The 134,243-nt window shown below is 40.8% G+C and overlaps 1 protein-coding gene, 1 non-coding gene and 1 pseudogene across 9 annotated transcripts; all 3 read left to right on the top strand.

Annotated features, from left to right (window-relative positions):
- The first annotated feature begins 17,299 nt into the window (after nucleotides 1-17,299).
- Nucleotides 17,300-17,382, top strand: LOC120862294. The gene has a single exon (XR_005720724.1).
- A 19,086-nt stretch (nucleotides 17,383-36,468) lies between these two features.
- On the top strand, nucleotides 36,469-112,947 carry NPNT (nephronectin). Of its 8 annotated transcripts, XM_040237517.1 has the most exons (15): nucleotides 36,547-36,733; nucleotides 38,900-39,000; nucleotides 54,891-54,941; nucleotides 73,023-73,115; nucleotides 77,317-77,409; nucleotides 82,516-82,635; nucleotides 83,921-84,040; nucleotides 85,874-86,008; nucleotides 86,318-86,440; nucleotides 87,811-88,200; nucleotides 100,785-100,871; nucleotides 101,446-101,544; nucleotides 108,553-108,809; nucleotides 110,184-110,274; nucleotides 111,664-112,947. In XM_040237517.1, exons 1-15 carry the CDS (start codon nucleotides 36,663-36,665, stop codon nucleotides 111,906-111,908), a joined length of 2,076 nt encoding a protein of 691 aa, XP_040093451.1. In that variant the 5' UTR covers nucleotides 36,547-36,662; the 3' UTR covers nucleotides 111,909-112,947. The 8 variants fall into 8 exon arrangements, with proteins under 8 accessions (XP_040093454.1, XP_040093456.1, XP_040093451.1 ...); XM_040237522.1 differs by lacking the exon at nucleotides 110,184-110,274 and having other exon boundaries at nucleotides 36,538-36,733; XM_040237518.1 differs by lacking the exon at nucleotides 54,891-54,941 and having other exon boundaries at nucleotides 36,548-36,733.
- Nucleotides 112,948-119,983: 7,036 nt separating this feature from the next.
- On the top strand, nucleotides 119,984-120,339 carry LOC120862281 (annotated as a pseudogene).
- Nucleotides 120,340-134,243: the final 13,904 nt, after the last annotated feature.

The following is a 134,243-nucleotide window of genomic DNA, read 5'->3' as shown; positions in this document are numbered from 1 at the left end:
AGTTCCTCTTCACTTTCTGCCATAAGGGTGGTGTCATCTGCATATCTGAGGTTATTGATATTTCTCCCAGTAATCTTGATTCCAGCTTTTACTTCTTCCAACCCAGCATTTCTCATGATGTACTCTGCATAGAAGTTAAATAAGCAGGGTGACAATATACAGCCTTGATGTACTCCTTTTCCTGTTTAGAACCAGTCTGTTGTTCCATGTCCAGTTCTAACTGCTGCCTCCTGACCTGCATATAGGTTTCTCAAGAGGCAGGTCAGGGGGTCTGGTATTCTCATCTCTTTCAGAATTGTCCACAGTTTATTGTGATCCACACAGTCAAAGGCTTTGGCATAGTCAATAAAGCAGAAATAGATGTTTTTCTGGAACTCTCTTGCTTTTTCCATGATCCAGCACCTGTTGGCAATTTGATCTCTGGTTCCTCTGCCTTTTCTAAAACCAGCTGGAACATCTGGAAGTTCACGGTTCACATATTGCTGAAGCCTGGCTTGGAGAATTTTGAGCATTACTTTACTAGCATGTGAGATGAGTACAATTGTGCAGTAGTTTGAGCATTCTTTGGCATTGCCTTTCTTTGGGATTGGAATGAAAACTGACCTTTTCCAGTCCTGTGGCCACTGCTGAGTTTTCCCAATTTGCTGGCCTATTGAGTGCAGCACTTTCACAGCATCATCTTTCAGGATTTGAAATAGCTCAACTGGAATTCCATCACCTCCACTAGCTTTGTTCATAGTGATGCTTCCTAAGGCCCACTTGACTTCACATTCCAGGATGTCTGGCTCTAGGTGAGTAATCACACCATCATGATTATCCGGGTCATAAAGATCTTTTTTGTATAGTTCTTCTGTGTATTCTTGCCACCTCTTCTTAATATCTTCTGCTTCTGTTAGGTCCAGACCATTTCTGTCCTTTATCGAGCCCATCTTTGCATGAAATGTTCCCTTGGTGTCTCGAATTTTCTTGAAGAGATCTCTAGTCTTTCCCATTCTGTTGATTTCCTCTATTTCTTTGCATTGATTGCTGAAGAAGGCTTTCTTATCTCTTCTTGCTATTCTTTGGAACTCTGCATTCAGATGCTTGTATCTTTCCTTTTCTCCTTTGCTTTTTGCTTCTTTCCTTTTCACAGCTATTTGTAAGGCCTCCCCAGACAGCCATTTTGCTTTTTTGCATTTCTTTTCCATGGGGATGGTCTTGATCCCTGTCTCCTGTACAATGTCACGAACCTCCGTCCATAGTTCCCTTCAATTCCACCTTGATCTTGTATAGATTGCTGATTTAGTAAATGCTTTTTCTGTATCCACTGAGGTGATCATCTAGTTTTCCTCCTTTTACTATTTTAATTCTTATTAATTTTGATTGCACCAGGTCTCAGTTGCAGCACTTGGAATCTTTACTTGCGGCACCCAGGATCTTTCAGTCGAGACATGTGAACTCTTAGCTGTAGCACGTGGGATCTAATTCCCTGACCAGGGGTCAAACCTGGGCCCCCTGCATTGAGAGTGCAGAGTCTTAGCCAGGGTACCACAAAGAAAGTCCCACCTTTTACTATTTTAATGAGGCTAATTCCATCAACATATTTTCTAATGTTGAACTGTCCTTATACTCTTGGAAAAAAACTTAAAATGCTCAAAATGAGTTTTTTTTCCCCCCAGTTACTAATGTTTTATTTTTAATTTATCACCTTTGTTCATAAGTCTTATCATGTGATAATCATCTCCTGATGTTATCCTGATCTGATTTAGATATCAAGATAAAGGCTACTCTAGCACCATTAACTGATATGGAAATTATAGTTTCTGTTCTCTAGAACTGTTTTTATAAGCTAGAGATTGTCTTTTTCAAATGCTTGGTTCACGGGCCTCTAAAACCATGTAGTATATCTGGGGACAGGTTAATAGGAATTAGATTTTAAACTGCTTACTAATGTCTTTGGTGATTATTGGCATATTTAGATTTTTCCATTTCTTCTTAAATCTCTTTCCTAAGGTGTATTTTTCTAAGACATTGTCTGAGTTGACTTTCTTATTTCTTTATCTACACTGGTGATGAAAACTTAAAAAAAAAACTTAGGCTCCTAACTGACTTTGAAAAACACCTTGTATTATTTTTTTGACCCTCTAGCAATTTGTATTCTAACCTAATAGTAATGCTGTCTGGACCATGTTTTCTAAATTTATTGCCTCATACAACTAAATCACCTAACCCTCCTAGAGCCATGATAAATTAGAACTATCTCTTTTTCTTGGTCTACTTGGGAATTTTATCCTAATATATCAGGTTAGTCTGACAGTGTTTATTCTTCATGAGGACTTGCTGGCAGCTATCAGCAAGATGCTTGAAAGTTTTTCTTTCAATGATGTTTAAATGTACAGACATTTATTGTATAGAATTTATACTCACATTGCTAAAGTTTTTGGAGGATTTTACTGTGAATGGCATAAAAAGTGCTTTTCAAGAACAAATTTCAGGAACAGTCATAGAAAATAGAGAATAGAATGGAACCCTGAACAGACTCCTCAGAAGAGGCATGTTGTCCTTAGCAAGACATGGTAGGATGTAGATATAGACAAATGTGCATTAAATCCTATCTCTCCAGTCAGAAATTAAAGTGCTCAGCAGTCAAGAGTCTGCCTGCAGTACAGGAGACCCAAGTTCAATTCCTGGGTCAGGAAGATCCCCTGGAGGAGTAAATGGCAACCTGCTCCAGTAATCTTTCCAGGAAAACCCCATGACAGAGGAGCCTGGAGAGCTACAGTCCATGGAGTTGCAAAGAAGCGAACACGACCGAGTGACTAAGCACATGACTTTATGTCACTGACAGCAAGCACCAACAGATGGCTCTCGTGATATTCCAAAACATTTGAAAGGATACCAGTTGCCATCAGATGCAAATAAAAAAGATTCTTATCAAATACAACAGGAGAGGAAGATCATCCCTGTGATTTCTTATCCCATCCTAGGCATTCCAGAGGAAAGGAAATATAGTAGCTTCTACCCTTATTGTGGGTTTGTATGGCCTTCATTGTGTGTGTGTGTGTGTTCAATTTCCCAGTTTCTAACTAGTGCAATCCATTCAATCTTTTTGAAATAATTAAGTCATAGATTGCCAGACTGAAGCCCAAAGGCCAAACCTAGCCCACAGCCTATTTTTACAAATAAAATTTTGTTGGAAAACAGTCATGCTCATTTGTTTATATATTTTCTATAGCAATTTTTGTGCTACAAATGCAGAGCAGTTTGGATAGAGGCTGGCCCCCAAAGGTGGAAAATATGTAACCTCCTACTTTTTAAAGAATATGCTTGCCAATCCTGGAGTTTGATTATTAGGTTTCAAAAAAGCTGGAGAATCAGTTAATCTAGGCAAGTGACCTTAAACTGGGGTTCATAAGTATGTGTCTAGAATCTGTCTTTCCAAGAAATGATTTGCATTTTTTATTTTATGTGTGCATTTTACTGGTAAAAGAGTCCAGTGTCTTTATCAGATTTTCCAAGAGGTCTTGTGATCCAATATGTGTTAAGGACTAATATTTTAAGTGACTATTGTTTATTTGTTCTTTTGAATGCTTATGCTGCTGCTGCTAAGTCGATTCAGTTGTGTCCGACTCTGTGCGACCCCACAGACGGCAGCCCACCAGGCTCCCCCGTCCCTGGGATTCTCCAGGCAAGAACACTGGAGTGAGTTGCCATTTCCTTCTCCAATGCAGGAAAGTGAAAAGTGAAGGTGAAGTCACTCAGTCGTGCCCGACTCTAGCAACCCCATGGACTGCAGCCCACCAGGCTCCTCCATCCATGGGATTTTCATTGCCTTCTCCGTTGAATGCTTATAGAATGGTCTAAAAGAAATGGCAGTTCACAGAACTGACTCAACACAATGAAATGTCATGCTAGACGTGTTAGGATGGCTATTATCCAAAAAAAAAAAAAAGAAAAAGCTTAAGTATTGGCAAGTGTGGAGAAATTGGAACCATTGTACAGCATTGGTGGCCTTTACAGAATCAGCACAGTTTCCTCAAAAACTTACAGTAGAACTACCACACGATCAAGAAATCCCACTTCTGGGTGTAGACAGAAGTGAAATCAGTAGCTCAAAGAGATAGCTGCCCTCCCATGTTCATTGCAGTGTTTATTTACAATAGCCAAACTATTGGAAGACACTTAAATGTCCATCAATAGATGAATGGATAAAGAAAATGTGATATTGATAGTATTCAGCCTTAAAAAAGGAGGACAGTCTGTGATCTGTGACTACATGGGTGAACCCGAGGACATGGTACCAAGTGGCGATAGGGCCAGTCACACAAGGACAAACGCTGAATGTGACAGATACACATGCAACCGAAACCAGTCAAACTCACAGAAACAGAGAACAGGGTCATGGTTGCGAGGGGCTGGGGAGGAGGGAAAATGAGGGCTGCTGGTCCTGGGTACAAAGTTTCTGTTATGCAAGACGAATAAGGTCTAAAAACCTGATGAATAATATTGTGCCTACGGTTAACAATGCTGCACTGTGCACTTAACATTTTGCTAAAAGGGTAGATCTCACCTTAGTTCTTCCCACAATAATAATAAATGAAAAACTGACCCAAAGGTTTTTTTGAAAGGATGGGGAAGTTAGTAAATACTGTTGTGTAAGGGAATTTTGTGTGTGAGAGAAACAATTTCTTAACACTCCAGAGTTAAGTCTAAGTCATTTATTTCTATTGATTTTATGCCGTATATTGTTCATAATGTCTTATTTTCACAACGTTGCCTGATGGATTTTAATACCTCATTTTACAGAAGAGTGAACTAAGGCTCACTGAGGATACAAAATTTATTCTCAACAATAGCAAGTAATAGTAAGATTTGAAATAGCATATGATTCCTCGGACTGTGAACCACACACCCTCCTCACCAAAGATTCTTACATTATCATATGTTGTCAATGACATGTTGCTAAGGAGTTTAATGCTAGTTTTAAAATTGAGAAAAATCTTCCCTTGTGGCTCCACTAGGCATCGCAAGGCTTGAGGTCCATCCCCATGAGGAAGGGTACACAACTCTTCCCCTCTGAACTCAGATCACTTCTAGAGAGTGGAGTAGAGGGTTCTCTTCAAAGAACTGACTGGAAACTGAGTCTGGAGAAAATTCTCTTACCAGTGCCTTCCTCAGAGTTTTTCCTCTCCTCCCCTCCTTGGCTTTGATAAATAGCTCTGCATGAGCAATGAATTCAGGCTTTCAAAAGAGAAAGAAAGAGGTTTATTTTCAAGTTGTATCTGTTTTAGGCCCTGAACAAACCCTTATGCCAAAAAGAAAAAAGAGTACAGACATGGTCGTTTGTGTGTGTATGTGGAGTTGGAGGGTAATACGTGGGTTTGGGTTGTTGTTCAATCACTCAGTCGTATCCAACTCGTTGAAACCCCATGGACTGCAACACGCCTGGCTTCCCTGTCCTTTACCAATGCCTGAAGCTTGCTCAAACTCATGTCCATTGAGTCAGTGATACCATCCAACCATCTCATCCTCTGTCATCCCCTTCTCCTCCTGCCCTCAATCTTTCCCAGCATCAGGGTCTTTCCTAAGTGAGTCAGCTCTTCACATCAGGTGGCCAAAGTATCGGAGCTTCGGCTTCAGCATCAGTCCTTCTAATGAATATTCAGGATTGATTTCCTTTAGGATTAATTGGTTTGATCTCCTTGCAGTCCAAGGGACTCTCAAGAATCTTCTCCAACACCACAGTTCAAAAGAATCAATTCTTTGGCACTCAAGCTTCTTTATGGTCCAACTCTCACACTCATACATGACTACTGGAAAAACCATACCTTTGACTAGACGGACCTTTGTCAACAAAGTAATGTCTCTGCTTTTTAATATGCTGTCATATTTAATATGCTGTCATATCCAGGTTTTCATAGCTTTTCTTCCAAGGAGCAAGCATCTTTTAATTTTGTGGCTGCAGTTACCATCTGCAGTGATTTTGGAGCCTAAGAAAATTAAATCTGTCACTGTTTCCCTTGTTTCCCCACCTATTTGCCATGAAATGATGGGACCTGATGCCATGACCTTAGTTTTTTGAATGTTGAATTGTAAGCCACCTTTTTCACTCTCTTTCACCTTCATCAAGAAGCTCTTTAATTCCTCTTTGCTTTCTGCCATATGGGTGGTGTCATCTGCATATCTGAGGTTACTGATATTTCTCCTGGCAATCTTGATTCCAGCTTGTGCTTCATCCAGTCCAGCATTTCTCATGATATACTCTGCATATAAGTTAATAAGCAGGGTGACAATATACAGCCTTGACATACTCCTTTCCCGATTTGGAACCAGTCCATTGTTCCATGTCTGGTCCTAACTGTTGCTTCTTGACTTGCATACAGATTTCCCAGGAGGCAGGTCAGGTGGTCTGCTGTTCCCATCTCTTTAAGAGTTTTCCAGTTTGTTGTGATCTGCACAGTCAAAGGCTTTAGCGTAGTCAATGAAGCAGAAATAGATATTTTTCTTGAATTCTCTTGCTTTTGCTATGATCCAACAGATGCTGGCAATTTGATCTCTGGTTCCTCTGCCTTTTCTAAATCCAGCTTATACATCTGGAAGTTCTGGGTTCATGCACTATTGAAGCCTGGCTTAGAGAATGTTGAGCATTACTTTGCTAGCATGTGAGATGAATGAAATTGTGGTAGTTTTAACATTCTTTGGCATTGCCCTTCTTTGGGATTGGAATGAAAACTGACCTTTTCCAGTCCTGTGGCCACTGCTGAGTTTTCCAGATTTGCTGGCATATTGAGTGCAGCACTTTCACAGCATCATCTTTTAGGATTTGAAATAGCTCAACTGGAATTCCATTACCTCCACTAGCTTTGTTCAAAGTGATGCTTTCTAAGGCCCACTTAACTTCACATTCCAGGATGTTTGGCTGTAGATGAGAGCCATCGTGATTATCTAGGTCATGAAGATCTTTTTTGTACAGTTCTTCTGTGTATTCTTGCCACCTCTTCTTAATATCTTCTGCTTCAGTTAGGTCCATACAATTTCTGTCCTTTATTGAGCCCATCTTTGCATTAAATGTTCCCTTGGTATCTCTAATTTTCTTGAAGAGATCTCTAGTCTTTCCATTCTGTTGTTTTCCTCTATTTCTTTGCATTGTACACTTAGGAAGGCGTTCTTATCTCTCTTTGCTATTCTTTGGAACTCAGCATTCAGATGGATATATCTTTCCTTTTCTCTTTTGCCTTTCGCTTCTCTTTTCTCAGCTATTTGTAAGGCCTCCTCAGTCAACTGTTTTGCCTTTTTATATTTCTTTTCCTTGGGGATGGTTTTGATCACCACCTCCTATGTAATGTCACGAACCTCCATCCATAGTTCTTCAGGCACTCTATCTATCAGATCTAAACCCTTGAATCTACTTGTAGTAAAGAGAACCTATTGAATCTATTTGGGTAAAGAGAACCAAATCATAAACTAATTCCTAAATACATTATCATGTGATAGTTCTATTGGCAGTGAGAAGCCATTGAGTTCTTGGAATGGAGTGAAGGATGGAAGTATTTGTTTTAAAAAATGGGAAACATATTTGCTGCAAACAGAATCTAGCCTAAAACTTTTCACAATGTAATTATTTCACAATGAAATAATTGTGAAATAAAAGTCTGCTAAGGTTACTTGAAAATAATTGTAAATATATATGTGGCCAAAATCTACCTTAAATTTTAAACTTGAAAATAGAATGGAATTGAATGGGCTTTCCTACTGCCCACCCTCTGCCTTTCACCTTGGTGGCTTTTACACATGAAAAAAAGAATTTGGAAATTTTGCCTTTAAAACTAGTAACTAGCATCTCTCTTTTTGATACTAGTGTTCCCGTGCTCTTTTTCAAGTGTTTTCTTGGGAAAGGTATTCTTGCTTTCCGGATGTATAGATCATTTTATATGGTGCGCAATCTATCAAATTCTGGATCAAATTGCCTTTGGTTTTTTATATCCTGCACTCCAAGAACGTCAGGTCCTGACAATGACATTTTTGCTTCCTGCAGTGGGTGCCATCCCTTCTGGGTAACCTTTTGTGAAGTCACATGAGTGGCAGCTAACCTAACTCTGGTTGTCCTCCTCCAGGCAATGACATTTGAGCTGCTGTTGTTTCATCTTGCAGCCTATCAAAGCCAATTTTTCCTCCAGGTTTTCAGCAACATTAACGATGATTACTCTTTCCTTGTTGAATTTATAAAATGTGTCTTGGCATTTTCAATTACCCAGGCATTCAAGGAAACAAGCTTTTGTGTGAGTGTTGACTCAGGCCCACACCCACGCAAGTGACGGAGGTTCTGTAACCACGCGGCCAACTCCCCATAATAAGAGGGAATGTACGCATAAGCTGAATTATGATTTAATCCTATTATTTTAATCACCAAAATAAAATTCTGGATTATCCTTCCTAAATTAAAGGAGCAATTTACAGTTAATCCAAAATATTTTTTTGTATTAGATTTGGCTCTTTGATTACAATTTACTACTAATAATACAATAACTAATGTGAAGAGGAGGCAGCACAAAAACATGTAATTCTTGCAGGTAGAGTTTAGTAAAAACAGAAAATAAAAAGTTGTTTGAAACCAAAAACAGAATTTAGATTTGAAGACAGTCCTGGATCCACAAAGTAAATTGTCTATGCATGAAGCATGCCGCAGAGTTGTAAACACCCACTATAAACTGTCTTCTTAAGGAGTCTGGGGGTTTTCCTTATTTCCTTCACACTAACCACCTCCTTGGATATGAAAGGTGGACTATAAAGAAAGCTAAGCACTGAAGAATTGATGCTTTTGAACCGTGGTGTTGGAGAAGACTCTTGAGAGTCCCTTGGACAGCAAGGAGATCCAACCAGTCCATCCTAAAGAAAATCAGTTCTGAATATTCACTGGAAGGGCTGATGCTGAAGCCGAAACTCCAGTACTTCGGCCACCTGATGAGAAGAACTGACTCATTGGAAAAGACCCTGATCCTGGGAAAAATTGAAGGCAGGAGGAGAAGGGGATGACAGACGATGAGATGGTTGGATGGCATCACCGACTCTATGGACATGAGTTTGAGTAAGCTCTGGGAGTCAGTGATGAACAAGAAAGCCTGGCGTGCTTCAGTCTGCTGCTAAGTCGCTTCAGTCGTGTCCGACTCTGTGCAGCCCCATAGACCGCAGCCCACCAGGCTCTGCTGTCCCTGGGATTCTCCAGGCAAGCAGTCTATGGGGTCGCAAAGAGTCGGGCACAACTGAGCAACTGAACTGAACCGTCCTCCCACATCCCTTCCTTATTCCCTTCCCCCGGCCTTCACCTGCTTGTGACCCCTGCAGTAAACCCTCTTCATTTGAACCACCTGCTGGAACCTGATTGATACAAAAAACTACAATGAGTAGACATGGACTGCTCCAAATGGTATCTTCTTCTTTTTTAATGGCCATATTGGAATGTAGATGTTGATGGGGAAAAAAACTTGTGATAAAGAGTCTGACTAACTTAAAAATGAAACAATTAAAGTCTGACTATTCATTGCTCCTTTGTCAACATTTATCCTTATGGCCTCCTAGAATTACCTAACTTCCTGGAGTTAGGTCAAATTGTTTTATAATTTAGTGGCACAGAAACAGGGATTCTTTCATTAATTTCATTTTTGGTAAATTCTAAGTCTGGCATTATTTAAAGGAAAATAGAGCCGTCTCTGGGGTCGCCCAGAGTCGGACACGACTGAACACTTAACAGCAGCAGCAGCAGCAGTCATATGATCAGAGCAAGCATAAATTGTCTATTTGTATATCTCAACATTCATTGGTCATTGAGTCAAACAGTTAAGCAAATATCAAACTGTTGGACATTAAAGTAGGTAAGGCTTTAAAGTTCTTCAAAGATCAAATCAAAGTCAGTAATGGAATTCAAAATGAATAATTCATTTATTTACATAAGCATCTGAGCTTTAACTCTCAATATTTCAAATCAAATATTATTTTTTTAAGTTGTGCAGGTGTCTGTGGTTAGTGTATGAATTAGCAATGTTAATTTGCTAAAATCTCACCCATACTAGCATTCTGTAACTACGACTGGTGTGTGTTTTCTTCTTGTTAACATTTATGTTTCAATTTAAGATACACACACACACTTTGGAGAAGCTAAAGATTTTTTCATATAGAAGTTTTTCAAGAGTGTAAATCTGAGTTCATCCCAAATAGAATTAGAACAATCCCCCAGAAATGTCTCTTGTTTGCATTTGGTCTGAAACATTGCTCTTCTAAACTGTCCAGTTGTCAGAATTGCCTGCAGAGCATTTTTAAAACACAGATTACTGGCCTCAGTCTCAGTTCTCGTGTAGAGGCTGGAGCAAGGTGGGACTATATCTGTTACGTTCATCACTGTGTATCCAGGATGTAATGCATTACGTACATTATGGCCTGCCATAATCATTTGATGAACGAATAAATCAGAATGTCCGAAGGTTGAATCCAGGAACCTGTATTTTTATAAGGGCTCCAGTAACTTCTTGAATCATTGATTTTCATTTGGAATTTTAGACCTGGAGGAGATTTTAGCCTTTTTTTAAATTCAGTCCACTTGCTTTGTAAGTAAAAAACATGAAGTCTTAGCCATTAAATAACTTATGTATAATCATATTTTCATACTTAGCAATCTATTTTAGGACAAATGATGAGAAACAAGGAGAAAGGGAGACTAAAAGATACAGTTTTTCTGTGTGTGTGGTGTGTTAAAATGCCAACATGGCTAAAGATTTTTTAAAATTATAGTTGATTTACTATATTAATTTTAGGTGTACAGTATAGCAATTTAGTGTTTTTAGTAATTATACTCCATTAAAAGTTATTACAATAGCTATAATTCCTTATTCTAGTCAATATAGCCTTGTTGCTTATCTATTTTATACAGAGTAGCTTGTATCTTTTAATTCTATTCCCCTAAATTACTCCTCTCCCCAGTGGTAACTACTAGTTTGTCTTCCATGTCTGTGAGTCCATGCACATTCCATATACGTTCATTTGTAGTATTTTTTTGATTCTGCATATTAGTGATATCATACAGTATTTGTCTTCTAACTTACCACGCTAAGCGTAATATCAGAGTCCATCTATGTTGCTGCAAATGGCAGAGTTTCATTCTTTTTAGTGACTGAGTGATATTCCACGGTATATATGTATCTACCACATCGTCTTTATCAGTTCATCTGTTGGTGGGCAATTAATTGGTTTGCTTCCATAGCTTGGCTATTGTAAACAGTGCTGCTGTGAACACTGGGGTACCTGTATCTTTTTGAATTAGTGTTTTCATTTTTTTCTGCATACGTACTCAGAAGTGGAAGTGTGGGTCATATGGTAGTTCGATTTTGGGTTTTTAAGGAAACTCCCTACTGTTTTTCCATGGTGGATACACCAATTTATATGCCCACCCACCAACAGAGTACAATAGTTCCTTTCCCTCCACATCCTCTTCAACATTTGTTACTTGTGGTTTTGGAGTTTTTTTTGTTAATAGCTCACTCTGATTGGTATGAGGTGGTACCTCATTGTAGTTTTGATGTTTATTTCTCTAATAATTATTGGTGTTGAGCATCTTTTCATGTGCCTGTTCAGTTTAGTTCAGTCGCTCAGTTGTGTCCAACTCTTTGTGACCCAATGAATTGCAGCACGCCAGGCCTCCCTGTCCATCACCAACTCCCGGAGTTCACTCAGACTCACGTCCATCGAGTCTGTGATGCCATCCAGCCATCTCATCCTCGGTCGTCCCCTTCTCCTCCTGCCCCCAATCCCTCCCAGCATCAGAGACTTTTCCAATGAGTCAACTCTTCGCAGGAGGTGTCCAAAGTACTGGAGTTTCAGCTTTAGCATCATTCCTTCCAAAGAAATCCCAGGGCTGATCTCCTTCAGAATGGACTGGTTGGATCTCCTTGCAGTCCAAGGGACTCTCAAGAGTCTTCTCCAACATCACAGTTCAAAAGCATCTATCTGTAAGTCTTCTTTGGAAAAAATATCTACTTAGGTCTTCTGCCTATTTTTTGATTGAGTTTTTATATATATATATATATATATGTATATATATATATATATATTTTGAGTTGCATGAGCTATTTATATATTTTGGATTGAAAGATATAGCTTTTACCTTAAATACAAGCCATTTTACAACTTGGCCTTAAGGACTGTAAGAGGTCAGCAGAAAGACAACTTGAAGCCAGACTCATCACAGTACTCACCGAGCTGAGACTCTTGGTCAGGACACTAGTTCAGGGATAACTGAGGAGACTGCTCTCCTCTGCTCCCTTTTCTCCCACAGATTTGCATCCAATTATGCCAATACTTGAAGAAAATGTTTTGCTTTTGCTTAAAGTATCTTTGGTAGCATTAGTGGTAAAGAACCCACCTACCAATGCAGGGGAGCCAGGAGATATGAGTTCAAGCACGGGGTTGGGAAGACCCCCTGGAGACGGGGATGGCTGCCCGCTCCAGCACTCTTGCCTGGAGAATCTCATGGACAGAGGGGCCTGGAGGGCTACAGTCCATGGCGTCTCGAAGAGCCCGGCATGACCGAAGTGACTTACACACACACAAATTATCTATAATGGCTTTCTCTTCCAATAAGAATTTCTCAGACAACTCTCGTGTTCTCTGCGCAACATAAATTAGGCAAATAGTTAGAGAAGTTATTTTTTCTTGCAAAAAGCCTGTCAGTTCAGTTCAGTTGTTCAGTCATATCTGACTATTTGCGACCCCATGGACTGCAGCACACCAGGCTTCCCTGTCCATCACCAATTCCCAGAGCTTACTCAAACTCATGTCCATAGAGTCGGTAATGCCATTCAACCATCTCATCCTCTGTTGTCCCCTCTCCTCCTGCCTTCAATCTTTCCTAGCATCAGGGTCTTTTCCAATGAGTCAGTTCTTTGCATCAGGTAGCCAAACTATTGAAGTTTCAGCTTCAGCATCAGCATGAACCGTATGAAAAGGCAAAAAAAGCCTGCCTGTCATTAATGCAAAATTCATTTGCTAATACAATATTTTATGCAAATATACCAAAAAATGTTTAATATCTAACTTCTTACTTGTGCCTGCATATTAACATGCTTAGAAAATATTTGTGGCTAGATAGTCATCAGAAAGTAAACATTCAGTCACCTAGCAGTTATTCACAAAATTATTTCACTATGTTTAAATGGAATTTATTGCTGACCACAGCAATTCTTATCTCTCTTAAAAGGAGCTATGCAGCTAATATCCTCAAGAATATTCAACAGCCCAAAATAAAGGTGCTGGCATAATTTTTTAAAGTACTAGTAAAATAAAATTTAGCATTTGCTAGAAAATGATCCCGGAGAAGGCAATGGCACCCCACTCCAGTACTCTTGCCTGGAAAATCCCATGTATGGAGGAGCCTAGTGGGCTGCAGTCCATGGGGTCGCTAAGAGTCGGACACAACTGAGCAACTTCACTTTCACTTTTCACTTTCATGCATTGGAGAAGGAAATGGCAACCCACTCCAGTGTTCTTGCCTGGAGAATCCCAGGGACGGGGGGAGCCTGGTGGGCTGCCATCTATGGGGTCGAACAGAGTCGGACACGACTGAAGCGACTTAGTAGCAACAGCAGCAGAAAATGACCCACATTCTCTTTTAAAAGTGTGTGTGTGCATGCTAAGTCGCTTCAATCATGTTTGACTCTTTGCAACCCTATGGACTGTGACCCACCAGGCTCTCCTGTCCATGAGATTCTCCAGGCAAGAATACTGGAGTGGGTTGCCATTTCCTTCTTCAGGAGATCTTCCCGACCCAAGGATCAAACCCGTGTCTCCTGCACTGAGGGCAGATTCTTTACCATCTGAGACACAGGAAAGCCAGCTATGTGCTAGTTGTATGCAAAGCACTATGCATAGAGTACTTCATTTATCTAAAAACGTAAGATACTTAGGTACATATCATGTGTGGATAGTTTTGTGTATACACATATATACATGGATATGACCATGTATATGGCATACCCATATAATGATACATTACATAGTACTTACAGTATATTTACTCAAATACATAACATACACAATTTCTGGGCAGATATTAAAACCCAGTCGATCATTTTTATTGTGGTCGTCACTGATGGCCTGCCCAAGAGCCATTGCCTTTCTGTCTTGCCAACAGAACACTGATTTTGTTGAGGCAGCCATGTGCCAACCCAGGGGAGGAGTTACAATGGACCTAAATCAGTCATGGATCTCATCCTCTGCTGCCCATGGTGGGTCTAGGGATAGGAGCCAGTTCTTGTTTGGGAATGAGAGATGAGAAGAAGTCTGCTTAAGGCTTCTGGGAGGATGTCCCTCCTCAGAAAATGAGGGTGTGCATGAGAAGAAAGCTCTTTTTGCTTTTACTCCCTTGCTTCCTGCATAGCAATCTTTCAGTTGAGAATGCACAGCCTAGAGCTGTATTAGCCTCCCTGTGACAACAGGATGCAACATTTCTGGTGCACTGTGACTCAAGCGTGGCTTCTTGATTACGTTGCAAACTACAGAACCAAACCCAATACCACCTACCACTGAATTTCATGTAAATCAACAACAGCCGCCATTGTTAGGGGTTCCTGTTGCTTTCTGAGAAGGCATTCATGACTGATACAGTTAGTTCTGGGGAGTAAGACTAAAGGGGCAAGAAAGGAGAACAGTGTCTTATTTTAACTGTGTATTGTACTTGCTGCTTTAATTACTTATTTTACCATGATGGACAATACTTTCAAAACAACAGCGCAACTCATCTTTTTAAAATTGCATTTCTGAATATCTGCTGTATTAATTTGGAGAAAACTGAGAGCCATAATGTTTTAAATAGTATCCTAACTCATTCGCTCACAATTTATATCTAGGCATTCTTTCACCAATATACATATACGCCATCCCTTGGAGTATTTGAGCAGTTAGCCAATTTTGAATTTTAACATCAAATTCTCCTTCTTTCCAAAGTATCTGTGAGTGCTTGTATGTCTCCCAAACAATATGAGTCTCACTAGCATGAGTTTGGAGGGGAGTCGTTTAGTGTGTCTACTGGGATTTACTTCCTACCCACAGTTTTTTCCTAAGTAACAGAGTGAGAATGAAGAATTGTTCCCAGTAGCTTGGGCTAAGTCAGGAGATATTTATACCACGTAGATCATATCTGGTCTATATATACCAGATAGACCAGGATGAGGAAGAAAAGCTGAAACATTAGGCAACATGAGCTTAAGGGCTCAGTGGAGTTTCTGCAAGAAAGGACCTTTATCTTTGTACAATCTAATTGACCTTAATATCAAATTTAACAACTGTCAGCCTATGGGTTATAATCTTTGGGTTATAACCTTTGGCATGTGCTTGTGCAGGATTCCTGGGGACAAGGCTTGCCAGGGAATCCATTATTTTCTTCCCATTTCTCCTCAGAGCTCTCACATCTTAGGCGTCTTCTCTTCCTTAAGTGAAGATGCAGGAATTGAACAGAAGTTGGTTTTGCCACCTGGAGAAAATGACAAACTACTGCACCGTGAAAGCTGACTTCCCTGTCCTCATCTGCAATCCTTAATTAGATGGATTCAGGGTGAAGAATCAGCATGAAGACAATTAGATCCAGGCCAGTCTTAACATTGCCACTACTGTGATCCTACCCAAAGAACAGTCCTCAAATTCAGGATCACATTCACTTCATTATTTATAATGCTATACTCTATGCCTGGTACATCAAGACTTGTTCAGGTTTTCTTGGTAAAAGTTCTTGAAAACCTCACTTCTTTTTCAACTCCCTGTACTCTTTTGTAACGACAGTATCCGCCTTTCCAGATCTTCATTCTCCAACTCATTTACATATAGCTGTCATAATAATCATTATTTGTCATTGTATTATTCCCTACCTAAGATTTACTGAGAGACAGAAGCGAACATTTGAACAGACAGAGAGATTCAAAAAGCAATCATTTAATAACAAATGATGGGATCCACATTTTTCCATGAGATATTCCTTTTCCCAGTTTTTTTGGTCCCACTTGTGCATATAAGGGCTTCCCTGGTAGCTCAGCTGGTAAAGAATCTGCCTGCAATGCCGGAGACACCAGTTCAATTCCTGGGTCAGGAAGAATCGCTGGAGAAGGAATAGGCTACCCACTCCAGTATTCTTCGGCTTCCCTGGTGGCTCAGATGGTAAAGAATCTGCCCTCAATGTGGGAGACCTGGGTTTGATCCCTGGGTTGGGAAGATCCCTTGGAGAAGGGAACAGCTACCCACTCCAGTAACCATGGATAGAAGAGCCTGGCAGGCTACAGTCCACGGGGTCGGAAAGAGTCGGCACAACCTAGTGACCTTCACTTTCACTTTTGTGCATATAAACTTGTAGGGATATAGATGAAATAACCATAAATCTATTGTTTATTTATATTAATTTAGTTATCCTCACTACTTAAAATCACAAATATAAAATTTTAGATTATTACCTTAAAATATTTCTTTTTCTCATCACTGAAAGAAAATAAGTAAAGGATTTCCATTGCAGCTGCTACATCATGGCTTTGTCACAGATACAGCTACTTTTTATCATCTAACAAAAGCAGACATGCATGGCTCTTTCTCTTAAAAGGAAGCCTGTAACAGAACCTAAAGGAGGTTCTGAGGGGAGATCAGGAGGAAAAACCTGAGTCTACAGCTCAGACTCCTTCGCAGGTGGTACTTGGATGAGGCATTTCCTGGCAGCAGCCTCCTGGGTCTGATACACCACTTTTGTGGTCACTTAGATGCTACATTTTGGTGGAGAGGCCAAAGGAATGTCCTGATTTTAACTAGTCCCATCCATGACTCTTTACCTCAACTTACAGAAGATTCTGTGACACCTCCTGAGTTCTCAGTCTTTACCCAGTCAAGTAGAGTATAAATGGCTTTGAGACTTTTTCCTAGTAAGATGATCTCCAGAATCCCCCCCACAAAAAACAATGTTCCTTTTACAAACTGTAATAACCATTAATCTTGGAACACTGAGAATAGAATAGCCTAGAATGTGCAAACCAGAGGCAGAGGTCTAGGACATCAGGTCCAAAGGAGCCTAGGCCCAGCTGGCTGGGGGTAAGGAGACTGGGATGTAGAGGTGCTGCTGGGTCCCCAGTGCAGCTCCCAGATGAACCTGCAGTATTTGCCACATTGCCAGGTACCCTGTGAGGCTTATGACAATGTGTCTGGAGAAGTGGGGCCAGAAGACCAAGGTGGAGGGTTAGGAACAGCAGGTTAAACTAGAGATGAAGGAGGGTAGGAGGCTGTAACTGCTGCTGTAACTATGAGTCCTGGGTTGGCAATGATGTGATCACTGTGCAGTCTGAGTCCTGGGAACCAGGTGTTGGGGTATGTTCTAAGAATGAATTGAGAGTGGGGGAAAAAAGAGAAACAGCCTTTATGGTGCTCCTTTCATGTAATTACAGTACAACGTCTGTGGGTCTACCTCTAGCTATAATAATTCAAACCTAATGAGAGTTTACTGCACAGGGCTCTATTGCCATTATATTATCAGCGATTTTCTCCTCTTTTACAAGAGAAAGTGCATTGTCATAAGGTTACAGTGTGTGCAATTTTGTAATGATGGACTGAAATAATCAGCTTCCTACGGCCTCAGCCTGCTTCTACATACACATAACACTTAACATGGAGCTTTTACACTGAAGTGGGCTGTAAATAACTCAAACATACATGTTCTCTGGCCGGGGAATACCTGCAGATCTACAATTGTGGAATCATGAGGCCACAAGGTGCTACAGAGCATAGATTTCGGAATCAGACACACTTGAATTAGCAACCAGACTCTGTCACTTACTAGCTGTGTGACCCTGTGTGAGAGCTACTTAACCTCTCAAAGTCTCAAGTTCTTCATCTGAGAACCAGGAATAGTGCTAACTTACCAATACTGTTGTTTTATTTCTAGAAAAGAAACTGAAAAATTCTACTTAGTTGTCCAACTTCACTTCCCTCTCTGCAAATAAAGGCCAAGGAATAAATAGTGTATGCCAAGTGCCAATGGCCAATCAATTACAGATATATTTTCTTTCCCCTTTGGAAAAATGCTGTTTGTCCTTCATTTAAAACTGAAGTTGGACTTAAAATAAGATAGTCTCAAGTGTTAGAACACTCTGAAACTTTTGTTTTTTAATTTTGGCTGAAAATGACTACCACTCAATACACAAAAGTTTAATGTAAAAGGATTCAAACAAAATAACAGTACAGTGACAAAGTGACATGGAAACTGGATATCAAAAAAAAAAATCATGCAAAATCAAAGTAATGGACAAAAAAGGATTTTATTTTAATCATACCTGCAAAACTAAAATAAAAAAGCCAAGTTTCAGAGTCTTCTAAAGAATATTGACAACTGTATAATCAAATGATTTTTTTGCTTGAATAGGATTTACCACTATTTTTTAAAACTGAATATAAACATTTTAATATTTAGTGTTGCATGTTACGGAGAAGGCAATGGCACCCCACTCCAGTACTCTTGCCTGGAAAATCCCATGGACAGAGGAGCCTGGTAGGCTGTAGTCCATGGGGTCGATAAGTTGGACAAGACTGAGCAACTTCACTTTCACTTTTCACTTTCATGCATTGGAGAAGAAAATGGCAACCCACTCCAGTGTTCTTGCCTGGAGAATCCCAGGGACAGGGGAGCCTGGTGGGCTGCCGTCTATGGGGTCCCACAGAGTCGGACAAGACTGAAGTGACTTAGCAGTAGCAGCAGCAGTTGCATGTTAAATTAATATTTTAAATGTTTAGTTGAAAATAGACTATTAAAAACTCAGTATTCAAAAATGAGAATATTTCGGTATTAAAGTATTCCACTACCAGAGATAAATTCTAATCCTGAAACGATGGCCCTGGGAATTTGAAGTCAAGCCAGTTGGTTACATTCCATGAAATCCCCTCTGTCTGGCCTCCAAATCTGGGTGGGGCTCTGGCTTTGATCCTGTTGGGGATGCCAGTGGCAACAGAAGCTGTCTCTCTAGGAACTTCTTGATCCAGGCCCTGCTCTGGTTTAAAAGTGAACTCCAACAGGGTTAGGTGAAGGTATCAGAGGAAAAATGAAAAATGTTACTCTCTGATGACGCTTCTGAAATGTTTATATTGTTTTAGTCAAGTTATAGCACAATAAAGCATTTTGCTTTAAAATCATGTATTGATCAATATTTATTGCATATACAAGGATATTGGATATTTTCTGCCTAATGCATCACATTATGTTGATCTTAGGTACACAGCTCCATTGGTATTTGTCCTAAAAATCTTCAGTTAATGATCAAATGTGCCACTAAAAGTTTTTATTTCAGTTTTAGAATTTCGTTTCATTCAGTTCAGTTCAGTTCAGTTGCTCAGTCATGTCTGACTCCTTACGACTCCGTGGACTGCAGCACGCCAGGCTTTCCTGTCCATCACCAACTCCCACAGCTTGCTCAAACTCATGTCCATCGAGTTGGTGATACCATCCAACCACCTCATTCGTTTCATTGACGGAGAGTAATTCATGAGCTTAAATCTTATTTGGTGGGGAATAATTTACATATATTTATATACTATTTTTTCCATTTTAATTGCTTTTTCCCCCCGAAAGCTTGCCGCAATATTTGAACTTGTCCTTGGTAATTGTTTAAGACACTGAGAGGGTTCCAGGACACTGAAATCCTAGGTCCAGATCATAGAGATTAGGGACACATTGTGAGATTTCTTCCCAGTTCTCTTCTTGAAGAACCCCTCTATCCCTTGGCCGACTAGAGCTCTGAGCCTATCTTTCCTATGTTTATACCAAATAAACCCAACCTTTCTTAATTAGGTGATCCATGAACCAGAACAGTCTGATTATTTTTCTCTTGAGAATCTGAACTGAGAGACACAGGCTGGGAGGTCATGTGCTTTGTGGTGATGAGGGCTTCAAGGTCCTGTGGAATGAGAGGCTGTGACAGCTATTAACAGCCGTGTGTGTGTGGCACTCACACAGAGAGCCAGTCTGCAGGGAGAGGCTGGACAAGGCAGGGGAAACAGAAAAATGCGGGCAAGAGAACGTGCAGCCCCAGAACAGCTGCAGAGCCCCAAAGCCTTTTCAGTTTCCAGATCTAATTCCCGACGGGGCTCGACTGTCCTTCCTGTCTTGAATTCTGAGGAGCTTCTGTATAATAAATCTTTTTAACTTGAAGTAGCCAGAGTGAGGTTGTGTTCCTTGCAACCAAATGAGCCCTAAGACCTCGAGTGGAGCCTTTCTGTTTTAGAAATTCCACATGTCTGACTCCATTGACAGCAAGAGAGTATTTGATAATGACAACCTCTCTGAAATACTTCCTCCCAAGACTTGTGGATTCACTCTTCTGAGACTAGCGACATTTAAAACTCAATGTTAATTACAGTATTGGATTAGATATATATGGCCTTGGAGGAAATCATACCGTCATAATTTGTAATTTAATTTCTTTATAGAGAGTGCGTTGTAAAATTTATGACTCACTTTACATTTGCCCTACTCTTTTCAATATGAACATGCTTCATTTTCCTTGAAGAAGAACAGCAGCTATTGACTAGCTTTGTCTCCTCCTGGCATCTGTTAACATTTACCATCTTCCCTGAGCAGTAGGCCTGTTCTTGTCATGGTGATTTTCTCCTTCTAAAGTTTGCTAAACAAGAGCTGGGAGTCTTAGCATTCTTGTCCAGCTTCAACTTATTTGGGATCCAGCAAAGGACTATTTCTGCTGTGAAGTCAGTTCATTTATCTTTTACCTAAGGGATGTGTGTACTCAGTCGCTCAGTTATGTCCAATTCTTTGTGACCCCATGGACTGTACTCTATCAGGCTCCTCTATCCATAGGGTTTCCAGGCAAGAATACTGAAATGGGCTGCCATTTCCTACCTCAGGGGATCTTCCCAAACCAGGGATCGAACCCATGTCTCTTGCATTTCCTGCATTAATAGGCAGGTTCTTTACCATTGTGCCACCTGGGAAGCACCTATCTAAGGGATAGGTAAAAGTAAAACGAACTTGGGGAGATACACAAATAGGAGAATGAAATATATGTGATAAAAATAATTGTGGTAAAGACATGAGTTAAAAATTCACCTTGTGGAAAAAACACACATGACCGCATAGGTTCTGCAGAATGCCCCAAAGCCTAATGGATTAGCTTGAAGTTTCCTGTGAGATCATTTGCCTTTACTTGATGTCTCTACAAATAAGGTCATTCACAGCCAAGGTGTGTGCTGTTTTAACAGCCACAATTACGATGCTTCCAACCTTGTCCTGGTGGACACAGTTCACTCTCTTTCCCTCTACTTCTGTTAATGAATAACAGTAAGGCTTTCCAGGTGACCCAGTGGTAAAGAATTCACCTGTCAAGCAGGAGACGCAAGAGACTCAATTTTGATCCCTGGGTCAGGAAGATCCCCTAGAAGGGGAAATGCCAACTCACTCCAGTATTCTTGCTTGGGAAATCCCAAACAGAGGAGTTTGGTGGGCTACAGTCTGTGGGGTCACAAAGAGTCAGACATGACTGAGTACGCGTGCACAAAGCAGGGAACACGATGGGCAGAATCAGGCTCTGAAGCCAAACTGCCTGGTTGGTTTTGTTTTTGTTTTAATTCTTTCCTTATTCATTTATTTATTTTGGTTGTGCTGGGTCTTCACTGCTTTGCATGGACTTCCTCTAGTTGCAGTGGGTGGGTCTGCTCTTCGCTGTGGTGCACGGGCGTCTCATTGCAGCGGCTTCTCGTCGCAGGGCACAGGCTCTAGGCACATGGGTTTCAGGAGTTGCAGCGCTCAGGCTCAGTAGCTGTGGCGGATGGGCTTAGGTGCTCCACGGCACGTGGGATCTTCTTGGACCAGGAATCGAACTGGTGGCACCTGCTTTGGCCGGCAGATTCTTAACCTCTGTACCACCAGGGAAGTCCCAAACTGCCTAGTTTTGGATTCCAGCTTCACCACCGAACAGCTGTGGACCTTGCAAGTTACTTAACCTCTTTGTGCCTCAGTGTTTTAATATGTAAAATGGGAGAATACTACTACCTACCTCACAAGAAGGATGTGAGAAGTAAATGAGTGCTGGTATAATGTATGTGCTCAAGAAAGCCAGTCATCATTGGGAGGGTTGTTAGTATTATTTGAGCAAGTCGAAGATAGGCGGTATGAGAGAGAATGGAAAGTTGGGTTGTAATCTCCCATCAGAAGTTTACACTTTCCACTGGATAACATAGGTGAGGGGAGCAAGAGTCATGAAATCAGGCTTTACTTCTTACTAGCCCTCTGACCTGAGCCACATGACAACTTTTCCAAGCCCTGGTTTGCTTACCTAAAATTGGGCATCATAATGGGATCTACCTCATCATATGGAGAAGGAAATGTTAACCCACTCCAGTATCTTGCCTGGAAAATCCCGTGGTCAGAGGAGCCTGACGGGCTATAGTCCTTGCGGTCACAAAGAGTCGACTATGACTTAGCAACTGAGCATGCACTCACCCACCCCATCACAAGTGCTCAAACCTAGTTATATACACAGTGCAGAGCAAAATTTAAGTTCCAAGTGAATATCCACGGTCATAAGAAAATGCTGTAAGGATTCTGAAACAGGAATGCTGCTTCGGTGTCCCCGAAGTATAACTGGCAATGAACGGACAGAAACACAGAGTAAAGCAAAGCCAAGTTCAATGCCCATATTCTGTACAGACCCCTACACAAAACTCTGCTCTTCGCCCCACCCTAGGAAAGGAAGTAAGAATAGCCAGTAAACTTTTTGTATCTTTAACTGCTTTAAGATTTTTATCTCTGATCTTACCAGTATCATCTAGATATGGTTTTCTTTATAACATCCTACTTGGGGTTCATGATGCTTTTTAACTCTGGCTCGATATTTTTCAGAAATTTTGGAAAATTCTCAGTCATTATCTCTGCATACCTTTATTCTGTCCTGTTCTCTCTGTCCTGCTGTCTCTTTTTCTCATTCTGGGTTTATAGTTCCATATATTTTAGACTTTTCCACCTGTCCCTGATGTCACTCATACTCTTGTGTATTTTCCATCCTTTTGTCTCTCCATGATTCAACCTAGATGCTTTCTTCTCACTTACTCAATTCTTGTTCAACTGTATCTAATCGTTATTTAAACCTATACACTGTATTCTTAATAACAATTATTGTGTTTTGAATTCTAGAACTGTCTTTTTTAACTTTTATCTTCATTTCCTATTCTTTCTCAGTTTTATCATTCTGGCCTTCTAATTTCTTAAACGTGTTAATCCTAATTTTCAAAAATTCTTACTGAATAACTCTAAAGTCCATACTCCTTATAAGCCCATTTCTGTCATTTTCTCTTTTCCTTTGAATCTCATCTTTTTATGTGCTTGATACTTTTTAACTGATTGCTAGATTTTGCAATAAAACATTCAGAGATAATTTGTGGTCATAGGTGATGTTATTTCCCTCCAGCAAGGGTTTGGTTTGCCTCTGGCAAGCAGCTGTGCTACAGTACTAGCAGACACAGATCACCTAGGCAATCAGGCTCTGGTCTTCGTGAGGCTAGTCTCTACCCATCCAGCATACTCTTATTCTTGGAATATACCCTTTTGAGATTCCAAAACAGTCCCTAGAGGGGAGGGGGTTGCTGGTTTACCAGGTCCCATCGTCCTTGGCAAGCTCTGACCTCTAATATTTCTTCCCATGACCCACACATCTGTGGAAAGCTCTACTCAGGGTCCAGTCTCTCAGGTCCCACTTTTAGAATTGGCATTTGCACGAAGAAGTAAAGGGGCTTCCAGGGTGGCACAGTGGTAAAGACTCCGCCTGCCAATGCAGGAGACACTAGAGACATGGGTTCAATCCCTGGATTGGGAAGATCCCCTGGAGTTGGAAATGGCAACCTACTCCAGTATTCTTGTCTGGGGAATCCCAGGGACAGAGGAGCCTGTCAGGCTACAGTTCATGGGGTCACAAAGTTGGACATGACTGAGCACACGCACACACATGCACACACACACACACTGAAAAGAAAAGCAATGAATTTCACACTCATTTGTTCGGGCTTCCCTCTGTCCCCATATCCAGACCCTACTCACCCAGTTCCTTACCACCTAGGTGGCATTTCTAATTCTCAAAGAGAGGGTTGGTTCCAAACATCCTTGTCCACCATTGTTAGAACTGGAGCTCTTGTCTTTGATTTTGTTGCATTTCTCATGTTCTTACTCTTCATATTTCAAGCAGCATGAATATTTCTGAAAAATTAATAATAAACGTGATAATGTTCCAACCAGCTTGTCAAACTTTTAGTGGAGAAAATAAATGTTAAAGACACAGGTAGGTCAGTGGGAAAGGATAGAAACATCCCTAAGGAGACCCACAACTTTCCCACAGACGGTAAGGCCAACATATTCCTTCATGTTATAAATCCCATTATCAGTAAGTTGAGGAATCTTTAGTTGTATGACCCCTTTTGTTTCCAGGATGTTACTAAAGTCCTTGGGAGCCTTTACTCCTTATCTGTAAATTTTTCTTTTTTTTTACATTAAAAAAATTTTATTTGAAGTATAGATGGTTTACAACGTTGTATTAATTTTTGCTGTATAGCAAAGTGATTCAGTTTTATATATATACATTCTTTTTTAAATATGCTTTTCTGTTATGGTTTATCATAGGATATTGAATACAGTTCTCTGTCCTATACAGTAGGAACTTATTGTTATCCATTCTATATCTAATAGCTTATGTCTGACCTATTAGATTTTTTTTTTTTTTTTTTGACCTATTAGATTTTCATCTCCTTTCTCCTAGCTCATCCTGGGGTTACTTTTGATGAGTAAAAAAGATGGACTCACTACCATACAAAAGGCAACAGCATGGTGACCATAATCTGTTTTACAGGTTTTGTAGGGTTTTGTTTTGTTTGTTGTTAGAAAACAAAACCAAATTAAATGACTCTGAGGGATGAGGTCCACCTGAAAGGTTGGACAGGACATAGCTATAACACAGTACGACACACACAAGAGTTAGGCAGTAGATACCTGTTCAAAATAAATCTCTCTCCGAGACTATAAAGAAACTTGAGCTGCTTGCACCAAGGGTTGACACGAGCCGAGAAAACATCTCCCGCCTGATGGGGGGAATTTGGTGCTGCTCCAGTCAGTGTTTTCGTTGCCTTCTTTTGAGTTGGTATGTTCCACTTTCATCTTTAATTCATTAAAGATAATAAACTCTTTATGTCTCTAGTCCAGGTGAATCCCTCCTTCTCTGGAAGCTTTAGTTGGCTAGACTGTTGGCAGAATTCATACCTGTTGTTGAAAGACAGGAGCCTCTGCTTCCAGCCTCTATGAGAGTACGGGACAGGAAATCCCTGTGGCAAAAAAAAAAAGCCGTGTTCATAGGAATGCAGAAATGGTCCAGCATTCCTTTCTGTCTCAGATGCTGTGTCAAGAGACAGAGGTGCAGGCCCTCCAAAGCTTTATATTCAGATAAAGTATGAGCATGGATGGTGGTCCAGATCATTAATGATGGAATTATATCAATACTTCCTATGTTAGGCTTACTTTTCCTAACAGCAACTGTTCATTGAAAATTTTCTCCGTACTAGGGATGGTAATGATGGCATTATATTTTCACAGTAACTCTGCAAGACACATGTTGGTTGTTTTATATTCTTTAATGAGATAGTCAGGAAGAAATAAGGTTTATTATACTCACAGGTCCTAGAGGCAGGAGGCGCACCAAGCAAGGCCAATGGGAAAAGACAGGGTGGTTGGAAGGCAGAAGACAGGAATTGGGGTGGGGGAAGCACTTAGGCTACTTTATTGAGGTGATCATGCAAAAGGCAAGGCAGAGCAGGGTAACAGTTTAGGACTGGCAAGTTGGAATGTTGGCTCTGACCTGTAGAGTGATCCCTAGTTCCTGGCACCTGGCCCTGGGATAATTAAAGCTGAGGAATATTGCCTCTGGGGTGGATTGAATATGCACCAGATAGAAGAGATAGGGCTCTGGAAAGGTTAGTTTGCATATCAAAGTCATGCTCCAGGCTGGGCCATTTGCCTTCTGTAAGAATCAGCTAGACCAGGGAGGGGCAGTCTCTCTGCAGCCAGAATGGTTTCTTATGATGTCAAAACATCACAATATATAGGAAATTATGTATACACAATACATTAGTATTCCTTTATAATAGAAGAGGAAACTGAAGTTCAGAGAGGTCCGGTTAGAGCTTAACTGGTGTTTATCAGAGTAAGATTAAACTTGAAGCCTGAACAACCGTTAAGTGCTATCCTGCATTAATTTTTCCTTAAGTAAAGTTCTTCCAAGTCACAGTATTTCCAGATATGTATTGAAACAAACAAGACAATACTGCTAGAGTGATTTGATTTCTTTGATGGATTATCTTGTAAATTAATACATTGTAGTTAATATGCACATTTACCAGAGTTGAAGACATTGTAATTAAAAACATTCATCAAGCAATACTTTCAGCTGTTCAATTTTCACAAATTTATATTTCCTCTTATTTGCACTGGGGAGTAGGGCTTTGCCCATTCAGTAGACCATATAGCTTGTCGGTATATTGTATGATGTTTTGTTTTCTCCAGCTGGGACATGCGTGAGTCACTTCAGTCATGTCCAACTCCATGTGACCCCATGGACTGTAGCCCACCAGGCTCCTCTGTCCATGGGATTCTCCAGGCAAGAATACTGGAGTGGGATGCCCTGCCCTCCTCCAGGGGATCTTCCCAACCCAGGGATCGAACCCACATCTCTTACATGTCCTGCATTAGCAGGTGGGTTCTTTATCATCTGGGACAGACAAGAAAACATGGTCTTCACTCATTTAGGTTTCACATAAGAAACTTCCCAACAAAGAGCTGTGAGGTCTTGGAGTTGTATTCACACCTTCATTTAGAAAAAGTTAATCTAGTCTATGGAAGACAGATTTTATTGTTTGAATGGGGGGGGGGGTTGAAAAAGTGAACTGTTACAAAGAATGTGAACTATCTATATTACAGGTAAGCTAGAACAATTCAAAATTTAAAGAATTTCTGGAGAACATAACTCAGTGTTAGAAGCAGGGAAAAATTTTTTTTGATGGAAAATCCTAAAACAACAATTAAGCTACAGCTTTTAGATCAAACCTAAATCTTAATAGTTGGGAGACTATATTTTTATCTTTTTACTTATTGAACTTATTTTGGCCTTGTTTCTTTCCAAAATGAACTTGGAGAAAAACCTCAAGAAATGATAATATAAAATAAGGGTAATAAAAGAAAACTGTTTCTTCCTACTCACAACACTTCTGACACCAATGTGTGGGCTTTCCATGCCAAGCAGTTCTCCAATTCTCTGGGACACCAGCTGGGTGCCCTGCAATTTAATTCATTATGACACTAACTACCCAAAGTTAGCAAAAACTCCACAAGTTAAGGGCTCAGCCCATAAGACTGTCCCCACTTTAGACACTTGTCATTTGTCCCAGCTTGTCACTGGAACTTCTGACTAACCGGCTATAAACCAGAGGTTCCCATGACTCTCTCATTGAGTTTAATACTTTGCTAGAATGGCTCACAGAACTTAAAGAAATACTTTACTTACTGTCACCAGTTTATTATAAGGGATATAGCTCAGGAACAGCCAAGTGGAGATACAAAGGGCAACATGTGTGTGAAAAGGGAGGTAGCTTCATGCCCTCTCCAGATCACTACCCTCCTGTTATATGGATGCCTTCAACAATCTGGAATCATTCTGAACCCAGTCCTTTAAGCCTTTATGGAGACTTCCTTATGTAGCCATGGCTGATTACATCTTTAGCCATTAACTCAGTCTCCAGCCATTCTCCCCTCCTCAGAGATCTCAGGATGGGGCTGAAAGTTCCAACCATCTACTCACATGGTTGGTTCCTCTAGCAACCAGCCCCCATCCTAAGGTATCTAGAGTTCCATTGAGAAGCACCTCATTAACTTAAACACAAGTATGATCAAAATGGGGTTTCCCTGGTGGCTTAGCGAAGAAGAAAACGCCTGCCAGTGCAGGAGACACAGGTTCAATCCCTGGGTCGGGAAGATCCCTTGGAAAAGGAAATGGCAACCTACTCCAGTATTCTTGCCTGGAAAATCCCACGGAGAGAGGGGTCTGGCAGACTACAGTCCATGAGTTTGCAAGAATTGGACACAACTTAGGGTCTAAACAACAACGTGGTCAAAAGGGACTTATCGTGAATAACAAGACACTCCACTCACCCTTAATCATTCAGGTGATTACAAAGGTTTTAGAAGCTCTGTGCCGGGAACCTGAACAAAGACCAAATACACATTTATTACATTGAACTCAGGTCTCCCACATTGCAGGCGGATTCTTTACCATCTGAGCCACCAGGGAAGCCCATTATATCGCAGCATGTTAGGAAATAAAACAGAAAGAGAAAATTGGGACCAGTGAATGAAAGAAATAGGCACACACGCTTATCCACTCCAAGTGTTTAAATAACTCGAGGCAGAATTTGACTCTGAGCTTCGCAGTAGACAGTTTAAAATTGTATTTATCTAATTTACATAAAATATATATAAAATTTTATAACAATTACATATCATATCATATATCACATAATATATTATAGAATAATAAATATATATATATAATGTATTTATCTTCCATGTTTACATGAAAATTTTAATCACCCATAATTTAAAGTAAATACATTAAACACAACTGCCACATAAAATTTAATTTTAATTTAAAAATTTAAATTATTTGAGGAAAATTGATGGTAAAATTATAAACCCTCTCTTTTAAAAAATTTTAATAGATTTATCTTTTTAGAGCAGTTTTAGATTCACAGCAAAACTGAAAGGAAGGTTCAGAGATTTTCCGTATATTCCCTCTCCCTCCTCATTATCTGTGTCCCCCACCAAAGTGGTACATTGTTACAGTTACGGCACCTACACTGACACGTTATAATCGCCCAAAGTCCATAGTTTACACTAAGGTTCACTCTCGGTATTGTACATTCTGTGGGTTTCAGCAAATGTATAATGGCATATATCCCACAATCATCATATGATATAGAATAGTTCCACTGCCCTAAAAATTCTCTGTGCTCTGTTCATCATCCCCTTCTCCTTGTCAACACTTGGCAACCACTGATCTTTTTATTGTCTCCATAGTTTTCTGGAACCCACTCTTAAAAGGGAAACTTGATACAGTAAGTATTTGTCAGAAAATAGAAGACAAAATTTTCTCCAAAGAAACATGTTTACTGGCCTGAAATTCTGTAAGAAATTAATTACTTTAAGGGATGGAGACAGATATATCAGATAACATCCATGACAATCTTCCGGAAAGTTCAGGTGCAGATCTTATTTAGCTATATCCTATAGTAAACTCATTAAAGCTGTAAACCCAATTTAGTAAGGGTCTTCCAGGTTCCAAGTTAAATTCCAAGAGACTAACTTGATTGAGTTAATGTTTGGGAAAACCACAGGGGTTGTTAGATAGCACACCCCTTACCTAGACTGGCTTCTATAATTATCATTTAAGAAGGATTTCTATAAGCACCAAAGTTTTGCCTAAAGAATGGTCTTCCATGTTGTTTGAGAACAGAGCCATGCTTTAGAGACCAGAAGAGTAGGTTGATAATTTAGTAGGAAAGGTGAAAAGCTTAACTAGTACTTCCCCCATGTGGCAGTGAGATGCAAGAGTATTTTAGGCAACTGAATTTGCTCAATTACTTTGATAAAAGCTAAACTGAGATTAGAGATTCACAACATAGCATTATCTGAGCTGGTTTAGGCATAGAAAATGTTAAGGCAAGTGTTTGAAGATGCCTGTCTTGGTCATAAAAGAAAATCTTAGAGAAGCATTTAATTCCCAGTAGTAAAACCTTCCCTTGAGTTGAGTCAGTATTTGTTGAGTACTTACTACATGTACCAGCTGCTTGATTAGGTATTATATACAGTTTACTTAATTTAATTGGGTGAGTTATATGTTAAGAATTCCCAAGTAGATATATTGGCCCGCTGTATGATGAAAATCAATGACTAAGTGAATTTTGGAGAATGATTTCCAAGTACAATGATTTTTCAGTGATGTCATAGTTAAATGTTAGGCTTTCTTTCTGGCAGTAGTTAAACACAAAGTTCACTGATTTCTTGAGGCAAAGACAGTGCTAAGTGTTCAATGAGAAGTTTTCATTTTCCTCCTTGGCACACTGGAAAAATATACTTTCCAAATTCTCTCGAGTTAAGTTGGAGCCATGTAACTAGGTAGTAGCCAGTGGAGTGCCACAACCCCCCAGGAATGATTGCCTGGGCTCTCTCTCTCCCTTGGCCTTGTGGCTACAGGAAGAGAACTCTAGAAAGACAGAACCGCAGGACAGAAGGAGCCCAGATCCCCGAAGAGCCACTTGCAAAGGACCACTTAGGAAAACTGTCCAACCTGCCTTAAATCTGTGCACAAATGAAAGGAATTTAATTGTGTTAAGCCAAAGAGATTGTGAGTAATGTGTTAAAGGAGCTGGCTAGTGCTACCCCTCCTGGTTTTGTGATACTGAAAATGTATTGACAACACAGAAGAATCTTTCTATTTTATACATAAAAACATGAATAAAATTTTTAAAAATTTGCATCAGATCATGCCCAGGTGGTGCAGTGGTAAAGAATCCACCTGCCAGTGCAGAAAACATAGGAGATGTGGGTCCAGTCCCTGGGTCATGAAGATCCCCTGGAGTAGGAAATGGCAACTCACTCCAGTATTAAGATACAAATTTAAGAGCTGAAAGTTAGGAAACTGAACATAACTATTTCATAACTCTTGAAGCTTCTAATTTGTTGGTGAGCCACTCATGCCTATTTCAGTTCTTCTGGTGATGTTTAAAATAGAACCGAAGACCCATCAAACAGTCTTCCATTGTCACTGCAGAATTATTTGAAGATGGATGAGAATTACTGGCACTAAAGACAGTGGTCCCTCCATATCGACAGGGACTGGTTCCAGGACCCCCATGGATACTGAAATCCACAGATGCTCAAGACCCTTAAAAAGATTGTAGTACAGTATATGGCCCACATCTGCAGATTCAACCAATGGTGATCCATCTTTGGTTCCATCTCTCATGACAACTCTACTGGCCTAATGTCCAAGGCCTCTGCAAGGGACATGCCCAGTTATAAGAGGCACTGAACTCAGGTCGGTCCAATGCTATGGTTTGCCATCAGGCACAGGTGGTTCTCCTTGTCTAAATGCAGTTTACCAATCAGGGGTCCATTTTTACCAGCAACATAGCAACATAGTTCACAAATCACCTTATCAGGTTGCCAGGGGAACAGTGCTAAAAAGTTAGCATAAGGTCAAATTCTCATGCAGAAGGGGAAAGGATTTTGTTAGCCTTTTACCCACATAAATGTTTCTGTCAACTTGATTGCAATGGATTCTTTCAGTATATTCCTGGCTTGCAGTTGCTAATCATTTATTTAGGGCTTTTGCATTGATAGTCATATCTGTATATGTGTGTGCTGCTGCTAAGTCGCCTCAGTTGTGTCCGACCCTGTGCAACCCCATAGATGGGAGCCCACGAGGCTCCCCCGTCCCTGGGATTCTCCAGGCAAGAACACTGGAGTGGGTTGCCATTTCCTTCTCCAATGCATGAAAGTGAAAAGTGAAGTCGCTGAGCCGTGTCCGACTCTTAGCGACCCCATGGACTGCAGCCCACCAGGCTCCTCCATCCATGGGATTTTCCAGGCAAGAGTACTGGAGTGGGGTGCCATTGCCTTCTCCGTATATGTGTGTATGTTTGTGCATATACGAAAACACTTTTTCTGGGTGTAGATATCAATGACTTCTCAGGAATAATTTTTAAGTGTTTCTTTTTTGATACTTTTAGAAGAATTTACATAGTATTGGAATTATCTATTCTTCAAAGAGGTGGTATGCTGTGGTTATGGTATTAACTACAGCTGCTGTTTATAGGCTGGAAAGCTTGTAACACGTTATTTTGTAAAATCATTACTTATGCTCACGTGGAAGGTACATTATATATCCAGATAAAGGGGATATCATTATAAAAAATGAAAATCTTTGTATATGTGCTGCTCTTTGTTGCTTTTATAAGGTATCTTAAGAAAGAGGTAGGCTCAGGCAAGGACTAGCTGTTTTTGCAAGCAGAAATGGCAGGAAATGAGAATGTCCAGAAATTTCAGGCCTCCCATGGTTGAAAAAGACAACTGCTTTTATGTCCTGAACATTAATATAAATATAGGGAGCCACGCCTTGTGGTAAGGATCAGGGTAAGGGTGTCACCTTCCCAAAAACCCTATTATTTAAGCTAGCCTCAAGGTGGCCTCCATTAAGATGAAAGAGTTAAGTATGGACACAAGGAAGCAAAGAAATAAAGCAGGCTTAAGAACTAGAACTAGAAAAGACTTTGGTTATGGTTATCTGCACAAGGAACTGACTGGAAACAATTAGAAGCCTATTAGGGTTTTAAGGAAATCTTAAAGCCACAGAAACCTTCATTCTGGCCTGAAAATGTGCTGTCTCTGTTAGCTCCTTTAAAGAAACAGTCAGGCCTTCAAATCTGTACCAGTAGGAAGGCATCTGCTCCAACAGTCACTTCTGACATGGTTCTGGAGGATCAGGTCGTAGAAGCAGGGGTGACCTGACTGTCTGACCAAGGCCCTCCCTCCATGGCCAGAGCAGTGCGTCGCCGTAATTCTTGCTCAGCTGGGAGTCAAGACAGCTGTGAATGAGCAGCTGTGTGCTCCTCATCCTTCTCTGTTCCTAAAAAGAGAACTGCTCCATAGGAGTTTTTGAAGCAGTAATCCTGTCCCTAAGCACCCTGCATATGGGACAGGAGGAGCAATAAACTGCTGAATGTCTTGCATGACGCTGACAATGAGAAGTTGATAGAGAAAACACACTTTCTCTTTCCTTTGACCTACACCCACTTTATCCCAACACTGCTCAAATGTCATCTCCCAGAGGTGCTGGTAGTTCAGCTGGTAAAGAATCCGCCTGCAATGCCGGAGACCCCGGTTCGATTCCTGGCTCAGGAAGATCCGCTGGAGAAGGGATTGGCTACCCACTCCAGTATTCTTGGGCTTCCCTGGTGGCTCAGCTGGTAAAGAATCTGCCTGCATTGCGGGAGACAAGAGTTCGATCCCTAAGTTGGGAAGATGCCCTGGAGAAGTGAACGGCGCACCCCACCAGTATTCTGGCCTGGAGAATTCCATGGACTGTATAGTCCATGGGGTCGCAAAGAGTCAGACATGACTGAGTGACTTTCACTTCACTTGAGAGGTGACCTAAAATCACAGTCCATCTCTTTCTACTACCTACCCTTCCTTGAGTCTCTACACCTTTACCCTCTCTTCATAGCACCTATTATCTTGCTCCCTGACTGCAATGTAAACTCTTTCTGGGCACAACTTTGTCTTGTTCCTGAAGTCCTAGCACATAGAAATGGTTAATACATGGTAGGGTCTCAGTAAATATTTACTGGGGGAGAAAAAGACTCAATAATTAAGAGCTTCTGATTTCCGGGTGCAGGAAGCTGTGTTCACTTGGTTCTATTTTGCTGTTGATCTGTGTCACATTGTGACCAGTAAATATTATGATTTCTGTGCAAGGATTACTCCTTGCAAGGTGGCATTATCTGGTGTGAAACCTAACCAAAATGTCATCCTACTGGAAAAATTCAGATATTGCAAAAAGCATGCTGTTCAGTATGTTTCTTGTTTGTTTTTAAGACTGAGATAGCAATATGTCACTCCCATGGGAACTCCACTTCTTTTTGGGAATGGGCACTGGTGGTCCTAACTGCAGCAGGCTACACGAATAGACCTTGGAATTCTTTTAGAATCCCCTCTGCTCCATGATTCAACAAAGAATGATATAATTAACTACAACTGACTTGAGGGAGAGGCTAAAGATTACCAAGCAGAATTCAGTCCAGCCCGTGCCAGGTACTATGCTGGGCACAAGGGATATAATAACATTGCTCTTGCCCTCCTACTGGTTAGTGTCTTGGGGGAACCTCAATTTGGTAGAGAAGCAGTTCCACCAGTGCTTCAAGAGTTACTCTAGGGGACGCAAAGGGCAATAGAAACACAAGCTACAGGAGTCTCAGCCAAGTGAAAAATTAAAAGGGCTTCCTTCCTGGGTAAGTGTCAGCTAAGCTTGGACCCAAAGGGTAAGTGGAAAGTGTGTCTGTATGAAGAAGGGAGATGCTGATTCACTTTGCTGTACACCTGAAACTAACAGAACAATGTCAATCAACTATATTCCAATTTAAAAAATAACAAAAAAAGAAGGAAGATGAATGGAGTGTTTTCTAGGTCAAAGAAAAGATACACACACAAAAAAGAGGCAGGCAGAAGGGGTATTACAATCTTACTCCAGATATCCATTCTGTTTTCACCTACTATTCATCCTCCTTTCCTTCTAACTCCAGTTTCTAGGCTGTCAGTTAGCCCCTTTCTCTCTAATCATCCATTGCTCAACCCAGGAACCTATAAACAAAGAAAATGACTAAGGAGCAGCCACTGAAACCTGGAACCAAGCCTACATTACACTTAAAATTTTTTATTTTCTGCAGAAAAAATATTTTGACTACTACATTTTTGGAGTTCATTAGAAAGATCTGAAATGGATGACACCAAGCTGTTTGCCTAAAATAATGTCCCAAGCCCAAAATGGCATGGATGTTTCCTGAGATTAAAATAGAAACTTGTTTTGCTAACAGAAAACAACTTGGAAATCAAAGAGTCATTTAAGTTGAAACCATTATTTTTCCTTTTCTTGCAGAAAATTCCTGTGTTTATACACACTAAGAGATCAGGATAGTGAGGTCACTCTACCACAGAATTTTCCATTAAAAAATTTTAAGTTGGAGAAATCTCAAAAAGAAAATAAAGATCGGGGTAAAGTTTGTAACGTAGCAAACTCAGTCAATAAACATTTATGAGCACCTACTTCAAGAAACACACCAAACAAAGAAACTTGCCCTTGTAGAGTTTGCATTCTAGCAGGAAGAAGACGGGCAAAATAAGAAATAAGCAAACTATATAAGAAACAGATGGCACAGTGGTAAAGAATCTGCCTGCGGACGCAGGAGACCCAAGAGAGGCAGGGTTGAGCCCTGGGTCGGGAAGAGCCCCTGGAGGAGGAAATGGCAACCCACTCCAGTCTTCTTGCCTGGGAAATTCCATGGACAGAGGAGCTTGGGAAGCTACAGTCCATGGCATCGCACAGTCGGACAGGATTGAGCGCACAGTCAAAAAAAAAAAAAAAAAAAGGAAACTAGAAGATGAGTGGTTTGCAGAAAAGACAGAGAACAGGCAGGGGACATCAGGAGGGGACAGGTTGCACTTTTAAATAGGGTGGTCAAGACTGGTCACCTAAAAGAGGTGACATCGGAGCAAAGACACGCGAGGATGAGAACCACACAGAGAATAGCTATCCGGGTTCAGGTGGAAGTGACCGTCAATGGCCTGAGGCAGGAACGCCTGAGTGTGGAAGAGAGGCATGGGCGACCACGGATTAGAGGAACGGAGGGCATAGGCTGTTAGTTAGGTCGGAGAGGTATGGGAGGCCAGATCAGTGCCCCAGGCAGTCATTCCGGGTGGGGTGTGGGATGAGAGGTGACTTGATCGGACTGATGCTTTAACGTGAATTTTAGTATAATCATTGCGTGTTTTTATGTGAACATAGCCCTTCTACAATACATTTCACTCAGCAATAACTGCAATAATTGCTCAAAATGGTCTCTAAATGATCTCCGAGGATCAGGCACTATAAGATTTAGGAAGTAATTGCTCTCCCTCTCCGGCAGGCACGTGCCGCTGAAGGGACAGCCGCTGCTACCCTCCTACTGTGCTCAGAGTCGAGCTGGCGGAGATGGAAACAGTCTGCACCTCTCCTCAAAACTCGAAGACGCCAAGCATTTCGTTCGGTTGGTTACAAAATTTTTAAAAACTCTGCCTCTGCCAGCTCTGCGGGAGAAGCAAACTCCCGGAGTTTGCCTTCGCTAATTTGTCCAAGTCGTGCTGCGGTTTCGCTTAAATGCAGACACAGCTCAGCTCTGGCCCCACAAACCTCTCATCTTAGACTTCGCCCTCCGGTGAAAGCTACGGCTCGCCCCTGCGGTCCCCACCTGTTCGGAAGGAACCCGCGGAGCGCGCACCTACGCCCCGGGCCCCTTTCCTCCCCGGCTCAGACTTTCCTGCCGAGCACCCTGCTCTCCCTGGTCCAGGCCGGGCTGGCAACTTTTCTCCCAGCCTGGCGCTCCCCCCGTTTGGCTGGTCCCCAAGAGACTCTGCCTTCCTGCAGTGCCCCCGCCCCCGAGCTTCCCGCCGAAGGGCCGGGCGCCCTCACCCCTCACCCGGGGACCCGAGGGCGGCGAGCCGAGCGCACGCGCGCCCCCCGCCCCTGCGCTCCTCCCCGCAGGCGGCGCGGCTTCCCGGGCAGCGCCTCCCCTCGCGGGGAGGGAGCCGGAGGGGCTCGGGACGCCGCAAGCAGACCTGCTCCGGCTGCGCGCCGCGCGGCTCTCCTCCGAGAGGGGCGGCAGTAACCTCGGCGGCCGCAGCTCCTCGGGGGAGCCGAGCACGCCTCTTCTGCGCCCCCAGCACCCGCCACCTGCTCCCCGCTTGCAGCTCAGCCTCCGCCCGGGACTCGCCGCCCGAGATGGATTTCCTTCTGGCCCTGGTGCTCGGGTCCTCGCTCTACCTGCAGGCGGCCGCGGAGTTCGACGGGAGGTAAGTCGGCCCCCGGGGACCCTCTCTGCTCTATCCCGCGCTAATTTCACACCGCCCTGGGGTCCCGTGTCTCTGCTCGCGGGCCAGAAGCGGGGCCACCGCACGGCCTCCGCACGGCCTCGGCGGGAGGAGAGCTGTCGAGCTGCAGTGTCCGCCAGTGGCTGCCCAAGGCCTAGAGGGCGCGCCCCCTGCGCGTCCAGGAACCCGGGAGAGGCTGCGCTGCGGGGCGGGCCGCCGAGCCCTACTCGGGGCTGCGGGAGAAGGGAGCTGGAGCCCGGCATCTGGGCTCTGAGGGCGCGGGTTAGCTGCCCCACAGGCGGTGACATGCGGGACATCCCTTGGGTGGGAAATTCTTGCTTTCGACAGCTCTGCAGTGGGGAAACTTCCAGGTGGTCCGGGCCACATCCCGGCTGGGGGCTGTCACGGTGACTCACACAAAGGGTAGGGAGAGGAAGCCGCTGTGCTTCCAGAGGGAGACCCATTTGCTTCCCCACTTGGTTTCCTTGGTGGGAGGGAGGATTCAAAATAAGGACCGAGGGGCCGTGGGGTGAACGCTGCGCGCGCGTGTGTGGGTGCCTGTACGCACACACAGCTCCCGAGACCTCGGGCGAGCCTGACTGCTGCGTGCTCTGACAGGTCCCAACAACCCCAGGCTCTGCTGCGCTCCCCTGTCACTCGGCCACTCCTCCTACCGCAGAGCGAGGAGCCCTCGCCCCGGCTGCCAGCTCGGCTCCCGAGAGTGAGTGTGTGTGTGTGTGCCGGGAGGCACCTCGGTGCAATTACAGACCAAACTCGCCCCGAGCGCCCATCGCTGCTGCTTAAGCAGAAAACAGGCAGCAGCACCCAGGAGAGATTTTTAACTTGGGTCCCACCGCCACCCAGTCAACGCTCGTGCAATGACCCTCACCCCCGCCCCCGCGCAGCCCGAGAGACTGCCGCACCTGTTTTACCTGCAGTCTTGGAACGAATCAATTCCACGATTGATTGGCTTTCTTGTGCCTGGAAGGAACGGAGGGGAACCAGTGGAGCGCTGAAGAGAAAAAGCGCAGCCGCTTGTTTATCACTTGGTCTCAGGAAATGTAAAGTTCGGGGTTATTTGTCCTTTGGGCTCGGGGGCAGAAGCGGGAGATGAAGGCAAGAGGAATGAAAAGATTAGTAAAGTTAAAAAAAAGTGGGTAGCGGCCAGAGGCTGTTTTATTTTATTAAAGCAATGATTTCCCCACATTTGAATATCCTGTGCGTTTCTTGCACACATATTTGCAGCAAGAAATAATCACATGATTATGCATAGATTTTCATGTAGTCTTAAAAATATCTAAAACAGACGATTAAAATATTGATCCTCTGGGAGAGCGGGCAGGGAGAGTCGTCGAGGTAGGTGTGAATCTAAATAGGGAACCGATGTACCAAATAAGGTGTCAAAGTGGAATCTGGTTGGTAAATCGGAGCCTGAAATCCAGTGTTTGCTTTAGTCCTTATTTATGTTAGAGAAGACGGTAACACGAATTGTTGATGCAGGAAAGCTTCAAACTACAAGGACACTTGAGATGTTAGCTACACTTTAAACTCTCCTTGGTTTCATTTAGTCTTCTTTCTCAAGTACATTTTTTTTTTCTGAAAACTTTTTTTGCAGAAGAGTCATAACTCAAAAAGAGTTTTGTTCCATTTGATTTTAAGAAACTTCCCTTCTTTCTGCCCCTTCCCACAGGTACCCCCTTATACAAGGCAGACTTTTTTTTTTCTGCTTTGACATGTCTGATTTAATACTTTTAAGTTTACCATGAATCAGCCAAAACTGGCCTTCCCCTCAGTAACAGGTGTGGGCCTTTGAGGAATCTGTTTTATTTCAAACTTCAGAAACCATCCTGTGAGTGGCAGCCTTGAGAATTCTTGGTTTTAGCTGGTGCTATTTCCCTGTAAGAAAGGATCTTCCCCTCCTTTTCCCCCCTCAGTTCTTGTGCTGTTGTATATGTGTCTGTCTGAGGTTTGAAATTAGATCATAGCAGAACCATTTCCCTGAAGGTGTTCTGTTGTTTAATTTCTTCAGGCATGAAAGGGTTCGTAGAAAATTGTTGGGTGTGATTAAAAAGTTTTTCTAAAGTAATAAGGAAATTATTTTTAATTTCAAGAGTGTCTTTATTTAATTTGAATCTTTTTGTTTGGTAGGTGGCCCAGGCAAATAGTGTCATCCATTGGCCTGTGTCGTTATGGCGGGAGGATTGACTGCTGCTGGGGCTGGGCCCGCCGGCCCTGGGGACAGTGTCAGCGTGAGTATCGGCCCGGGGACTTCAGCATCTGTGGGGGGCGGGCTGTCCACGGTCAGTCATGGCTTCACTCTGCGCATCCGAGGGCTCATTACTGAGCAAGGCTTCCTGGTGTGATTCTGACGTGGGAGTTGCCCCTGACCTCTTATTCTGCCCCTTTCCAACCGGAATCCCCCCTCCTAAAGTAAGGTGCCAGTTCTGTTATTCACAGAGGTACCTAGGATGCTCGTTTTAGCATTTGTCCTCAGTATCTCCAGCTCTTGTTTTCCCATCAGGCTTACTCTTGGCTGTGGGCTGTGAGATGGGGGTAAGATAATAAGTCTAGACTGTGTTTACACTAAATAAACTCTGAACCTTACAGCACTTATAAATTCCTTGTCATAGCTGTTGTATAAAGTGGCCTATTTGTAAATCTTTTTTTTTTTGAAGTGAGATTGTATTGACTGGATTCTAAATGGACCACCCAGTGTAATCAAATAGCACTTTAAAAAAAATCATTTTGAAGTTCTATGAGTAGTCAACATCATGTACTAAGTGCCAAATCAGAACACTGATTTTTTTTACCTTTTCCATAATCACAAATAGATATTTTAATGGTAGAAATCAGAGTCACATCCCAGAAGTTTGAGAAATTCATTCCCACCTTTTTATCTACATCTTAAATTTTTATCTTTCCCAGTTGCCCTAACAAAAAAATTCACAAAACAGTCAAGTAAATTTCTGCAATATCTTTGGATCCCTAGATTGGTATGTCTGGTTAGATGGTGGAACTGAGTTGATTTCTATGTATTCCAGTGTTTTTAACAGTAATAAAAAAGGGGCTTAGAGAAATATGGAAGGGTGGTTAAAAAGGCTGGAGTTGCAAAGGGAGGAGCCTGCCTTAGTGAAGTGTTGGCGAGGTGAGGAATCAGGTAAATTTCAGTTTAGAAATCTAGGCATTCCCTTAGTTATTTCAGTCTTTGGGGATGTCTGCCCCTAACTTTGTGAAAGAGGGAGAGTAACAGCCCTGGGTTGACATCTCTGGTTAGGGAGGAAAAGGTAAAGGGGACTCATGGTTGTTTGCCCGCTCCTTGCAAGCCACTGGGCCAGACTTGGTGCACAGCTGGGTCACTGCTGCATTTATTAAAGGCAGATGGTGGTAACTCAAGTTTTTGGTAAACAAAAGAACAAGGTAAAGCTTCTGTGCCCCTACTGGTTAGTCTATTTCACGTTGTTTTTAAGGGAAGATGGCCAGAGAGAAGAATGGTACCTGATGGACTGTAGTCTATGGTGCCACTTATGCCATCGGGACAGAGGTGTTTGCACAGCTGGAGGCCACAGGTGTGGAATGTGAAGAGCAGTCAGGTGTTGATAAGCAAAAGGTGAAGAGCGGACTCTTCTCTTGACCCAATCAATATACACACCTCTCCTGAATAAAAGATAAGTAGCTTCTTGGCAGGAAGGAAGGTAGTTTCCACCTCCTTCACTGCCTTAGTTTTCTGAACCCCCCCCAAAATGAGTGTTGCAGCACTCTGGGGTGGGCACAGGCCCCCAGCCCCACCCAGGACAAGGCTGCCTGGCTGAGCACACTGGAGTGCACCTCCCGTGAAGGCAGCGTGCCAGGGCAGTCGGCAGAGGCAAGCGGAGGAGGAGATTTGCACTCTGCCTGTTGTGCTTAAAGAATTTTGAGGAGAAAACTCTCTTAGAGGTTCATCAACTGTGGAATTCCCCCAGAAAGAGCTGTTTTATGTCTCTTTATCTTGGAATTAAATTTGCTCTGATACACACTGCCTTGGCAGTTCTGAATTTGAATGAGTTTAAAGACCTTCGAAGAGTCCAGTGGTATGACAAAATTTAAACATCCAAGTGATTGCCTAGCATTTCGTTTTCTGTGCAGTACTTTTCCCAGCAGATACGGGACACTCTAATTTTCTGTACCTTCATTTTGTTTCTGAAAGACAGCACAAGCAGTCAAATATAGTATTTGATAGTATTTATCTTCTCCTTCTTGCATTGGGTCCGAGGAAGCTGCAGCATGGCATGAGTTAGTTATTGAAATGGTGATAAATGTGTTAAGGTGATCCTTCACAAATCCCAGTTTATCTTAGATTTGATGAAAGTTTGAGAGGCAGCATACTGGAGGAAATGTGGTCTCTGGAGGTAGACTCCCTGGGTTTAAACTAGTTCCACCACCTGTGAGCTGTGTGACCTTTAACAAATCATTCAGTCTCTCTCTGCTTTGTTTTCCTCATCTCTAAAATGGATCTAAAATCGTACAATACCTCCTAGGACCATAACAAAGTTGAAGTAAATTATCATTTGTAAAGCATGTAAAACTACTCCAGGTATACCCTATTATGTGCGTCTGGTGAAATTAAAGACATATAAAAGAATACTGGTGTTGACACAGTGTTGTGGGATGGGTCCTTACGTGCCATTAGAGTCTTTGTTCTTTATACTGGCTATATTTTTTTAAAAATGGTTCTGAGATTCTCTTTGTTGCAGTAAAATAAAATGCCTTTAAAAAGGGCCAGATGGAACTTTACCATTAATATTATAGATGGTAGAGTTTTAAAGATGAGTTCAAAGATGGATGCTTCCTTGCCTGTGTTTTATTTTTGCAGAATCTCAGATGGTCCCAGCATCTTTTACCAGTTCAGAGATCCCTCTGTCTTTGTTTTGCTATAAACAGGTAGAGGAATGTGCATGTTGAGGGTGAGTCCGCTCAAAGTAGGAGTGAACAGCACCAAAAAGAGGCTTCTCGGGGACGGAAGGAAAACTCCTGATTGGTTTTAAAGAAAGCTTTTGTGAAATGTAAACCCTTGCCACTATATTTATTTGGGGAAAATAGACTTGCTATCCTTTAACAGTTATATCTGGTAATGGATTACCTATAAAAATTCCGAACAGCTTCTGGGAAATTTAATGTGAAAAATATTTTTGCCTTTCTGACCCTTACATAATCTCAGAGTCCCTTTCCCATGAGGAGCGTTCTCCCTTCCTCAACAAGGTGCCCTGGTTCTCGTTTTTCTCAATGATTCACGTTGAAATTTTCCTTCAAATCAGCCCAGCAAAGCAAAAGGGAGCAATTCCCTCCTGTATGCAGTACCTCCCAATTTATCCCTTAGGAAAGGTGTAAGTTGGGGGAGATCTCACAGGCTAGAGCACTGACCCTGTGGTGTCTATTCCACTTGGTTGAGCACATGTGAGATGTTTTGAGTCAATATTTATGTGACTCGAGTATATGTATTTACCCAAAAGATGCTGTATTTCATTTTCACTTGCTGCCCACCTTTTCATGGATGATTCATCTGGCATGGGGCTTGCATTGCTCAGCCTGCAAGTCCAGCCACAGTTCAGCCAGACCTCCCGCCCTTTCCTCTGGGACTGAGAAAGGAGAGACCAGAGATGCTCCCCAGCAGGCACAGGAACCATCCTGCATCCTGCCCATGCCACCCAACACTTACACCTGGCCGAGGAGAGCAAGCCCTGTTCCAGAAATAGGCAGGTTACGTTTTCACTGTGCTTTCAGAGGTCATACCTGTATCTTCCTTCTATCCTTTGATTCTTTGTTTTGTATTCTTGACTCAAACAGATCTCTACATGTTGAGGATTCAGAATTGGAGTTTCTAATTAACTGTCTTGGACTTTACCTTTATTGACTATTGATATAACTCTGGACTGGAAAAGGGAGGTTTCTTAATATGTTTGCAGCAGACTGGATGGGTCTATGTTTACAGAACGCAGCATGTTAATCACTCGGAGGATCACAAACTACTTGTTACTTGCTCTGTAGTTATTTCTGCTTAACTTCCGTAACTTTCCCATCACATTAATGACACATTTCAATTACTTTAACAATTTCTCTACTCCTAACAAGTGGAGATCTCAGTAATAAAGATTTCTCGGTGTTTCTCTGTTTTTAAAAAGCCATGTATGCCGTGGAAACAGTTCTTAACTAAAAGCACTAGACAATTTGAGACCACTGAGTGGTGGTCTGACTTTTGTACCTGATTAGCTATTTAACATTTCTCAGCGGCACCTTTCCCAGTTTACAAGTGGATTTCTAAGGTGCCCTGCAGCTCTAAATCCCACTGAGAACTTCCTTTATATTTTAAAGTATACAGGATCTAGACATTGCGTTTCTGTATGGTTGTTTTTCTGTTTACTGGGAGGTTTGGCTCTCTATGTGGCTGTAACAATAGTGTTTCTGTTGAAAGCACTTTGTAAAGGTGCGAAGAAAAATTCAAAATGCAACTAGTTCTAGGTTTCAACAAAGCTATTAAGTTTCTGAATTCTTTGGCTGTCCTTGAGCAATTTTCCTTAAGACCAGGAAAAATGCGGGAATTTTGTTATGTTTCTTTGGAGATTTTGGTGAGAAATAAAACCCACACCTAGAGTTTGATTTTACTTTACTAGTTCTAAACCTCATTTCCTCCTACCATCCCCCGCCCCGAAGTTAGTAAAGGCTGCAACTGTACAATTGCCATGTAAAGTGAAAATTCTGGATTCTTAAAAGCGCTTGATAAACTTACAGGTTAGTTCAAGGACTAACTCAAGGACTGAGAAACAGTAATTCATTCTGAAACTGTTTTGGAGTTGTACCTCCAATAATTTCATTTGGATAATATGCGTTATGGCTAATGATTGTGGATCACTAGAAAGAATGATGAGCAAATTATTGAATTTATTATTTCTGTATGTCAAATGAAATGGTTATTAGTTGAAGCAGAGAATTTTGATACAGTAAATGAAACACTTAAAATTCATATTTTATTCTTCAGTTCACATCTGGTTTCGGAAATCCAGCCTCATGAAAGGAACATGATTTATTCATTTTCGCTCCCTATGTTAGTCATTGATATCATGTCCCTAGTCACAAAATACATAGATTACATCCTTCTTTGATTATTTGGATTTTGAATCCTTTTTTTAAAATAAGAGTAAACAAGAAATACTGGGAGTGATTTTGAAGGCCACCTCTAGTGTTCCCACACTGTTCCTAGTGAGTGCCTTTCCATTAGTAGTAAACAGCTGTGGCAGCCTGCACTGGACATGAATCAGCATTTTACGGATGAGGCAGTCTTCTATACCCATACAATTGTATGCATCACACCAGGAGTGGTTGGGAACCTCAAGGCAGGCTGTGCTGCGCAGAGCCGTGTTGAAGATTGCCAGCAGGTCCTGGGCCAGCTGAATGGAGTTGAGCATGCTTTACTGTCTAAATTCAGCTTCCTCCTCTAATATTGGGGTGAGAATGCAGAATGTCATGGTTTATTTTGGAGGTAGGAATAAATGCTAGGCAGTGGACCATCTTATAACTACTTTCAGCCCTCAATCTGAATTTCCACATCCTTAGGAAGTAGTCTTCAAGATTAACCAACCACCCACTTTCCATGAAAAGGTTATTTAAGAAAGGCATGTGCTTTGGGTAACTTTAAGTGGTCCTGGAATGTAGATTCCACACCAAAATCAGCGCTGAAGAAGTTTGACTTTTTCACACAGGTAGTTTTGGAGGATGAGTCTTCTTGCAAGTCAAGGTTCAGAGAAATTACCTTGTTCCTTCATTCTTTCCCCTGATTAGAACTGATCTTTATATCTTACTATTGAGAGCTACTAATTTCCTTAGAGGACTTTCCAGGTAGTGCTAGTGGTAAAGAACCTGCCTGCCAATGCGGGAGATATAAGAGACGGGGGGTTCCATCCCAGGGTCGAGAAGATCCCCTAGAGGAGGGTATGGAAACCCACTCCAGTATTCTTGCCTGGAGAATTCCCTGGACACAGGAGCCTGCAGGCTGCAGTCCATAGGGTTGCACAAAGTTGGACCCGACTGAAGCAACTTAGCATGCTTCTACGCCTCCCATTTCAGTTAATCTGGGTGGGTCTTAACCTTTATAGACCAGAAATGTTAGCACTTCTCAGCCTGGGATATCAGGTCAAATGAAAGGAAGCACTTTAGTGGCTGGAAGTTCAGCTGCTTCATCTGCCCTCAAATACCTGCCACATGGAGATGCTGTCTGAAAGCATATGCACACGTGGTCCCAAGGAGCCGCTTCTGGCCCAGAAAGGACACTGTTTCCTCCTTCGAAATTTTTTGATAAGCTTTGAAAAATGTAGCTGTACTCCCCACTCTCCCCTCCTGTGGCAATTGTAATGGCGGTTTTCAGATGTAGAGTTCATGTTATATGCATTTTCAGTCAATTGAATCAACCGCATGCCTTTAAAATGACAGTCCAGTGATGCTGAGTGATTCTGCAGTTTCCTTCAGTGAATAATGGAAGATACTCACAGGGGAGATGAAAGGGAAGGGGAGGAGCATTCTTAGCCTTAATTCTCATTACTTCCCACTCCCCTAACTATAGTGGATACTTTTGTCTCTCTCCCAGCAATTTTGTGCAGGTTTAAAATTTTTTCCCATTAATTTTTTAAAAAATATATTTATTTTATAAGAGGAAGTGTGTTCAGGTCCTTAAATACCCCTTGTTAGACAATATTACCAGGTTTTTGTATACTTTTCAGAAATATTTTACGTATTTGTGGGCAAATTCCTGTATATCTCCACCCCGACCTCTGTGGTGCAAATGAAAGCATGCTATATACCCCATTTTACCTTCTTTTTCTTAAAAATGCATCTTGAAGGTCTTTCTTTATCATCAGTACATGAAGCAATTGCTCATTTTTTAATGAATATGTAGTATTCCACCATATGACTATGTTATAATTGATTAACCAAAATTCTTCCTGTTCATAAAGTAATGGCAAGAAGTAAACCTAGTCTGTACCTTCTTTTTTTCATATAATACTACTTTTTGGAGGCTAGTCCTTATCAATTCATGTAAGCCTGACTCATTCTTTTAAATATGGATGTACCGTGTTACTGTTCAGTCGCTAAGTTGTGTCCAACTCTTTGCAGTCCTGTGAACAGCAGTGCTTCAGGCTTCCCTGTCCTTCACTATCTTCTGGAGTTTGCTCAGACTTGTGTCCATTGAGTCAGTGATACTATCTAACCATCTCATCCTCTGCCATCCCCTTTTCCTCCTGCCCTTAATCTTTCCTAGCGTCCGGATCTTTTCCAATGAATCGGCTCTTTGCATTAGATGGCCAAGGTGTTTGGAGCTTCATCTTCAGCATGAGTCCTTGCAATGAATATTCAGGGTTGAGTTCCTTTAGGATTGACTGGTTTGATCTCCTTGCTATCCAAGGGACTCTCAAGAGTCTTCTCCAACACCACAATTCAGTAGCATCAGTTCTTCAGTGATTAGCCTTCTTTATGGGCCAACTCACATACATACGTGACTACTGGAAAAACAACAGCTTTGACCAGATGGACCTTTGTTGGCAAAGTAATCTTGGCTTTTGGAAACGCTGTCTAGTTTGGTCATAGTTTTTCTTCCAAGAAGCAAGCATCTTTTAATTTCACAGCTATAGTCACCATCTACAGTGATTTTGGAGCCCAAGAAAATAGTCTGTCACTGTTTCCACTTTTTCCCCATCTCTTTGCCATGAAGTGATGGAACCAGATGCCATGATCTTAGTTTTTAGAATGTTGAGTTTTAAGCCAGCTTTTTCACTCTCTTCTTTCACCCTCATCAAGAGGCTCTTTAGTTCCTCTTTGCTTGCTGCCAATAGAGTGATACATTTTCATATCTGAGGTTGTTGATCTTTCTCCCAGGAATCTTGATTCCAACTTGTGATTCATTCAACCCAGCATTTTACATGATGTACTCTGCATATAAGTTATATAAGCAGAATGACAATGTACAGCCTTGATGTAATCCTTTCCCAGTTTAGGGCCAGTCTGTTGTTCCATGTCTGGTTCTAACTGTTGCTTCTAGTCCTGCATATATGTTTCTCAAGAGACAGGTAAGGTGGTCTGGTATTCCATCTCTTTAAGAATTCCTAAGGTTTGTTGTAATCGACATCAAAGGCTTTAGCATAGTCAATGAAGCAGAAGTAGGGTTTGTTTGTTTTTTAATTCTCTTGCTCTTTCTATGATCCAGTGAATGTTGGCAATTTGATCTCTGGTTCCTCTGCTCTTCTAAATTCAGCTTGTACATCTGGAAGTTCTCAGTTCACGTACTGTTGAAGCCTAACTTGAAGGATTTTAAGCGTGACCTTGCTAACATGTGAAATGAGCACAATTGTCCATTCTTTGGCATTGCTTTTCTTTGGGACTGGGAGGAAAACTGACCCTTTCCAGTCCTGTGGCCACTGGTGAGTTTTCCAAATTTTACGTATTGAGTGCAGCATTTTAACGGCATCACCTTTTAAGATTTGAAATAACTCAGCTGGAATTCCATCATCTCCACTAGCTTTGTTCATAGTGATGCTTCCTAAGGCCCATTTGACTTCACACGCCAGGATGTCTGGCTCTAGGTGAGTGATCACACCATCATGGTTATCTGGGTCATGAAGATATTTTTTCTATAGTAATTCTGTGTACTCTTACCATCTCTTCTTAATATCTTCTGCTTCTGTTAGGTCCTCACCATTTCTGTCCTTTATTGTGCCCATCTTTGCATAAAATGTTCCCTTGGCATCTCTAATTTTCTTGAAGAGATCTCTAGTTTTTCCCATTCTATTGTTTTCCTCTATTTCTTTGTATTGTTCACTTAAGAAGGCTTTCTTATCTCTCTTTGCTATTCCCTGAAATTCTGCATTCAGTTGGTGATATCTTTTCCTTTCTCCTTTACCTTTTGCTTCTCTTCTTTTCTCAGCTCTTTGTAAGGCCTCTACAGACAGCCACTTTGCCTTCTTGCTTTTTCTTGGGGGTAGTTTTGGTCACCACCTCCTGTACAATATTGTAAACCTTGGTCCATAGTTTTTCAGGCACTCTATCAGATCTAATCCCTTGAATCTGTTTGTCACTTCCACTATATAATCATAAGGGATTTAATTTAGGTCATACCTGAATGGTCTAATGGTTTTCCCTACTTTCTTGAATTTAAGCCTGAATTTTTCAATAAGGAACTGATGATCTGAGCCACAGTCAGCTCCAGATCTTGTTTTTTGCTGGCTGTATAGAGCTTCTCCATCTTTGGCTGCAAAGAATATAATCAGTCTGATTTCGGTATTAACTATCTGGTGGTGTACATGTGTAGAGTCTGAGGGCTACTCCATTTCTTCTAAAGGATTTTTGCCCACAGTAGTAGGTATAATGGTCCTCTAATTTAAATTCCTCCATTCCACTGGAGAAAGGAATGGAAAACCACTTCAGCATTCTTGCCTTGAGAACCCCATGAACAGTATGAAAAGGCATATGATACCAGAAGATGAGCCCCTCAGGTTGGTAGGTGTCCAGTATGCTACTGAGGAAGAGTGGAGAAATAGGTCCAGAAAGAAGGGAGAGTCTGGGCTAAAGCAGAAATGCTGCTCAGCTGTGGATATGCCTGGTGGTGAAAGTAAAGTTCGATGCTGTAAAGAACAATATTGCTTAGGAACTTGGAATTTTAGGTCCATGAATCAAGTAAATTGGATGTGGATGCACCATAATTAATTTTATTGATTAATTTAAAAAATCCCCTATTTATGTATATTTAGGTGGTTTTCAGTGCTTTGTTTTTACAAAATAAGACGTAGTGAATATCTTTACATATTCATCATCACTGTTGTATTACATACAGATGTGGAAAAATTGGAGAGTCATCCTGTTTTTATATAAGTACAGTTACTAAATAGCTCTCATTTTATTTTTATAAAATTTCTTGTATAAAACGTGTAACTTAAAGGAGATTAAGTCATGGATAATATTCCTGAGCATAAACCTTCCATTCAGTCACTTTCTATTTTTGGCTCCTTAGAAGATACCTTAAAAGACAAGTAGAATGGATTTATTTCTATGGTTTTATGTCCTACCTTGTTTGGAAAAGGATGTGGTTTCCAGGAATGAGTGCCTTAAAATAGGAAAATAGAATTAACAAAGTCTAGAGGAAGAAAAAAGGATAGAACAAAATGTAAGATGGGAGGAGAGTTAATAAATGCAGATATGTAAGCCATAGGAGTCAAATTCTGTTGTATAATTTGGCTCTTAGTTTCTCCTAGCCAAAGAGAAAAGGGAATTTTCATTGCTCATATAATTCTTTTTGTTTGTTAGGGAAGAAGTAAGCCAGTTATTTGGGGGAAATTATGGCCTTTACCACATAACAGGTCTGAAAGACTTTCATGTGGTATTTATAGAAGAGGGGTGAATGATGGAGTGGAAGGGGGCCACAGCAGCATTTTTACCATGAACCATTGGTGGTTATGGCACCCGACTCCAGCACTCTTGCCTGGAAAATCCCATGGACGGAGGAGCCTGGTGGGCTGCAGTCCATGGGATCGCTAAGAGTTGGACACAACTGAGCGACTTCACCTTCACTTTTCACTTTCATGCACTGGAGAAGGAAATGGCAACCCACTCCAGTGTTCTTGCCTGGAGAATCCCAGGGATGAGGGACCCTGGTGGGCTGCCATCTATGGGGTCGCACAGAGTCGGACACGACTGAAGCGACTTAGCAGCAGCAGCAGCAGCAGCGGTGGTGGTTTTGTAAAGCTGTTCCAAAAAAGAAGGCTAACCTAAGATGAGGCCTCTACTCTAGAAGTGCAGTTCATAGAAAACTATTCGATATGCAGCTTAAGAAACATTATACACACTGAGCTTTCTACTTTTTTCTTTCTTTCTTTTTAAATAAAACAAAGATGAATATTTTTAATAATAAAAGGTACAATTCATGAAAAAGATAGACATAAACCATTAGACACCTAACAACAAAGGAACAAAAGATACATACAGCAAAAGTCAGAAGAAATATAGAGGAAAAGAAAAAAATATATGATCAGAATAAGACACATTAACATTTCTCTGAGTATTTTATCAAGCACAGAAAAAATAAGAATAGGAGCATCTTGAATGATGTCATTAATAATTTAAACATAATAGATTTCTATTTATATTAATTTATATTAATCTTATATCCTACACAAATATTTTTAAAATTTTGTTTCTCATATGTTGTTATTAGATGTCCATGGGACATTTAGAAAAACTGGAGAAAAGAAACATTACTAAATTTTAAAAAGTAGAATTCTTTCCTTTTTTGTGTGTTTGTTTGACTTAGCGTGAATAGAATGCTAGGTTTCTAATTTAAAAAATAAATATGCAACAAGCAACAAAGTTTTTACTGTATAGCGCAGGGAACTCTAATCAATACCTTGTAATAACCTATAATGGAAAATAATATATATATATTGACTTCTCTGGTGGCTCAGATGGTAAAGCGTCTGTCTACAATGTGGGAGACCTGGGTTTGATCCCTGGGTTGGGAAGATCCCCTGTAGAAGGAAATGGCAACCCACTCCTGTACTCTTGCCTGGAAAATCCCATGGACAGAGAAGCCTGGTAGGCTACTGTCCATGGGGTCACAAAGAGTCGGACATGACTGAGCGACTTCACTTTCATTTTCATATATATATATATATAAATTATATAGGAGAAACACAGAAAGGGGTTTTGAATGCCTTTCCTCAAAGATTAGCACCAATGGAGAATCTAACCTGTCCAAAAATTGCCACCTTGTATCAACCTGGAGGGGAGCCAAGGAGTTTACATTGCCAGGGCCAAGATCTTACACTTCTTTGTAGGGATTAATAAATGATCAGTTCTCAAAGAACAAAGCAAAGATAATTTGGCTTGAAAAAATTTAAAAATGGTATCAATCACTGCCCATAACAGAATACTGTTAGCATAGGCTTAATGTGATTGATGGTGCATCCCTGGAAATTGACCAGAGCAAACTGGTTGCAAAATATGTATCTAGTTACTTAAAAACTGGTGCGTTGCAAGGTTCAGAGTTCAGTTAAGTAATGTCAAATATAAAGAAACTTGTGCATTTTAAATTATATTTAGTGCATTTTAACGCACTAAAGCTTCATTTAGAATTTTCCAGTTTTACCACTTAAGTTACTGCTAGTGCCTAATTCAGATAATTATGGTCATAATTACTAATAAAATTCCTAATAAAGCCAGCATAAAGGAATACATTGTAGCCTAGATGTGATAAAGTATTATTATATGGTAAAATAATGTCAGATACCCATGTGTTATTACATATTCTTTCATCGATCTTCTCAAGAATTGTAGTTTTACCCTAGACTATGAAACTAAGTCAACTTGTTATTCTTATCTGATAGAAGCAAAAAGAGATATAAATAATCAAGTTGGCTTCTTAGCTTTATTGTAGTTGATTTTGTAGAAGAAACAGTTTTCTTTTTAATTATATTTAACTAGAAGCCCTCTTTTTTTTTTTTTTTTTGCCATATTTAACCAAAGGCTGGAGACAGTCTTCGTAGATACTAGATGCCAGGGAAATACAAGTTAAAACTAAAGATTTGCTGTAGGTGATTCAAATGAGAGTATTCCAGAATCAAATAAAATTTAAAGCTGAACATTTAATTTGGTCAATATGTCTTTAACTGTCCTGTAAATTAATGATATAAATTCTCCAAATCTGACATTGTTTTCCTGTTATAACATCATTAAATCACAAGGTTAAAGTTGCCTTTTGTAATTATTACTGACTTATTCTCAACTTTTAGGAACTATGTCATCACAGTTAAAATTTGCACTAATGTACACAAATGAAGAAACTAATATTTTTGGATTTATGCTTAACTTTGCTGAAAACAATGCTGTTTTACAAAACTTTAGCCTTGTTTTCATAGATCAGAGTTTTCAAACTCAGTTTCTATGAAAAATCCTTAAATGGTCAGAGGTGTGTATTTAGCACAGAAACTAACTCCTTGGATAGACTTTCTGAATATTAGCTTCTTGCCACCCAAAATATTTTTCTAAAGCCTTTCTGACTTCCTGTTTTCTTTCACTGTTAAGGTTTTGTAGGTATTTGAAATCTACTGTCCAAGTGCTTTCATGCCAACAAATAGCAAGTAGTAGAAAAAGACAAATTGCAGCTTATACTTAAATGTATTTTTTTTTAATGTACATGGGTTAGGGTACATGATTTTATATAATTTACTATGGCGATAGTTTCTACTAGATAAATTGTCCTAAGTTCATCTGATTACATAACTATTTCATGGTGTTTCATATTGATAATGTTGGTTTCAAGTTCTTTTGTCCCTTAGATTGTTTTTAAATCATTGATGTATTAAAAAGTTCATTACATCTTTGTGTATGGTCCAAAATTAAGATACCCCCTGTATAGCTTATTTCCTAATAAGGCAGAATTGTGGGGGTTTTTCTAAGCAATTAAAACGGGGGAGAAAATACAAAATTATGAAGAGATAATTTGTAGATTTGTTAAATGTTCTGTTCTCCAATCTTGTGTTGAGGTTTGATGAATTTTGTAACTTAAATACTTATAAAGTAGTGGAAAGATTCCAGATTGTTACTCAAAATTCTATTCGTGGGATCTGTTGTCTTGGATGTTGCTTTAATAAACATGCAGAGTTGGAGAGTTGTCTATAAATAGTGTTTCCTGGGCTAATATTAACTTTTTTTGACAATGAGAAATACATGAAATTTTGGGTTGGGACAGGGAGAACGTCTTAGAGTTACTCCTTTTTCTAGCTGGAGATTAGGGTTGGAAGATAGAGGTGCAAAGTCTGGGAGGACCAGTCCCTTTCATCTGGGAGCCTGGATTTATTGCCTTGAAGGACGTGCGTGTATCATGTTTCAGAGGCTGTATGATGATACATCATAAGACAGGGATCCCTTTGGATAATACAGAGGCTCAATTCCTTTGGGTTTCTTATCCCTTATTTTCCCTAACTCTGTCCAGGGCCCAGAATAGACTCCAAATCTGTGACCTGTGTTTAGCAGGCAAGAAAAGACATCCCCAAATTGTTTAGCTTCTCTGGTTTATATTAGTTACAATTTTATAAAGTCATCAGAAAGCTCATGATGTTTAAGGATGCCTAATAATCACGGAGACCTGTCTGTAAAGTCAGTGTCACTGGGAACCCTGAGGTGAACTGAAGCGGTGGTCTGGGGCAAGTCTCAGGAGAGACTTCTGCAGTTGAGAATTCTCACTGGGTGGCTTGGAGCTGGCAAGATTGCATGTATTAAACACTATGGCTTTTTATAATGGCTGTTGGAAAACTGATTATCAGGAGAAAATGGACAGGCGTTTCTTTATTATTTGCTACGAATGAATCCTATTTTAGTGCTTTTCACCGTGGGGTTTATACCACACAAAAAAAATACATGTAGGGCATTTATTTTTGGCAGCTTTCACAAAAATTGTGGTGATGGTTGCCTATGAACATTTCCTTACACATCATTAGAGAATAGATTCCAGAAACTTCCTGGAGATAGTTACTCCAAGTTTAACATTGCTTTGATTTAAAATGCAGTTTTGTATAGTTTTAAAATGCAAATTTTAGAATATGGGACTTTGGCTAAAATTTCATTCTGGAAGTCTTATTTAATGGGTGTAGATACCAATATCATAAAACTTGCTAAATCTATGTGTGTCAATACTGATTTAAGTGAAGTAGGAGAAATGTGACCCAATTAAGATATTATGAGACAAAAATAAACTATACAGAACTGTTTGGCTGCTTGGTACTAACATAACTAGTTAGAAAATAATGATGTTTGCTATTCTTTATTAGCTTATTTCACCTTTATTTTAAATTAATATTTTTTCTTGGTAGATTATTCAAAATTTACATTTAAAGAGTATTAAAGAAACAGTATCCTTTTATATTTTTCTTCTCATACATAACCATAGTCATGGTTTTCCTTAATATGTGATCCAGAATATAATTTGCAATTTATGCTTTGATTTATTTTCAGCTTTTTGCTTAGATTGTGCCTGATATATGTCATTATTTTAAGAAATATATCAAAATCAGGAGTTCTTTTAAAGTTAGCAACAATAACAAAAACAACATGCTAACTTGTAAACACAATGGACATGAAAATAATACTCTAAAAAACAAATGTTATGTGTACCTTTAAAAGTATAAAGCAATCATTCTGGATCGATAAACTACTGCTTTGAGTTAAATTGGACTTACAATTTTTTCCTTCTGATACTACCCCAAAGAAGGCTCTATTCACCTTGCTTTAAATTATACAAACAAATAACACAAATGGACAGTTAAAGTGAATATTTTGTGCTTTAAAGAAGACTAATATTTTATGCTATAAAGGCATTGATCCAAAAGAAAAGTAATAAAATCATCTCTTCCCTTACCTCTAGGATTTCTAGGTGGTCGAACCCTGACCATTACTAGTAGTGTTTCAAATTTCTTCCATTTACTTTCATTATACTGAGTTATTTGTATCTTCGAGTGAAATGGCTGAGCTTTCCCACTAATTCCCGTTGCTATTGACAACCAAAGCAGCCATGCAAGAAGAAAATGCTGTGGAAGGAAAAGAAAAAAAACCTTAATATTTCCTTCTCAAAGTTGGAGAGAAAAGGGAAACACAGTATGTAAGAAACAGGTAAGTAAAAAATATATATATCAATTTAAAAAACTACTAGCCTTGGTTACTAATTGATCAAAAGTTTTAATTTTTTTTCAGATATTTTGTCCAATACTCATTTAAATAAAAGGATACTGTCTCTTGGAACCAAAAATTAATATTCTGAAGATTAAAAATTGGATTGGAAGGTACAATGTCACTAGAGGTCTGAAATATTTTAATTTAGAATTTGAACTATGAAAGAATAGCACAACTTCAATTATTGGTTAATATCTTTGTTAAAGAATGTTTTTTAATGACAAAATGGTGACTAAAATATTACTATTTTGAACATGTCCTAGATTTTTTTTGTTTGTTTCAGAAAAGCACTGAAAGTTGCAAACATGTAAGTCTCCGGGAATGTAACAAGTTGATAAATACCCAAGTCCAGCCTCCTTACAGAGAAAAGATCTGGAATTTCTTTTTTTGGACATTTGTTTTGCAGCTTTCTACGTCTTAAGGCAGAGAATAGCCAGGATAAGGTGCCAGCTCAAAGGTTAGATGAACATTTTTTTTTGAAATAATTTCGGCTAATCTATGTCTTGAAAGGCATACTTCTAAATAATAACTTTATAAAGTTATTAATAAAACTTAACACTAGTTGTGTTCCTGAGTTGCTTTTGGGGGGGAAGCTGTATTCCTTAGAGATGTGTTTATTCTGTTCATAATTTTGTTTGCAGTTCTTACTTTAAACTTTTCCATTTCAGTTTATAATTTCTTTCTTCTGTTTTACGAATCTAATAAATTGACCTCCATTCTAACCTAAAGGACAGTTTATATTTTTAATACTTAAAGAAGCAAAAAAAAAAAAAAAATCCACCAAAAGAAATTACTAACACCATCCTATCATTAACCTGAGGGATTTGTGTCTCGTATTCATTAATTCTCCATGGAAAAATCAGGTAAGAAATATTTTTATTGTGTAACATATGTAAGATGTGGTAGTAGCACCTAGGAGTGTTCATGCTATGATTTTGGTGCATAAGAAGTTTCTTGTTTTAAATAATTTTGAAAGTGAACAATGTCACCTGATAAGTCATCCTTATGATACTTAACTGGGAATTTTTGGTGAAATATGTGTAATTCTGTTTTATGGATTTGGTACCAAGAAGACAATGTACTTTATATTTTTACATGTCAGAGAAAGTGTCTTTAAGGGGAGATTTTAATAAAACCATTTGGGAACAAGCTTTGATAGTTCTGGAAATAAATGTTAAGACTTTTTTCTGTTCAGAGAGACTTAAAAAAATCAAAGCATATGTATCTTATATTTACTGTCAGCTGTAGGATTAACTATCAGAGCTATGGCTGAAGTTAAGGAGTCAGTGCCAAAGAATATAATTTGGGTTTTGTCCCCAACACATGTGGGTTCAGGACTCTTTCCTGTGACTCGCCAACTGTGACATACTAGATATTTTAAGTTTTCTGAGCCACGGTTTCCTAATCTTTAAACCTACTGGCAGGATTGTTGCTGGCCATCAGGAGAAGGCCTCCTCCTCATGCAGAACAGTTCTTGATAAGTGTTTGAACTTCAAAACGGTGTTTTACCAGGGTCCATGATAGCATCCTTGGAATATAGCATGTTTTAAATTACATTTTGTTTACCGTGCCCATCATTTGGAAATAATCCATTGGAAGTAGTAGAAGGTTTCTCAAATTATTCATGTCTGAAGTAAAAATTGTCATTGGATAACTGCCTGTGCTTCTGAACCGTTCCTTTTCCACTTCTTTAATAACCTCCATTTGCAGATGTCAGAATGAGGTACGGTTTTGGTTACCTAGCCCAGGGAAAAGGAACTGGAAGAATTGGATTGTAGAATTACATGTAGAGTTACTTAGAGATTTATTTGGCAAAAAGAGACTTATTTGATAAAAAGAGACTTATTTGAGAGCTTACTAAAGGTAAGGAGCTAAGTTAGGGGCTGGGAGAGAGACATTTAGTAAAAGTTTAATCCAAGTTTAGTAAAACATGGACACTTGCTTGGGAGGAGCTGATTTGATAAGATGGTTGTCTTTTATTCCTTCCAGGATTCTAAAGTAGGCAAGAGTTAGGGATTAAAGAGCTGAGGCTGTTTAGAGGAAGAACTACTTCTGCCGGAGTGGATCAAGGAAGATTTCACAGACTCGGTGGGCTTCAGTTGATTCATTCATTCCGTAGCTACATACTGAGGGCTATTCCCTATCTCAGCCTGGGCCAACCACTGCAGACATCAGTAAGATGAAGCTGCAGGCATTGATGTCATTTCCTACATCAGTAAGATGAAGCTGCAGGCATTGATGTCATTTCCTGTCCGTGTGGAAGGCCCACAGATGAAGACAGTATTGGATGAGAGGTGTGTTTTGATGCAAGTGTGCTTTGAGATAGGCACTGTGAAAGCCCATCGCAGTGGGCAGTGTCCCATCCAGGAGTGATGGACTGGTGGCCCAGCTGTATCCTCAGGGTTAAGTCAAGTGAAGGACACCGGGCCAGACACAAAAGTACATTGAAGCTTCAGAAGCCAGAGTTAGAGGCACATTCCAGGAAATGTAAGAACCTTCATCTGGGCATTGGGGTGTGTGTTTGAAAGGTACGTGATGACAGATGCTGTGGGAGAGGGAGAAATGAGCTGACTTGTGGAAGGCCTTTGATGGCATCTTAGAGTAGTGTTTATCCCAGAGTTGTAGAGGAGCATTGGGTAGATTTTAAGCAGGGGAATTACCTAATCCGATTTGTATTTCAGAAGTTATAAGCTGGTTCTAGTGGGTCAGCATTCTTGCCTGAAAAATCCCATGGAGAGAAGGAGCCTGATAGGCTACAGTCCATGGGGTTGCAAAGAGTTGGACATGGCTGAGCATACACACACATGCAGTGGGTCAGATCTAGCATACAGGTGAATTTAGTTTTGCTCACAGAGAGCTGGAACATTTTTTAAAATAGGTGCCAGTGTTTCCAAGGAAAAATGATCAGGCTTTGTTAATAAATCAGTCGCTCCTCTTGCTACAAGGAATTGGTGGGCTGGAGTTGCTTAGTGCTGCCCTGTTGGACGAAGCATGCACTCCATTTTACCATAGGACTCACTGCTTCAGGACAGATGCCCAGGATCTGTAGGCACTTGGGTTCTGGGGCCACTTGCTGAACATTTTGCTGGTTGGCAATTAAGAGATTGCCTTTTGAGGCTCAGGGCTAGAGGCTGTTACACTAAACCTGGCGAGAAATTGAGTTTTATCTTAAGTGACACTGGTGGGAGCAGAGAAAAATAGGGATTGACGGATAATAAAAAGAAAGGATGGAGGAGTGAGTATTAGGACAGGGGCAGGGAGTTCAGGCTTCCTGGTCAGACCCAGCTGTTACCAGACCTGTATTTTTGAGAAACTTACCTGACCTTTCTGGGAAATAGCTTCTTTTTTGGTAAAATATAGATAAGAACTCAACCTTATAGGGTTTTTAATGAAGATCAAGTGAAAAAATGTGAAGCACTTAGTTCCGTAATTATTTCACATTCAGTGAAATGACAGCAGATGGTGTGCGAATGGTGTGAGGAAGATGGAATCAAGGATGATGCCCAGGTTTCTGGTATGTGCTTCGGTGGGCTAGAGAACATGGGAGAAAGTTCAGGGGATGACCTCAGTGTTGGCTGTGACATCGATGAAGTTCTTGTGAGACTCGGAGGTGGAGAGATGTGATCCGTGGGTGGATTCCAGGCCTAGAGCTCAAGGGTGGGTCTGAGTGGGGGCACCGGCTGGGGTTGAATGATCTCTTCACCTCTGTGCTACTCACACCTTCCTTCCCCACCATCGTCTTCAGTCAACATTAATAATCCTCACAACTTCCTCCATAGAAGAATAACATTAAATGTATCTGAGGAATGTGGGAGAGGGAAAATACCGTATTGCATGTGGGCTGAAATGTTCTCTGACAGCTTTTGGTTCTTCACAGAGTTTCTTTCCAGTTTACCATTTTGGCCTTTAGCCAAAAGAAATGAGTAATTCAACATTTGTTTATATCAAGGGCTGAAAAAGAGAACCACTCTCTTAAAGCATTCTATCTTTCTTCCCCTTTTGGTTAACTTTTTCTGTATTCCATCACTATCACTTTTAATTCTAAGCAGATACTCAACTCAAAGTGAATTGTTCTTAGGAATGAGTAGCCACACTTGTGTGTGTGGGTGCGTGCTTAGTCGCTCAGTCATATCTGACTCTTTGTGACCCTTTGGACTAGAGCCCACCAGGCTCTTCAGTCCGTAGGATTTTCCAGGCAAGAATGCTGGAGTGGGCTGCCATTTCCTACTGCAGGAGATCTTCCTGACCTGGGGATCGAACCCCCAATCTCCTGTGGCTTCTGTATTGCAGATAGATTCTTCACCAGCTGATCCACTGGGGAAGCCCACTCTTATGTTAGAAGTTTATGTTCTTTCTTATTAGAACATACTGTGACTCAGCCCTGCCGAGGGTCCTGGCTCAGATGCCACCTTCATTCTGCCTTTCTGACTTTAGTGAGAGGAAGTGTCTTCTTTCTCTACATTGAGTTATAACGCTGGCGTGGCACCTGTCTCATCCTGCTCTGTGTTGGGATTATTTGTGGATCTATATCGTTTGTTCTGCTAGACTGTTAGTTCCATGAATCTGGGGACTGTGTCTTATACCTCTTTAGCTCAGTCAGTACTTTGAAGGTATAAGGACCAGGCACTTCTATGTAAATGAAATAAAAAATGTGAACATGATGTAATCTTACTAAGCAGATTGTAGTTTTAGGAAAGACAGCTTACTGGGGAAATAACTATATTTAATTTGTCTGCCTTTCTTATGACCTTACCAAATATTGTATAAAAGATCTTAATGCTTGAAGAAGGTTCTTAAATCAATGTACATGCTTGAAAACACACAAAGTGTCGTCTGATTGTGACATCTACTTCTTACAATCGATTGATTGTTCGCCATTATGGATGGAATATTGATTCTTTGAGTATGAGAGTCTTTAAGCTGGTGATTGCCTTATCTTAGAAGGACTATTTTTTGCCTTGTGGACACAATCACAGTGGGCTACCCTTGTGCTGCCAGACCCCCTGCTGCTTCACGTGCCTCTGGCTTTGCTTATGTTATTTTTTCTGAATAAAAGGCCCTTCACCCATCCACATGGTGAATTCTTACTCATCTTTTAAGATTCAGTTCACATTTCCTCTTGCAAGCCTTTCCTGACATTTTCCCTACTCCTGCCTGCCTGCTGAGAAATTCTTTCTTCTATATTCTTTTAACACCTTGTACACCTGTCATGCCTGTCTTTGTTAGGAGACTGTGAAATTTCAGAGCAGATACTGTGTATTTGAAGAGCTCAAAGTCTAGTGGAGGAGCAAGGTAAGAATAATACTTGTGATAATATAGGATGGTGTGTGTGTGTATGAATACACACACACACACACACATATATAATTTATGGCAGAGTTATGCATAGAGGTTTATGAGAGTGCTGAGGAGGGCCCCAAAATCAGAATGAGGGGCTAAAGCAAATATTGTATAAGCTGAGTACTGAAGCTGTCTAGATGTTAGTCCAGCAAACAAAGGGAAGAATAACAGTCTGTGTAAAAGCATGGGAGTATTGGAGTATGTGATTTCCTGGGAACTACCATTAGTGGGTCCGTTTGTGGATATGACTGGAGAGGAGACTGGTGCGATAGGCAGGAGTCAGATTGTGAAATGTGGTGTTCAGTGTCATACAAAACGTTTGAACCAGCATGTTGAGCTCCAAGTAAACATGAAGGGGAGTCAGTGAGTGTATGGGGAGAATGGCATGGTGAAATCATGGTGAAGCAGATGACACCTGGCTTGAAGTCCACAATCCTGGAGGCAGGAAGACCCTTGTGCCACCACTTATGTAAGCAATCCGTTTTTGATGGATGTTTGTTTCCAAGTTTCTGTGTAAGGTCCTCCATCAGATACATTTGGAACAATTAGTGAAGTAATGCTTTCCTTTAAATTAAAAAGTGAGCCTCACTGACAAAATGCCTCACATCCTGCATTTCTGTGTACAGTCACAAAGCTGGCTGCATTTTGAAAATGGTTAATAAATGGCCTAACTCCTAGTCTGTCTGACTCTTTAAACGTAAGGATTTTGGTCACTGAAGGAAGTGGTGATGGTTACTTTAACACTTTCTGGCCTTTTTTGATGAGTGCTCAGTACCCCTATTCAAAATTATAGCATCATCTCCTTCGCTAAAACAAATATAATTTTCACTTGATATGTCTTTCATCATTGGTTGCTTGCGTGCTCGACTCTTTGCAATTCCACAGACTGTAGCCCAACCAGACTCCTGTGTCCATGGAATTTTCCAGGCAAGAATACTGGAGAGGGTTGCCATTTCCTACTCCAGGGGATCTTCCCGACCCAGGGATTGAACCTGATCTCTTACAGCTCCTGTACTGGGGGGTGGATTCTTTACCACCGCACCCCCTGGAAGTCTGTGTTTCATCATAATCTCAATGAATTCTTACATTATGCTATCGGTGTTTTGTAAGTTTCTTTTTTTTTTTGAAAGAAATCTGTTAGCACTATTTCCTTTCCAAAACCTTTTCTGACTCCCTGAAACCCATGTAATTGACCACTTCCTCTCCTGTATCCTCTACACATATCTGTTATTAAGATATCTTTGCTTACTTCTGTCTCTCTTTAATAGACTTCCCTAGTTGAGGGTGAGGACTTGATCACTTACTGATTTTATTATCCCTAGTCCTTAATACAGTTTCTTAGACACTGTAGCAATTCATCTTTTTGTTCTTATAATTCTGTTTATAGATATATTTTTTGAGCTCTTACTATAAGGTGGGTACTGTTCTAAGTACTTTATTTGGATTTTCTCATTCAATCATCCCCATAAACCTATAACTCTATATGCACCCTGTTGGCTTACTACTTTTTAAGTAAAAAATGGCAGTGCTGACATTTTCCTCTGGTTCAACCTGTAGTCTTCATTTCAGAGCAGAGAGAGCTGGACACTCTGCATAGGTAAACCTGGGACCCCAGGGGTCTAACTCCAGCATGTGTGCCCTTACCCTCTTCTCCAGAGTGCACTAAGTACATGACAGCTCACAAGTTAAGAAATATTTGTCAGAGTAATTAAGTAATATTTGTCAAGGTATGCATATTATCCCACACGTGTTTATAATTTTTTTCCCATTTTTGTACTTGAAAAATTTCAAATCCACACAGGAGTTGAAAGTATAGTAACAGTAAATAGCCGTGTACTTTTCATGTACAATTGTTAACATATTACACATTTGCAAGTATGCTACATACACTCTTTCCCCCTCTCTTTCTCTCTCACCACCCCTGCCCCCCTTCTTATCTGTACACATACACACACACACAATTAATGAGCCATTTGAAAGTAACTTAGATATAATGGCTTGTTGTACTTACATACTTTAGCATGCATGCCATGTCACACTTAATTTAACATAGGTACAATAATATTATGTAGCAAACAGTCCATGATTAGATTTCCCAAATAAATGACTTTCATGGATTTTTTGGATCCAGAGCCAATCATAGATGTTTCATTTAGATGACATTCCTTAGAACAGTTCTAGACCTACTTTTTTGTAGATCTGAATTTGAAGTTTCCTCATTATTAGATGTTGGTTAAGCCTTTCTGGCAAAAATATTACATAGGTGATCATGTATTATGACATTCCCATTGCACATAATGTTAGTTTATTCTGTAATTGGTGGTGCTAAGTTTGATCACTTGATTAAGGAGTCTACCAGATTTCTCCACCGAAAGGCACCTTCTCTTTGTAATTAGTAAGTACCCTATGGGGTGATACATTGACACTCTTTGAATATTCTGTTCCCTAACAAACTTTCACCCAGTGAAAGTTTTAACATCTAATGGATAATTATTACTCAGTTTATTTCAGTTGTGGTTGTAAAATTATCTTTTGAGATTCTGTCATTCCTTCTGCATGTTTGCTGGCATTCTGTAAAGAGGAGCTCAGTTCTCTTCTTTTTAGAATCACTCTGGACCCATGGATTCTTTTATTATTCAGTTCAGTTCAGTTGCTCAGTCGTGTCCAACTCTTTATGACCCCATGAATTGCAGCACGCCAGGCCTCCCTGTCCATCACCAACTCCTGGAGTTCATTCAAACTCACGTCTATCGAGTCAGTGATTCCATCCAGCCATCTCATCCTCTGTCATCCCCTTCTCCTCCTGCCTCCAATTCCTCCCAGCATCAGAGTCTTTTCCAATGAGTCAACTCTTTGCATGAGGTGGCCAAAGTATTGGTGTTTCAGCTTTAGCATCAGTCTTTCCAAAGAACACTCAGGACTGATCTCCTTGCAGTCCAAGGGACTCTCAAGAGTCTTCTCCAACACCACAGTTCAAAAGTATCAATTCTTCGGTGCTCAGCTTTCTTCACAGTCCAACTCTCACATCCATACATGACCACTGGAAAAATCATAGCCTTGACTAGATGGACCTTTGTTGGCAAAGTAACATCTCTGCTTTTGAATATGCTATCTAGGTTGCTCATAACTTTCCTTCCAAAGAGTAAGCGTCTTTTAATTTCATGGCTACAATCACCATCTGCAGCAATCTTGGAGCCCCCAAAAATAAAGTCTGACACTGTTTCCACTGTTTCCCCATCTATTTCCCATGAAATGATGGGACCAGATGCCATGAGCTTTGTTTTCTGAGTGTTGAGCTTTAAGCCAACTTTTTCACTCTCCTCTCTCACTTTCATCAAGAGGCTTTTTAGTTCCTCTTCACTTTCTGCCATAAGGGTGGTGTCATCTGCATATCTGAGGTTATTGATATTTCTCCCGGCAATCTTGATTCCAGCTTGTGTTTCTTCCAGCCCAGCGTTTCTCATGATGTACTCTGCATATAAGTTAAATAAGCAGGGTGACAATATACAGCCTTGATGTACTCCTTTTCCTATTTGGAACCAGTCTGTTGTTCCATGTCCAGTTCTAACTGTTGCTTCCTGACCTGCATATAGGTTTCTTAAGAGGCAGGTCAGGGGGTCTGGTATTCCCATCTCTTTCAGAATTTTCCACAGTTTATTGTGATCCACACAGTCAAAGTCTTTGGCATAGTCAGTAAAACAGAAATAGATGTTTTTCTGGAACTCTCTTGCTTTTTTCATGATCCAGTGGATGTTGGCAATTAGATCTCTGATTCCTCTGCCTTTTCTAAAACCAGCTTGAAAATCTGGAAGTTCACAGTTCACATATTGCTGAAGCCTAGCTTGGAAAATGTTGAGCATTACTTTACTAGTGTGTGAGATGAGTGCAATTGCATGGTAGTTTGAGCATTCTTTGGCATTACCTTTCTTTGGGATTGGAATGAAAACTGACCTTTTCCAGTCCTGTGGCCACTGCTGAGTTTTCCCAATTTGCTGGCATATTGAGTGCAGCACTTTCACAGCATCATCTTTCAGGATTTGAAATAGCTCAACTGGAATTTCATCACCTCCGCTAGCTTTGTTCATAGTGATGCTTCCTAAGGCCCACTTCACAGTCCAGGATGTGTGGTTCTAGGTGAGGGATCACACCATCGTGATTATCTGGGTCGTGAAGATCTTTTTTGTATAGTTCTTCTGTGTATTCTTGCCACCTCTTCTTAATATCTTCTGCTTCTGTTCGGTCCATACCATTTCTGTCCTTTATCGAGCCCATCCTTGCATGAAATGTTCCCTTGGTATCTCTGATTTTCTTGAAGAGATCTCTAGTCTTTCCCATTTTGTTGTTTTCCTCTATTTCTTTGCATTGATCGTTGAGGAAGGCTTTCTTATCTCTCCTTGTTATACTTTGGAACTCTGCATTCAAATGGGAATATCTTTCCTTTTCTCCTTTGCTTTTCTCTTCTCTTCTTTTCACAGCTATTTGTAAGGCCTCCCCAGACAGCCATTTTGCTTTTTTTGCATTTCTTTTCCATGGGGATGGTCTTGATCCCTGTCTCCTGTACAATGTCACGAACCTCTGTCCACAGTTCATCAGGCACTCTGTCTATCAGATCTAGGCCCTTAAATCTATTTCTCACTTCCACTGTATAATCATAAGGGATTTGAGTTAGGTCATACCTGAATGGTCTAGTGGTGTCCCCTACTTTCTTCAATTTAAGTTTGAATTTGGCAATAAGGAGTTCATGATCTGAGCCACATTCAGCTGCTAGTCTTGTTTTTGCTGACTGTATAGAGCTTTTCCATCTTTGGCTGCAAAGAATATAATCAATCTGGTTTCACTGTTGACCATCTGTGATGTCCATGTGTAGAGTCTCCTCTTGTGTTGTTGGAAGAGGGTGTTTGCTATGACCAGTGCATTCTCTTGGCAAAACTCAATTAGCTTTTGCCCTACTTCATTCCGCATTTCAAGGCCAAGTTTGCCTGTTACTCCAGGTGTTTCTTGACTTCCTACTTTTGCATTCCAGTCCCCTATAATGAAAAGGACATCTTTTTTGGGTGTTAGTTCTAAAAGGTCTTGTAGGTCTTCATAGAACTGTTCAGCTTAAGCTTCTTCAGTGTTACTGGTTGGGGAATAGGCTTGGATCACCATGATATTGAATTGTTTGCCTTGGAAACAAACAGAGATCATTCTGTTGTTTTTGAGATTGCGTCCAAGTATTGCATTTCGGACTCTTATGTTGACCATGATGGCTACTCCATTTCTTCTAAGGGATTCCTGCCCACAGTAGTAGATATAATGGTCATCTGAGTTAAATTCACCCATTCCAGTCCATTTTAGTTCGCAAATTTCTAGAATGTCAACGTTCACTCTTGCCATCTCCTGTTTGACCACTTCCAATTTGCCTTGATTTATGGACCTGACATTCCAGGTTCCTATGCAATATTGCTCTTCACAGCATCGGACCTTGCTTCTATCACCAGTCACATCCACAACTGGGTATTGTTTTTGCTTTGGCTTCATCCCTTCATTCTTTCTGGAGTTATTTCCCCACTGATCTCCAGTAGCATATTGGGCACTTACCGACCTGGAGAGTTCCTCTTTCAGTATCCTATCATTTTGCCTTTTCATACTGTTCATGCGGTTCTCAAGGCCAGAATACTGAAGTGGTTTGCCATTCCCTTCTCCAGTGGACCACATTCTGTCAGACCTGTCCACCATGAACTGTCCGTCTTGGGCGGCCCCACACAGCATGGCTTAGTTTCATTGAGTTAGACAAGGCTGTGGTCCATGTGATCAGATTGGCTAGTTTTCTGTGATTAGGGTTTCAGTGTGTCTGCCCTCTGATGCCCTCTCACAACACCTACCATCTCACTTGGGTTTCTCTTACTTTGGACATGGGGTATCTCTTCACGGCTACTCCAGCAAAGCACAGCTACTGCTCCTTACCTTGGATGAGGTCACCCCTCCTGACCTTGAACATGGAGTAGCTCCTCTCAGGCCTCCTGCACCCACGCAGCCGCCCCTGACCTCGGACGTGGGGTAGCTCCAGTTTACTTCAGTTCAGTTCAGTCCCTCAGTTGTGTCCGACTCTTTGCGACCCCAGCCCTACTTAAAGAAAATCTCCCCCAAATCTACTTCACACTTCCAAATAAGTAATAACACTTTATGAAATGTTCTTAAAGTCTCATTTAGCATTAATCTAAGTTTCAGTGTTATGCTACAATGAAAACAGAAAAAAGTTAAAATTTCAAGTAAACCAAAAATGACAATACTTTCAGAAGATTCCTTAAGTGAAAATGGATAGTGTTTAATGATAGTAAATAAAAGTTGGTTTGAGAATCAAAGATGCAAGCACTTATTTTCTTTGGTCTACTTCAGGAATTAAAAGTTAAATAGAGATTAAATAGACACTTGAGAAATTTCAATTGGATGTTTCCAAAAAGACAAATATAAAATAAATTAACCAGACAGCTCTTGGAAAATAACATTATATAGAACAGAAATCCTTATTTATTTTAACTTCATACTGTAAATTATCAACTGATTGGCTTAATATTTGACTGTAGTTTATGATTAGTTTAAGTTCTTAATGAAAATAACATTTCTTAAAGTGTGAGAGCAAAAAAATCATAGATGTAATAATATATCAGAAGAGATAACAATTCTATATACTTCATTAATGATTCAGAATCCGGCTTCTGTATCTAACAAGCAGTGAAGTAAAAAGATCATTTTATGTTGAAATATTCTGGCAGGGTTACTTCAGTTTTCTCAAATTATAGGTTGTATTCTTAACTGTGACTTCTTCCTAGAAGTTTTATGCCTTCCTAAATACCTTTATGCCTTTAATTACCTTTGATATTCTCTCTCCCTCTCATCCTTTCCTGGTTAGTGTTTTCACTATAACCTCTCTCTCCTCTCTGCCAAATACACTCAAAAAGCTAGGTTTCTGGAGTTTTTCTGAATACCAAAAGAATTAGAAGATTATAAGAAATTTTTTTCTGAAATCAGGCAAATCACTTAACTTTCTGTGCTTTTGCTTGTCTGCTGGTAAAATAAGGATAATGTCTGTCTCTCTCTTGCCTTATATGGATATTGTGAGGGTAAATTTAATCAGTCATTTAAAGTGGTTTTGCGTTCTGTATTCATGAGATCGTTTAACAGATAGGTTTTTTTTTTTTTTTTATAATGAGAACAATCAGAGGCACTTTTCCTCCAGTTTTTACGACAGATTTGAAAATAGGATATTCAACACTAGAATACAGGATATTAGGAGGCTGGAGAGTTGTTTTCCTCTGGAGATCTTGGGATCTGTAGGATTCTTCTCTGTGGGTTTGTGGTACCTATGATATAGGAAGCTCAAGGCCCTTTTTGGTGGAGCCCTTTAACATTCTGCCTCCATTCCTTCCAGCTCCCATTAATACAGCAATGGCTTGCTTAATGCCTCTTTTAGCAACTCTCTCTCTTCCAAGGCCAGTTGCTCTTTGAAAAAGATACTCCTCATTTTATATTCCTCTTTCCTTAAAATGAGTGTATCCATATCTGAGTTCTGTGAAGCTTGTTAGGTGTCATGAGGACTCTAGGAAATGTCCCAGTTTTGTATCCATCATCCTTCTGCCCTGCTCTTGAATACTTTATGTCATTGTTGTTTTCAAATCACTCACCCTGGAGAGCAGTTTCTTTGTTCTGCTTTTAATGGTGCCATTTCTGAATAGCAAAAGAATGGAGACTGCAAAAATTACAAGTGATTCTTAGGATTTGAAAGACAATCTTATCTACATTAAGGAAATACTTCTCAAGTTACAACATGATATAGAATAGGAAGATTGCAAGTGATTTTTAAGGTTCAGAAGATGATCTTATTTACGTTAAGAAAGTACTTCTCAAGTTACAACAACACCTGAGGTTGAGTTGGCTTTTCCCTTGCCACTCTCCAGAGCCAACATCTGCTTGGGCAACTCAGGATGTTCTTTTTTTTTTTTTTTTTTTAAACAAATGTTGGCATTTGATTCCCAACTGTGATTAGATTACATAAGATATTATATAGAACTGATGTGGGAGTTTAATTTCCCCTATCTTATTTGATAACATTGTCTAACTTAGTGTCAGAAAACATTGGCCAACTCTCAGGACCCCAGTTACATCAGTTAGGATGAATTTTTAAGAGGAAAATCTTAGATTGCAGTCAAACAGGAACATGTGCCATTAAAGAACTATGTTTGCTTTGCCAGTTGAGACTTGTTTCTTTAGTTCAAGTAATGGTTTAGGGGTTATTTTAAGGGCACTTTGGAGATTGTGTTGTAGGAATGTTACAGAGTAAATTTTGAGTGTGATATGCCCATTTGACCTTAATTCCAACATCTGATTTTGCAGGGAAAAGAATCTGTCATTCACTGACTACCTGTGATCCTCACCTGAATTTGGTTTCTTGAGCTGCTAAATCATATGTGGATGCCAGTGGTCCTCCATGGACCACACGTGGCCCAGACTTCTTGTCCCTGATCCACAGGAAGCTCAGCGAAACAGTGCTGATTTCTGCTTAACCTTTAGCAACAGCAGACACATTGTTTCCTACAAGTCAGGGTCTCATCTATTTTTGTTGTTTTGAGAAGATCATTCTGAAATAGACTGCTAAAAAAAAAAGTCCGCTTATTTTTTTTTCCTTGACTTACTATTCACAGTAAGTTGCGAAGGTTGGTGTGTGCTGACCACTGAGAACTCACATTATAGTGAAATGGGTTGTCAGAAGTTGGGTCTGTTTACACAGAAGTTGGGAATCATTTTTCTCTAATCTCAAGGTGGATCTGTGTTTTCTCATCTAATTTTTAGATGTAGCAGTGAAGTTCTTTAGATACTTCTAAAGTATATGATAGTGTAGGTTTAAGATAACTTGACAAGTTGTGTTTCATTATTAAGATTCAGTCATAACAGTTCTGTCCTTAGTGTGTATCCAGCATCTGCTGGCTTGATGGTAAACATAGAGTAAGTCCAGATTCCACAGCCTTGTGCTCCAGGATAGTCAGGTATTACTCGTAATTATACTGTATTGTAATTGTAGTTGGCTGCAAGTAACACTGCCACAGTGTCCTAAAAGGCTAGAATGGCCATTTAGGGTTAATATTATGACTTCTAGTTCAGCCTCTTTCCCATTCTCAAGATTCATCCCATAATCACAAAGTAGCCATTGTAGTTCAGCCATGACTTCTATATTCCAGGCAAGAAGACAGAGGATATACTAATCAGTCACCTTTTTAAGTAGCTTTCAAGTTCCAAAAGCTGCACCCAATAACTTCTGCTGACCAGAATGAGTCACTTGACTACCCAAATATGTCAGGGAGGATAGAGAATATAATTGTCTATTGCTAACTCATTACTTGTTATGGGTTACTCATTACAGTGTGGGAAACCTGGGTTCGATCCCTTGGTCAGGAAGATCCCCTGGAGAAGGCAATGGCACCCCACTCCAGTACTATTGCCTGGAAAATCCCATGGACAGAGGAGCCTGGTAGGCTACAGTCCATGGGGTCGCGAAGAGTCGGACACGACTGAGCGACTTCACTTTCAACTGGTTACTTAGGACTTCCCTGGTGGCTCAGTGGTAAAGAATCTGCTTGCCAGAGCGGGAGAGCAAGAGACGCATGTTTGATCCCTGCCTGGGTCAGTAAGATCCCCTGGAGAAGGGAATGGCAACCCACTCCAGTATTCTTGCCTGGAGAATCCCATGGACAGAGGCGCCTGGTGGGCTATAGTCCATGGGGTCGTGAAAGAGTCAGACATGACATCGACTAAACAATGAACTCATTGCCTACTCAGAGGGGAAAAAAAAGCCACTCTATTTTAAAGAAGAAGGGAAAAACAAATATTAGTAACAACCTAGCAGTTTCTGCCACCAGTGCCTTTTATGACTTACACCAACCCATCTTTTGCTCCCATCTGCTGTTCTAAGCGCTGTATGGCTTTACACTGTATGGCTCCACAGAGCCTTGGTGCTCCCTGAGAATGCCCTTTATTGTCCTTCCCTCATCTGATTCTGAAGGGCTTTGTCCCCCATCTCAACTGCCTCTGCTTCTTACCTCTCAGGTGTTGCTCAGATCACATTTCCTGCAGGAAGGCTTTCTAGGACTACAGCCACGGTTACCCTCTGCCCCTCCCCATTCCTTCATCTCATCTGTCACAGCTCTTGTTAACTTTCAGCCAACATAGTAAAATTTCAAAGTTGGTTTTCATATCCTATGTGATTCCCTCTTCCCCCTCACTTGCCTAGTAGAATAATTGCATCTACTCAATATTTAGTATATGTGTATTGAATTCCATTGCAGACCTCATGCTAGCAGGATAATAGGAGAAAGTCTTTTTGTGCAATAAGGGTGTTCTTTTTGTAAGGCAAATATATATATATATATACACACACATCAGCATTGTGAGTATCTTAGTCTATTTAATAGGTTGTTGGTTACTTCTGTGAATAGCCTGTTAGGTAGAAGTGTAAATAGCATTTTGTTTGAAATATGGCTCCCTAAACATGTAGGAAACATTAACAGTCTGGGCCTCTTGGAACAAGGGCATTTGATGTGCCCGAGATTAGGGCACTCCACTCAGAACAAACAAGGAAAAAGGAAGGGGGACAATAAACACCTTTATTTCTGAAAAGCACCTGAAAATACCATAAATGGATGGACTTCAGGCTGGTCAGTGGGGCAAAAGGCAGCACAGCCTGGGTGCCTCATATGTAACTGTTTGATAAACCTTTTCATGGGCTACTTTCTAAATTTCTTTTTCATGTTTTAGAGATATTTTCAAAATCCAGTTATTTGGGGAGGTTTTTACCTTGACTTGCATTTAATTATTTTGAGGTGTTTACTTTTTTCCCCCCTTCTTCTTTTTTAAAAATTTATTCCAGTCTAGTTGATTTACTAATTTTTCTTTTCAATATGGCACTTGGGATGCATCTGTGATAACAATTCAGGTTATATTAATATATAATTGTTAAGATTTATGGAACATCTTTCCTTTAAAATTAAAAGAAAATGTTTTAACTTGCATTTCTTGATTGGGCCTGGAATTTACATAAAGGATGGCTTATTTCTGGGACTTCTTTTTAAAACTGCATATAAACCATCTACTAGGTATACAGTTGACTGAAGCATAATGTTGGAAGGACCTCCTAGACAGTTCATTTCTTCTCACTGCTTTCTGTTGAATGTCATGCCATACCTAAAATCAGTTTTATGAATTTCCCCAGTGCATTTCTCTACCACTTATACTTGACTCTCTGCTCATCATTTCTTTCTGCAAGATTTTACATCAAATACCTATAGAGCAGCAGTAAGGATTCACTTGGGGTGAGTAACACAGGCAGGAAAGGTCTAAAAGTAAGATTGGCAAACAAACCTGTGGTGTGTGCTCAGCAAGGGGAGGGTTGGTGAGTCAAATGAGGAAAACACCAAAGATAAAATGCACAACAGTTCCATAGGAGTGTTAGTGCTTTGAAGGAGATGATGTTTGAGAATTGTCCAAAAATGGGAGCATCTCCCAGGATGGAGAAAAGTGTGGGCTGATATGGCAGGGAGTAGGTGCCAGGTACAGGAGACACGGGGTCACTGTTGACCCCTCTCCTCCTGGTCTTCAAGACTTATTTGCTCGTCCCTCAGGAGTTAGTGAAGCCCATTTCTTCCTGTCAACAAACACAGATCATTTTATCTGCATGTCAGACTCCAGTCCATCCTGCATATCATCACCATGCTAATATTCCCAGGTTATTTTTATCAGGTAATTCTCCTAAAGATAATGATGAAGTGGTCACTTCTTGTAGACAAAGTGTGTATTCCTCAGACTGGAATTGAGGGAACATCATGGTCTGGTACCACTCACCTATGATTGTCTACCTCTTATTCTTCCCCTAGTGTTTGCCCATCTCTTTGGCTTGATAAGCCTCCTCTGAATCAATGAGGCCCATTTTGCTGTATAAATCTGCATACCTTGGATGGTCCACTGTCTTCTCTGTCTACCTGGCTTCAAGATCCACCTCAAGACCTCTTCTTCTAGGCTTTCTGTACAACTCTATGTGGATGTGTGATGATTCTTCACAAATCCCACGTGTGCCACCATTTTTGCTCATAAATGTTGCCTTGAATTAAAAACATGATTGCTTTGTCTTTGTGTCGAGAGTAAGCTCTTTGAGACCAGTGACCACACTATACAATGATTTTGCATCTATTTTAATATCTGGTGTAGCACCATATACAGATTTGGTATAGAGCAAGATTTCTTGGTCTGGCACCATCACATTTTGAGCTGGATAATTTTTGTTATGGGGAGTTACCTGAGCACTGAAGGATGTTTAGCAGCATCACTATATACTCACCAGATGCTAGTGGTACCCTCTTCCCAGTGTGACTATAGAAAATGTCTTCATTTGTGCTAAGTGCCCCATAGACAGCAAAATATCCACAGCTGAGAATTACTGTATAAACAGAATAAATTCTTATCAGTATCTTGGCAGGAATTGAAGACTATGAAAAATTTGATTGATGGTTTATAGTGTTTTAGGGTCTTGAACGATGACAAACTCAGCTGATAGAAGATCGGCAATGTAAAATGAAACTTTCTCTTTTCTGTGATAAGCTATAGGAAGCCTATTATAGATTGATGAGTAATTATGATGTAACTTAAGGTTAAGGAAGGGCAAAATGACAGAAGTATACTGAAGTTGAAGTTTCTAAAATACTGAGTTTTAGTTTCTAATTCATATTGAACCATTTTATACTTGGAAATATCATTTCCAATAAAATATTTGTTATTTAATTGGAAATTTAGGGGTTCATTTTTAACTAATATCTTTGGATTGAGAACTATGTTTTGAAGCATATTTGAGAAAATCATTTTGAAATTATGGGTGCAGGTTACTGTAAAGTGATAACCATTGACAAAAATCAGTTGTATTTGTATATAGTTTTCCAGTTTTTCTTCTTTTTTTGGTTATTTGAGTATTGTCCTCAAGTTTAGCAAAATTTCCAGCCCCAAGCAATACACACACACGCACACAAAATACATGTGTGTAGTCTAGACAGTGCTTACTGCTCACTCTGTTGTAAGTTCTTAGTTTTTTCTTTGATTATCGAACTGGTACATGACATAGATTCTACATGGTTGACGTGCTGCTGAACTAGAAATAACGCGTGATACCCTCTTTCCACAGCTGTGTGCCAGCCACAGTGCAAACATGGTGAATGTGTCGGGCCAAACAAGTGCAAGTGTCATCCTGGATATGCCGGGAAGACCTGCAATCAAGGTAGGGAAACCCTGTGCAAAGTAAACAGTCATTCATAAACCCTCTCTGCTCTGCCCTGATATAGAAACTTAAGTTCTCATGCAGACCACTTTTCCATGACCATTGTCCCCAAACATATGAGATGTCATTTCGCTGAAAGATAAAAATCTAATAATGATAAAGCTTGTTAAATCTACTTAATTGTGGGACAGGTAAAGAATTTCATCCTTTCATTCACTATTAATAATGAAAATGCATTTTGAAGAAGAAAATGACAGCATCAGTAGAAGCCTTACGTCTGCTCCTCCTTGGCCTTCCACTATCTATTTGGAAAACTTCAGCAAACTGTTAGCCTCCTTGGATCTCTGTGAGATGAAAACACTTTAATACTCAAAGTCAGGTAGGAGGTTTGGCTTGAAATTTTGAGGTCCCTTCCAACTCTGAGCTCTTTGATCTTTGTGATTCAGTTTCCTTCAACTTTTGACCACTTTGTAAGGTTCCTCTGAGAAATCAAGATTTTGATTAACCTAACAAGTTATTTTTAATTTGGTGTCAGTTGCTTATAAAAGCAGATCTTTATGTAGTCTTTGTGGTGCTAAGGTATTTTGCATGTATTACCTGTTTATATCACTACAACAGCATTAGGAGGTAGAATGTTATTTATTATAATTAAGCTATAAATCGTATTTTCCTCTTGACGAGACATCATATATACTCAGTGTTTTGTCCAAGGTCACAAAATTAGTTGGTAAAAGATCTATGTCAACTTAGAGCTGTTGTCTATATAACTCATGTTCTTTCTACCAGTGTAGTTTTGGATGGAGAAAACACTGGAAATATGATCCTCTGACTCGCTGCATTACAAGGCTGACAAGGCTTGTCTGTTTAATTAATTTCAACCAAAACCTTTCTACCATTCAGAGCTAAAAACAGATGTAAAGAAAAGATAGGGTTCGATTTCACTAGAAAGATTCAAGGATAAAAAGAGTAAAAGTTTTCATTTATTCCTTAAAGTAATATTTCCTAGCATTTTAAATGTCAAATGAAACAGTTTGTATAGGGTCTAACTGTCCCATAGATACTTAGTTGACCTCATCTGATACAGAAATGATCTTGTTGAAATAGTCTTGTTCTTCAGTATCTGACGTTCCTTGAAGTGTATCACGTAAACTTGTGATTTATAGACATAGTTGTGACAAGAATCAGGCACACTGAAATTTGAAAGTATGGGTAATTGTTCCTGAACTACCAGATGAAATCCATGTTAGTGAAATATGACATGTTTTTAAATCCATTTGATTTTAAAAACCCATTTAATTTTTCTTCTCCAGTGTAAGTTCTCAAGTAGCAGCATGTTCAGTTCTGATTATTGAGTTGTCAGTGTTCATCTTAGAGTGCCAGCATGCTTCTTTTTTTAAAGTGCTGAACATAAAGCATTGCAGGTTTCATTAATATGTTAGCACCATGAAACGTTGTCCTCATGCCAGGAATGTATACAAAGATTATTAAAAGAAGCCACTGTTGAGGTTGTGGAGAAATTCATTTAAATTTATTTGCAGGAGCTACGTCAACTTTAATATGATTCATAGACACTAAAACTATCATTGGAACACGGATCCATCTCTGGGTATCTCTGATTTTCAGAAAACTAGTTGACTGTATACCTTTCTCTGCAATAATACCTGTTTCTCTCAAGAAAAATTGAAATATACCGAGTTGAAATCTTGCCTTCCCAAACTAAATATAGTTGGGGGGAAGAGGATTTTATCAGTGGCAAAATGGGACTTTACATCTGCAAAAATAGTGAGCCCCACTGAAAATGTAATTTCAAGTTAAATCCTGAATATAAAACTTGAGTCTACAGTAAACCTATGTGTTTTGATCATCTCTCTCTTTTCCTTTCTTACCATATAAGCAATTGTGGGAAGTTACATTCTTTGAGAGCAGGAACCATTTGTGGGGTCCCTCTGATTTCTTGGTTCCTGAAAATTTTTATCAAAATGATTTGCACATGATAAGTGCACATGAAATATTTGCTTAGTGACTGTTTAACATCATGGTTCTTGGTCCTAACACCATAGGAAGAGTTTCCCGGAGTTGTTTGGTATAGCTCTTTATTCTTTGTATCCTTTGACTGTTTGTCAGGGTCAGAGAGGCCGCCACAGTGATCCAGGTAGAGGCCAGAGAGCCCCAGAAATGTTGTTAAATATTAGAACTAAGTGTCTATGTCTGCTATATAACAAATTAACTTAGACTGATTTTATCCAGACCATACATTTTAATAAAATGGAAAACATGCCTCGGAGATATGAGAAATCAAGCAGGTTTCTTTTTTTTTTTTTTTAAACCCAGGGTGTTTTTGTTTATTTTTTGGCCACACCATAGGGCATATAGGATCTTAGTTCCCTGCCCAGGGATCAAACCCATACCTCTTGCAATGGAAACACAGAATCCTAACTAGGAGACCACCAGGGAATTCCCTGGTTTCTTTTTTCTTGAGGAAAGAAATGGTAAGAAGAGTTAGACTTGAAATAAATCTCCACAGAACTGGAAATTAGCATTTGATTAAAAGTAGGGTTGGGGTATAAGGCAAAAATTATATCCACTAAAAATTGTGTTACTAGCTGTGTACTTTAAGAACTCACCCCTGGAGACTTGCTTGAACAGCTGAGTGAACAGCTCGAATAGATGACAAGCACTTAACGAGTGCTTTCAGAGCTGCCAGAGAGCAGAAGAGCAGGGCAGGCCCACTTTGGAACTGGCTTAATTTAGAAGCCTTGGTACAAGATTAGTGTGAATCTGCTGGTCATGGCTTGTGCTTCCCTCTGGGTCACTCTCTGGATTTGCCATAGCCAGATCACATAGAAAATCGTAGGCATGGGCTGACCATATTCATTCTAATCTGAACTCTGGCAAGAATTTTTTTTTTTTTTTCCAGCTTACTTTCTCTGGTAATTTTATTCATGAAGATTACTGCCCCCCACCCACCTTGAGCCTCTGTACCCATACAAATCCCCTTTCTCCTCAGCCAAAAAAGGATACTATTATAGATAATAGTGTTTGTCATAACTTTCCCATTAGAGAATTATTTGGGGCATGTAATGTATCATATCATTGCATATTTTCAGGAATGAAAGATATCCTGCTGAATTTACAGCATGCTTTACAGTATAATAATTTCAGAAGAAACAGTTCATAAATATCAGTTATTAATCTCTTCGCATGGTTTTTGTTTCAAATGTTGAATTCCTTATCCAAAGAAAAGAATCGGTATCTTGTACCAGGGAACCAAACAGTAAACTGTGGTAAGCTAATGAGGTCTAAATTGATTGCCTTCCTTAGCACAATAGTTGGAGTGCTTTAACACTAAGATTAAGGTAGTTTCTTAAGGCTTTATTTTTTGAATGATGTATGGTTTCAACCCCAGAAACCAATATTGATTTAATTTGTAAATTTAACTGGCTGTTAATAATGTGATAGTCTTGAAACAGGATGTGATTGCCTACTTTGGGACGTACTCATAATATTTTGGTAAGCTAATAATGCCAACACCATTTTTTTTTTTTTTTTTGCAGAAAGCTTCTAATGTATATTCTTTTTTTTCCCCAACCCCTGATATCTCAATCCATCTGTATCTGGGCAGGGTTTCTTATGACCTAAATGTGACATTAGTTCTTACACCTGAATGAATACATAAATAATCTATCATGTTACTTATTTAAATGAGATCTTTATGCAGATCATAAGTTTATGCATGATTATGTAAGGTTTTAAACTGTTGTACAACATACTAATATAGGAAAAGATATTAAGTTGGTCATTTAAGATCTAGATGTACCTAAACAGAGCAGGTTGATTATAGTCACTTTTTGTATAATCTTTGAATTTTCTCTTTGTTGATGACTAAAATCATTTTTAAAATGACCATCTCTTTTTTGTGTCTGCTTAAAAAAGTTGATATGAAGATGTGGATTGTTAACTGATAATGTTTGTGTGTTCTTCGGAAGCAAGATAGCAGTGATAAATTTTAAGAAACACAGAAATTAAAACTGAAAAAGAGAAGCCAGAAGAACTAGAAACTTATTTTTGTAAAGTATCTGAAACATTCTTTTTGAACTCCACCAACTTTATGTAATTGTTTAATATATACTTACAAAGATTTTTAGGGCTAAAATGACATCAGTTCAAAGTTGACTCTTATTACCTTCTTCCTGGTGTGAAGATGAACACCTCTACCCAACTCCTCTTGACCAAGGCAGTGAACAGCCTCTTTTGCAGCCCCCGGATCATCCAGCCACCAGTTTGCCTTCAAGGGGTGAGCGCGCGTTGTCTCAGGTGGCCTGCGCCTCCCACCTGCACGGCTTCCTGCTGTGTTTCACTTCTTGCCTGTGTCCTGAAGGCTCCCGCAGGAGCGCCCAGCCCTCCGTGTCCTGAGCATGTGAAGCAAGTGGCAGGAACTGTCAGCTGGTGCCGATTCTCTGCGCTCCTAAAAGCCTGGCGCCTCTGCTGTCCTTTCCCTGCCTCAAGTACCCGTGGCCTTTCTTCTCTTCTGAGTTTCAAACGTTTTCTCAGAGAATCAGATAACCAAGTAGCTTCTGTGTAGGCGAAGTCAGGAATTCCACAGCACCTGAGTTGGGGGTTTTGATGAACTTCTGCTGAGTAGATTTTAGAAGTGTGCAAGTCCTCTTCCCCATGACCACATTTGGGGTGTAGAGTTTTAGGTCACCTGGAAATCAGACCATATGTGAGCTTCCCTCTTTTGGTGAACCAGCTTCCCTGGTGGCTCAGATGGTAAAGCGTCTGCCTGCAATATGGGAGACCTGGGTTCAATCCTTGGGTTGGGAAGATCCCCTGGAGAAGGAACTGGCAACCCACTCCAGTACTCTTGCCTAGAAAATTCCATGGACTGAGGAGCCTGGTAGGCTACAGTCCATGGGGTCGCAGAGTCGGACGTGACTGAGCAACTTCATTACACAAATGCTTGTGATATTAGAAAGTCTGAGCTCTGGTTCCCGCGCAGGCCTTAAGAGGCTCTGTCATCGTGCTCAGTCGTGTCTGACTCTTTGCAATCCCATGGACTGTAGCCCTCCAGGCTCCCCTGTCCACAAAATTCCCCAGGCAAGGATATTGGAGGGGGCTGCCATTTCCCACTCCAGAGGATCTTCCTGACCCAGCGATTGGACCCGTGTCTCTTGCATCTCCAGTCTTGGCAGGCGGATTCTTTACCACTAGCACCACCTTGGAAGTCCCAAGTAGCTCTACAGTTGTGAGCAAAATCTGAGCATACCAATTAATAATAGGAGAGTAATTCCTGTTCTGGTCATCTGCAGGGCTGGTGTGAGAATAGAAACACCCAAAATATTAATGTCTTCGTTAGGCTGGAGAGTTTTGCAGAAAAATTAAATGGCAGTATAACTTTACAGTATTTCTGAAAGACTTTTTTTCCTCACTCATAAATTTAGGAACTTAGAATGACTGAATTAAATTCATTTAAATTATTAATTACTGCCTGTGCTCATAGGGAACTTGATTTAGATCAAGAAATTTGGGCAAGAGGATGAGTTTCAGAATCATTGAAAATTTAAGGGGTAAGAGTTATGCCAGTTGACATACTGAGATCTGTTTGCCTGTGACCTCCGCTTGAGTCAGACAAAATGCAAAAGCTTATTAGACTTCTGAGGCATTGCATAGTTTAAGCCTCAAAGGAAGAAAAATGTCCAAATTATATTAAATGAATGAAAGATGATATTCCTTAAAAATCCATGGCATTATTTAACTCAATGAACCTCTTCCAGATTTTCAAGCTAATTTTCAGTGTCTGCATGCTAATAAAATTTCTGATTCTTTTTTCTTCCTGAAGTGTAATTATAATGCTACCCAGCTTGCATTTTTGTCCTGGACCAGCTCCTTCCTGCTTCCCGCCCCCACCCCAATCCAAGCTCCTGAATTCACCCACTTGCTTAAATATACTCCTGACGGTAATAGACACTCCTTAAGGATTGTATGTATAGCAATATGAGTATTTGAATGTAAGTGGTTTAATTGTAAAGTTCTGTCCTTGATGTGATAAGATAGGTACATGAGAGAAGTCATTCATTTTCTTATAATAGATTTCCCTGATGAAGTATATTACATTATAACATTCAAACTTCTAGAGAAAGAGCAAAATTTAAGTAAATTTAAAACAAAGACACAACTTTTCTTTCCTACATTCTTTCGTCAACTTCTAAGAGTGATCTGAGAAAGTTAGATCAAGGGGAATTTACTTGTTCTTTATAATCTGCTCGTTATTGTAGGAGCCTTTCCTATAAATTGGAAGTGTCATTTTCGAATTTCTGACTTAATTTGATAGTCATAAAAATGTTACAAGGGCCATTATGCTAGAGATTTTGGAAGCAGGAAACATCAACTCAATTTTATAAGGTCAATAAGAAAATAAGGTATTAGTCCCTCAGTCGTATCCTACTCTTTGTGACCCCGTGGACTCTAGCCCGTCAGGCTCCTCTGTCCATGGCATTACCCAGGCAAGAATACTAGAGGGGGTAGCCGTTTACTTCTCCAGGGAATCTTCCCAACCCAGGGATTGAACCTGAGTCTCCTGCATTGCAGGCAGAAATAAAGTACAAGATAGTAATCATAGACTAGAAACTCTAAAGAATATTGAGGAAAAGGAAGTTCATCACAGGACACCAGATGCTTTTAATCTGTTGAAGCGCCCTGCCTTAGAGTTCTAATATTTGGTAAATACTGAAAATCATGGATAATTGTGGAATTCTATTTCATCATTTCTGCAGTGGTTTTGTAAGGGTCAGTGGGAAATTTTTAGGAGACTTGCGTATGGCAGATGGGGCAATGGTGGCAGTCACTGAGGACATGGACACCGGCCAGCTGTCAGGGGGTGTCACCCAGCCTGTCACCAGCTGTTAGAGTACAGCTTTCTCAAATTGCTTTCAGCCTATTTGGATGCTTATGTGTCAATTTAATAATAGTAAAATAGCCAACACGTGTCTCCATATTTGCCCCCCTGAATACTGCATGTTTATTTCATTTTCCATATCATTTCATAGGTGATTCTCAGGTTTATTTGGGTCTTTTTTATTGGAATTATGATATCGTACTGATTTTTCATTTCCTTTCAGTTTTATGCTTCTTAACCCCTAGGTGTTTTTTCTTATGGGAAGGGAAAGGTAAATTTGATTAAAGACCACCAGCAATCCCAGTCTGAGTTGCAAAGACTCCCCTGGACATCCTCAGGGGCACTTAATCCACCAAGACTGGAGTGGCCTCAGCTGGGCTTCAGCTTTAGTTCATGGCCCTAGTGTTCGCAGACATTTCCACTGGCAGAAATACGCCTTGTATACAAGCTGCCTGGTGCTATAAACATCTAACCAATCCCATCAGGAACCCCCAGAATTTTCTGATACTTTTTCAGGGTTCTTAATTGACATCTTTTATATCCATCAGTATGCTTCCCTTGAGGTATAGAATTCAGTCTTACTCTATTCTTTGTTGTTCTATTCTGTTCCTACTTAGTACAGAGGAATATTTAAAACACAAAGCCTTTCTCTGAATGTATTCAGATTTAAATACTATTCATTATAATATCAGTCAGTTCAGTTCAGTTCACTCACTCAGTCGTGCCCGGCTCTGCGACCCTATGAATCGCAGCACACCAGGCCTCCCTGTCCATCACCAGCTCCCGGAGTTCATTCAAACTCGTGTCCATCGAGTCGGTGATGCCATCCAGCCCTCTCATCCTCTGTCGTCCCCTTCTCCTAGTATCAGTCAGGGATTTATCAAGGCCAGGTGTGAATCTGCAGGGACACATTAGGCATTGTAATTAACTCTTAGAACATGAGAAAGGATTGCTTGACTCTAATTTTTAATAAATATTGAGAAACAAGGTAGAAGAATATAAGAAGTGGAATGAATTTCTTTCTCTGTCTTTTCTCTTTGATTTAAAAATTTTACTCATTTTAACAGAGGGGGGAAAATCAAATTTTTGTTGATATTATAATTTGCAAAGCAGTTTCTTTGAGGAAATTTTAATTATGATTCTGTTTTGAATATCCTTGACTGGGCAAGAGTGTATGAAGTTTAAAAATAAAGCATAGGAGACGATGAAGGTATCTGGTTTATTTATGTAACCTCCCCAGGCTTCGCCCAGCTGGGGATCTGCTTACCGTTGTGTTAAGGTTAGAAAATAGACGAAGTCGGCAAGTTGGTAAAACAATTTTAAAATTTTTATATGAAATAACTATTTGATGGTTTTATAAAACAATGTACTTGGTTACATTAAGTATATAAAAATGTATAGATTTTTAATAAATGAGCAGGTCAGATTTAAATTTAGTTAGATTTGAAAACAACTTGTAACTAGCTATATTTCCAATTTGATGACATGAATTAATAGATAATTAAATTAGGCTAACCAGGTGCCTTTGCTGGCAGTCCTGGCAAAATAAACACGCCATATTTCTTTTTAACGAAATCTGTATTTGGGGCATTAGTGTTCCAGTGTATGTTTGTCATGAGATTTATTTTCACTTGAGGCAGTGTTCAACTTGGGTTGGAAAAGTCTCACGTGAAGTTCATTAACTCCCTTCGTATTGATATTTAAACCAGTAAACCTAAAATACAGGATGATAGTCTATTATGTATTGTCCATTTGTATTTCTATATGGCCTTCCTAACTGCAGAATGAATGAAAATAATGTTGGAGGGTCTTTTTTTAAGTTTATTTTGTGACTCGCATGCTTTACTATAGTAGGAGACTGAAGCTTCTTTAATCTGAGATCAATTTATAGACTATGAATAAGAGGAATCTCAACAGTGATCACTCTAATTCATTGAGCTTCTACTCTCAAAAAAAAAATGGCCTTTCTTTGGGAAGGTCAAAGCAGTCTAATATTTTACACTTTCTATGCTTTCTATAAACTAAGATAGGTTCACACAGTATCTTCTTTAAACAGAGACAAGAAATTGAAGTAGGAAGATCACGTAGGCCGGAGTGAATCTAGTAGTGTAACCCCAGATGTTTTGAGGATGTTGAAGTCAGACGGATGGTGTGTACACTGCTCTTTCTAGGGATGATAAGCCATGTATGTGTCAGTGAGGAGAATCCCCCCAACTGTCCTCTGTAAACAGAGATCACACATGTGAGATTATTTAAGTCCCAGAAGTTCACACAGCCTTCCATCGTTATAAGGCTTCTGGTCACCTTTGATAGCAGACTCTTCACGGCTCTAGTGTAACCACATTAAAATGAAGACACTGTGAGCAAACAATCTCATGTTTATGGCTGGTTACTGTAGCTTGATTGACTTTTTCCCTTCATTCTTCAGCACAGAGAAACATTTTCAGTGGTTCGCAGTGGTGTCGAGGTTTTGTCATCTTTCTGCTTCCACCTCGTTCTTTGCAGACCTAAACGAGTGTGGCCTGAAGCCGCGGCCCTGCAAGCACAGGTGCATGAACACTTATGGCAGCTACAAGTGCTACTGTCTCAACGGATACATGCTTCTGCCGGATGGGTCCTGCTCAAGTATGTCAAGAATCTTAACTGCTTTATAAGTGCTCTGGGCTTGACTGCACGCTGTGCCCTGCAAGTGTGTGAAAGTGGCCTCCTAAGCCTCCTCCCAAGCAGGATGTGAGCGCGTTTGTATGTGTGCCTGAGGAATGGAAAACCAGAAGAGCTGCCCACTGTAGATGTCTAGCATTCTTTTACCATGGGTGCCAATGTCAAATTAATTTGAAAATGGTCTTCTGATGTTATTCCTAGCACATTTTCCCCGTCTTCCATCTGGTTTTAGAACTGTTCCATGTAGAAAAAGAACTTCGGTGACCATTTGAGGACTGTTGTGCTCTCCATAAGGCTGGACAGTAAACTGTTGGCTGGTAGGGAATCCACCCAGCCTGGTTATTGAGTATAAACCACTCACTTCAGTTTTACATTTTTTTATAATAGTCTGAAGGCTACGTTATGGCTTTTTTCTTGAAAAAGCATAGTTCAAATGAAAAAAACTGCTTATAATAACTTAAAAGTAGATTTCACGTATGTCTTTGTAAGAAAGAAATGGATGGTGTTTCCTGCTATTATTTGGATGTGTTTTATAAATGGACAATAGTCTAAAATTCTCTGCAGGCTGAATGTTGAATTGAGGTTGTGGTTATAGGATATCTAATAGTTAATGACTTGAATTTTATTTTTACTGAACTATCAGCTAGATCAGTTAATTATCAATAGGTATCAGCTATCTCTAATTGGATTGCATTTTATAAAATAAAAAGGTTAGCTAATTTTATTTATTATTTCATATTTAGCATGGAACTTTTTGCAGTGAGGCAAGTTCATGCTTATGAACAAGTGGGAGGGATGCTAGACTCCTCTATCCTTGTACAACTCACTGGGAAATGTGCTGTACCTGGAGACATTTAAGGGATGGTTGAGACACTTACTTGGATGTTTTAGCTAAGACCAGCACTTAATATGAGTGATCTGGAAAAATAACCTCAATTTTCTATTTGGCTTGGCCACTGGAAAAAGTTCCATATACTTTTTCTAAGTTTTACATTTGTCTTTTAGTTCTTCAGATGCATTAAGGATCTTCCCCAGATACTAACAGAACTGGTTCACTTCTTAATCATCTCTGAGGGAAGAGATCTCCTTCCTATTTTTGACTTTTCTTTTACATTGTTGGAGAAGTAAGCTGGTTTTGTCTTCATTGTTGATTCAGCGTCACTGATTTCAGGATAAGTAGGAAACATAGCTGTCTTAGGTAGCAGGCGTGCTCTCTGTGTCTCGAGGCAGACAGTCCCTGTCTTTCCAGGCGCCCTGACGTGCTCCATGGCAAACTGTCAGTATGGCTGTGATGTTGTCAAAGGTCAAATTCGGTGCAAGTGCCCCTCTCCTGGCCTCCAGCTGGCTCCTGATGGGAGGACCTGTGTGGGTGAGTTGTAAGACCAGGCATCTCTGTCCGCAGCCTCTTGAGGGGAAGGAAGAAAATGAAATGTGGTGGAGGGACAGGAAAAGGGCAGTTCAATAACATCAGGTAACTAGTTGCCCTTGAGAGGATGTCCCACGTCTCACAGGGGGACCGCCTCTCTCTCTGAAAACCTTGTGAGGGGCGGGAGGAAGGTGCAGCCGGAGGAAACCACATGTGCCAAGGCCCTGAAGTTTAGAGGGGCGCGGTGTTCAGGGAACAAGAAGAGCTCAGTATCTAAGACATAAGAGGCAGTGAGCGTTGAAGCTGAGCGGGTAGACAGGGCAGGCTGCCTGTCCTGCACTCAAGGATTTGATTTTTCCCCCTGTAAATTAGGAAGGCAGTAAAGATAAGAGTGTGTGGGCTTTGATTTCAAACCTGGCTCTGCCATAGACTTGATATGTAACCTTAGGTAAGAGATTTCTTTTCTTTGAGCTTGAGTCTTCTCATTTTTAAAATGGGAGTAATGCCACATGGAACCCTTGTGAGGACTGAATGAGATCATGGATGCAAAGAGCTTAGCATCTAGTAAGCTAAACTTGTAGTACCTTGCATGGAGTAAGCACTGAGTGAGTGGAGGTGTTTGGGGACTTGAGAGATATTTATTGAGTACTTTCTGTATTCCAAACACAGTTAAGTGCTAGGATGTAGAGTAATGGACAAAGCAGACCAGATTTTAATCCTTACAAAACCGATATTTTAATGGGAGAGACAGAAAAGAAAAAAATAGCCAGTGAAATTACAAACAATACCAACTGTTAATATGAGGTACTAAGAGAGGGAAAAACAGAAAGGATCTGTTTTAGAAAATAATGGTCAAGATAGCCATAGAGTCAGACCTGGACCGCTGGCCATGTGAAGAATCAGCCAAGCAGGTGAACGTGTTAAAGAGCACTGGAGTGAAAGAGAGGCTGACTTCTTTGAGGTCTGGAAAGAAAGAAGACCATACCCTTAAGTACACAGTATGAGGGGTGGTGGCTTAAGATACAACTGGTGAGGGAGGTGAGGACTGTTTATTACAGGGTCGCCAAAGACATGGTGAGGAATGAGGAATGGATTCAGAAAGTAAATAGAAACAGTTGAGAGTTTTGAGCTTGGAAACAATCCCTTCTTAGGTCTTGAGAGTGAAAGTCGCTCAGTCATGTCTGACTTTGTGACCCCATGGACTGTAGCCTGCCAGGCTCCTCTGTCCATGGAATTCTTCAGGCAAGAATACTGGAGTGGGTAGACATTCCCTTCTCCAGGAGATCAAACCCAGGTCTCCCTCATTGCAGGTGAATTCTTTACCATCTGAGCTACCAGGGAAGCCCTCTTATGACTTAATAAAATCATCTGTTGGCAGTTGAGTGGGAATGCTTTGGAGGGGTAAGATTGGCAGAGGAAAGGCCAGTTTGGAGGCTCCTATAATAGTCTATCCTGGGAGAGCTTGGACTAAAGACATAGCAGTAGGTGATGAGCAGAGTAAATGAGTTCACAGAATTTGCCAGAGAAACAAACAGCTGGGATCGATGATTTGGAGCTTAAGGGAAATAGGGCTGTCAAGGATGACTCACGTTTTTAGTTCAAGCTAGCAGGGGATACAGGTGTAGTGCATCCTGTGATGTGGTACAAGAGGACAGCTTGGGTTGGAAGGATGAATTGAAATTTGGAGATACAGAATTTATGTTGCCTGCCAGGGCAACATAATGATGATGAGCCACTACGTCAGGCAACCGTTTGCAGATAATTGTTTATTTTAAAATCTACTCCACCTGAACATGCTGTTGCTCTTCCTAAAATGCACTTTGCTTCTGTTTCTAGACATTGATGAATGTGCTACTGGAAGAGCCTCCTGCCCCAGATACAGGCAGTGTGTGAACACTTTTGGGAGTTACATCTGCAAATGTCATAAAGGCTTCGACCTCATGTACATAGGAGGCAAATACCAATGTCACGGTAATAGGCCCCAGCCATTGCAGTGTGTTGTTTTTTCCTGTGGAGCGGAAAGAGCTCTTAATTATGATGGTGACTGGGCAGTCAAGGGCACAGGAGGTTACTGGCAATTAAATTAAGCAGACATGAAATTCAAACCCTGGTACTTCTGGATGCAAATGTACTTTATTTCTTCCCTTTATCTGCGATTTTATGTGAACCTTCATATTGCAAAAAAGAAGCTTTTTTTTTTTTTTTGAAACTATGTATTTTTTGTGAGTCACTGTATTTATCTCCCAAATAAACTTCTTCTTTTCCTACTTCCTGATGCAGATATAGATGAATGCTCCCTTGGGCAGTATCAGTGCAGCAGCTTTGCGCGATGTTACAACGTACATGGGTCCTACAAGTGTAAATGTAGAGACGGATACCAGGGCGATGGACTGAATTGTGTGTGTGAGTCATGCTTCTCTCCCAGCTCTGAATTCCAGCAGGAAGTACCAGGTTACACAAAGGCCATTGCTAGAGAAGATAAGGAACAAGATTAATTATCAAATATCATTTTTCATAGCTAGTAAAACTAGTCTTTGATTTCCACAAATAAAATCACTTGCTCAGGTGTTTTAAAAAATTAAAGACTCAATGATAGACTCTAATCTTAAAAGCATTCAGTTCCTTGACTAAACTCTCTCAATAGCTTCTCTTTAGCTGGTAAGGCATTTTAGAGCCCTTCCTGAGAATTTGATTTTGTTACAATCAGAAATAAATGTATGTTTGTCATTATCATTAGACTATAATGATGGGATAATCTGAATATTTTGTACATTTTTGTTCCGCTGGTTTATGCCTCCAATTCTGCTATTAAAAAAGCATTTCTGTATTTATTTTCTCTCTGTTCAGAACTGTTTTGCTTTTTAAAACTTTATACGTTCTGTTTGTAGTATGGCTATGTTAGTAGATAAACACGGAAAAAAATACCCTCCAAGATGAAAGTTTCACAAACCAAAGGCCACAATTTAGCATACATTTCATGCAGCAATAGATAAATTACAAATTTCTGTAGTAAAATATTTACTGAAGATCATGGGGCATAAAATCAGGATTAAAGGATTTTTGAAGGGTCATGTAGTTATACTCCCAGTCTGGAGTAGATCATTCCAGGAAGATTAAATATTAATTCCTTTTGGTGAATACAATCAAGGACAAAGTTTCCACAAATGATCTTCATGATCTCTGGACATTTTTCTAAAAAGCAATTGTATAAATTAATAAAGGGGAAGGAAAACCAAATATAAAACAAATAGAGCATTTAGTGAGAATGTGTTTGTGTGAATTGAATTTATATAAAGTGTGGAAGAGAAAAGTATTAGTCTTTAGACAATTCTAAACACGATTTGATATTGCTAATATACATGTACCATGGGGACATTTAACATTGACTCTAAATATACATTTCTCATACTTTAAAATTTTAGAATATCTCTGCATTAAAGTCTCATTGATTCTTGTTTCTTTCTATTTTACAAATACTTAAAACTGTGTTTCGATACATTTCACTATAGAAACAATATAATTCTTGTATAGATCCACCAGATATGTTTATGTGATATGTGTTTGAGTATATATATGTATATATTATATATACACACTAGTATTTGCTTTTTTTTTTTTTAAAGAGAGTGACTTACATTAGGGGAATATTCTAAATGTAAAAAGTAAGCCTCATTGGCATGAGGTATTTTGATGTGTTTGTTTCTTACAAGTCGATATCTTTCTTTTCAAGGAGAGATGGTTATGCACTAATTAAAATATATTTACTCTTCTAGATATTCCAAGAGTAATGATTGAACCTTCAGGTCCTATTCATGTACCAAAGGGAAATGGTACCATCTCAAAGGGCGATGGAGGACACAGTAATTGGATTCCTGATGTCAGAAGTACTAGGTGGCCTCTGAAGACACCATACATACCTCCTGTCATTACCGACAGGCCCACTTCTAAGCCAACAGCAAGGCCTACACCAAAGCCAATGCCAGAGCCTACACCACCTCCACCCCCACCCACAGAACTCAGAACACCTCCACCAGCAACAACCCCAGAACAACCAACCACCAGCCTGACAACCGTAGCACCAGTTGCCACCACATCTCCAAGAGAGATTACAGTTGACAACAGGATACACACGGATCCTCAGAAACCTCGAGGAGATGTGTTCAGTAAGTCACAAATGTTGCCACATTTGGGGGGATTTTTCCTCCAGTTCTTTTGAGATGTAATTGACATTCAGCATTGTAGAAGTTTAAGGACGTCAGCCTGATGGTTTGACTTATACTGTGCTGTGCTTAGTTGCTCAGTTGTGTCCCACTCTTTGTGACTCCCTGGACTGTAGCCCACCAGGCTCCTCTGTCCATGGGGATTCTCCAGGCAGGAATACTGGAGTGGGTTGCCATGCCCTCCTCCAGGGGGTCTTCCTAATCCAGAGATCAAACCCAGGTCTTTTGCCCATTTTTTAATTGAATTATTGGTGGGGTTTTTTTTTTGCTATGAGGTTATATGAGTTTCCTGTATATTTTAGATACTAACCCCTTGCCAGATATATGATTTTCAAATATTTTTCCTCATTCCATAGGCTGTCTTTTCACTCTGGATGGTTTCTTTTGCTGTGCAGCAGCTTTCTAGTTTGATGTCATCCTGTTTATTATTTTCTTGCTTGTACTTTAGGTCCCATCAAAGGAAATCATTGCCAAGACCCATGTTGAGGAACTTTCTTCCTGTTTTCTTCTAGGAGTTTTGTGGTTTCAGGTCTTTTGTTCAAGTCTTGAATTCATTTCAAGCTAATTTTTGTGAGTAGTATAAGGGTCTAGATTCATTCTTTTACCTGTTATTATCCACTTTTCCCAGCACCATTTATAAAGAGACTGAATTTTCTCCATTAAGTATTCTTGGGTCCCTTGTCAAATGTTATTTGACCTTATGTGCTTGGGTTTATTTTTGAGCTCCTGATTTTGTTCCTTTGGTCTAAATGTCTGTTTTTATGCCAGTACCATACTGATTGATGATTGTATCTTTCTAGGATAGCTTAAAGTCAGGAAGTGTGTGCCTACCACCTTGTTCTTCTTTCTCAGGATTGCTTTGGCTGTTTGTGGTCTTTTGTGTTAGCCACAGGCCATGTCTTGAATAAAAACAAGTTATACATAGTATAAGTCATATATCCCTATTGTTACGTATTATAAAGAGCTATATGAAAGTCTGTCAATTGGGCAACTAAGAGTGTGAGTGGAAAAGGAAAGAATAAGTAGATCATAGCTTCGATTCAGTATGAGAATTCTCCTAACCTAGATTTACTTGAAAACTTTCAGAGATGGGGAGCTTAACATAGCACATACCATTTAACTTTTAATCTAAGTGTTCATTCATTCAACCAGTAAACATTTTCAGTACATTTTAGAATGCCAGGCCCTGTATTAGGCACTGGGCTTATGAAGGTAAAACAGAAAAGCATATACTCTGATGGAAAAGACAGTTGCCCCAAAGATAACTGTAGTACTTAGTGGGAGAGAAGTGGAAGTAGGGAAGAGGGGTACCTAACTGGCCAGGGACAGCTTGGGGAATGGGGAGGCTTCTTGAGTGAAATGGGGCAAAGGGGATTAAAAAAAGGGAGGCATGGTTCGCGGGCACAACAGAGGCACAAGGGCAGGAAGCAGCATAGCATATGCAATAAACTACCAGCAAATTGGCAGGTTGAGCCAAGGACTGATGAGAAAAACTGGCCAACTACCCCTTGTCTTTACTGTAAACTGGTGGTTAGATCTATACAGGAATCAGGTTGCATTCAAGATTCCAGATTTTTGATGGGTGTCATTGGAGATAGAGGCTGTAGGTAAAGAAGTTTTGAAAGGGGGGAAGAGGTTGTCCCCTTATTACTAGAACAAAATTTGCTTTGTTCAAACCTCTTTTTGAGCCTTTTAATGTGGTTTTTTTTTTTTAAGTCTCTTTCTTCCCATTATTCCTCTCTATACCAACACACATATGAATTTAAAAATAACATTGATGTTCACCCCTAGGATTTAGCAGGATAAAACTGGGGAGATGCAGGGCTCCATTGATGTTTGAGAGCACTCATTCTAAGAGAGTGTGATCTTAAAGACTTGCCCTCAGAAAGAATTACCTTGATCCCATGCCAAGGCTGTTGGATGCGGCAGATAGCATGGCTGCTTTGGGATACTCCTGCCAAAAATTAAATTCCACTCTCAGTTCATCTTCAGTCATAGCTGCTGGTTAAATTAGCATGGATGAGGATATTTTGGAAGCTTCTTAATTTGCTGTCTGGAGACTAGAGCATATATTCCAAGTAAGGGAGTGGTTCTAAGATTTTAATTCATATTATAAAGAAAAGTTCTGTTTAACAACCTCTTCATTAAAAATATATATCTTTCAATGTAAAGAAAAATACAATCAAAGTAAGGGGCTATTTGGAGACTGCCCAACAGTGGCTGTAACTAACGTCAACTGAAAATTCATGAAATGAGGAGAGCCAAAGTCTGTTCTCAGACCAGTGGAGAGTAAGGATGGCTTAAGAAATTATGAACTTGGGTAAACTCCAGGAGATAGGGACAGGGAGGCCTGATGTGCTGCGATCTATGAGGCTACAGAGTCAGACATAACTTAGTGACTGAACAAGAACAGCAAGAAATTATTTTGCCAGAAATGAAGAAAATATCCAATGAATAAATGGTGTTGAACTGAAATAGTGCTAAGGTTCCCCTGCCAGGTACGTTACAGTGCAGATTCATGGGCAGGTATCTATCAGCACTTGTTTTCCCCTGAGTTGGGTCATACAATGCCTGGGACAGAATAGGCTCTCAGAAATATTTGTTGAATGAAGTGAAATGGATTTTTATATTGGATGCAACTATTTCTCCACTATTCAATAGACTATTGATTCTTATAGTCTATCCCCAAATAATCTATTTTATTTCAGACTTATGATCTTTCTCTTAGGTTGATGAAGCTTAATGTAGCTATTAAAATAAAACATTCTCTGGAAAACTAAATCTAACATACTTCTGAATTTTTAAGCATGATTTTGAGAAACAGTCAAAAGACATTGGAAAAGAATATAATACTGAGGCATATGAAAATGAAAAGTTTTTAGCTACTGTTGAGGATAGAATACATTGAATCAGAAGATATGGTTTTGATTCTCACCTCTATTATATATGAGTTCAGTGACTTTGGACAGATTACTGTGTTTTTTACCTGAATGTTTTCATCTGTTAAATGGCAGTGGTGGTTAACATTCTCATAGAGTGCTTCAGGGATCAAACATAATACAAGTAAAAATGTTTGTGAACTTTTAAATACTGTGAAATGTAAAAGATTGTTGATTTTATAGGAATGACTCTGATGGGGAGCATTTAAATAATATGTGATAATAACTTTTATGTATGATATGGAATATTAAGCATATGTTTTTAAAATAATTTCAACGTGAAGAACCCTGGGTTTTTCAGATTGTGTGAACAGAATTATAATCAGATATATTTGTAGGACTAGCGCTAACATGTTTTAAGCAACACTAAAGTTACCTGATGGGCTTCCCTGGTGGCTCAGATGGTAAAGAGTCTGCTTGGAATGCAGGAGACTTGAGTTTGATCCCTGGGTTGGGAAGATCCCCTGGAGAAGGAAATGGCAACCCACTCCAGTATTCTTGCCTGGAGAATCCCATGGACAGAGGAGCCTGGTGAGCTCCTCTATGGGGTCACAAAGAGCCAGACAGGACTGAGTGACTAACACTTTCACTTTCAAAGTGATACAGCATTAAATTCTTGTTCCTCCACTAATGGGACAGACCGATGCTTTTCAAAGTCTTTCATAGAACATTAGTTTTCTGGGATATTAGGCAAGTGTATACCTAAAAAAGTTCTGAGGTTGAATAAATTTGAGAGGTCCTGTGTTTAGTCAGGGCTTCCTGGGCGACTCAGTGGTGAAGAATCTGCCTGCCAGTGCAGAAGACACGGGAGAGTCAGGTTCATCCCTGGGTTGGGAGGATCCCCTGGAGGAGGGCATGACAGCCCACTCCAGTATTCTTGCCTGGGAAAACCCATGGACAGAGGAGCCTGGTGGGCTACAGTCCATGGGGTCACAAAGAGTCGGACATGACTGAGCAACTGAGTAAACCTGCAGGTTTAATCAACTTAAATAGGATTGTTAAGTATAGGACTTTTCAAAATGCTAGTGGTCATTGTGAATCTCTTGAAGAGGTATATAAGGTGCATCATTTCCCAAATGGATTTAACCATGGGATTATTTAACTGTTGCTCTCAGAGTTCATTATAGCCCACTTCAGACCAGGCTGGGCTGAACTAAGACTTCTAGAGACCACAAACCCAATAGTCTTATCCCATGAGCTCTCATTTGCGTGGTTTCTGAAACCAGTGGGTTGATCTTGGACTCAAAGAGCCTGCTGGGGATGTAGTAAGGGGGTGTAGGGAGGACAGAAAATTACCTGGCAGACTTAGAGCAAGAAAGGTAAATTTAACTGGTGGGCTGCCTGCCTGGATACCAGAGGTATGCTGCAGGGGATTGCTAAAAGGTTGAAGACCAAGTGAACACCAAAGACAAAAATCTGGTATCAGAGCAGGTAGGAGGTATCCCAGAGCAGAGAAAAAAAAGAACCCTATATAGAACCCAAAGTAAAGGACGTTAGGGAAAAATGCAATTCCAGTTTAGCAATACAGTGAAATATTGTGCATTGATTTCTTTGTCTAAAAAATGTTCACTGACTTGGAAAAGTACTTACTTTATAAAAATGTTAAGTGAAAGAGAATATACAGAATGGGGTATACCATTTGATCCCAATTAGGTATAAAATACACATCTTCCTATGTCTGGATGAATACAAAAGTCTGGAAGAAAAAAGACCAAAATAGGAACCATGGGTCTATCCAGTTGTTGATGTTTGGGGTGATTTCATTGTCTTTTTGTTATCCTCATGCAGTGATTTTAATCTTCCCACTGTCACTGGTCACAGTAATTTATTACAACAGTCATTCCTTAGGAGAGGGTTGTTGTTGTTGTTCAGTCACTAAGTCGTGTGCAATTCTTTGTGCCTCACCCCATGCAGGCCAGGCTTCTCTGTCCTTCATTGTCTTCCCTAGAATCCCACCCTCCTAGCAAGAGAGTTTTGTGTTTTGAAAAAGTACCCCAGGGAATGTTGATGGTGAATCATGTTAACTTTATTAGAACTTGCTGGTTTTTAAAAACTCAGTCAAAGTTTTGTTAACTTCTATTTTTAACCTTTCAAAATTTGTTTATAAATGAGCATGTCAGATTTGTCCAGTTTTAGCTAGAAAGCTCTGCAAGGAATATAATAGCACTGGGATCAGGAAGTAGATTTTTCTCAGAGTGTTATCAGAAGCCCAGTTGAACCAGAGTAACTCAGGGAACTTATTTAAGATGTAGAGTCCTAATCCCCACATGAACTAAATTGGACTTTCTGGGGAGTCGTGTCTCAGTGTACAGTATGTGTATAAATCAGACAGAGACTATGTTAAAAATGAAAACTTTGATTCAGTGGCTCTAGGTGAGGATCTGAGATTCTGGATGTTTTGCAGGCTCGCAAGTAAGGAGCACTGCTGATCTGCCGACTGCACTGAAGAGGGGTGCTGGTGGTTTAGTCTCTAAGTCGTGTCCAACTCTTACAACCCCGTGGACTGTAGCCCGCCAGGCTCCTCTGTCCATGGGATTCTCCAGGCAAGAATACTGGAGGAGGTTGCCATTTGCTTCTCCAGGGGATCTTCCTGACCCAAGAATCAAACCCGAGTCTCCTGCATTGCAGGCAAGTTCTTTACCGAAGAGGAGGGCTCCCTAAAACACAATGAAAACTCAGTACAGCAGAAGCAAGCCTTGAATGGAGACAAAGCCAGCTGTGGATTGTTCTACCTGCAGTGCAGGAGATTCCGGTTTTATCCCTGGGTCTGGAAGAGCCCCTGGAGGAGGGCGTGGCAACCCACTCCAGTCTACTTGCCTGGAGAATCCCATGGATGGAGGAGACTGGTGGGCTACAGTCCATGGAGTCGCAAAGATTTGGACATGACTGAGCAACGGAGCATGCACACACAGGTTGTTTAAAATTTAACACTTGTGCCTAAAACATAGCATATAGCATCTGGGCCATATCAAGAAGGAAAGTGTTTCAGAATAAAGATTATGGAATATAATATATGTATCAGGGGCTTTTAAGAGTGGCCATATCAGAAAACCAGACTTGGTGTTGCCTTGATACTCTAGATCACGACTGTGTGTTGAAATTCCAAGCACCATCAGTAAGACAGAGTTGTTTGCACTTTAATGGTTGCTGCTTGGCTGCCTCCTGTCCGCAAGTTCTCTCTTTTCCCTTTTACGGATTTTGCAGCGTCTGTGGCTGGTGTGATCACATTGTTCCATGGTCATGGAAATATAATCTCTTTTCTGATTCTGTGTGGTGATGAGTAAAAAGATTGTTTCTGCTGAGGGGTGAAAAGGTCTTCAAACTAGTTTGCTTTCTAGTAGACCGTAAGGCCTAGAGAGACCCTGGGAAGATGCCTGGCATCTCCCTGAATGTGAAATTTCAGCAAATCTTTTGAAGGACTGCTTGAAGGTCAGGTTCGAGTGCTGTGAATTCTGAAAGTTTTCAAGGCATTTTATTTATATTTTAATTGGATCCTGTGATGCCTGTTTTAAAAAATAGCTCTCTCCGGAAGGTATAAATTGAGTTCTTGGTGAACATGAGCAAAGTCAGAGATCAGATTTTTTTGTTGAGTTGCTGTACACATTTAGAGTTGTGATGAAAAATACTATGCTCATAGCCACTCTGTGACTTGCAGCATGTTACCAAATCTTCCTGTGCCTTTGTTTCCTTATCTGTAAGTGGGGATAATAACAGTATCTGCTTCATTGGGCTGCTGTGAAAATCAGGTGAGAGAGTGCTTGTAAAACTCTTTACCATAGTGTTTGGCATACAATAAGAACTCAATACCCAAAAGCTGTGCTACTTCTATTAATATTGTTGAATTCATGTACATGGTGATGGAAACATGTCCCACTTAACTCATAAAAACACAGCCTTATTTTGTCTTCTAGTTTTGAGTTTATATTTTTCTGATGCTTTTGATCATGTTTCATTACTTATGACCAAATAATTGGAATATCCTGTTTTATTTTTTTAGGTATTTATGGTACCTAATTGAACAGTGGTAATGTTAAAACAGACATGGTATCACCTCTACTTCTTTAGTGAGCAAATAGTGACGACAGCCTTTTCAGAGATGAATCTATGTAGATGGGAAACTTCTATGATGGGTCTTGCAAATATCAGAAATAAAAGTGTTCCCTTTTCATTAGTCCCGAGGGCATCGAGGCCTGTCCCTCACGGTGGTGGGCTTCTGTGTCACCCAGGGTTTGGTGTATACTCATCTAGGCAAATAGTCAAAGAGTCGGCTATGGTACCACCTGTGTTCTGTTCTAAGGCTGAGACTCAGGCCTCACTTTCTGACTTCCTTTGGCTTATAAGAAAGCAAAGGGACAAAACGTTTCTGGTGGTAAAACCTGGGATCTTCAGAGATAACAGTGGGGATGAAAGGCAAGAAGTCTGAGATGCTGTCTTTTGCCTCCCGCTGCTCCTCTCTTCCTTGTTCTTTGCCTCCACATTCCTTGTCCAGTGATCTGTGATCTAGAGAAGATGAGTCATCACCCTTATGGTCATACTTAGAGGAAAGCCATCTCTTAGACATTCTCTTCTCCTGGTGCGGCTCTAGACAAGTGCTTCAAGTCATCCTGAAACCTCACTAGAAGAGAAATAGGGGAGTTACAAAAATGGGGCTGATTATTGTCAGCTGTATCTATGTTCCTACCTCTCACTAGAGATTTAACTTTTCCCAGTTCTCTTCTTTCCTCTCAGCCCAAAGGTGTCTTTTGAACTTTGGGGATTTTTCCCACAGTGAAAGCTTTGGCACACTGGGGCTTATTTCTGTGGAGCTCAGCAACCCTTTGTGTTTTGTTAGTGATCAGTAGAGGACTGAGAATTTTCTCTAAGGTAGTTAAGGAAATTTCAGAATCTCTTCTCTAATCTTTTTATTTGCTTCCCTCTGGTGATTTAAAGCTGTACTGTGTATGTTGTTCATCTGGAGAAGGATGAAAAGGGCAGAGGAGAGAGGGAAGTAGGGCAGGGGAAGAGGAGGAAGGAGGAGGGGAGCAGAGAGAGGCGAGAGAGCCTCTTAAAACCCTTGTCATTCATCCTCACTTTTGCCACAAGAAAGAGCATTCGGAATATTAGGGAAGTTACATATGTACCGTTTTCTCCGGATGAACTAAACCGCTAAGTATAGAAAGAATTTAAGACAGTGTTATCTTTAATCTTCTAGTCCTACAACAAATGCCAGAACTGGCCTGGGTTATGTCATGGGAGCGACCCTGGAACAGAAACAGAATTTGTAAACCTACCTTTAATAAATTGTGCTTACATTCTGTTACTGTAGTTATTCCTTGAAAGAAGTCTGGTAGTAGGTGTACGGGACAATATTTACATTTCCTTCACTGGGCTTACCTTTTTTCAATTGGAGTTTACTTGCTTTACAGTGTTGCGCTAGTTTCTGCAGTACAGCAAAGTGAATCAGCTATCTGTGTACATGAATCTCTTTCCTGGGTTTTCTTCCCGTTTAGGTAACCACGGGAAATTGAGCAGAGTTCCCTGTGCTGGGTAGGGGGTTCTCATTAGTTATCTATTTTATACATAGGCTTTAGGGTCTTCCTGGTGGCTCAGTCGGTAAAGCATCTGCCTGCAATGCGGGAGACCCGGGTTCAGTCCCTGGGTCGGGAAGATCCCCTGGAGGAGGAAGTGGCAACCCACTCCAGCATTCTTGCCTGGAGAATTCCGAGGACAGAGGAGCCGGATGGGCCGCACCCCATGGGGTCACAAAGAGTCAGACACGACTAGGCAACTAACACTTATACACAGTAGAGTATATATGTCACTGTGCTTACTTTTAATGTTTTTTGGTAAAAATACTCAGTTGACTCTTGGGGAAACCTCATTTATGAAAACAGGTTATATATTAATACTATTATCCCTGAGGAAAATACACTTAATAGAACATCCTGGGGCAGAGTTCCTTTTAAGAAGTTTTTTGCTTATCTGTGTGGCCAGTTCTTCTCCCAGGCTTCCGGGCTCCTGTGTCCCTCAGCCATCAGGAGCATCCTGGGCCCCTGAGCCCCATCCAACCACATTTTATCCAGCTGTCCGCTCGCTTCAGTACCTGTTCCTTCTCTTTATTTTAGTTCATAAGATTATAAGAAGTAGGTTTTGGTGGATGAAAGATTGACTAATGGAAGAAAAGGTTTTAGGAAATCATCCACAGAGTATATGAAAACATTCTTTGGTTGATGTTAATTGTGGTCCTAACTGCCCTTTGACAGCCACTCCCCCCTGTTCATCCTCTGAGCTCCAGCCAGAATGCTGTACCTGACCTTGGCGCTCCTCTGTTACAATCTTCGAGACTTCAGTTTCAACCAGAGTGAAGTCCACAGTCTTCACAGTGCTGTAAAAGGCCCTGCAGAATCTGCCTGCACCTCTAGCTTTATTTGGAGCCCTCCCTACTTCCCCTCTCCACCACCGCCCCCCAACACCCTCGTGAGCTCTGCCCCTGGCATGATGTTCACATTCATACCTCATCAGTCTCTAGGGCGCCAGCTCACAGTAACTCATCCTGCAGGGCGTGGTGTAAGCAGCTCCTCTCAGAGATGTTCATGCATCTGTCTTCTGGTTAGCCCCCTGTTCCCTGGGAGTCTAGCCCATTCTGTCATTTTGTGTGTGTGATAATGATCCAGTTTCACTTTTTTTTTGCATGGTGGCCATCCAGTTTTCCCAACAATTTTTATTGAGGAAACTGTTCTTTCCACACTGTAGATTCTTGGTTCCTTGGTCATATGTTAATCGACCATGTAAGTGTGAAGCACGGGAGTGTATATCTCATCCCTGTTTTTTCTAGTCTGTTTCTCTGTTCATTGGTTTTTCTTGTACATAGTGGAAATCATTTAAATTTTTATATAAACTGTAAAATATACCACAGGGTGGGTAGTGAACCTTCTCTTGACACTTCAGTGGGACACCCTTACCAGTTCATACTGGTGTGTAAGGAAGGAGGATTCATTGAATAATTTAGCAGAGCCACAGACTGCAGCACACAAAATTGTAAGAACTAATAGCTGCTGAGCATTTTAGGTCTAAATTCCTTGGCCTACTTCCCGGTGAACTGCAGTGAAGGTGGGCATGAGCATCCACTGCTAAATTAAATGGTTCTTGGAAACCAAGTGCCTAAAATACTAATGAACCACCTGGGACTTCACAAGTCGTTAGACGACTAATTCTCTGAGTGGCTTTTATCCAAACATGTGGTCTCATCCCTTACTTTTAAACCTCTATCCCTCCCACTTTCTTCATTTCTGAGCATCCACCATCCACTGTGAATACCTTTCTCCCATATTCCCGAGCACCTTCTTTGTACTCACTGCCTTAAACACTCGCTCTTCCCTGTCTCCAGCACTTGGCTTTTAGCTTGAAAGGTTCCATCTTCTTTCCCTCTCAGACTGAACAGTGCTTGCTCAGAGAGGACCTCCTTGATAAAACAGGCCCTTGTGCCAGGAAGCCTTTGTCCTGTCCTTCCCCTCTGCACCAAGACTCTCCTTACCATTTGATGCCCTTCATTTAGAGAAATAGGGGCTGATAAACCTTCATAATGCCCTTAAAATATTGTAGTGTCAAATCTGAGCTATTCCAGTCCAGAGATGATTTGTATAAGCTATAACAAGAGAAGGGAACAAAAAAGTAATTGGTCTGTGGATTTGGTTTTTTTAAAAAAAACTTCCTCTGTGTCATGAGAAATGAAACGTGTGCCTACAACCCTGTAATATTTCTAGTCATAAGAGGCAGACTGCCTCTCAGAACCCCAGATGAGGAAAGGAAAGCTGGAATTGGACAACTTTGCTGTCAGTCATTTGGGTGTAAAAGTGGCTTCCCCAAGGGCACTTGTGATCAGTTTGTCCCAAGATCTTGTGCATTAACTAGCCTCTCTCCTTCCATCTATCTGAGGCTGTATTTTAGATGGGTATATGTGAGTGGGGGCGGGGGGGGCGGTGGATGAGGAAGGGGCTTCGGTGTTTAGACTTTTGCCAAAAAAAAAAAAATAGAAAAGAAAAACTTCAAAAGCAGTAACTAAAAAAAAATCAGGGCAAATATTACTGGTTTGTTACTTAATTTTAAAAATTATTGCTAAAAATCATTGGAACATAATTGAAAAAGAACCCTTTTGACTGATGTCTATTCCATGGTGTTCTATGTCTTTACTCCCTGCCTTATAAAAATAGAGCTAATTAATTTAAGTTCTGACAAAGAAAAGGGAGGATTGCCTGGTCCTGGGCCAAGAATCCCCTCCACTACCACCAACATTCTCTCCCACTCCCCACTCCCAACCCAGCTACTCTCCCTGACATCATCTGGTGCTTTTCCATGCTAGTTTTCATTAGAATTTGGAGTTGTAGTGCTCTAAATTCTACATTTAAAATTTGCCTCTCCCATTAGAATGCAGGCTCCAAGGGGGCCAGGTCCTTCTTGCTCTTGTGCAGTCTGTCTCCTTGGGACCTCGCCCAGGGCTTGGCATATGTGTGGCAATTAGATGTACATTGAAGAAGTAAATAAATGGATATGAATCCATTTTTAAAGTGTACATGGGCTTCTGGCAAGATCTTAGCATTCACTCAATAAACACTTACTGAATGCCTGTCACTAGGTTCAGCCCTGGAAATGCCACATGAATAAGGCACAATTGATGCCTTCTAGGACTTCAGAAGCCAGCAGAGGGAAAGACGCATATGTGTGTAAATGACTGCAGTTCTTTAGGAAAGAGTGGAATAGCAGCATGTAAATATGAGCTGTCAGAGTACAGGGGGGAAGAGCTGAATTCACTCAGAACGTTAGAGTTTTCACCCGGTCAGTGGTATTTCTGCTGAGCTTTGAACAGAGATCTTGCCTGGAGAATCCCATGGACAGAGGAGCCAGGCAGGCTATAGTCCATGGGATCGCAAAGAGTCAGACACGCCTGAGCAACTAAAAAAATATTTTTTTTTGTAACAGAGAGGGGAGGTTAGACTGGTTAATTAGCAGGAAGAAGAGCATCCCAGGCTGGGCAGGGGGTCAGAGAGGTGAACAGGACAGCGTGTTCGGGCAGTACTGTGTGTTTTAGGGGGTGGATTGTGAACACTGTGCTAAGGGGTTTGGATTTGATCTAAAAGGAGTCAGGGAACCTGCTTAAGCCCTGAAGCCCATCGCAGATGCAGAGTTCACTGGAGACGAGTTCATGCTTTGGTTAGAAAGTTAAACCATTCGCTGCAATTACAGGCATCTCCGCCCCCCTGCCATTAAAACAGCCTTAGACTCCATAATGTATCTTTCGTAGACAAATTTTAGAATTTCATAGACAGATTTTGCTAGAAATTGGTAGCTGTTTTAAAATGTATTTTCCAGATACTTTTAAATGTATTTTTTGTTGAATTTTAGAAGCTTTTGAAACCCATTTATTAAAATTGTACCCAGAAAAATGTTATAAGATCTCTCCAGAACAAACTTCATGAATCCTTATGTGAACTGTGATGAAATATTTTGGAGTTTCCAGATGAGTGTAATACCGACGTCTTTCCCCCGTTGTTTTAGGTAATGCCTCTTTGTCAATGCCTCATTGAAACTGAACAAAATGCATCTCTCTTGCAGTTCCACGGCAGCCTTCAAATGACTTGTTTGAAATATTTGAAATTGAAAGAGGAGTCAGTGCAGATGATGAAGCAAAGGATGATCCAGGTAGATCCCTATATTCTTAGTACTGTTATAATGATACTATTTCCCTCTATTTCATTAAAATAACATTTTTAATTGGAGGATAATTGCTCTACAATGTTGTGTTAGTTTTTGCTTTCCAACAACATAAATCAGCTTTAAGTAAAGCAGCTTTTAAATTGTAGACTGTTTGGTTACATCTGAGAGAATGGTACATTTTTTTTTTTTTTAACCACTTGGTTTCCCCTGTAGTTAGATCAGTTGAACAAAAACAGTCAATCATCATTATCTTCTTTTAAAAAAATATTGAAGCAGCATTACGTTGAGGAGGAAGTCATATTTTATAAGTGATGATGTAACAAGGTCATAATTTGGCAGCAATGGTGTGTTCTATTTTTACAGCTGAGCACTGATGCACAATTGTGCTGAGAAAGGATTCGTGTGATTTCCTTTTGATCTCATGGACAGACCTTCTGGTGGAATATTTAAATGTGGACAGGAGAGGACACTTGGACAGATACTCCTAGTTCACAAGACTTTTTTTGTTGTTTGCCCTTGGGTTTGTGGTCTACTCATCTTTCTGGTAATTTCTTTGCAGGTGTTCTGATACACAGTTGTAATTTTGACCATGGGCTTTGTGGATGGATCCGGGAGAAAGACAGTGACGTGCACTGGGAACCAGTGAGGGATCCAGCAGGTAAAACCATTCGTCTAACCCTAGTACACATTTCAGCTGGATCCTATCTGAGGACCCCAGATCGGCTAATCAAGGATACTGGAACACAGGTCTGTGTTTACTCAATAGAAAAGAAAGTGTGTCCAGCATTCATCTTCCATTTTTTTTAGGTGAACTGAATTTGTTAGCTAGCAATTAGAATTATAAGTAGACAAGTAATTTATTAAAAGCCCAGCTAATTTCTCTCAAAACAGCTTGGTGTAAATATAAAACACGTAGACTCACTCTAAAATATAAAGTTACATGTAGTGCTCCCGTCCCAAGTATAAACATAATATCAGGGTACAGCAGCCATCATATAGTCCTTGGCTGTTTTCTTGATTATGTCTTTGTTTAAGAAATAGTAGAAGGAAACAGTGGAAATTTCTGTGAAGTTGTGAATCTCTCTCACAATCTAATTTTCAGTTTTAATTTGGATGCTGGAGGAATTAGTTATAAATTACCACCACTTATTCCACAAGAGAATGTTATTGGAAAGGTAGATGTAAATATAGATCCTTGGAAAATTAAGACTTTTAAATTACACACATCCTACGAATCTAAAGTTTCAGAAATTACAACATGTTTTGTCATCTTGCTTCAGGAAACAAAGCTACATATTGTTGTTGGTTCCCCCACCCCACCCCACCCCTCCCTCTTTAGTAGTTAATCTTTTATGGGTGAGTCAAACTTAATGGAAGGGTGAAAAGTTTGGTTTCTTTTTTTTTTTTTTTCCTTTTTACACTCCTGATTCTAGACTTGGGAATGAAAGATGCAAATCATGAAAACAAGAAAAAAAAGTTACTTGCTTTAAAAGCCTAGTTCTTCAATACTATCCCAGCTAGAGAGATAGAGCACAGAACATGTAAAGGTTAGCTTGAGGATATGCTCTATTAAAACCAGCTCTTCTTAATGGTCAGTATGCACACAAATCAGCTGGAGACCTTGTTAAAATGTAGGTTTTCATGCATTTCTCATACTTCCTGGGGGTACTTTTCAGGTTCATCCCTCATGTACATTTTGAGTAGCGAGTTACTAAAGGTTTGGGGCAAAAATATATTCATTAGATCCCCTAAGACTGAAATGTTAGAGATAATTAAAAAATGAAATTTGAGGTAAGCTTTTAAAAAATTCCCTGGTGGTTCAGATGGTAAAGAATCTGCCTGCAGTGTGGGAGACCAGGATTCAGTCCCTGGATTGGGAAGATTGCCTGGAGAGGGTTATGGCAACCCACTGCAGTATTCCTGCCTGGGGAATTCCATGGACAGAGGAGCCTGGCCGGCTACAAGCCGTGCGGTCACAGAGAGTCAGACACAACTGAGCGACTAACACTTTCACTTTAAAAATAAGTACCCAATAAATTCAGAGGGGTTTTTAGATTTAACTATAAAATAATTTTTAATCTCCCACACACACATACCAGTACAGTCTCTCTCACTCTCACTTCAGGTTAGCTCTGAGACAGATGACATTATTATTAATGTCATAGAATAACTGTGAATAAGGGAGAAAACATTTATTTGATAGGTGCGATAGTCCTGACTCATCATCTCAGTTTTATTTAATCCTCTTATCTAACCCTGTGGAAGTCATGTTTTTATTTCACAAAGGCCCAGAGGTTACATCAGTTTCCTAAGGCTACAGAGCTACAGAACAGACTTCCCATCCAGGCCTCTCTGTGCTGCCCATGCAGCCACCTCAGCAGTTCAGCCCACAACCCCTGCAGCGTTACTGAGGTTTGCCCCATCCAGCCTGGCCTCTCTGTCCTGTGATTGTGTGCATGATCTGATTACACATCTCAGGCCTGGAGATTTGAGTGACCACTGACCCGGAGTAGTGTGCTACAGAAGGAAGGACCTTTAGCAACCTGATGTGATAAAATGGTGTATAATGCTCATGATCACAATGAATAAGTGTTCTAAGTAAGGTGCACTGGGGAGAGTAATTCACACTCAACTCAGAATTCATTGCACTTGTCTGTAAACAACCCGTGTGAAATATTTGACTTTTTAGAATTTAAATACTGTCTTTTAGAACCAATGTAGTACTTTTCAATAGTTTTTATTATTCATCACATATGTAAATGTTTAAATTTGCTGTGACAACCCCCACCCCGCTCCCCACCGTCAAATCCACTTGCCCTCCAAGAGGAAAATGAAAAGAGGATTGGCAGTTAGAATGGTAGACAGAAAAAGGTCTGAAACGGTCCTTTGGCTGTGATAATACAGAACAAGCGGAAAGGAATGGTGGCTGCCTGGGTAATTAGCGCCTGCTCACTGGCTCTGGCCCCTCAAAGATGCTTTTCTGGGGTTGCTCCAGGTTTCTGCCAACAACTTGGATGAACTGGATGTTGAAGGCATACTGACCAATCTGTGGATAACTTAAAGCCACGGGAGAAAGCAACTGTGTGTGCTGACACAAACAGCCTCCAAAGATTAGACCAGTGGGCCACACTTAAGAGGCGGCATACATAGTGAATAGTGTAGCTCTTGAACCACCCACACAGCTGTGGGAGTGCAAGCATGTGACTTAGCAGTAAGTGTGAAAGACTTAGAGTTTTAAGGGATAAAATTAATGTGAGTGAACCCTGTATCACTGCTGCCAGAAAGTTGGGTCATTTCCATAGAAATAGGTATTTTTTTTTGAATGGAAAATACACTTTGGTTCTTACCAGTCAGAGAAAAGAGGTAATTGTTGGTGACTCGGAAGAGTATGACCTTGCTGGAAAGATATCTCAAAGCTTATAGAAAAAACAGGTAAGGAACCCAGAATGTTTAGTCTGGAGTAGAAATAATGTAACAGGGCAGCTTTTCAAAAACGTGACCAGCAACATCTATCTCACTTGTTCTGGGACCGCAAGGGGATAAGAACTTGGATCAGTAGGTAAAAACTTACAAGGGGGCTGACTTTTGCTCACGGTCAGAACTTTCCCACAGTCAGAGCTGTCTAAAGAGAGACCTGGGGGCTGTCAGTGGAGACCTTGGACTGGGTGACACGTGACAAGGTGTTGTTTTGAGAATTGGACAAGGGTTGGATTCGAGCCCTGGGAGCCTCTGAACCAGAATGGAACATCCCAGGTCATCCGCGGAGATCAGAGAGCAGAGTTCTATCTTGGAAAATGGATGGGAAGACCAAAGATGACAGTTAGTAGAGGTGGTTAGAAGACCGAAGGTGATACAGCTTATATGTCAGGGCATAATTGCAGCTGGGGTTTTTTTTTTTTTTTTTTTAAGCACATATTGGGAAATTCTAACCATATACAGATTCTAACACACTCAGATGATAAATACTGTTGAAGCTTACTTTCTGAGCCTACTTTTCTTCTAGGAAGTCCAGGTGAGGTTGTGCGTATATCACGTGCTAAGGCCAGAAAAAGACTATAAGCAATTTAATCAATCACTTTTGTGTGATTATTCTAATTAGCAAACTGTTTGCTTCTTTCTATCTAGATTATACCATTTGTAAGGGAACATATGTTTGGATTTCTGCAGTTATGACTGATTTTTATGTTGTGTATTTCTTATGCAAGATCCAGATTTGCAAATATTCTTAGATACTAATATCTCTAAGACAAACCTTAATTAAACAAACTTAAAACTTTGAGAAATAGCTGCAAAATAAGTGCATTTATTAGCTGCCTTCCTCGTGCTCATTAGATTTTGTTATCACAGTCAGTCTTGAACTTAATTGTGACTTAATGAAATTAATCCATCCTCTAGGGAGTGTGTGCTCCTTACAGATGTGATGTTGTGTTATAGACTTGTCGCTGTGACCCTGAATACATGTCCTTCTCCAATAGTGTCAAGACTAAACTTGGGACCCTTTTCCTGGAACCCTAATCTCTGGGGATCAAGAGTTAAGGGCAACTGACTCAGCTTGCTACTGAGAGTTACAGGGAATTTATTTAAATATAAAATTATATGCTAGCATGTATGTACAAATATGTCTACTGTAGCATTGCTGCTGCTGCTGCTGCTAAGTCGCATCAGCCGTGTCCGATTCTGTGTGACCCCATAGACGGCAGCCCACCAGGCTCTCCTGGGATTCTCCAGCCAAGAACACTGGAGTGGGTTGCCATGTCTTTCTCCAATGCATGAAAGTGAAAAGTGAAAGTGAAGTTGCTTAGTCGTGTCCGACCCTCAGCGACCCCATGGACTGCAGCCTACCAGGCTCCTCCATCCATGGGATTTTCCAGGCAAGAGTATTGGAGTGGGGTGCCATTGCCTTCTCTGACTGTAGCATTAAGAAACATTATTTTGAAATACATGAAAACAGGAAAAGAAAAGCTCCCTCCTAACCCTGGCCCCCAGATGCAGCCAGTTTCTTGGTTACCTTTCCAGAGAGATTTTTCCACACAACAGCCCCCTCTTCAGTACCTTGCTTCTTCCACTTAATGGTGTTATCTTAAGAGTTAACATAAGTGTGGACTTTGAAGCCAGGAAGCCTGGGCTGTAACCTGGCACCACCACTTACTAGCTTTGATCTTGAGCAAGTTAAGTTACTTCAGTAGTGTCTGCTAAACATATGTAAAGCATTTAAGGCAGTCCCTGGCCCAGAGTTACCGTTAAAATAGTGTTAGCTGTTGCTGCTGAAGCTTGTTCTGTATCAGCACATACAGGGCCCCCCCACTCTTGTTAATGGTGGTTACTCCAATACTCCTTAAACGTATTTAAGCAGCCATCCACTGAGGGACGTTTCAGTTGTTTCCAGCCTTTGGATAGTTCAGACAATGCTGTAGTAAGTAATCTTGTACAGATATCATTTCCTATCTGTTTGAAATTAAAATTTTATCACCTGTATATCTGGCATCTGTTATTGACCAAAACCAACTTTAGATACTGTGATGCTTTAAACTGAATCCATGAAAATAAATGTAATTTTATATTTAAACCAGTATTTTGGAATCAGAAGGGAAAATATTTAATCGGGTAGTTTGTTCGGAATGCTCAATCACTTTTCCTTTCACTACCATTCTAAATTTGTAATAGCTCCATTTATTAAAAAGGGAAAAAGTTCTTTGTGGTTAAAAAACAAAACAAAAAATTCCTAGTGGCCACAGAGTAGCCCTATGGGGGAGAGCAATTGTAACCTCATTTATAGAATTTTAAGTATCTATATAAAAGGATTATTTGACTCTTCATAGGATTCCTTGGTTTTTGTTAGGTTATCTTGTTTGCAGGCAGTGTCTGGTATGGTAAGAGTATCCATTCCACAGGGACTTAAGATAATCCTTGTTTTGTTAAATATTACAGATTAACTGTAATAGCCTTATATCTTTGTCTTAACCAAAATACCTGTGATGATTCAAAAAGCTGACAAACAGGGAGACATTCTAAATCCATCTAAATATTTTGGCTCAAAATATTGTTTGGATTCATTTGGGGAAGAGAGAAGTGGAAGGAGTACAAAAAAATTGTTTGTTTTGATGAGTCAAGTACATGACTCAGGGACTTATTTCTCTGTTGTTTTTTGCTGTATTCTTGGAACATCATTAATTCAACGAATGGCATTAAATGCCTACCATGTATTAGGAATGTAACGGGGTTTAGGGGAGCAGTTGGTTACAACCAAGAGTTCACAGTCTCCTGGAGGAGGGAAATGTGGAAACAGGTGATTCTTGTGCTGAACAGGTATTCAGGCAGTTTTGAACTCAAATTGTTACTCAGCTACACAGTGGCTGGATGACACCTTGGGTGACATCACCTCTCAAAACCTCAGGCTTGTTTGCAGATGCAGAAGCTAAGAGGTGTTCACCTCAAGGGCTTGTTTGCAGGCTGAATGAGATGCTCCTCATGGAGCACTTGCACAGAGCATCACAGGTGTGCACAGGTCACCTCTGTGGGTCTTTAAAGGCCCGGAGGGGACTTGGTAGAGGAGAAGTCACTTGCAGAATAACATCCCAAACCTTGTCATGTCTTGTACAGTCTGTGTTAAGAAATCGTCTCCAGTGAAATGTAAGTGGGGTTTCTATCAAAACAGATACACATGTTCGGCACTGCAACCACATTCTTCCTATGGATAAGTCAGTGTCGAGACATCAGTGTGTTTCTCAGTTGGTTGCAATAAAACAGCCTGAGGAGAATGTCATTTGTACACGGGCTGAGTTTCAAAATATGACTTGCAGCTTTCCCTGTCCTGAGAAGCAGCACCCCCTTCCACATCACTGCTGCTCAAATCTTTCCCCCTTAATTGCAGTTCCTCTAACAATAGGGGGAAGCAAAAGCTGTAGCCCTGAAGATCCAAGATCATCAAAGTGACCTTTCCAAAGGGAAAGATTTTAGTAACATTTTGTATTCAGGTATACATAATAGAAGTTGTATATACTAATTGCATTGTTATGGATTCATTTTCATATAAACATGTTTTAAACTATTTACCTCCAAGTAATACTGATGCTCTGGGAAGAGTGGCAGGTTTCCAGAACACTTCTGCATCTTCTTGAGGGCAGGTATGAGAAGCACAGTGAACTCATTTGTAAATGATCCTTCTCCCTTGAGAGACTTTTTTTTTTAAGTGGGGAGAAGTGAGAATAATCAGATCTAGTGTCCCTTTAAATCACCATCGGCTCTACTGCCGGGAAGTAGAAAATCCACCTAGAAAATTCTCCCTGGCATCTTAAGTCAACCACCACACCAGCCAGGCAGTAGATGCATGCGGATCAAGAGGTGGTGAGTGTGTGTTTGCCTGTGTGTGTCTGATCATATTTAACTGGAAATATTTATAGTATTAGGATTACTAACTATTGCCTGTTCTTGGCATAATCTGTACCCCTCATGAGCAAAGTGTTCTCTGTTAATAGAAAACCACAGAATTTAAGACAGTCATAGAGATAAGTCCTGTCTTCCTCCTTCAAAAGTCTGCAATTCTTTACAAATGACTGGCACAGCCTGAGGCCTACCAGGACAGAAGTGAAGCGCCAGTCCCCGCCCGCCCTGGTGCCAGCAGACGCCTGAGCACATGCGCACACACGGCCCTGCTCTTCCCCTGCAGGTGGACGGTATCTGACAGTCTCAGCAGCCAAAGGCCCGCTGGGAAGGGCCGCCCGCCTGCTGCTCCCTCTCGGCCACCTCCTGCATGCAGGGGACCTGTGCCTGTCATTCAGGCACAAGGTGACGGGGCTGCACTCCGGCACGCTCCAGGTGTTTGTGAGAAAACACGGGGCCCACGGAGCAGCCCTGTGGGGAAGAAATGGTGGCCATGGCTGGAGGCAAACGCACATCACCCTGCGAGGGGCCGACATCAAGAGCGTAAGTAGACCCGCCAGGGACGCAGAACCGGGGAGGTTTTCCTTTCAGAGGAGAACTCGGGGGTCTGCAGTGGAAGCCGCCTCCTCTCTTCCTGAATTCAGGCACGGGGCTGTTGCATTTTCCGGGCGTGGCGACCCTGCCTCTTGCTTCTTTCTTTAACCCCGTGCTCGTTCATACATGTTCTTCACGGCCACCTCTGATCACCACCTCTCCCCTGACCCTGGTGAACAGCCCCTACTTTTAATGAAAAAAAATTTAGGAGTTGCAAAAGTTAAAAAAAAAAAAGTTAACAAAAACTTCAAAAGGTGGGGGGTGTGGTGGGCTTAACCTGCTTTTCCTTTTACTCAAACTCCTTATACTTCAAACTATGAGCACCATGAGCTACCCTAAAGTGGGTTATTTTTTAAATCTTTCTTTAAAGTCTTTTTTCCCCCCTCTTTGGCTCAGAGATCACAGTTAAGCAGACTTGGGTGGGAACCAGAACAATATGTTTGGAAAGTATTATTCTGTTCACGACAGGATGTGGGGAAAGCTCCGATTGAATGTATAAAATTTTATCTGAAGTAATCAAGTTATAGGTGGCAATAAAAGATCTATAATGCCCCACTGAAATAGTGAATGTATTTGGGAAACGTGTCGTCTTTATGGCGATACTTATTAGGAGATTCTGCATCTATACCTAGAGGTAAAGTTTCTAGAAACTGCTTTAAAAAGAAAGGCTGGAGTCCATGAAGACGGCTTTTATCAGAGAACTGGATTTGGTTTTACTATTTTTCTGAAAATTTCTCTTAATATTTACATTGTTTGGAGATAAAAAACAGTGAGTTGTTTGACACCCTAACATAGGTTTCTGTTTTAAAAGGAGCAAGGGTGCTCTACAGAAGATAAAAGGCAGGACAGACTTTGGTCTTTATGTAAGTGAACAAGGCTGTGACTGCAGTAGGGTGTTTGGGTCTACTCCATTTTAAGCAACAAAACTTAGAAAACATCTCAGATAGGCTGCATGATTGGGATCTTTCAGAAATTTGGCTCCTAATTTCTACACCATTATATTCCATCCCACTCTTTTCTTCTGACCTTGGTAGTCTTTGACAAAGTCTCCACTTCATAATCATTCCTCAATGGAACTATTGTTTAGAATGACTTTTCAAAGAGGAACTGATTCTGGGTAAGGTGATCTGGTGAACAGTCTACTGATGACTTAAATTCCTACCAAAAGGCAAGCATCGGTGACACTAGCAACTCTGTTCTAGTCTTTCCTTCTGTTAAGTTGACTATTTAGCTTGTGGGGAAAGGTTGCCTTTATTTTGGTGAATGAGCAGACGCTGGAAAGGAGCAGAGGAGGCTTGACCCGTGTGTGCGTTCTCTCTCTAGGTCATCTTCAAAGGTGAAAAAAGGCATGGTCACACTGGGGAGATTGGATTGGATGATGTGAGCTTGAAAAAAGGCCACTGCTCTGAAGAACGTGAGCAACTGCAGAACTAGCAATGAACCCCCGTGTTGCTCCCTCCTCTTTTTCCAACCTTCACCTCCTATCCTCTCCTCCCTCTTATCAGGCCTAGGAAAAGAGTGGGTCAGGAAAGTCTGGTGGTGACCCACATCTTGCTGGCCTGCTTTTGTTGTGCAATCCCAACGAACAGTGACACCCTCCTTGAAATACAGGGGGCATCTGTAGATGTGTCCAAAGTCATTTTGGGGTATTAACCTTTCATGCTGTGTCTCTTAAGAAGGCCTTTGGCGTGTATGACCTATACCATCCTTCATCCTGGTTGCAAGGTGTTTCTTGTAGCAAATTATGGGAGGAGGTTTCAAAAGAAATCTGTGCAAATGGCCATTCTGTTATCTGTTCAGTGTTGTACCACGAGTAGTATTGACTTCCCCTAAGATGTGTTGTACAGTGTGCTTGTGAAATTTGGTTTCTCCTTCCACTTGGTATTGATTGATCTTGTCTGACCTGAACTCTTTCACTGCCATTCTCTTTGTAAAAGAAGGGTGTATAACATATCAAGATGCATTTATTCTTGTTAACTGTATTTTTCCTCTAAAGACAATTATGTAAAGTGGGCACATAATCCCTTGTTAGTAGTATTGTGTTTTGTATAAATGTGTTATTGGTAATAAGTAGTTATGTGTTCCTAATAGTTACAGACTCTAGTTGCAAGGGAAAGGCAGCTTGTGATCTCTTGAGTTAAAAAATACACGGTGGAATGACATCCAGTTCCATGACCTTATATTGGCAGCAAGAGAAAATTGGAAGAGGTGTCAGGTTGTGGTCAGAGGAGGTGAATTTAATGGCATTGAGTTTGATCACTACAAAGGACAGTAGACCATTCAGTAATAGACAGGAAACTGAGGTTAACATATAAAACCCTCACTGTTTCAGGTTACACTTGAAAACCAACAGCTTTTACCGTAACAACATGGCTCTTTCTGGTACTCTGTAAGAAGCTTTATGAAAGTTCGGATTGTTTTGAAGAAAAGGTTCTGTTTGTGGAAGCAGGGTGTTCGGAAGCATGGGGGAAGCTTCATTGAATAGATTTTCATACTAATTTTTAAACCAGTATAAATTTAGGCAGATCTAGATCATGACCTATGTGCTGTTGTGTCAGGAAAGGATAGGAGGCAGATCTCATGCTTTGAGGCGTTGGATGTGCTGGAATGGTTTTCATACACACACTAGGGCAACAGGACAAGATTGGAATTCCAAGATCAATGAGCCCTCAACTACATTTCCTCCCTGCAAAGTTTACTTTTAGGTTTAAAAATATACATACCGAACTTTTAAAAGGCAACTTATTCCTGAGGCTTTCATTTCTGATTAAGTAATCAAAATATTTTCTGCTGTTTTTGCCAGGAATCACAAAGATGATTAAAGGGTTGGAAAAAAAGATCTATGATGAAAAGTTAAAGGAACTGGGATTATTCAGCATGGAGAAGAGAAGACTGAGGGGCAAACCATTGCTGGTTTTCAAGTATATAAAGGGTTGGTACAGAGAGGATGGTGACCAGCTGTTCTCCACATGCACTAAGAATAGAACAAGAGGAAACAGGCTTAGACTGGAGTGTGAGGGAGCGTTTCCTGGCAGGGACAATTGTTAAATTAAAATCTTTTGTTTTTAAAAAAGTGTGAACTTTTTTGAGACTTAAAAAAAAATTGATAACATTCTTTTCTATTAATTTAAGATGGTTAAAAGTGTTCTTACCTCAAGGTAGAGTAACAGATTACAGAATCTCTCCAAAGATATCTTGATTGTATTACTATGTAATGAAAATTTCCAGGCCTAAGTAACATGGACTGGGCTAAGGTCTAACTGAGGTATTTCCCTCCGGCCTCCGAATAGAGAGGAATCAAAAAGGGGAAAGCCACAGTGCTGAGCTCATGAAAAGGTCTCTCTCTTTATGGCAAGCCTAGAAGTATTACAAAAAAAAAAAAGGAAAAAATGTAAAATTTATTTATTCCAAAAGAGTATGAGGGGCAGATATTTTAGTGTCTCAGTGACATCCTAATGTTGTGGTGTGTATTTTTTTTTCTCAGTAAAGTTATAACCCTTTCACTTGCTAAATGGATGATATTTCAAATTTTTAAAGAGACTATAGCTTAAAACATAGCTGAGAGAGATTTTTATCTGGTGCAATCTCCCTGCAATGTGTGTGACGACTTAACCTGGCTATTGAAAAAGAGTGCCATGCCCAACACCACTGCAGGACCTTTCCTTCACCTAATAGCAGAAGTTTCTCTTATCAATTGGAATCTCCAAGCCCCGCAAAATGATATTGTTTTTGGAACAATAGGACTGTAGAATCTCTCATCATTTAACTTGGTGGAGGCAGGGCTAGAGGGGGAATATAAATCAGTAAGCCTTTGAGTTAGGGGCCAGGAAATACAGCTTTAGATCCATTTTTAATGATTCATTTCCTTTATGGTCATATAACTGCACAACTGGAGATGAAAGGGGAAATAGAAAATTTCACTTTTAGGTGCCAATAATACATTGCACTACACTGATCGAAGAAGTTATCCAAAGTACTGTATAACATCTTGTTTATTATTTAATGTTTTCTAAAAGTGAAAAATGTTAGTGGTTTGCCAAACAGCCAAATAAAAGTAATTCTTTGTAAATAAAAACACTGTTAATAATACCAATCGTCTGAGTTTCTTTTTTTTTTAACTGGAAGAATTTCAAGGTAACTTGAGTTTTCACAGAAGCCTTCTATAGTAGAACCACTTTAACACCAGAAATATTGGGAACAAAGATGATAAATAAAATATTGCCATTATCAGTAACAGAGGATGTCAGAGTCATCATCGATTGCAGCCCTCCGACCTGAGCTGGTGAGCCCTGAGAAACAGAGCTGAGAAAGGAAAGAGTACCTACCATCTAGCAGCCATTAGCCTGCAGCCTCTCCCTATGGTGAACCCTGAGGAAACTCAGGAGGATACTAGCCCCACGGAAGTGAAGGGAAGTGAAAGTTGCTCAGTCATGTCCGACTCTTTGCTATCCCATGGACCATACAGTTCATGGAATTCTCCAGGCCAGAATACTGGAGTGGGTAGCCTTTCCCTTCTCCAGGGGATCTTCCCAACCCAGGGATCGAAGCCCCAGGGAGCTGAGTTGCATATCAAAGGAATGATTTCACTGAGCCCAGACTCTTGCATCATCCCATACAAAAAAGAAAAAAAAAAAAAGTGCAAAATTCCTTAACTTGAGATATCTAGTTTTCTTTAATTAACAATAATCTTGATGTTCAGACTACCTGCCCTTTAATGCAAGACTTCTATATAACCTGGCTCCTTCCCTTGCCTTTTTGGAGCAGTTCTCTCGGGATTACTTGAGATACTGCCTCCCAGGCTTGAAGTCCTAAAACTTGCCACTGAATGAAATGTAACTCTCAACTTTCAGGTTGTGAATAATTTTCTAGTTGAAAGATATTACCACATTATTATGCTTTCTGAGAAAGATCGGAAAATCACTATAACATGTCCTACCTCAGCAAATTGCTTTAGTTATGTTTTCTCATGTCTCATTTACTTCTAAACATTTGTCTTAAATCTTTTTATATAAAGGAGTATAAAGATATATATATATGAATTATGAGCATTTTTCTAAAAACATGTTGATTTGGTTAATTTGTGACATTTTACTATTCCAACAATCTTTCCTGATAGACGAATCTAAAGATCAACAATTAGTCCTACAGAATTATTATAGAGAATACGTTAATGGCTTTTTTGTTTCCAGTACTCAGAGAACCCTTAGTGGCTAGGAAGCTCAAATTTTGTATAAATATATACTTTAAGCAAAAGACAATGAAAAAACTGCAGCTTCCTTATCTCCGAATTTTTTTCTCATCTCAGAGATCCTTCCTAATCATTTCTAGGAGATCTGAGAAACCTGAAGTTTTCCAAATATGTTAGAAATAACACCTCTTCCTAAAGTGTTTGAAGTTGGAAGAAGCAAATAAGATCTCAGAGTCTAGTTCATTGCTTTATTTGACAGATTTTACAGCACTCACTGTGTGCCTGGCTCTGAGGTACAACCCCCTTTGTGGAGTTTCAATCTAGAGAGGAAGATGGACATTTATCAGAGTCATACAAATAAATGTAAAGTTGCTATTGTAAATACTGGTATATCTTGAAGGCTCTGAAAATGTGATGGGTTCTAGGACCTTTGGCTCACTGCTTTTCAAACTCTAATGTATGTGTGTGTGTGTGGGAGGTGAAAGTGAAAGTCGCTCAGTCATGTCCAACTCTTTGCAACCCCATGGACTATACACTCCTTGGAATTCTCCAGGCCAGAATACTGGAGTGGGTAACCTTTCCCTTCTCCAGGGGTCAAACCCAGGTCTCCCACATTGCAGGCAGATTTCTTACCAGGGGAGCTACCAGGGAAGCCCAGTCTTCTTAAAAATTCAGCTTGGTTTGGGAATCTGGAGTGGGGCTTGAGATTTTACATTTCTAACCAGCTCCCAGGTGCTACCCATGTTCCTGGTGTTGGAATCAAATTTGGATTACAAGCCCTTACTGATAATTCACTAGGTGGAGGGTGGGGTGGCGAGGGCCTTCATCTCTGTTAACATTCATTGTTGGAAGGTATAAAGGACCATGGTAGCAAGATGTATATTCACAAATATTCGCTTAGTTCCAGTGCATTCTTTCCTTCAAGAAACTTTTGAGCCTCAACAAATAGAGAATATCAATTAAGTAGAGAAGTATTGAGGCAGGAGGAGAAGGGGACGACAGAGGATGAGATGGCTGGATGGCATCACTGACTCGATGGACATGAGTTTGCGTAAACTCTGGGAGTTGGTGATGGACAGGGAGGCCTGGCATGCTGCGATTCATGGGGTTACAAAGAGTCGGACACGACTGAGCAACTGAACTGAGAAATATTATTTTAAAAACATGGATATCATAGCACAATCACTAAAATGAAAAAAATGATCAAAATACTCAACAGCAGAATTGAGCTGGTAGAATAAATAGTCAATTTGAAGATTGGTCAGTTGAGATTTTCCAATTTGAGGAAAAGAAAGATAAAGCTTAAGGATAAACAACTAGACTTGAGATCAAAAGGATATGGAAAAGTTGAAAAGTTCTATAAACCAACCAGCATGTATGCAAAGTCACTTCAGTTGTGTCTGACTTCTGTGCAACACTGTGGACTATAGCCCTCCCACTTCCTCTGTCCATGGAATACTCCAGACAAGAATACAGGAGTGGGTTGCCCTACATTCTTCAGGGGATCTTCCCGAACCAGGGATTGAATCTGTGTCTCTTACTCTTCTTCACTGGCAGGTCGGTTCTTCACCACCAGCACCACCTGGAAGCCCAAACCAACAAGACCAAATATCTACAGAACACTCCACTAAACACAAGAATATGTTTATTTCAAAGGCATAGAGATGTCCACAGACATAAATTAGGCCATAAGACACGATCTTAAATTTAAAAGGCTTGAAATTATACAAAATAGGTCCTTCCACCTCAGTGGATGAAATCAGAAATCAGTGACAAAGGAAAATATGAAAATTCAAAATATGTGGAAACTAAGTAATATGCTTCTAAACAATGGCTAAAAGAAGAAATCACAAGGAAATTAAGAAATATTTTGAGATTAATAAAAATGAAAATATGCCAAAATTTATGGGATAAACTAAACCCTTGTTTACAGGAAAGTTTATATTCATAAATGCCTATATTAAAAAAGAACCTTATAAAACTAGGAAGAACAAATTAAATCACATAAGCAAAAAGAAGGAAAATTAAAATTAGAGCAGAAAAAAAAATATAGAAAATCGATGAAACTGAAAGTTGGTTCTTTGAAAAGATGACTTAAAATTTATGCATATTTAGATAGAGTGAAAAAGAGAAAAAAAGACTTAAATGAACAAAATCAGGAATAAAAGAGGGGACATCATTACTGACCTTATAGAAATACAAAGCATTTTAAAGGAATACTATGGACAACTTAGGTCAATGAACTAAGATAACCTAGATGACAGAGTCTTAGACAAAAACTATTGAAACTGCATCAAGAAGAAATAGAAACTTGAACAGACATTGCAAGTAAATAGAATGAGCTAATAATCAAAAACTTCACAACTGAAAGAAAATGCCCAGAGCTTCAACAAAACAATGAAGTAAACTGAATATTTAAGAATTAATACCAACCAACAACAAAACTAAGTATTCGTAAATTCTATATGGAGGAGGATACACTTTCCATATATAGACTATCCACCCTATCTATCCATATAGAATATCCATATATAGAATATATCAGAGATTACCACCATCTTAACATTAAGTCTTTCATGAACAAGGAATGCAACAAAGGCAGTACTCAGGTACTGCAGTAAACACAGTAAATAGTGAAAAGATCTAAAATCAATGTTGTTGGTAAGTCATATCCACCTCTTTTGCGACCCCATGGACTGTAGCCTGCCAGGCTTCTCTGTCCAAGGGATTTCCCAGACAAGAATACCAGAGTGGGTTGCCATTTCTTTCTCCAGGAAATCTTCCTTACCTAGGGATTAAACCCATGTCTCCTGTATTGACAAGCAGATTCTTTACTACTGAGCCAGCCAAAAAAGATGCAAATTAAACTTAAAAACAGGAGGAGGAAGAAAATATATATGAATGAAAATGAAACAGAGAAAACCCAGAGAATCAACAAAAGTAAAAATTTGTTCTTTGAAAGGATCAACAAAAATTAGAAACCGTTAACTAGGCTAACAACCAAAAAAAAGCTCTGAATAACTAAAATCAGGAATGAAACTGGGGTTGTTACTACTAACCTGACAAAAATAAAAATGATTATAAGAGAATGTTACAAATAATTATATGTCAGTTAGTTAGCGAGTTAGTTAACAGTTAATGAGTTAGATATTCTAAATGAGAAGAACAAATTCCTACAAACTGGAAAAAAAAACAAACAAAAAAAACAAACCCTCAAGAAAACAAAATCTCAATAGGCTTATTACAAGTAATGAAAGTGAAAGTGAAGTTGCTCCGTCTTTTCTGATTCTTTGCAACCCCATGGACTGTAGCTTCTCTGTCCATGGGATTTTCCAGGCAAGAATACTGGAGTGAGTTGCCATTTCCTTCTACAGGAGATCTTCCTGACCCAGGGATTGAACCCAGGTCTCCTGCATTGTAGGCAGACGCTTTACCATCTGAGCCACCAGGGAAGTCCAAAGAGACTGACACAGTAATCAAAACCACCCAACAAAGAAAACTCCAGGACCACCGAAATGTCTTCACTAGTAAATTCTACCAAAATTTAAAGAATTAACATCAATTCTTTTCAAACTCTACCAAGAAATAGAGGATGAGGGACAGTTCCTAACTCATTCTATGAGGCCAACATTACTGATACAAAACTAGATAAAGATATAACAAGAAAAGAAAACACAGTTGACTCAAACAACTTGGGTTTGAACTATTGGGGTCTACTTATACGTGGAATTTTTTTTCCAATAAATACCAAAGTACTACATGCCCTCAGTTTGGTTAAATCCATGGATACAGAACCACTTTATAGTGGGAGGGTCAACTATGAAGTGATGCTCAGATTTTCAATCTCCAGGGGATGAGTGCCATTAATCCCTACGTTGTTCAAGTGTCAACTATATAGATCAGTATCCTTTATGAGTACAAATATCTTCAACAAAATACTAGCAAACTAAATCCAAAAGCGCATTCCAAAGATTCTATGTCATGACGGGATTTATGCCAGAAAGGCAAGGATTTATGTAAGGAAGGGAAAAGTGGTTCAAAATAAGACAATCATTCATTCACCATTTTACTGGATGGTCTAGTTAATGCAATTAGACAAGAAGTAAAATGTATTGGAAAGGAAGAAGTAAAACCGGTGCTGAAAACTAGGAATTCAGGAAATCACGGTAAACTGCAGGCTTCACGTGGCTGCGGCTTGAGGCCCCTAACTTACTTCTTGCTTTCTTTCTCTTGCTCTCCCCCTTGCTTTCTTTTCAAGATAATGCTAGGTGTAATCTGTCTGCTCACAGCATTATGGCTTCCCCCAACAACACTGTGGCTGGCAAGGGAATCCCCAGGCCTTGCAGATTCCAATAATGGTTGGGGGACAGGTAACGCTGTCCTCTGGGACTGATGGAAACATGATTTCTGAACCCAAGTGGTCTCATTCTCATTCTTTCACTGTCCCATCTGGAACCCTCCACTATTCTTTTCTTTCCCACTTGACTCATACAAGCAGGTCTCTTTCCACATTTTATCTCCTATAGCCCTTTTAGGGAAGGAGTTTAGGATGTCATTCCTAAACTACAGCCCCACTGTCAAACCCGGTACTGTTTGTGTCAAACAGATTCCATTCTATCTTAGCTGCCAGGCAGATAGGGCAAAGGATTTGGGGGTTTTCTGTTGTCTAGCTTCCCTGGTGGCTCAGAGGTTAAAGCGTCTGCCTCCAATGCGGGAGACCTGGGTTCGGTCCCTGGGTCGGGAAGATCCCCTGGAGAAGGAAATGGCAACCCACTCCGGTATTCTTGCCTGGAGAATCCCATGGACGGAGGAGCCTGGTAGGCTACAGCCCACGGGGGCGCAAAGAGTCGGACATGACTGAGCGACTTCACCTAGTCTCTCATTTCACTCAATCCTCAGACATTTACTATGACAATTTCTCTCTCAGCCCTCAAGCCTTAGACCCTGTGCCATCTTCCACACCGCTGGGTGCTGCACTTAGTCACTCAGTCATGTCTGACTCTTTGTAACCCCATGGACTATAGTCCGCCAGGCTCCTCTGTCCATGGGGATTCTCCAGGCAAGAATAGTGCAGTGGGTTGCCATGCCCTCCTCCAGGGGATCTTCCCTACCCAGGGATCAAACCCAGGTCTCCCACATGGCAGGCAGACTCTAACATCTGAGCCACCAGGGAAGCCATCTTCCACAGTGCCCAGCTCCAAGTTCTCCAAGGGTTCTCTTTGCATCCACTGGACTCCTCTCACCCCAGGCCTTGGCAGCCTACACACTGCTATGGTTTATCAGGCTGACCACTACCCAGAAGCCTAAATTACAAACTCTGTGGATGCTCAGTCACAAGGAACACACCCCAGTGGGCATGCATGAGTGGGTGCTAAGTCACTCAGTTGTGTCCGATTCTACAGACTCCATGGACCGAAGTCTGCCAGGCTCCTCTGTCCATGGGATTCTCCAGGCAAGAATACTGGAGTGGGTTACCATGCTCTTCTCCAGGGGATCTTCCTGACCCAGGGATCGAACCCATGTCTTTTACATCTTCTGCATTGACAGGCAGGTTCTTGACCACTACCTGGGAAGCCCACATCCCAGTGTAGGAAGACTTATAGGACATAAGGCCTATAGACAAGGGATAACTCCTAAGGAAAGTCCTGACAACTGGTCTGCACTAATTCAAAAGTCCTCCTCTGGCTATGCTGGGGGAGGCACCTTGCACAATGGAGGGCCAGAGATGTCTGGTCAGAAATCACTGGGAGAGTAGAGGATGCTTGAAACCCCATCAGATTTAAAGGGAATCTGGGGTCGCCCTGACATCCAGGTTACAGCTTCCTGGTAAATGTTTCTGAGTCACTGGATTCCATTCTAGGAGTACTCTCTTGTTCTCAGGTGTAGGTCACTCAACATGGGAGGAGCCCCCTCTGAGCCAGGAGAAACACCTCTGTATGTATTTATATACAGTGTATACTTGAGAATCAGAATTTTTGACCTGACACCAGTAATGAAGAAAGAGGCAATGCACAGCGGGAGGGAGGCCACCTTAGCACAGTACTTGGAGGACACAATGAAGAATCCATCCATTGTTGGAGTGCTATGCACAGATTCACAATGGCTCAATCTGGGCTGCCTCAGGACCCTGTCAGAGGAGCATGCTGGGGTGATATCTGTGTTAGCCCGGCAAGCAGCTAAGCTAACCTCAGACCCCACTGATATTCCTGTGCTACGTCTAGAATTAGATAATGGGGACATTAGAAACACAATGGCATCACACTGGCAGTGCACAAAATGGCCTCTTGCTGACTCATGCTGGACCTGTCACATGGACTCAGCCATACTTAATTATCTTCCAGAACTATTAGAGTTCCAGTAATTAGACCATTCATGTAATATGCACTGGGCACTTTGCTATTAATTTTAGAGTAAACTGCTTTTTGATATTCTGTGGGTTGAATACTATCAATATTTATCAAATACTAGATAAAGAAAGTATCATGTTTTGAAGCAGCAGGTTTAGGTCACCTTGTATACAGAATTTTGTTATGTTTAATAAGCCTGGTTGGAGGGGGGAAAAGAATTGGAATTTTTAAACTGAAGGGCTAAAAAAGGAAAAACTTAAATTCTATTGTAGCAGTGCCTGGCCTTTGTGTAAGTTGGAGGATGGAGAAAAATGGCCTAAAAAATGGGTCTCTAACGTATAATATCACTCTGCAATTGGATCTTTATTGTTGCAGGATGGGAAAGTGGAGTAAATATCCCTATATTCAGGCTTTTGTGGTCCTTTACCAAAATCCTGCCTGATACAACTCTTGTAATTTAAAACCTGGAGGACCAGAAGACTCTCCTGACATTTTATACGATTCTCTTCTAAACTCTCCTGTCTCTCAGAGGGAAAACCCAGCTCTCCTCCTTCTTCTGACAGAACCCTTACTTCCCCAGAGGCACCTACTTCTCCTAATCTCTCTGATTAGCCTCAGACTCCACCTTCCTAGGCTGGAAGAAGCACAAGCTGGAATCAAGATTGCCGGGAGAAATATCAATAACCTCAGAAACTCAGATAACACCACCCTTATGGCAGAAAGTGAAGAAGAACTAAAGAGCCTCTTGAAAAAAGTGAAAGAGGAGAGTGAAAAAGTTGGCTTAAAGCTCAGCATTCAGAAAACGAAGATCATGGCATCTGGTCCCATCACTTCATGGGAAATAGATGGGGAAACGGTAGAAACAGGGTCAGACTTTATGTTTTGGGCTCCAAAATCACTGCAGATGGTGATTGCAGCCATGAAATTGAAAGACGCTTACTCCTTGGAAGGAAAGTTAAGACCAACCTGGGCAGCATATTAAAAAGCAGAGATATCACTTTGTCAACAAAGGTCCGTCTAGTCAAGGCTATGGTTTTTCCAGTGGTCATGTATGGATGTGAGAGTTGGACTGTGAAGAAAGCTGAGCACCAAAGAATTGATGCTTTTGAACTGTGGTGTTGGAGAAGACTCTTGAGAGTCCCTTGGACTGCAAGGAGATCCAACCAGTCCATTCTGAAGGAGACCAGCCCTGGGTCTTCATTGGAAGGACTGATGCTAAAGCTGAAACTCCAGTACTTTGGCCACCTCATGTGAAGAGTTGACTCATTGGAAAAGACCCTGATGCTGGGAGGGATTAGGGGAAGGAGGAGAAGGGGACGACAGAGGATGAGATGGCTGGATGGCATCACGGACTCGATGGACATGAGTTTGAGTAAACTCTGGGAGTTGGTGATGGACAGGGAGGCCTGGCATGCTGCAGTTCATGGAGTCGCAAAGAATTGGACGCGACTGAGCTGAACCACCTCCCTATGTTCCTCCATAACCTCTGTTATCCCAAGAAACAGAGACTAGTCCCTGTGGGGTAACTCTCACTGGAGTTCCTATCACTCAGGATCCTAATTTTATGCTCTCTCAAGGCAGTGGCAAATGGTGAAGAAACAATCAGAATACATGTGCCCTTCTCTTTAACCAACTTAGCCCAATGCAGACAGGAATTGAGCCAATTTTCTGAAGACCCTAGTAAGTTTGTTGAAGGGTTTCATGCCCCCACTTCAGTTTTTGATTTATCTTGGAAGGATGTTCAAGTCATTTTATCTACTTACTGTACCCCTGAGGAAGAACAGAATCTGGACAGCAGCCTAGGGACACGCTGACCAGTGTGTTGGAGACCAACCCAGACATTATACTACAGGTGGAGATGTAGTCCTAAGCCAGGAGCCCCCTTGGAATCACAATTCCTGGGAGGGAACAGAAGCCAAGAAACACATGAGCCAATGTGTATTAGAAGGGATGAGAAAGTGTTTTCAAAAAGTCAGTTCACTATGAAAAGTTTAAAGGAGTGACCCAAGAAGCAAAAGAAAACCCAGCCCCCTTTCATGGGCAGCTTGTAGAGCCATTTAGGAAATGTATATCAACATAGATCCCTCCACTTCTGAAGGTCAGTCCTTTCTGGGAAAACACTTTATTAACCAGTCTGCCCCTGATATGGGGGCGGAAACTCCAAAAGTTACAATCTGGTCCACAAATGCCCACACCCCAACTTCTACATGTGGCCTTTGAGGTATTTAATAATTGAGACCATGCTTGGGAGGAAAAGAGAATCCAGTGTGAGAAAACACAGGCCAGGGCTAACACACAGCAGACAGCTGTTGCTATCAGCCATGCCTTGCTACCTCAGGACAATCTGAGCGGGCAAGAATGTCCAGCCATCTGGCTAGAGGTAAGACCAATGAGGGGAAATGCTACAAATGCAAGTCAAATGGCCACTGGGCCCAAGATTGCCAGAAGGAGTTCCCCAGGCCATGCCCAGCCTGCCAACAAACAGGTCATTGGAAGAGGGGCTGCCCTCAGTCCTGAAGGGGAACCGGGGGCTCCTGCTCTCGAGATGACCATGCTGGACGACCGAGATAGCCCGGGGATTCTGGCGGCTCCCCACAATGAGATGTCTGTCTCCATGGAGGAGCCCTGGCTAGTTCTTGCAGGGTCAGGTAAGAAAGTCTATTTTTTAATTGATACAGGAATCACTTACTGTCTTAATTTCTCACATTGACTTCTTTCCTCCAGAAACTGTACTGTGACTCGTGTTGATGGAAAGCCTCACACCCACTGTCTTACTGGTTCTCTCACTTGCCAGTAAGAGCAGTCGTTGATTTCACATGCCTTTTCAGTTGTGCTCGAATGTCCCACCCCATTACGAGGGCACGACCTTCTGAGCTCCCTCGGGGCCACACTAAGATTAGGAGGCCCTGAGTAGCCCCTTATCTTGACTCTAAGACAGACCAGCCAGAAGAGCAAGGTGTTATTCCCACCATATTCTACAAGCAGTTGACCCTCAGTATGGGACAAAAAATCCCTGGAAGGGCCATAAATGAGAATTAGCGTTAGGCCAGAAACTGCCTAACCTAGCAGGAAACAATATCCTATAAAGTTGAAAGCAAAGAAGGGTTTACAACTTCTCATGGATAAATTCTTAAGGCATGGCCTCTTGTTGCCCTGCCAGACTCTGTGCCATACTTCTTTTCTGCTAGTTGTTAAGCCAAAGAGGGAACATAGGGCGGTACAAGGCCTTAAAGCGGTAAATGACGCAGTGATCACTGTACATCCCCTTATGGCCAGTCCTTACAACATATTAACCCAGATCGCTGAGGATGCTAAATCATTTCCTGTACTAGATCTCAAGAATGCCTTCTTTTTCATCCCAGTTCATTTCTCATTACAATATCCGTTTGCTTTCAACTGGACTAACCCTGACTTGAGTCAAATGCAAAAATATACCGGGACAATATTGCTTCAGAGGTGTCCACACAGCCCACACTTGTTCACCCAGGCCCTGGAAAGGGAACGAAGGGAAATACCCTAAAACAAGGTGCTATTCTATAGCATGTAGCTGATATATTAATATATAGTCCCTCCATGGACCAAAATACCATTGAAGTCCTTAGTTTCCTGGGGACCTGGGGTTAGAGTCTCTTGGACAAAAGCACAAATCTCAAAGCATCAGGTTAAATATTTGGGATTATATTATAAACCCTGGAAGTAGACAGTTATCTCCAGACAGGAAATAAGCTATGTTAGGCCTAAGCACTCTGAAGACAAAGAAACATCTCCATACATTTTTGAGCATGGCAGGACTTTGTAGAATTTGGATTCCAGAATTCGGGCTAATGGTTAAGCCCCTATATGAAGCCACTAAAGGTCCAGATTCAGAACTGTTACTTTGGAATGGAGAACAGGAAAAGATTTTTTAACAATAATGAGCAGGCTTTCACCAGAGCCCCTGCTCACAGTCTTCCCACCTTGAAAAAGCCATTCATCTTATACATTGCTGAAAAGCAGGGAACAGACTTAAAAGTCCTCATACTGAAGTTAGGGGGAGTTCCTCACCTATAGGTTACTTTTCCAAGCAACTAGACTCCATGGCCTGAAGTTGGCCTGGCTGCCTCTGGACAGTAGCTGCCACCACTTTCTTAGTGGAAGAAACTAACAAACTTACCTTTGGACAGCCCCTGGAAGGCTGGACCCCTCATCAACTGTATGTACACATCAAGTACAAGGGATCCTAGAGATAAAAGGCCACCACTGGCTAACTGGAGGCTGCATTATTAAGCGGCTTTGCTCCTTGACTCTCCAGAACTAAAACTCAAAACTTGCCATGCTCTTGGGCTTCCCTGGTGGCTCAGTGATAAAGAATCCACCTGCCAATGCAAGATACACAGATTTGATCCCTGGTTCGGAAAGATGCCACATGCCATTTAACAGCTAATCCTCTGTGCTCCAAATATTGAGCTTGTGCTCTAGAGCCCAAGAACCACAACTACTGAGCCCATGCACCACAACTACTGAAGCCCAGACACCTAGAGCATGTGCTCTGCAGCAAGAGTGGGCAGGGAGAAGCCTGCACACTGCAACAAACAGTCACCTCTACTCTCCACAGCTACAAAAACGCCTGTACAGCAACGAAGACCCAGAACAGCCAAAAATAAATGAATTATGCATAAAAAATACTTGCCACACTCTTAACTACATTAATGCCCACCAAAATCCCATAGCTAACACATTCTTGCCTCAAAACCCTGGACCAGGTCTGTGCCCATTCAGTTCAGTAGCTCATTCGTGTCCGACTCTATCTGACCCCATGGACTGCAGCACACCAGGCCTCCCTGTCCATCACCAACTCCCAGAGCCTATTCAAATTCATGTCCATTGAGTTGGTGATGCCATCCAACCATCTCATCCTCTGTTGTCCCTTTCTCCTCCTGCCTTCAATCTTTCCCAGCATCAGAGTCTTTTCTAATGAGTCAGTTCTTCCCATCAGGTGGCCACAGTATTGGAGTTTCAGCTTTAGCATCTGTTCTTCCAATGAACACTCAGGACTGATCTCCTTTAGGATGGACTGGTTGGATCTCCTTGCAGTCCAAGGGACTCTCAAGAGTCTTCTCCAACACCACAATTCAAAAGCATCAATTCTTCGGTGCTCAGCTTTCTTCACAGTCCAACTCTCACATCCATACATGACCACTGGAAAAATCATAGCCTGTTAGGTGGCAAAGGTTTGTTAGGTGGCAAAGAGATGGACCTTTGTTGGCAAAGTAATGTCTCTGCTTTTCAATATGTTATCTAGGTTGGTCATAACTTTCCTTCCAAGGAGTAAGCGTCTTTCAGTTTCATGGCTGCAATCACCATCTGCAGTGATTTTGGAGCCTCCCAAAATAAAGTCTGCCACTGTTTCCACTGTTTCCCCATCTATTGCCCATGAAGTGATGGGACCGGATGCCATGATCTTAGTTTTCTGAATGTTGAGTTTTAAGCCAACTTTTTCACTCTCAAGAGGCTCTTTAGTTCTTCTTCACTTTCTGCTATAAGGGTGGTGTTATCTACGTATCTGAGGTTATTGATATTTCTCCTGGCAATCTTGATTCCAGCTTGTGCTTCATCCAGCCCAGCACCAGCCCAGCACCAGCCCAGCATTTCGCATGATGTACTCTGCATATAAGTTAAATAAGCAGAGTGACAATACACTGCCTTGACATACTCCTTTCCTGATTTGGAACCAGTCTATTGTTTCATGTCCAGTTCTAACTGTGCCTATAGGTCTGACCTAACAGACCAGGTATGGAAATCCCTGAGGAAGAATGGTTTACTGATGACAGTAGTTTCATTAAAGATGGAGTCAGGAGGGCAGGATATGCTATGGTGAGTGCTCATAGAGTCATAGAAGCAAAACCTTTGCCACCTAACAAACTCAGCCCAAAAGACTGAACTGATAGCTCTAACCTGAGCCTTAATCCTAAGGGAAGGAAATATTGTAAATATGTACACAGACTAAAAATATCCCTTCCTCTTTTTACATGCCTATACAGCTATCTAGAAAGAGGGAGACTTCTAAATGTAAGAAACTCCCCTATAAAATATGGGGTTGAGATTTTATATCTCATAGAAGCGGTTCAAAAAGCAAAACAGGTAGCAGTCATTCACTGCTGCAGGCACCGAAAGGGAACTTCTCAAATTTCCCAAGGAAACAACAGGGCAAATTGAGAAGCAAAGAAAGCAGCTTTGATGCCCATAAACAAAGTGGCTTTAATCCCATCCCTACCCCATTTTAATATCATACATGGTACTTGACTTCCGAAGAGCGCTGGGCACAAAACAGAGGGAATTAAGGGAAGACGGTTGGTGGCACATAGATCAGAAATAGCTCATACTTCTGACCAATGGAAAATTATCAAAGGGCTCCTGAAGACAGTTACTCAAGCCTGTGCCCTTCACACTACTCATAATCCAGGCAATGTCAAGCCTCCCCCTCTTGTTAACCAAGTCCAGCAACATGGGACTTACCCAAGAGCAGACAAATAGATTTCACTCAGGTGCCCTCTTTCCAGGGCTCCAAATACTGACTAGTCTTTATAGATACCTTGGCTGAATGAATAGAGGCCTTCCCCACTAGAAAAGAGAAGGGACTGAAGTGTCTAAGGTGCTCCTCAAGGAAATTATTACTAAATTTGGGTTGCCCCATCACCTTCAGAGTTACAATGCACCTTTGTTTGTAGTGAAGGTAACTCAACAATTTTTGCAGCTTTAGGAATTAACTACCACCTCTATTCATTCTGGAAACCTCAGTCCTCAGGAAAGGTGGACCAGGCTAATCATACTCTAAAGAAACCCTTGTACAAACTCTGTTAGGAAATGCTAGAGTCATGGTATCGCCTGCTGCCAATAGCCCTTTTAAGGGTCAGGGAAGCTCCTAAAGCAATGACTAAGTTAAGACCTTTCGAAATGATATATGGAAGACCGTTCCTTACTCTGGACATGCTAGGTGATCCAGAAAACCAAGCTCATGAACCTAGCATTAGTCACTCAGTCATGTCCAACTCTTTGGGACTCCATGAACTGTAGTCTGCCAGGCTCCTCCATCCATGGAATTCTTCAGGCAAGAATCCTGGAGTGGGTAGTCATTTCCTTCTCCAGGGGACTTCCTAACCCAGAGATGGAACCCAGGTCTGCCTTGCAGGCAGATTCTTTACCATCTGAGCCACTAGGGAAGCAGTGTATTCTAGGTGTCATAAACCGAGGCTAGATCCCAAAGCCTCAACAAGAATGTGGCAACAGGACTTCCCTTATGACTCAGCGGTAAAAAAAATCTTCCTGCCAATGCAGGAGACACTGGTTCAATCCCTGATCTAGGAAGATCCCACATGCCATGGAGCGTCTAAGCCCATGCAGCCTTGTGCTCTAGAGCCTGGGAGCTGCATCTACTAAAGCTCTCACACCTTAGAGCCCCTGCTCTGCAACAAGAGAAGTCGCTGTAATGAGAAGCCTGTGCAGTGCAACTAGGGAAAAGCCCATCCAGCAGCGAAGACCCAGTACAGCCAAAAGTAATAACTGAAATTAAAAAATATACGAATATCACAAGAGTACAGCCCTCTCCAGACAACAGTTCCAGCGGCTCTGTTGTAAACTCTGAAGAGTGGGTACTTTAAAAGCCCTTGAAAAATGAGTCCCCTGGTAACCAGCTACTTCCAAAATGGCAGGGTCCTTCCCAAGTCCTGCTGAGCACCCCTATGGTAGTCAAACTCCAGGGGTTCACCAGCTGGGTTCATCCGTCCAGGATTAAACCTGTTTCTACTGATATGTTACAGGCACCTGAAGACCCACATTCCAGCCCATCCCTGTGAATCCACTCCTTCCTCCAAGACTCCACAGGATCCAGAGGACCAGGACAACATGAAAATTTCAGGTGGAGGAGTGAGCCACTACAAGACCTGAAACTACTCTTCAAAAAGGCCCTGTTGCTGCTGCTAAGTCGCTTCAGTCGTGTCCGACTCTGTGCAACCCCATAGACAGCAGCCCACCAGGCTCCCCTGTCCCTGGGATTCTTCAGGCAAGAACACTGGAGTGGGTTGCCATTTCCTTCTCCAATGAATGAAAGTGAAAGTGAAGTCGCTCAGGTGTGTCCGACTCTTAGCGACTTCTTGGACCACAGCCTACCAGGCTCCTCCGTCCATGGAATTTTCCAGGCAGTAGTACTGGAGTGGGTTGCCATTGCCTTCTCCGCAAAAAGGTCCTAGGCCTAAGTTATCCATAGCTACAATCTTCCTTTTGCCTCTTGGTACTCCATTCCATTTACAGAGCAATTGATATATTCCGGTGAATGATAACTATTGTCTTTTTTTGCTCTCACCCTTGCTCTCAAAATTTGCTGAACTTTTCTGCCCTTGCTGGGTGATTTAAATATGATCCTGTCTGGTGCTGCTATAAAGCTACTGATTGCCTTAGCTTTTCTATGACTATTTCTCTTATCCACAGGATAGACATACAACTCTCTGGTTTGCACTGCACAAACTTTCATTTCCTCCACTCAGTTGACGGAAGGCTGGATTTGTTTACTCCAAGCTAACTCCATCACGCACCAGAACGACCCCCTTGCCCATCCCATAAGGAATTTTAACCAAGTTCCTGATGGAAATTGCTCTTCTACCAGAGATCCAAAGGCTCAGGACAGTAATGTACAGGGTCAGAATTGTTCATTTTCCTACTGAAGAAAATTCTAATGTCTCTTGCCTAAGTCTACCCTTAGCAATAGAAAGAGAAAATGAAGTCAAAACTGGAAGGACGAAGAATTGGCATTAACACATCTCAGCACTTTATAGTGTCCCCTCCTAAATCAGAATTCTAGTTACCTATGTGTGCTCAGAGTCTAACTCGCTACCGGAAGGAAGAAGGATCAACATTTAAGGAACAGGTATCAAGATGGAGGGGCTTCTGAGGCAGCTCAGTGGTACAGAATCTGCCTGCCGGGCAGGAGCTTTGGGTTTGATCACTGGGTCAGGAAGATCCCCTGGAGAAGGAAATGGCAACCCACTCTGGTATTCTTGCCTGGGAAATCCCATGGACAGAGGAGCCTGGGGGCTACAGTCCATGGGGTCACAGAAGAGTCAGACCTGACTTAGCGACTCAACAACAATCAGGTTGGAGAACATTTTTCATAACAATATAACTGAGTGGCTGGGCCTTGAAACCTTAAGCCCACTAGTCTATATTGTATCCCACCAGGGTGTGTTTCCATATGCCAGGTGGGTAAGAAACCATGGGCCACTAATTGCCTATGCAATAACTCCACACCTACACAGTGTATGCCAGGAACCTTGATTACTCCTTTCTCAATACACCCCTTAAATGAATCTAAGCACTGGGTGAGTTCATCAAAACTGTTTACTGGATTAACTTGAGATTTACCTGGTGCCATCGCAGACAGAGACACCTATTTCTTTGGGTAAACCTTGTTACCATAGTGGAGAGTAGCTGCACACCAGCATGTCCTTTGAAACCCAACTCATACTCTTACTGCATAGCTAAAGTACTGCTAACTCTTATTAATTTACAAAAGTCCCTAGATTCACTGGCCAAGGCTGTACTTGACAACCATCTGACACTGGATTATCTGTTGGCAGGAGGAGGAGGAGTATGTGCAGTTGCCAACAGTTCCTGTTGCACTTACATTAACACCTCTACCCAGGTAGAGATGAACATTGAGAAAATTCAACAGCAAGCCACCTGGCTTCTACAATTAGCCAGCAATCCTCGCTATTCAACACAGGCTGAAGAATTGAAAACTGGTTTTCTAACTTGTTCTTCTGGATCTCACAAGGTATGAAAAACTTTGATGGGAGGTTTCCATTTTCTTATAACCTTCCTCATTTCAGCCATACTGATTTATGCTATATTTTGCCTAGTGCTTTGTTGTCTTCCATATTATTGCAAATCTGCAACTAAGACCTTTCAGTCCAACAAGGAGGCCTGAGACCAACAGGTTCAGACTTTCCATTTTAGAAATAGATATTAAAATTTTAAGCCTGAGATTAACAAAGATATGCCGACCTTGCATAACCAGACTCCTACCCTTGCTTGAGCCTTGATTATAATAGTCTTTTACTGGTCTCTAGTAAAAGACCCCTGCTTCTCTAATCAGCTTATTTTCTCCAGGGCACCATAAGATAATGATGATGCAGGGACTTCAGCCACTCCTCAAAGCAGATCCTGCCGAAATAACAATAGAAGTCACTCTGGGGCCCCTTAATGAGACAGGTTGAGAGCTCTGTGACCCCAACTAGGTAGGGTCTAAGAGCCTCTTGCCATGCTTTAGAAGCTACATAAAACAGACCTTTGCCCTTCATCTTCCCAATAAAGATTTCTTCAGGTCTCTCAGTGGGTACTTGAGACAGGAGGTAGATGGGCCTCACAAGGTAAAGCAATTAGAGATTCATCCCCTGTTGACCTGGCTGCTCAGATGGTGCTAGTGGTAAAAAACCTGCCTGTCAATGCATAAGACACAGGTTCAATCCCTGGGTCAGGAAGATACCCTGGAGTAGGGCATGACAACCCACTTCAGTTTTCTCCAGTGTCCATGCCTGGAGAATCCCATGGACAGAGGAACCTGGCAGGCTACAGTCCACAGGGTCACAAAGAGTTGGACATGGACACAACTTAAGTGACTTAGCCCACAGCACTCATACGCCTGAGGACCTATACTCTAAGAGAACAGCAGGACAATTGAGAAAGGAGGCTGGGCTCTGCCCAGATAGAAGGTAAGAGACCACCTATGTCTCAAAGTCAGGAGACCTCACCAATTACACACACACACACACACACACACACACACACACTCTCACACTCTCTCTCTCTCCCTCGCTCGCTCTCTCTCTCTCTCTCTCTCTCGCACTCCCTCTCTCTCTCTCTCGCACTCCCTCTCTCTCTCTCTCCTTGGAGGTCAAAAGGGGAGTGATGATGCTAAGTGATGCCCACTACCCACAGGCCTCTTTTGTAGAATCTATCTTGGCTAAGAGATGTGTGCATACATGAGTGGATCCTGAGATATACCAACTATGGACTCTGAATCAGCAAATCAAAATGATTGGCCAAGGGAAACCTGGAAGAAATAGCCCATAAATGTAACTGAAACTACCATGAGTGCACAACTCTGTGACTCTGAGTCTGCCCGTGTGTCTATCCACATGTACTATATGTATTCTTTTTCTCTTAATAAATACTTGTTTCACTATATTCCATCTTTGTGGAAATTCTTTTCTGCAAAGCCGAAGAACTAGGGTCTTGTCACTAGACCAGCCACTGGTCTAGTTAGGTTAGGATTCGGTGTGTTCATCCCCATGACCTGACATCAATCTCCAGCCAAGAACCAAAACCCTGCTTTAAGTCACTGCAGGCCAAGACCACACGAGATCAAAACTGTCTCTAATGCAGATGTCATGATCGTACATATAGAAAATCGCAATAAACCCACAAACAAGCTACTAGTTAATAAACAAATTCAGCAAAGTTGCAAGTTGCAAAATTAACAACTCAGTTTTTCTTTGCATCAGCAATGAGCACCGTGAAAAGGAAATTAAGAAAACAATTTCATCCATAACATCCAAAAGAATAAAATAACTAAGAATACATTTAGCCAAAGGGATGAAAGAATTGCGCACAAAACTAAAAACACATTGCTTAAATAATGTGATGAAATAAAATTCATATTTTATGGCACGGCGAGAGCAATTTAAACGTGAAAGTTCTCTTCTCCTGTTTGGGCCTCTGTCTTTCCCTTTAGGGTATATTGTGCATTTGCATTAACCAGACCTCCTTAGGAGATAACCTTCCTTTTTAATCTGCTAAGGGGCCATGATAACCCATGATCCACTGCTCATTCTTACGTGTAGATCTGGACAATGTAAACTGTCAGCAATACATCATTTGACATACAACCCTTTGTCTCAAAACTCTGTATAATTGTGCTTTGACCTTTAACAGGTAGAATAGTCCTCAGAGCTTTCTGAAAGATCGTCACTCAGATTATAATATTTGAATAAAATTTTCCCTTTCTTTCTTAGATCAACTATTGATTAATAATTATCTACAAGTGTAAGAAGATTTTAATAAATTGAGACATTCTGTGTTTGTGGATAAAAAAACATTATCAAGATCTTAATACTACTAAAAGTGATCTACATACTCATAACAATGCCTATCAAAATTCCAATGACTTTTTCTTGAAAAAATTGGAATACCAATGTTCAAATTGACATGGAATTTCAAATAGCCAAAATTATCTTGAATAAGAAGGACAAAATTGGAGGATTCACACTTCCCATTTTTAAAACTTACTGCAAAACTTACAGTAATAAAAACTGTGGTACTGGTATAAAGACATACACACGGACCAATGGAAGAAAATTAAGAGTTCATAAATAAAGCCATACATACAGGCAGTTGTTTTTGACCAGGGTTTTAAGAACATTCACTGGGGAAAGGACAGCGACAAATAGAGGGATAAGAGGATATCCATGTGCAAAAGAATGACATTGCATCCATACCTCATATTACATGCAAACATTAACTCAAAACTGATCAATGACTGAAATGTGAGTGCTAATACTATAAAACTTGGAGAAAACATACAGGTAAATTCTCATGACCTTCAGATTTGCCAATGAATTCTTAGCTATGACACCAAAAGCATGAGTAATAAAAAATGGGCACAATGAATTTTATGAAAATTAAAATACTTGTGCAAAGGACAATTGAGAGTGAAAATACAACCCATCAAATGGGAGAAAATATTTGCAAACTGCATATCTCGTAAGAGTCCAGTAAATAGAATATGTAAAGAATTTTCACAACTCACCAGAACAATCCAGTTTAAAGATGGTTAAAGAATTTGAATAGACATTTCTCAAACAAAGGTCTAGAAGGAAATGGCAATCCACTCCAGCACTCTTGCCTCGAAAATCCCATGGACAGAGGAGCCTGATAGGTTACAGTCCATGGGGTCGCAAAGAGTTGGACACGACTGAGCAACTTCACTTTCGATTGGTCAATAAGCACGTGAAAAAATACTCATCATGATTAGTCTTTTGGTGTTCCAAGATTCAATTTCCAATGTGTGTATATGTGGGTTGGGGGAGGGGGGGTTGTTTCCCACACACCAAACAATTTTTGGACACCAGCAGGATTTGAAATATCCACATCATTTACCTGCAGACAGTAACAGATGCCATAGCTTAAGAATTCAGTGTCACAAGACTGCCACCCAAGTCCCCACTTCTCACCTCAGTTGCAAGCCCAGGCTATTACGTGTGCTTCTGACTGATCAGCTACAGATGAGAGATTGCCACAACCCTTCTTTGGGTTTGATTAGTTTGCTAGAGTGGCTCACTGAATTTAGAGAAACATTTTATTTATTAGATTACTGCTTGTTTTAAAAGGGGATATAACTCAGGAACAGCGGGGTGCAGAGGGAAGGTATGGGGAGGGGCTGGAGAGCTTCCAGGTCCTTTCCTTCAGGGCCATTCTCTCAGCACCTCCCCGGTGTTCACCAACAAAAACGCTTTCCAATGCTGACCTTGTGTGGTTTTACAGAGCATTCCTCACACAGGCATGACTGATGAAATCACTGGCAAGTGGTAATTGTTTCAACCTCCAGTCCCTCTCCCCTCCCCAGAGGTCAGGAGGTGGAACTGTAAGTTTCAACATTTTAATCACTTGGTTGGTTCTCCTGACAACCACACCCATCCTTAGGGGGTGTCCAGAAGTTACCTCATAACAAAATAACATTTATTGCTCACCTCACTTAGGAAATTTCAAGAGTTTTAGAAGCTCTGCACCAGAAACAGGACAAAGACTGTGTGTGTGTAT

This window comes from Oryx dammah, unplaced genomic scaffold, assembly GCF_014754425.2.
Source record: "Oryx dammah isolate SB20612 unplaced genomic scaffold, SCBI_Odam_1.1 HiC_scaffold_3, whole genome shotgun sequence".
Taxonomy (NCBI): Eukaryota; Metazoa; Chordata; class Mammalia; order Artiodactyla; family Bovidae; genus Oryx; species Oryx dammah.
This window is presented reverse-complemented; position numbering and strand designations above follow the sequence as displayed.

What these genes read in the sequence shown, in the direction of transcription:
- NPNT (XM_040237517.1), top strand. Translation starts at nt 36,663, where the DNA reads ATGGATTTCCTTCTGGCCCTGGTGCTCGGGTCCTCGCTCTACCTGCAG. An exon ending in CGGGAAGACCTGCAATCAAG is followed by an intron (nt 73,116 to 77,316) that starts GTAGGGAAACCC and finishes CCTGGTGTGAAG; the next exon opens with ATGAACACCTCTACCCAACT. An exon ending in TGATGGGAGGACCTGTGTGG is followed by an intron (nt 84,041 to 85,873) that starts GTGAGTTGTAAG and finishes TTCTGTTTCTAG; the next exon opens with ACATTGATGAATGTGCTACT.